We start from the raw sequence: 140,261 nt of genomic DNA, 5'->3' as shown, positions 1-140,261 counted from the left end.
GGAAAAATCCACTTGAACGGCCCTCCAACAGGTAATTAGTAGAGGCAAACTCGTCTATCATCCTGAGCTCCGACTTCACCCACATGCTAACCTCTGCCGTCACCTACTATGGAAACGATTTCGATAACAAAATGTTCTGCAATTAAACGCTACAACAAAACATTATTTATAAAAAGCTATTTATTAATATGGTTTTTGAACACTATAATATGTTTAAAAGCCTGATAGCTGGTTTACACAGCTTGTTGGCCATTAGCCAATCGGCGTTTCTCAACAAGTTCAAAGCACGTAAATGCATCCAACTGGTACGACTTCACAACTGGTACATTTCAACCTCACACTTGGTTATGAACGCAGCAGAACCCTGGACTGGAGATGTGGATTATTAGGGGTGGTAGATTTCAGATATATATTTTTAGGCCATCTGTGGGAGTAAATGTCAGTCCTGTTCATTTGTTCAGTTGTATTGTCATCACATGCTAAGATTGAACACAGACAGTTTTGCAGTTAAGAGGCCTGTAGAGGTATATGAGTTCGTCAAGAGTATATGCAAATCCCAAAGTTGAAATAGGTACCACTTCCTCACTATATGTAATCAGCAATGTTAATATAATTCATATTATTTTAGAACATATATTACACATAAATAGGATATTTTTGGGGGGCAGTGTACAAACTTAACATGATGAACACAAATTACATTTACTCCAACGGGTGGCCAAAAAGAACTATCTGAAGGCCACGCCTCCAATAAGCCTCCAATCTTCTGATAAGCTGCCACCTCTACAATATAAAGGGCGGATTCGATTATGCTGAGCTGCGGGAGAACAGTCTATGGCCCTTGACGTGAACGGGAGGAGCGCCCTTCTCAAATCAACAGTAATCTGCGCTGCTCGGTCGTGTTGTCAACAAGGCAGCATGGTGCATCGTTCAGAAACATCTCTTTTCCATAAAATATATGTTTGAATTTAAAACTAGTTTTCATTGGGAGGGCAGATAAAGCGTTTTTATCAAAACCAATCACTTTTGCATGTGAAAACAGAATTGTACTCCACGTGCTTAATTATGTCACTTTCATTTACACACCTACCCGGGGGCCCGAGTCAGATAAATCGAATCCACTCATTATTAAAAAGGTTCACAATGTAACCCCTCCCATCACATAAAGGTTCCGGTCTAAACCTTTGCGCTGGGGTTCCTTCCTCCAAGACCCTTTTCAGAGGGGTTCCTCAAGAAACCTTTTTGAACTGGAAAGGTTCCACCTGTGTGGCAATTTTAAACCCCGTTTATACCTGGTTCTAACTTGCGTCCTTTGTTCTGATTGTGGCCACATTTTTTGACAGGTGTAGACAATCAAAAGACACATTGTGATCTGATCATGATCAGCCCATCCTGCCCACCTCCAGAGGTAGTAAAACAACATTGTGTCTGGATATCTTACAATTGTAGACCGATCTGGAAAGATAAACCATTTAAATCATCATTATTCCGCCCTCTAAAATCATTGACAGGTGGCACCATTGACTGATTACATCAATATGTATCTTACAATAAATAAATATTATTTTGAAAGAATAGCTGTGAAACTATTTGCATAAGGGAAGGGACCAGGAAATCTGGTCACAATGCAGACACAGTGGATGGACAACAGACACATTTTAATAGCACGTGTAGACACATTTCTGGAACTGTGGGCACACTCAGAATGTAGACAAGATCAGGACAAATGACCCATGTTAGCACCAGGTATAAACGGGGCTAGAGAACCCCAAGGTTATTCCAGGCTCCTTTACTTGTAAGAGTGCAGTAGCCTACACCTGTGATGTGCCGGTCTGCTCGCTTCATAGCTACGCTGTCTATTATTAACACCCTGAAGGAAACCAGTAATTACAATGGGACTCCTCTGCACCTTGGAGACTACCGGGAAAGGAGGCCACATTCCACCGTCAGCGACACTGTGTGCGTGCTGTCACCGTGACTCAGAAAGTCGAGACACTAATTTGCACCGCTGCTATTTCAGGTTCGGATGTATTAACTGCGCAAAGCATGGATGCCTTCTCATGTTCAATGTGTGCGAGACATTTACATTAGGTCTCATTAGCGTTGTGTGGGTAAAATCACTGGGGAAGCCAAGCCAGGGGGAAAAAAGCAATATTACAACCTATGTGTTGTGATAATTGTGTTGTTTGCTCTATAACATGTTAGTTCATATGCCTTTGTGTGTGCATGCGTGCATGGATGCAAGTAGAAAAAACATGTTGACTCACCCTACTTATAGTGAAACGCCAATGCCATCCTCTCTTTCATGTTGCCGAAACGGCCTATGACTGTCATACAGTACAAGTACACACTTTTAGTTTTTGTTGTCCTAGGCTACCTGGCGAAAATGTTTGCTCGCTAGCCTAACTTACTTTCCTGGGCAACAATGTGCCAGCTAGTTAACATTAGCCTACATGTAGCTACATATTGAACTTCCATCGTCTCAGGCCAGGGGCACAACGTATGAATTTATGGTTGGATCAGAATCGTTGTTCATAGTCATTGGCCAGTAAGGAGAATTAAGTAAAATCACAAGTCCAAATCCCTATCTCCATCCATGTATGCACTCACTAACTGTAAGTCGCTCTGGATAAGAGCGTCTGCTAAATGACTATAATGTAAATGTAAATGTAAAAATCCCAGTGGCTAGATGTGACAAGCTTATAGAGACATACCCCAAGAGACTTGCAGCTGTAATTGCTGCAAAAGGTGGCTCTACAAAGTATTGACTTTGGGGGGGTGAATAGTTATGCACGCTCAAGTTTGCTGTTTTTGTCTTATTTCTTGTTTGTTTCACAAGAAAAAATATTTTGCATTTTCAAAGTGGTAGGCATGTTGTGTAAATCAAATGATACAACCCCCCCCAAAAAAAACCATTTTAATTCCAGGTTGTAAGGCAACAAAATAGGAAAAATGCCAAGAGGGGTGAATACTTTCGCAATCCACTGTATGTCGTTTTGCATAGCTTACTACACTTAGTTAACCAAGTAAATAAATAATATATTAAGGATATGTTGTATGTTGCTTTTGTATAACCCTCACGTTATAGCCTCCACCCAGACAGTTTGAAACGGGTGCTAGACATTAGACAACCAAGACAATCCGTTGGAAAAACCTAGGCCTATTTATAGCTATTTCGAGTTGATTGCCCAAAGTGTCGCTTCGATTGGTCTGAGGTGTTTTAGCCCCAAGGGCTTTGTCCCCACTAGTCTAGCCTAATGCCCAGAGAGTTCAGTACTAGTTCTGTTCCGTGTATGGATTGTTTCTGTGCATCCATTTCGATGACCCTCAGCTCGGAGTGGAAAAAGTAATGGAGGGTAACTGGCACTCCCTTCATATAGGGTCATGGCTAGAAGGGTTTCAGCTTTTGACTTTTCGTAGCAGGCTAGGATAACTTGTGCAGCATGTTAGGAGAATTAACATAGCAGGTTAGGAGAATTAGGTTAAGGTTAGAAAAAGGGTTAGAGTTAGCAAAAATGCAAAAAACAATCTACTTTGTATGTTAATTTGACAAAAGCTGGGTCCCTTCTAGCCATGACCCTAATATAGCCTATCTCTCCAGGGTTTTTATATCAGTATATCTGGTGTAGAGGTTATGGTGACCCCTTCACTTGTTAATACGTTTACAAAAAGGCACTCAGGTAGGGGTGGGCGATATGAGCTAAAATTCATATCACGATATTTTCCACTGTCCAGACGATATCGATATGATATCACGATATATGACGTAAAAAAATATGAATCACATTTTAATATCCCTTCTTGGTTAAATTATATTAGTTAAGGAAAAATATGTATTTGAACCTTATATAACCAGAAAGAGTGAGGCATTGGACCGTATGGACCTGAAAAGTTTTTATTTGTATTGTGCAAACATGCATTCCGTAAACATGAGGTAGGTAGGCCTATATATATATATATATATATAAATTAGATATTAAGTAAAATTAAATAAAAAATAACAGGAGATAAAGAAAATAAGGTAATTACAAATTCAAATACGTGTGTTTGTTTTGGCTACGGTCCGTAGATATGTAAAAAACTAACCGTTTGAAACTAAACCTTTCAAGCCTCAACCATCAATTATCAACAATATCAACAAATCTTCACTAGAACTTTCTTCACAAGTTCCGTGCCAGGAATACCAGCATGTTGACTGTTTCTGGCTTTAGTGCTGCCCCTGTGACATGTCACCACATTGCCCCCAGTGCTGAATGCCCTCTCAGAGGGGGCACTTGTGGCAGGGATGCATAAGTATTTCTTTGCCAGACAACTCACACGTGGAAAATTAGATCCGTGAAATCGCCACCACTCCAAAGGATCAGACTCGCTGTCTGCTGCCGTTGCCAGAATGTAGCTATTCAGCTCTTGCTCAATGATCTGCCTCTCTGAACATGAGGCAGGTGCACTGCTGGTCTGCTTAAAGAAGCTCCCAAGGCTCTTCTTGGGCTTCTTGCCTGATTGATGAGCAGTGGAAGCTTCTTTCTCCCTGTCAGTGTGATCCTCTGCAAGAGACGATTTTCCCAGGGCTGTGTTCTCCACCAGGAGGGCTTCGGTCTCTGAGGCAGCTCTCACCTTAAAAAATGAAAATAATTAAACTTTATTTGTATAGCACCTTTCATACATAAAATGCAGCCCAAAGTGCTTTACATTTGAAGCAATAAAACAAGAACAAATGAATAAATACCTTAATGTCCTCCAGTTTCTCAGCGGACATGTACCTGGTCTTGAACCTTGGATCTAGAAAGGTAGCCATGGAGAGCAGCTCATCTGTTGCAGGGTCAGTGTACTTGTTATTCAAGTAATCAAGAACCTTGATCTTGATCTCTTTGGTCAGTTCTGTATCGTCCCTTGCTCAGATTTAGAACCTCTGCATTTAACAGATTGATGACAGGCTTCAAATAGGACACGCTCACATACGCTTCTCCTGACAGGGCATCTGTAAAGTCCTGGAGTGGCTTCAGTGCTGCTGTGACTGATTCCAAGACCTGGATGTCTTGCCAGGTAGGTACAAGGTGCCGTGTCTTTTGTCCCCTGCCAGGACCTGTGTAATGGCCTTTTCCTGCTCCAGGACTCTTTCCATCATTTTCAGACGAGATCCCCACCTTGTCGGAGATTCTGTGATGAGCTTGTGCAGGGGCAGGCTTAGTTCATTCTGTGCTGTCATCAGGGCCTTCTGCTTTTTCCAGCTGTATGAGAACGTGCTAACCACCTTTTTGCAAACCCCTGTGGCCCGGGAAATCGCACACCCCTGTGGCCCGGGAGCGTTTTGGACACTCCTCTCTGGAAATTGGGAATAAGAAATCAAAATAATAGGGTGAAAAATAATCGAATCACAATACAATAATAATTAATAATAATGCATTTTTATATAGAAATCACAATACAATATAACTTTTAATCTTTGTTTGAGGATTTACGGCATTTACATTCAACTGTTACACATTTTACAAATCTGATGTGCTTAGATTTAGCCTACGGTACATGGCTGATGTGAGCTGTATTTTTTCTTAATAATAAGCATCATACAGGGTAGGCCTAGGCTACAGTCCTGAAACTTACCAATAGCATTGTGCAGCCTGTGTCCGAAACATCCAAGGTTTGCCCACTTGTTCAGCTGCAATGCCTTGATCATGTTCGATCCGCTGTCGGTCGTCATACAAACTTGACGCGACTCTTTTAATCCCCAGGACGACAGTATGTCCCTCAGCCCACCTGCAATTATTTCCCCGGTGTGGTCGTCTGGGAAATAAGACGTCTGTAGGCACTTACTTTTCAGTTTCCAGTCACCGTCTATGTAATGGATTGTGAGGCTTATATAAGGTTCTGTGGTACGACTTGACCATAGATCGGCAGTAGTGGAGAAGAATGGAATGTTATTTATCTCACTGTAAACTCTGTCCCAGCATTCTGTGTAAAGCTGTGGCAGGCATTTTTGCTAAAATATTTGCGGCTCGGGATCTCATATCTTGGGTCCAGAGTTTGAATCAACTTTCTGAACCCCTCTTTCTCCACAGTTTGAATCGGTACCATGTCCTTCGCTATGTGATTTGTAATCGCAGCTGTGATGTCTATCCATTTTTTGCTCGTCTTCTCATAGCAAGTACCGGCAGCAAATGATGATATAATTGATTGTTGAGTGCGAGTCTGGCTTGTCTTCGGGCGAGCTCCTGGGCTTACTGTCTCACGCATTCTGGTGCATTGTTCATACTCACGGACATGTATGTTTTTTAAGTGATTGAACAGGTTGGTCGTGTTTCCACCTTTTGCTAAGACAACACGACGACACAACTTGCATAGGGTAGTGTTTTGGTCGGGGTCGGAGATTTTAAAGCCAAACCAGTTCCAAACAACAGAGGTGCCCCCTTTCTTCTTAACCAATTTATCCTCCTGCTCTTGAGCAACATCAATTTCTGTGTTTTCGCTCATCCTGGATTGTAAAGTTTTCCCCCAATAGTTAACCTGCCTCCTAACTGCAGCTGCCTGCACACTTCTTTGTTGCTAGCACTACATGCGTGCAACAAGTGCATGCGACGTGCGCTCATAAAAATAGGTCAACATATTAACATACATTCTTTTATTCGTAAGAACCAAGAAAGGTTGGATAAAAAAAAAAAAAAAAAGATGTAGCTACTTAGTACTATCACTCAGTTGAAATTTGGAACAAAAAAATATTGATGCAAAATTCGAATTTATGAATTCTGAATAAATCGCGGTATCCATGATATTGCTAAATCCATATCATGGCGCGGCACAATACCGGTTTTTACTATCAAACCGGTATATCGCCCACTCCTACACTCAGGCTTTTTCAAGGACTCATTTTAGGCATAACATCCGCTCGTACAGTCAGTTGCTGATGTGTTAATAACCATGTAATTTCAGATTATAGTTTTATTTAGGTTTTATTTCTCTCCTAACTTGAGAGAAGAAACAAACCACATTTACCTTTCCTTTGAACTGGGCATGGTGATGGATTTTTTATAGACCTAAATGTTATTTTAGACCTGTTAGATTGGACCTCATTGGACCTCCATGTGCAGCCAAAATCACTATCTGTCATCATGGCAGACTAGGACAAATCAATTGTCTCCTTTGTTGAAAATAAATCAGTTTGTTTTTCAGTTGAAATTGATTTAATAATGGGTCTGTCATTTGCTTTATTGGTTTAAATGTCACCTATAAAGCAATACAGATTATGGTAAATATGATGCAGAGATAGATATATAGCCTAGGGCTATGACTTGTTTATAACAACAGTGTTTCTACATTGATATTCACAAGAGTTTGCCACATCAATTTCCAACAAACGTTTTTATCGCTGCAAAATGAAGAAGCAGGAATTTCCTGATTGTTGCATCACTATGTGTTAGCCAAGGGTAGTAACTTACAGTTATGTGGTCCATCCTCCAACAGACCTGACATTGATGTTATTGGCCAACTGTATTTTGCAAGTCTTGCCTAAAAAATTTGTTAAAACCTCTCCCGACCTCAAAAAATTACCTTCAGCATTACTAACCAACACTTTTTTGTCTAGGCTACATAATTTGGTTGAACATTTATCTTTGACTTGCTCAAACGGGTTGTAAAGACATCATTAAACTATAAAGCCTTATTTTTATAGTCTCAGCTGTAATAAATTGCTTTCTAGTTACAGGAAGTGTCTCATATCTATCTCGTTCACACACATCTGCTTCCTGTGTCTCTGGCTAATGGTCATCTTCCCCCTTCCTACACACGTCTCTTTGTTTGACTCCTCTCCCTCCCCAGTCCTTATAGGGCCAATGAGGTTATATACTTGACTATGTTCCATCCCTCCTTTCTCAGTAGCCTATCTCAGTGTTTTTAGAAACCTCCAAACATGCTCCTGCGCTGCCACTCACTCTGTCAGAAATACCAAACATGCAGCAGCTTGCCCATAAAGTAATATGTATATGATCACAATTCAGATTGGCACTGAAAACTAGACCCTACCCAAGGCTCATATTTATACGTTTCCATGCAAGTTGAGCTGAGATAACAGATAAGCATGTCCGTGTCCAATCCTCCAATATGGGACCATTGGAGAAGTCAAAGTAGACGAATAGCCTAGTCTCCTATTAAACCAAAAGGTTAAAGTGGAAGGCTGTGTTTTATCGTTCCTTACACACCACAGCCTCTGTAAAGTAATGAGACTGGCCTGGCACCACAGGCCTACAGGCTGGTAATACAGTGAGAGTTAACATTGCGGAGGAGAGGAGAGCTACTGATTTATGTCCCTTGTGGATTCAGACAGGCTTTAAGGGAGGAGCCTAGAACCCAGTGGTTGTTCCATACTGGGCTGGTTTCCCCTGGAGTCTACAGAAAGGAAGTCCTCTGAATAGGAAGTCTGGGCCTGTTGCTTCAGTTCCTCAACTCTCTGCTCTCTGTCTGGCATGTTAAACAGGCCTGGAGACAATGGAGCCTCCCATAGCCAAGTTAGAGACACAAATCTAGCCTACACCTCCCTCTCTCTCCCAGCACTAGGCCACCTAGTCCTGCACTACAGAGCAGAACAAGTGTTTGACTTAGCTAACTGCTGTTACGTATTAAACTGTGGCACTACTTTCTCTGCGGTTATAGAAAAAAAGATTGATTGCAGATTTTAGGCACTGTGCTCTGCGGGAATAGACGGCCTGGGAAACTTCAGTGTTAGTTAGTCCTACCCTCTTTGTGAAAGCTGTACATTTGCAAGACTTTGCTGTTTCTACAGGGAGAGATGCTTTTGTTGCAATAAGCTTCCTAATGTTTTCTCATTTCTTCTTGTTTCAGGTTCACCACTACAACCCAATCAACAGCAACTATGTCAGACCTCTGTGTTGGAATCAACGGGTTAGTGTTACATTCACCTCTAATACACAAATTGTTGCATATTTATCAAAAACCGTGTTAAACACTGCCATTCAAAAAATGGGAAATGACCCATCATGTGCACCAACAAAGACATCCAGCCCCTGTTAAGACTAGTTATGTAATAATAACAGGCTATGAAGCAATATAAAGGTGCAATGCAATTGCAAAATACACTGATAACTGAAGGCTCTATAGTGTAAATCGCATTTGGGAGCAGCAAACAATGAACACTGAACAGACATTGGTCGTCTTCCTCTGGGTATCAGTCGGCCCCCACAGAGCCTGTGGTTGTCATCAGGGGCCAGTTGCACCAGTTGGGCATAAAGTTGGTCTTAAATGCTAGTTCGGGCTTAGCTACGTCCAACTTTGGGATCAGAATTTACACCTGTTGCACCAACCAAAAATAAGACTAGTCGTAGTTAAGTCCGGTGTAAGCAGTGTGCGTTCATGAGATTTGATGCGTCATAATGATGGTTGCTAGGCAGCGCCCGTTACTAGGCTGTCACCATCCTTCACAAAGCCCACCACTATGCATGCACGTTTTCTTAACCACATCTGGATGGGTCAATCAATAATTACTGTGGGAATAAATATCACTGAATGATGAAAATATTGGAATGAAGTAGGCTAATGCCATTGAAGGTATTTATCATATTGTTGCTTACTGAAACTCCCAAAGTCATTCAACCATTTGAAATACTTTAAAGTAATAGCCATGTGTGGTCAACTATAACTTCAGCACCATTATGATTGGGACCGCGCCATCGCACTGCTTTGAGACAAGCATGGGGACTCGTCTTGATAAATCAATCAATGTCAGATTTTTATTTTCACTGAATCTCCATTGAGATATTTGGTTACAATTAGGCTGGGAAAATGTTAGCCAAGTTGAGGTGAGTGCTCATCTAACAGTGTTATCAGAACATTTTGCTAGCATGTTATGTAGCCTAGTATAACAGGTGGATTATTTAGCTCTTCACTGGCGTAGTAGCCTAGGCTATATTCCAATTAAAAGCCTTTGCCTTTTTTCTTTCTTTTGTTCTAGGGGGTAGATCAGCTTTAATATTGCAGATAGATTGTAACTTCCATCAATGTAATTGTCTGCATCACTTCCAATCCCCCATATGTGTTTTTTTCTCGCAAATATATATATATATATATATATATACATATCCTTTAAAAAAATATATATTTCCCTTTATTACTTTCCAACCCCTTCCCTAATTGGAGTAAACTAGTGAACAACAACGCTTAGGCCTCTACTTCCAGTTTATACATACTATATACAGTCGTGGTCAAAAGTTTTGAGAATGACACAAGTATTGGTCTTCACAAAGTTTGCTGCTTCAGTGTTATGAGATATTTTTGTCAGATGTTACTATGGTATACTGAAGTATAATTCCAAGCATTCCATAAGTGTCAAAGGCTTTTATTGACAATTACATTAAGTTTATGCAAAGAGTCAATATTTGCAGTGTTGACCCTTCTTTTTCAAGACCTCTGCAATCTGCCCTGGCATGCTGTCAATTAACTTCTGGGCCACATCCTGACTGATGGCAGCCCATTCTTGCATAATCAATGCTTGGAGTTTGTCAGAATTTGTGGGTTTTTGTTTGTCCACCTGCCTCTTGAGGATAGACCACAAATTCTCAATGGGATTAAGGTCTGGGGAGTTTCCTGGCCATGGACCCAACATGTCGATGTTTTGTTCCCCGAACCACTTCGTTATCACTTTTTCCTTATGGCAAGGTGCTCCATCATGCTGGAAAAGGCATTGGTTGTCACCAAACTGTTCTTGGATGGTTGGGAGAAGTTGCTCTCGGAGGATGTGTTGGTACCATTCTTTATTCATGGCTGTGTTCTTAGGCAAAATTGTGAGTGAGCCCACTTCCTTGGCTGAGAAGCAACCCCACACATTAATGGTCTCAGGATGCTTTACTGTTGGCATGACACAGGACTGATGGTAGCGCTCACCTTGTCTTCTCCGGACAAGGTGTTTTCTGGATGCCCCAAACAATCGGAAAGGGGATTCATCAGAGAAAATGACTTTACCCCAGTCCTCAGCAGTCCAATCCCTGTACCTTTTGCAGAATATCAGTCTGTCCCTGATGTTTTTCCTGGAGAGAAGTGGCTTCCTCGCTGCCCTTCTTGACACCAGGCCATCCTCCAAAAGTCTTCGCCTCACTGTGCGTGCAGATGCACTCACACCTGCCTGCTGCCATTCCTGAGCAAGCTCTGCATTGGTGGTGCCCCGATCCCGCAGCTGAATCAACTTTAGGAGATGGTCCTGGCACTTGCTGGACTTTCTTGGGCGCCCTGACGCCTTCTTTACAACAATTGAACCTCTCTCCTTGAAGTTCTTGATGATCCGATAAATGGTTGATTTAGGTGCAGTCTTACTAGCAGCAATATCCTTGCCTGTGAAGCCCTTTTTGTGCAAAGCAATGATGACGGCACGTGTTTCCTTGCAGGTAACCATGGTTAACAGAGGAAGAACAATGATTTCAAGCACCACCCTCCTTTTAAAGCTTCCAGTCTGTTATTCTAACTCAATCAGCATGACAGAGGGATCTCCAGCCTTGTCCTCGTCAACACTCTCACCTGTGTTAACGGGAGAATCACTGACATGATGGCAGCTGATCCTTTTGTTGCAGGGCTGAAATGCAGTGGAAATGTTTTTTGGGGATTAAGTTCATTTTGATGGCAAAGAGGGACTTTGCAATTAATTGCAATTCATCTGATCACTCTTCATGACATTCTGGAGTATATGCAAATTGCCATCATCAAAACTGAGGCAGCAGACATTGTGAAAAATTAGTATTTGTGTTATTCTCAAAACCTTTGACCACAACTGTACATTTTATGGACATAGTCAATTTTACAATAATTATATTTTGTTTGTTTTTACTCGTGAACTTCCTCTACCCTCAACCTCTCCGATCATTTTCATGATGTCCATCCGTTTTGCTTCTATATGCCATATCTTTCTAACTGTGCTCTTTCACAAAAGCTCTCAACCTATAACCTATATACTTATTATGGACACAGTATGCTTTACATTAGTTATCTTGTTGTTGTTAGTTGTTATTAGTCCCGTCCTTCAGCTCCATTCAACACCTCCCATCTATCTCTTAACACCATCCATATTGGATTTCTATTTGCCATATATTTTTCAACTGTACTGTGATGTTTCACAAAAGTTCTGAACCCTTCTATTCTCATTGTTTCTACAGGTTGTAAAAGTATTATTATATTATTGATCGATTGACTATGACTTTTCAGATCACCCAGAAGCCTTTGACTTGTCTGATAATCAATCAATGTGATTTTGTTTCACAGAATCTCCGTTGTATACAGTATTTGGTTATTTGATCTCTGGTTGGGCAAATAAGTGGAGGTGGCAGCTCATCTATTCGTTTGCTAATATCTGATCAGACACATTTAGCATGGTATGTAGCATAAATCAAGTGTATTATTGACGCATAGGCAACTCGGAAAGCCCACAGAGGCTGAGAAATCTGAACACGACACACAACATTATTTTCTGTGCATATCATGAAAGAAGATCGTCCCAATTTTACACCGTAGGCCTGCTCCCTACTAGGCTTTGAATCTACGCCCAGGCATAGCTCATAGAAGGGCTGACTTTTTACGTTGGATGTAGAGTTACGACCCACTTATGGCCAACTGGTGCAACCGGCCCCAGAAGGTGTGGTGTTGAGGGGAGTCAGTGTTAGATGGGAAGAGGAGGACAGCACTGTTAACAGATAATGAGGATTACACTGTAAATAAGCACCCCAAGGAAAGCACACAAACGCGCGTACAACACAGAGTCACACGGTCAAGTACACTCATTTCTTCAGTCACACATCCACATGACGTGTAAATCCTAACTCAAAGATGTTAATTTAGCATCATCTGGAATTTTTCACAACAGTCCCAATACACAGAGGCCGGACGAGGGAATTTTAGAATGTTTTTAGGGGAGCAATCCCATGTCTCCCTGTGTCTGTGTACTGAATCCACCCTTTCCCTCTCTCTGTCCAGATTTGGCCGTATCGGCCGCCTGGTCCTCAGGGCCTGCCTGCAGAAGGGAATCAAAGTTGTTGCCATCAACGATCCCTTCATTGACCTGCAGTACATGGTGAGCTGAGTCTCTTTCACAGTCCCTCAATCAACAGCCTTCATATAAAATGTCACCCTGCCATATTAAGCAGAGGAGGCCAGACCACACTACATGTGTGCTTTTGTGGTAGTATTTATTGTAATAACACCCCAACTACCCCGTTATGTGTAATGAACTGATAACTGATAACCTTGATGTTCTCTGACAATGTCACCTTTGTTTTTCTCTAACATTCTCTTTCTCCACAGGTTTACATGTTCAAGTATGACTCCACCCACGGCCGTTACAAGGGTGAGGTGAGCATGGAGGACGGGAAGTTGATTGTGGACGACCACTCCATCTCCGTATTCCAGTGGTGAGTGATGACATCATCACATGTGCTTGCGTGTGTGTGCGAGGGCCGCTGGAATGGAATTTCTTTATGTCTGAGTAAGTTCCATTCTATGGGGCTAGGTTGATTTGGGATTGAGCGTGTGTGCCCCTTTTCTCCCTGGCTCATAGAGTATTACCTCAGTGGTCTGTAATCCCTCTGGCCATTGTCTCCTCAGTGTTGCTATAGGCCTTTGAGGACTGGTGCCATGCCACCTGTCTGCAAGGCCCAGCTCACAGTGATAACAATGAGGCTTAAAGGAAATATTCACCCATTTTGAATGTTACAGCTGTAGGATCTTAATTTGAGCCAGTTTGCTAGAGCAGGAAAATTAATCCTGCAGCAACAGGAAATGTGAATTGTAATTAATAGACATCTTTTGTAGGGGTTGATACATTTTAAGTTAGGGCAAATCAAGTCTGAAATGTTGAAGTGGAAATTACAAACTTTAGAAGCCTTTTTAAACCTTGAATAGACTGCAAGTTTGCATTTCCTGCTGTGCAGGAGAATTCTCATCAACAAAAGAGTGATCAAATTAAGATCCTACATCTGTATATCGTATTTTTACTTCGCTGAGCGATGTTTTATTGATCCCAGGGTCATTTCATGTTTTCATGTATCTGAGCTATTGCCGTTCAAGCAGGCAGAAATAAATCCTGTATGGTGTTGCATCGTATGAAAACAAGGGAATCGATAGAACATCGCTCAGATGCACAAATATGATATAACAATCAAAATGGGTGAATCTTTCCTTTTAAGGAGGGAGGCGGAAGAGAGAGATAGACATGATGGGTATTTGGTCATGAGAGGAAAATAGTGATGTTTGATTATCTATCACTTTCGCATGCAGTTTTTGCCTTGTGAAATTAAAACTCTTCCCCTCTTACCTTTCTCTCTCTCTCTCTCTCTCTCTCTCTCTCTCTCTCTCTCTCTCTCTCTCTCTCCATTAGTATGAAGCCCCATGAGATCCCATGGGGTAAAGCTGGTGCCGATTACGTCGTTGAGTCCACCGGAGTCTTCCTCAGCATTGACAAGGCCTCTGTAAGTAGCAGTACCCAGACAGACAACACAGACACTCTTGTCCCCCCTCAAGCACTGATAACTATAGATCTCACCAAGGCCTTGCAGCAGCCAAATAAGTAACCCTAATGTATTTTGTCAAAATAAACCTATGAAACTCGAAATACTTTATCAACATAGTCAGTCAACAGTTCTCAAGTGTATTAGGACATGTCACTCAGATCTAGACACAAGCATTCAATATGATGTATTACATGTGCATGCAAGATTTGAGACGTTCTCAATGTGTTTTCTTTTCTGTTTCCACAGTCCCACATCCAGGGTGGTGCCAAGCGGGTGGTTGTGTCTGCCCCCTCCCCCGACGCCCCCATGTTCGTCATGGGAGTCAATGAGGACAAGTACGACCCCTCCAGCATGACCATCGTCAGGTGAGTCCCTTTATTCCTTACCAATACCTGCACGATCAAAGGGCGAACTCTTCACAAGAATATTCAAGTATAGTCCAACTTTATTAACGCTAGCATAATTGATTAAACTGAATTGGTGACCTATTGTAATTCTCTCTGGTCATCCACAGCAATGCATCTTGCACCACCAACTGCCTTGCCCCCCTGGCTAAGGTCATCCATGACAACTTCGGCATTGAGGAGGCCCTCATGGTAAGTGTCCTTCTTAGACTGTCTGTCCATGCATCTTCATGACCAGCATGCAGGGAGCATCTGCATGTCTTCTTGTCCTATGATCCATATTGACACATCCACTGACACTATGGAACCCATGCTAATCTTTCCCTTCTTTTCTCTTCTCTCTTTCGCTCTGGTCCTCCTCTCAAGACCACAGTCCACGCCTACACCGCCACCCAGAAGACAGTGGACGGCCCCTCTGCCAAGGCATGGCGTGATGGCCGTGGTGCCCACCAGAACATCATCCCTGCCTCCACCGGAGCTGCCAAGGCTGTGGGCAAGGTCATCCCTGAGCTCAACGGGTCAGTACATGGAGTGTGTGTGTCACAGGAGGCTGGTTGGAATGAATGGAATGACATCAAACACATGGTTACCATGTAGTTGATACCATTCCATTGACTCCATTCCAGCCATTATTATGAGCCGTCCTCCCCTCAGCAGCCTCCTATGGTGGGTGTGTTTTGCATACATTTATGTGATTGTGCCTACTACTTATCAAAGATGCTGAATGCAGATGTGTGCTTGATGAAACAGACTGCTTATATAAATGCTGATGTGAGCTCTCTCTCTCCCTCTCCCCCTCTCCTCTGTCAGCAAGCTGACTGGCATGGCCTTCCGTGTGCCCGTGGCTGACGTGTCAGTGGTGGACCTGACCTGCCGCCTGTCCCGGCCCGGCAGCTATGCTGAGATCAAGGAGGCTGTCAAGAAGGCCGCCGAAGGACCCATGAAGGGATACCTGGGATACACTGAGGACTCTGTAAGTTCATTACAAAATATGTATGTGTCAACTGAATGATGAGCAGAAGTGGCAATAGAGCTCAGATGAACTGCCAATTGTATTATGTGTTATTAGCAAGTTGTAGTTAAAAAGCAGGGCACCTAGATTACATAGATCTCTGTATACTACAGGTGTTATGTTGGTGGGTTTCTCAGTGCTCATGTTTCCTGTCCCACCAGGTTGTGTCTTCTGACTTCATTGGAGACACCCACTCCTCCATCTTTGATGCTGGCGCCGGCATTTCCCTCAATGACAACTTCGTCAAACTCATTTCCTGGTAAGTTCCTCCCTTAGAGTAAATATTCATTTTTTTTTTTCTTCTAATTCTATGGTTCCTCCTCTGCTAATGGTGGACCCCTTTTTGGTTATTCTCAGCCCTCAACTAAACTATGACCCCATCTCTGTCTGTTTCTCCAGGTATGACAATGAGTTTGGCTACAGCCACCGCGTCGCCGACCTGTTGCTGTACATGCATTCCAAGGAGTAACTTTCCGGCTCCAGAAAGCTGGAATGGGACCACCCCCCTCTTTTACATGCACTCACACCCTCCATAACCAAGCCACAGTGTCACACCCTAGCACCCCCAGCCCTCCATCACTCTCTACAAGACAAGTTAGTCTCTGTCGTAGGCTGTGTGTACGAGTATTTGTTTTTTCCTTTATGAAAAAGTCCCACTTTGAGACGGTTTTGACTTGACAGTATTCGTTTCTGTGTCTGCCCAGAGCATTGCCATAGTTGTTTCCATACTGGCTGTTACCATGGAATATTGGTGTTAAATAATTATAGTTTAAGAGTCAAGTGAGAAAGACAAGCTACTGTAACTAAAAAAGTAATAAATCTGGAAAATCTTTAAGAATGTCTCTGTCTTGCCTTGTTGTTGATCATGTTTCCTGTTTGCCCAGTGTTATAAAAACATGTTTTCACACAATGACAAATAAGTGGTCATCTGCATTCAGGATAATCAATAGGATGCAGAACATGAAGATGGTGCATTATAAAGTGACAATTGTATGATAATGTGTTTGTTACATTAATGACAGGATTATACTTATTTTGTATGCACATTTGCATTTTTTGAACATCACAGTTTGGTGAAAATGATATTGAAACAAATGTTATTACCTAAACCTCAGTTCTAATAGCTGATGCTTTAGCCAGGCCACAGTTGTAATACTATGCTGGAAGAAAAGTCTGCATACAATGTTGGTACCTAGGACCAGGATTCAAACATGATTGATATACAATTTGCCGATCTGGTTGGGCACATTGCACTGGATGACTTCTGAGCCAGGTTTGCTACCAGAATTGAACGGGTGTAAGGCCATGGGACTGACAGTTTCTCAATCAAGTCTCAATTCTCCATCAAGGACATGCAAATGCATTCTGAAAGCTATCTGGAAGTCCACTATTGCAATTGATTAAACCCTGGCCTAACGGGAATCCCAGGACACATCTAGTGGCAAATATTGTAACACAATAAGGTAAACCAAATGACAGATGGTATATTTTCTGCATTCAACGCTGTTCACATGAAACGCCACAACACCCATTATTTTGGAATGTGATTATGGTTGTACATTTTTATATTAATTAGACTGTAGCCTAGACTACTGCACATTGTGGATGCCTGAATGACCATGATGTGCTTTAAAGGTCCAATGTAGCCGTTTATATCTCAATATCAAATCATTTCTGGGTAACAATTAAGTACCTTACTGTGATTGTGTTCAAATAAAATGGCCGAAAAGAAACCAAAATTGCTTCTTAGCGAAGAGCAGGCCAAAACTCCATCCCACCAAAACAGGCTGAAATTTCAGGCTGTCTTTTCAAACAGCTCTTACACTAAAATGGCACTATAATAATTTTCACCGTACTATTCCAAGCTCATAGTTTGGAAATATGTTTAAAATACTGGAAAATCACGTTTTTGCCTGCACTGCACTGCCTTTAACTCAATGTGGTCCTCTGTAGCTCAGCTGGTAGAGCACGGCGCTTGTAACGCCAAGGTAGTGGGTTCGATCCCCGGGACCACACAAAAATGTATGCACGCATGACTGTAAGTCGCTTTGGATAAAAGCGTCTGCTAAATGGCATATTATTATTATATTATAATGTGATTTGACTACTAGCTATAGTGTAGCCCTGCTGCCGCTAGATGGCGCTATTATTCCTCACGTCGTTTGTCAGCGGAGAATAAAGCCCACTAGCGGCTGCTCAGGCTAGCTATAGTACTGCAAATATCCTTAGGCCTATAAATTGTCATTAGTTGTATTTTTCATGTGAACGACGATGCATGAAGAGAATAAACCACCGAAGTTTTTTAACCTTTTCATACTAAACAATCTTTTCAGAAACTTGACTTGAAATTATTCCGGTTACCCATGATGACTCCGTTCTGTTGTTCCGTCCATTTGCTTTACAAGACCCATTTTGAATACCTAATAAACTAAGGCGCTAAGCAAACGAGCGGAAAGATAGGACGGAGAAGTCAAGGGTAACCGGAATCATTTAAAGGTAGGACTGGTAGTTTCCGGGTCGTCACTAGTTACCACACGCACAAAGTCATAAACCCCGCCTATTTCTACAATTTATATTCTAAAAATCTGATTTTAAACCTAACCACACCGCTAACCTTATGCCTAACCCTAACCTTAAAATAAGGCAAAAAGGCAAGTTCATGTTTTTATGAATTTTCTACGATATAGCCATTTTGATTTTGTGGCTGTGGTAACTAGTGGAAAACTAGTTTCCGTCCTTCATCCAACGAGTTAGCAAACTAGCATTAGCATCTCAATAATCCCTCGTTCAATCTGAGTAAGTACATGTATTTGTGAATGGTTCTTGCCGGTCTTCATTTAGACCTGTGTTATTTCTACGCATTTAATTTATCCAACAGATTTCATTGTACAATACGAGTGGAAGAAATATGTTAGACCTTGCACATAATCAGCCCGTTGAGCGTGCAGGAGGAGAAGATGCTAGCAAGTAACGCTACTGTCAGATTGACTGCTACAATGCTTCCTCAATCTGAAATAACTAGCTAATGTTGTGTCAATAAATGTTGCTAGCTAATAGCTATCTTGTCTTCATTAATTCAAAGAGTCGTTGGAGGATTCGCCAGTGTTGGACTCCCTGGCAATATGACGCTCTTTCATTTCGGGAATTGCATTGCCTTGGCTTATTTTCCCTACTTTATCACCTACAAGTGCAGTGGATTGTAAGTATCAGCACCTCTGATACGTAAACCTCTGTCTTCATGGTTGTTCTTTCCAGCTATATAAACTGCATTAGATTAATTTGTTATTGACCCCATACATTTAGCTACTGAACATGTCGTTTTTATGATCTGTTCACTTGCTAGCCACCCTTATTTTAGAGGGTGAAATGTTAATCTACTTGGAAATGTCTGCAGATTGGGAGGAGGTCAGCCAATCCTCCGCCACTGTAGGCAACCATGTGTCTGTATACTAGAATGTTTTGAACAATGTCTCTCTCTATCCCTATTATAGATCAGAATACAATGCATTCTGGAGATGTGTTCAAGCAGGAGCTACCTACCTATTTGTGCAGCTATGCAAGGTGAGCATTGACGACCAAACTGTCTGTTTTCTGAAAAACAATAAAAGTATCATCATTCTGTTGAAAGAACTGATGATCACATTGGGATGCAGACTAAACACTGCTTTGATTACTAATATGTAGCTTACTAGTTAATGTGTCCTACTAGGGCGGCAGGTAGCCTAGCGGTTAGTAACCGAAAGGTCGCTGGTTTGAATACTCAGCCGACAAAGTGAAAAATCGGTTGATTTGCCCTTGAGCAAGACACTTACCCCTAATTTGCTCCAGGGGCGACGTACTACTATGGCTGACCCTGTAAAACAACACGTTTCACTGCACCTATCCGGTGTATGTGACAATACAAAAAAAAAATGTGTTACTGCATTAACAATATCTCTGTTCCAGATGCTGTTTCTAGCCACATTTTTCCCCACATGGGAGGGAGGAGCTGGCGTGTACGACTTTGTTGGTGAGTTTATGAAGGCCACAGTGGACCTAGCTGACCTTCTGGGCCTGCATCTGGTCATGTCCAGGAACGCTGGGAAGGGAGAGTACAAGATCATGGTGGCAGCGATGGGATGGGCCACAGCAGAGCTTGTTATGTCAAGGTACGTTCTCTTTCTCTATCTTTCTCTGTCCCCCTGCTGTTTCTCTTTCTCTCTCATTGGTTGCATTCCAGATTCACATTCATTTCTGCCAAGGTCTGCGAAGATTAGTCGTTCACTGCCCAAGCTCAGTAGTATAGTTGGCAGTTTGTTTAATTGCAATGGTGTCTCTTGTATTTAATCCTCTTGCCCTGTCATCCAGGTGTATACCTCTATGGGTGGGTGCCAGAGGCATTGAGTTTGACTGGAAGTACATACAGATGAGCTTCGACTCCAACATCAGCCTGGTAATACTTAGATAATGAATACTCATCAATATAACATTTCCTGTGGAGGGCTTGGAAGAGGTCTAGTTTTTAAGGAAATTCGGTGTCATGTCTGCTATTTCAGGTGCACTATATCGCCATGGCAGCAGTGGTGTGGATGTTCACGCGGTACGACCTCCCGAAGAGCTTCCGTCTGCCTGTGACTGTACTCCTAGGGCTGTGTGTATACAAGGCCTTCCTCATGGAGTGAGTATCACATACTTCAACGTACCCAGGGAAGGGAACTGTGGAACTGCATACTGAAGAAATTGTCACCCTCACAGAGCTGGTTTTGAGCTCATCGTGCTTATCTTTTCTGGGGAGGGGACTGAGGTTTTTCTGTACACCACTAGAGAGCATTATAAACACTGATAGCTACAGTTATGTAACGGTTGGGATGACCAACCCCTATTTTTCGAAAGAAACGACATTATTGAAATGGTACTGAAAACAATGACGCCTCCAAGTTCATGTCATAATCCATCGTAATAATATGACGTTAGCAACAATCAGTTACATAGTAGCCAACAACTGACATATTGGTATAAAACAAAGCTACACAACCGTCATAATAATTGTTCATAGACACCTACTTATTTCCTCTAACTTCTCTCAGGTTGTTTGTCCACGTGTTCCTGCTGGGGAGCTGGACAGCCCTCCTGGTGAAGGCGGTGCTCACTGGATCCATCTCCCTCTGTTCCCTCTTCCTCTTCGTCACACTGGTGCACAGCAACTGAGACCGGCTGGGACCTCAAACAAAGAGGTTCTTTAACACACACACACAGGGCCTTTCTACCAGACTGCGCCTGTACAGATGGATTTTGTATCTCTCAGAAAGACGGCAGTAATATGAGCATTCATGATTTTATATATTTTTTTATGTCATGATACTTTTTTTTATGTATGATTTATTATTGTGCTGGAATTAGTACGGTAGATTGAGTATTTATAACAAGTGGATGCCTCTTAAGCGCTGTAGTACAGTTACTAAACTACTTTGACATGGAAGCTGATGGTACAATACTTTTGTTACTCTGTGTGTGCTCAACTGCATTACTGCAGGTATGAAAGAGATTAACTTAATCTCATTCGACATGATGAAGTACAAATGTTGGCGCACTTCTTGTCACATGACTGAAGCAGCATAATGGCTTATTTATGTTGTCGTAAGATTACATAAAACATGGTAGCAGTGGGTTATCCTACTCTATGGACATTTTCTTAGTGAGGTGTGAGTGAATGGACAATAAATGACTTAATATGCTACTTTTGATTGTGCACAGTGTGCTTATTACACAAGATAGACAATGTTTTAATTATATTTTGTATAGTATTTCTACAAAAGGCAGGAGATAGAGGTCAAATTTGTACTCAACTTTGAGGTGTAGTTCAGGCTCCTCATATGAGAGCTCTATGTGTGGTGTTGTAGGGAGAAGATAATCAAATTAACTTCACAGCTGACTTACACGCATACTATTACTACAAACCCCATTATGTACTGTGGGGCCCAGTTTTGCTGGTTTCCATGGCGACTTGGTGTCTGCACAGTAGTGGACTTGTCCTTGAATGATGAGTAGTCGTTGTGTCCAGATTCCCACACATATTGTGTCCAGATTCCCACACATATTGCCTTTCCAATCGGAAGTATCGGCACTCCACACCTACCACCAGAATGCCACTTCTAAGATAATAGATTTGTTCCCCTTGTAGTTAGCCTTACAATGACCAGTCTAGTCTGTAAAGAAACCTGTTGACCAGTCTAGTCTGTATAGAAACCTGTTGACCAGTCTAGTCTGTATAGAAACCTGTTGACCAGTCTAGTTTGTATAGAAACCTGTTGACCAGTCTTGTCTGTATAGAAACCTGTTTTTCTCCCCCACTTCAAAAAGGTCTCATGCTTTGTGATGGTTGGAGCTCCACTATGGTGACCGGGGACTTGGGGTGAATTCAGTGAAGAAAAACATTCCTATATAAATGTAAGAAACTGAGCTAACACGATTGTATTCTACCTGACTCAATCATTTCTGTTTTACACAACACATTTCTGTCTGAACATTCTCTAACCCCTAACTAAAAGTCCTACAGGATTCCTGTAGGATTATTTTGTAAGGTACACTACACCCTTCTAAACAGGCCCCTGCTAAACCAGAACTTTGTTAATCCAGCATTACACTCATGTAATGTAGCATGCTTTTCAACCAAGAGGCACTTGGTCAATCCTGTAAATGTATGGAAATAGGAAGCCATTACACACCATTACATATCTTTATCAAGGAAATTCATGCAACTTATTTGAATGTATGGTATGTGGCATCTCAACTCTGCAATATTTAAGCTCTAGAGATCAGATTTTTTCAGATCTGATTGGTCAAAAGGCCAATTAGTGGAAATTATCAGAATTGGGCTGCCTGTCTAAATGCAGCCTAAATTACAGGATGGCAAACACAGGGCCATATCCCATCTCTCAGGCCCCCTCTCTGGGGTTCTGCTCCAGACTTACAGTTCTGCCCTGGACAAAGGCTCCATTGAGTAAGTCCTTGTCACAATGACTGACCTATCTGCCAGTCAGTTTGAGTTAGGCCTGGCTGTATCAAATGTGCATTACATCACAGTACAAGAGTTGTTCAATTCATGCATAATAACATTATCGTGTGAAACATTACCATATCTCAGTGAATGCAAGGAAGTGAAGGAACAGGGGTGAGGTGAACTCCGTCTTCTGGACAGCCAAATGGTAGCTCCTCCTGCAACATGGTAGAAGGCCATGCCCAAACACATCACACTTTTTTAAGCTGTTCAACTGATCATCCCATAGCAATAAAGGTATTTCAAATACTATGGAGAGTGCTGTGCTTCTCCTTGTTATTCAATGGCAAGGTAGACCTATTTGTAATGGTTGCAACATTAGGTGGGATGTCTCATTGTTTGCATACTCTATGGCTGTGGGGAATAGATTGAGACAGTGAAAAGGTTTACAAAAACTCCTCCTTCCTTTCTTGTATTGGGTTTACTGCTCCATCCATCCCATCTCAAGCCCTCCTCTGGCAGATTCTGGCCTTGACATAGGCCCCATAGGCCCTTTTCACGTGACGTCAGACAACTTCCGTTCTGCCGCGATGCAGGTTATGTTTACATCCGGTGTCGCTTAGGAACGCTTAGCTAGTAGCACATCATTATGGAGTTCACCCAGTCCCTTTCACATCTGCCACCAATACGACTTAACGACGTAGAACGACTTGCTGACAAGTGGTCCCTTACTTCAAGATCGAAGCTTGATAAAGGCTACAAGTTCTTCGTTGAAGGTTACCTGTTTGATTATGAAGGTACGTGTTTATCTTTATTTAGCTTAAATTAGCCCTATGCTAGCGAAGGTTATGAGCTGACGAGTTTCTGTTTTGCAGCCTCTTTTTAATATTACTGCTGTTTGTATCGACCGTAAGATAAGAGTCAGTAATGTATTAATGGCTAATGCTGCGCCCTTTCTCCCAATCACTGTATTGAAACAGTCTCAAGTGTAGTTAACGGTGAGGTGACAGTGAGAGGGCGATGTTACAGGTCCATGAAGAAAAATGAGGAGGCTCATCGGCTTCAGGTTTCTCAGATAAACAGTTCTCTAACATTATGATAAGATAGGTTAAGATAGATAAGTTTTCTTTTTGTTGTGTTTTGCTGCGGTTGCAGATTTAATAAGAATGATTCCACAAAGTTCCACTGTGGATCAGTTTGTTTCTCAGTCTGAGCTCTGATTTTGTATCATTAAACTTAATACACAACGAAATTCTTACAAACCGATGTGGGTTGTTGACGGCAATAAAGACTGGGAAAGATTCTGTGATAACTCAAAATGTTCAAATTTTCGATAAGTGTTGGCACTACTTGTCAAAGGTTTCAGAACAGCCAATTTTTCTTAATTAAAAAAAGAAATTGGGTTTTGAAAATTGTGTACAGTAGTTTATAATGAAACGCAGAAAAAATGTTTTGTAAGTACAGCACTAATTGTTATGTCTCTATGAACAGGTTACACTAGACTCTGCAGAGGTTCCTGTGGTACTCAATCACATGTCATGTTCCTGCTCTGCTGGGAAAGCACTATGTAATCACATAGTAGCACTTCTTTTCAAAGTGCTCACTATGTTACCATGGGCTTTAAGACAGTGCCATTGCCTCTGTCATGCACCAGCGCACTGCAGACCTGGCACCGGCCTAGGACACAGGTCAGACATTATTTGTTACACTGATGCAGAACTTTGCAGTTTGTATTGACTTTTGACAATGTATTGTTCATCATTATTATATCACAGGGAATTGTACCAGAGGCCACCAATGATATGGCGGTGTGTAAACCAGCGGCTAAGAAAAAAACAAGTGTCAGAGCTGGTGTGAAGTGCACACTGTACCGAGCCTATGATGGTGAGTCTGAATGAGCCCCCGCCTGTACTAGAGCACAAAGACTTTAGTGCATTTCTAAAATAATACAAACATAAAAGTGATTATTATTTGTTACTTTTTTATATAGACTTTCAGTGGATATTTTTTTATTTGTATTAGAAGCATGTACGAGACTGGATGAGTGTGGTTGTCTTTTTTAGTGAAAAAGATAAGGTGGCATTTAATGAAATCTAAACTTGACATATCTCACTTTCATGCCAGGGCCTATTCCGGATCCTCACGTCATGGCCAGTGCTGAGAAACTGAAAGACATCCGTCCACAACCAGGGATTTGCAAATTGCTGCACGGGCTTGAGGGCCTTAATTTGGTGGACTCTAAATTTGGCCCTGTGCCATTTGGGTCTGTGCTTTCTTACCAGTGCCCTCTAGAATTAAGTAGAGATATTATTAAACACCCTGGTGCCAGTGAGTTTCCTCAGTTGCCTATTGAAGGTTACAACTTTAAATTTCCCATTGATTTTGAGCCCAACTACATACAACAATGTCATTTGGACAGCCTGATTGTGTCAGAGGAGATGTCTGCTGCTATTGAAGCAGAAACAAGAATGCAGTCAGAATGCCAGCTGTGGAGCCAGGTACGCAAACCCCGACTGACAGCCAGCAGATTCCGTGAAATATGCCATGTTCGTGGGGAGTTGTCTGCCAAGGCTTTGGCAACCCGCATTCTGAGAGGAACTCCTCAGACAGCTGCTATGAGAAGAGGGTTGGATCTGGAACCTGAGATACTGAGGCAATATTCTGATTTTTGTGATGTCTCTCTGAAACAATGCGGGGTCATCATCCACCCTGATTCACCTCACCTTGCAGCCAGCCCGGATGCTAAAGTCTTCTGCCCAACAGAAGCACCACCATTTGGTCTTGCTGAGGTTAAGAGTTGCGATGTTGAAAATGTTACCCAAGTTAAACACCTGATCACAGTTAAAGGCCAGGCCTGCCTTAAGAAGAGCCACAAATACTACTATCAGGTTCAAGGCCAACTCGCCTTAAGCGGACTTCAGTGGTGTGACTTCATTACAGATACCCGCACTGACTTCACAGTTGAGAGAATCTTTAGGGATGAGGAGATTATCCACTCAATGCGACAGAAGCTTGATCATTTCTATTATAACATCTACATGGATGTCTTCTTAAGTTATAAAACATAAGGCAGAATTTTATGTGTAAATAGTGTTAAGGTAAATGTGGAAGGTGAACCTTTGACATTTTTTTTCTTTAACTGCAAATTAACTTGTCATATACTGTATATCTCCTATGTACTGAAACACACATTTTGAAAAGGATTGTGATGTAAATGTCGACATGTTTTTCTTTAACTGCAAATGAACTTAATTGTGTTATATACTGTATATCTATGTATTGAAATACAAATTTTGAAAAGGATTGCGATGTTGTAAATGCTCTTACCAAAATCAAAAAGGATTGGAAGCAGTTGCTTGCAAACATATATTTAATAGTTCCATCAGTGCCATGACACATAAGCACATAACATGGTTAATAGTTGGATATTTTTACAATATATCACATTAGGTTCATTAATAGCTATGAAAAAGTTATTACCCTTAACAAAAACATACAGTATAACATTAGATCAATTAAATTACCAACAAAGTTAATTCATATTTACATTTTTTTGTACATACAATACAGTAATATAAAAGTACTTCTATTTACAGCCCATCTAGCTTACTCAGGAAATATACAACTTCCAGTTGACAAAAACATCAGACTGGTTTGTCTCCTTTAATGTCAAGAGGTCCCTGATAGTTCGACATGAGGCAGCAGATGGCCCACAGCTGATTCACTGAACCCACTGTGGAAAGAGGAACAAGCCCATCCCAGATATGGCACTCCTTCACCCTCCGTATGGCCCTCTCGACTAAAATCCTCAGCCGGGCGATGGCCTGGGTCTTAAGAGTGTCCTCCCTGCTGAGCTGAGGAGATTTTTTTCAGTGGAGGGATGACGAGTGTTGCCCCACTTCTGACAACATCCTCTCGATCAGGAAACCCTTGTCCGCCATTAATTCATCTCCGGGCTGAAGTAAATGCAAGATCTGACATTTCCGTGTTATTTCCATGTCGGAGATGGAGCCTGTGTAGAGCTTTGATACAAATGTGATAACACCACATGGAGCTACACCAATCAGCCCTTTAAAGGTGGTGTGATTTTTGTAGCTCGAAAAGGTTTCTGACTGTAGTGAGAGGGAGGATGGTGTTTCACAGCGGATCTCGGTGCAGTCTACTATAACTCTCACCTGAGGGCAGTAGAGCTTGAACTTATCAGGCATTGTGGCCTGCACCTGCTCTCTTGTCATCCACACCGGCAGTGAGCCAAGAACCTGGTAAAGGTAGCTAGTCCATGTTAAAATGATGCGGCTAACTGTGGACAGGCTGACCTCAAAGATGGTAGACAAGGTTTTCTCCTGAAGCCCAGCTGCAACACGACACAGAAACATAAATAGTTCATCAATAAGTGGAAGTTTTCGGTGAGGGCTAGGTGTCACATGTGCCGTTTGCTGTGCCTTAGACCAGTATACAAGCCGTGAAGCAGAGGGATAAACAGAATCCCAAAACACAGTGAAGACCTCCTTTGAGCTGAATCGTGTGTAGTAGCGATAGTCCTCATCTGTGACACAAAAATTAAAAAGGAGTGGATGCTGCTTCTTAACTGTCAGGTGCTGGATCTCAATTTCTAGGGACAACACTTGCAGCTCCAACTCTCGAATTCTTTGAGTAGCACTGTCCAGTTTACCTTAAGGGGAAGAAAAAGCATACATGTTGGTAGGTTAGTTATTACTCATCTATCCCATCCCATTTTCAATAAATAAAACTGAAGAAGCTTCTAAGATGGATGAGGTTTAAAACGCCAAGTCTTTTCACAGAGAGACCAGTTACTCCAAATCGTAGTATAAAATAGTATTTTTACTTAACTGCCATATACTTTTACTTTTTTTGCCAAACAGATACATGGTTACTCTTATTTGTAATACTAACCAGGAGAAGGACGGCAGGCATAGTCGTGATCGTTTGTCACTGCAGGCAAAGCACCCTCTGTGCTGTCAGGCATCTCATGATCAGAATCATCCAGGACAGCAACACCAAGACGCTTTCTTGCTCGCTGGTAAACTGACTCCCGAGCTTGTGAGCCGCCTCCTATATGTGTGAAATTAACCATATGCTTGTCATGATACATTTTGGTAATCACTTTTCAGTCCCTAAAATGACAAAATGTAGCAGCTATATTGCATCAGGATTAAATTATTAAACATTTTGTACAAGTAATATATTATTGGATTACAGTAGTATTACGTTTAACGCTGTCTACCTATCCTTACCCCAATCATTCCAGTGGAATCTAGACGGCACTGATCCCTGTTTAATACGGATCCGTCCACTGGCCGATGTGTATCTATCCTCAGGGGGGAAAGTGCTGACTGCAAACAAAGGTGCTCCCACGAAGAATCTTAAAACTTGGTCCCTCATCTCTCCTGATCGCCCTCACCCAACGGGCACGTATTTCTCCATCAACAGGGAAATCGTGAAAACTCAGATACGGGAATTTCTGTTTGTTGTTTGAACAAAATGGTACACTGCAATAGCATCTTCTCGAAGATTGTGCCATGCTTCGGTGTTGGATGGGATACTGTTGCGATACAGACACCGAGAGAAAAGAAACAGCTAAATTAACATTCAGCTTTGACCAGGAATCAATATTTATCTAGCTATCATGCACAACAGTATTTGAATAGGTGAGTTACTATACATTCATGAATAAACTAACTGCCTAACAAAGGGTTAGATAGCTAGCTAAGTAAACTTGTTACATTACAGCCAGGCAGCAATGTAACGCTACCTTTTAACGTTATCGGTATCTGGTACTAAGTTGTTGTTAGCTAACGTTAGCCCACTTTTAAGTAACTAAGGCAGTGAACAATTATGAATTAACAATAACGTTAGCAAGTTACAAACCATTGCATATACGTAAACATTATTACTCTTAACTTTACTAATTTAACTTAAACGTACCTTTTGGAATTTCTTCAAGTAGCTAGCTTGCTAGTTAGTGGTCAACAGTTGTATTTTCGTTGAGAAGTCTCAGGTTACGGGCGAACGGAAGTGAAGTTAACCTGCTACGCGGAAAGGCGGAAGTTAGATGACGTCATCGTGAAAAGGGCCTATTGCAAGAAATGGCTACAAGAGAGGGAGGGATAGTTTCCGCTCTCACATTTGCATTGATGCATTAAACACATGCTTCTAGGTCAGGGCTGAACTGGCAGAACTTTACTGCAGGCTATACCTGAGTGTGTTCTAGTTGTGCCATGGCATCAGACAGGTACTTTCTTCACCATGGACTTTTGTTACCAACTGTGGTTCACAATGAGGAGAGTCTGAAATATGCCAACGATTTCAAAGTTCAGGACAGGGATGTGTTTGCCATTACTTACCCCAAATCAGGTAATTGATACAATATATTTCCATATCTCAGTGTAATCTGCAAGCTTTTAGGCACCTTTTTCAAATTCAGGGATGAACAGCTTGACATGATTTTAAAACCTGACATAACTTAACCAATTTTGGTGTTGTAACTGCGTCTTTGGATGGGTCCAAATCTATCTATTCAAATAGTGTATTATTGTATTATTAGTAGTAGTAATAGTATGAGGAATTCTTATTTTAATTATTATGTATTATTATTATTAGTGCATTATTGTCATTGAATTATGCTGCTATCTGCTGAGTGAATTATTATAATTTCTTGGCAACCGCGCACAAATTGCACAAAAAAGAATGCACTCCCCCCCACTTTACAGACGCACTGACGTTGTTTTTCGCCGAATGGTAGCATACTTTAACTCTGTAAACTGTGTTTGAGTATGGCGAATGATGGAAAATATATCGTTTATCACGGACTTTTGTGTCCGAAAGAAACTCACTCTTTTGAAAGTTTGAAATACGCGGAGGAAATGAGTGTTGAGGACGAAGATATTTTCACAGTGACCTACCCAAAGTCTGGTAAGAACATACTGTACTATAGTAGTTGACTGTATTTAAATAATGATAGGCTAAGAATTGGTTTGGCTTCATGTCATTTACAGTTTAGTAGTGGTGGAAAAAGTACCCAATTGTCATACTTGAGTAAAAGTATAGATACCTTAATAGAAAGTTACTCAAGTAAAAGTGAAAGTCACCTAGTACAAAACTACTTGAGTAAAAGTATTTGGTTTTAAATATACTTAAGTATCAAAAGTAAATCTATTTGCAAAAATATACTTAAGTATAGAAAGTAAAAGTAGAAATCGTTCAAAATTCCTTATAGTAAGCAAAGCAGACGGCGCCATTTTTATTGTTTTAAACATTTATGAATAGCCAGGGCCACACTCCAACACTCAGACATTATTTACAAAAGATGCATTTGTTTTTTAGTGAGTCAACCTGACCAGAGGCAGTAGGGATGCCACGTGTTCTCTTGATGAGTGAATGAATTTCACAATTGTCCTGTCCTGCTAAGCATTCAAAATGTTGGAAGTACTTTTGGTTGTCAGAGAAAATGTATGGAGTAAAAAGTACAATATTTTCTTTAGGAATGTAGTGAAGTAAAAGTTGTCAAAAATATAAATAGTAAAGTACAGATACCCCCCAAAAACTACTTAAGTAGTACTTTAAAGTATTTTTACTGAAGTTGTTTACACCAATGCAGTTTAGTCGCCCAGGCATTGCATCTCAAAAAGTTGTGAGCGGCTTAGTGTTGGACAAAAAATTAATTTTAATGTGTTTTTTATTACTATAGTAGAACTTACTTAAGACCAGATCTTGGTGGTGTTTAACCTAGTAGCAGTAGCCGACTTTCCACTTTTCCATGGAATTTCTAGGTCAGCAGCACTGATTGCGCAACACAAAGGTTTCTTGTTTCAGATCAGCTGTCCCAAAAGCCTGATTGCCAGTCTGCTTATGATATCATGCCAAACACGTTTAGCTTTACATTGAGCAATGAGTTGGCAAGAGCACAAACAGATCTTGGACCAGGCAAGTCCCAACTAGTGAAGAATCGAGAAACATGCAGTTGTGTGACATCACTGACATCTAGAGAATTTTACACAATAATGAATGACACAATAATGAGAAAACATCTTCTCTTTTTATTTTGTGAAATAGCATAAGCTAAAAAAATGAAATGAAAAATAATACAGATAACTGATTAAGGTAATGTTTCCCAGGCACCACATGGATGCAAGAGATTCTCCCTTTAATCCTAAATGGAGGAGACCTGACTCCAGTGCAAACTATTCCCAACTGGGACCGGGTTCCCTGGCTGGAGGAGACAAGAGCAGCCCTAGTTCTGGACCGTCTGCCCTCACCACGGGCAATGGTCTCTCATATGCCCTACCATCTCATGCCCCCCTCCTTTTTCCCCTCCAAAGCCAAGGTAGGGCCCTGATCCAGGAACTGAGAGCAACTAGACAGTAACAACTGAAGAGACTCTTGCAGCACGTTTAATGGACTGACTTCAGCATTGCAAATTAATGAAACAATTGGAAAAATGTGCCTACATGCAATGTAATTATCTTATAATTTATCTATCACACTTGTAAGTCTGTCTATGGAACTCATATTTAAGACTTGATTTGTTTTCATTTAGGTCATCTATGTTACCCGGAACCCAAAAGATGTTATGGTGTCATCGTTTCACTTCCACAAGATGGCCAGTTTCCTGGATGACCCTGGGACTTTTGCTGAGTTTCTAAACAAGTTTCTCTCTGGGCAAGGTGAAAAATGCTAGGAAATATAAATAAAGGGGAGGGGCCATTTGATGCCACAAGTCCATACTAAAAGAAGAGGGTAACTGGGTTTGATTGCAATTAACATTTGTTTATCTACACAGTGTTGTTTGGGAAGTGGACAGACCATGTAAAAAGCTGGCGAAATTCAGATCTGGGAGATCGAATCCTATACATTACCTATGAAGAAATGGTCAAGGTAAAACACCAATCAATGCAAACCGCCTCAGCCCAGAGCTGCTTGACCAGACTAATGGATAGTGAACTAGGCTAAATCTTTGGCTAACCCCAGGCCAAACTGATAACATATGTTTGTTTCTCTCCTGAAGGACCTGCGGGGAGTGCTGGAGCGCCTCTCACGGTTCCTTGGTCGGGACCTAAGTGAAGAAACTCTGGACCGTGTAGCCAACCACTGCTGTTTCAGCAACATGAAGACAAACGCAATGTCAAACTACTCCCTGGTGCCACAGGAGATCATGGATAGCAGCAAGTCCCCCTTCCTTAGAAAAGGTAGTGGAAACTGGCAAGACAGGGTATAATCACTCCCTGCAGTGGGATAGGAACCCAGAATGCTGCTAGTAGCGTAATGTTCTCTCATCATGCAGTGATACGCTACTGCAACCGCTCTTTGCTTCCATGTATTTCAAAGTTCAATTAAAGCACATTCTCCTTGTTCTTTCAGGGGTTGCTGGGGACTGGAAAAATCACTTCAGTCCTGAGCAGGATGCCAAATTCACAGCAGTCCTAAAAGAGGAAATGAACGGAACAAACATTAAATTCCCTTGGGATGAGGAGTGAACAGCTGAAAATTTTCCGACAGCCTTTTCTTGACATTGCAGGCAGTTAGACTGTGGAGAAATTAAAACAAATTGACTTTCTAAAGGCATCTGTGCATCTACATCATAGGCTTTAACGTCACTAGCCGTGCCCTGAAACCTCAGCAGTACACTGACAATAAAAAGCACCTGGGCTGGGTTTCCCAAAAGCATTGTAGCACTAAAATCATCTTAATTCCATTGAAATTAAATGAACGAAAACCCAGTCCAGGTCAAGTTTGATCTAAAAACACCACCAAATACAATACACCACCTATACTATACACAACCAAATACAAGTACATCGACTCAGTACTGGTACACCGTGTATATAGCCAAGTTATCGTTGCTCATTGTGCATTTATTCCTCTTATTCTTTTTCAATTATTTTTTTATGTTTTTTTCTCTCTGCATTGTTAAGTAAGCATTTCAGTGTTAGTCTACACTTTGTTAGTATTTTGATTTTGATTTTGATTGAACTCAGTGCTTTCAAATCAAATCAAAGTTTATTGGTTGCGTATACAGAACTAAAGATGTTATTGCAGGTGCAGCGAAATGCTTACGTTTCTTGCTCCAACAGTGCAGTAATATCTAGCAATACAATAACAATACACACATAATCCAAAAAGTAAAAAAAAAACAAGAACTTAAGAAACTTTCTGAACTATTCTTGTGTATAGTACTTATTTCACATTTATTTTCATTTTTATATAAACAACTAGTAGTTGAATACATTTAAATGAGCCATAATCTGGTAATAACAGACTGTTATCATAAATAGAAACATACTGTAAGTTATCTTACACATTGTATACGTCTGAGAGTCACATGATACTGTGTCTTGTTTTTTGTTACTGCTGAGGATTTGGATAAAGGGTTGTGCTCACATAGTGCTGTAGAGTCACAGGAACATAAAACATTTGTTGACTTGCAGGCATAGTCTTCAGATGACAGCAGTCCTAATGTAACCATAAGAAGTTTCTTGTACAAAAACTTGAGGGTCCTCACTGCAACAATTTAATGAACATTTTCATAACAAGGTGCGGGAGACAACACTTCGGGGGTCAGCATTCACTTTCCGGCTCTGTTAGTTAGGAATCTCCTTATTGACTTCACGAACCATTTGGCATTGAACACATGGTCCGCAGAAAGCAGTCATACACCAGTCATCGCAAATGGTTCCCTATAGAAATCGACATATTATTAGGGTGGCTAAGGTGATATCAACTTCTCACATTCCTATGTAGTAGGCCTATAACGACCAGTCCCTAAACCCTGGCCCTGACAGGGTGAGGATGAGGCAGATAACACAAAGGGCTGATTTACTGGACACAGATTACACCTAGTCCTGGATTAAAAAGCATGGCCAATGGAGAATTCCCATTGAAATAGCATTTCTTTGTCCAGGATTTAGCTTAATCTTAGTCCAGGACACTGTCCCAAAGTGCTTTGTTATATGACTGAGTTGATGCTGGACAAAGATAATGCTGAATAGTGTGCATGGGGTAGTGGAGAAACAGGTAATGCAAATGTTCAACAATACAGCTGTACAATCAGCAACATGCCATATGCATACCTCTATGTTATACCGCTCCCGAATGCTGGTTCGCAACATAAAATGTGTCCATGGAACATGAGAGAGTAGGAAACATTCTCCGTATTTCTCTGCCATCTTAACGGCCTGAATGCATGGACAGAAAAATCCACAGAGACCTGTTGGTATGAATGAAACCGATCCAATTACACTCCTCTGTAAATGTACCGTATTTGGACAGTGAAGCTAAAACTTTAACTTGGCTCTCTACTCCAACATTTTGGATTAGATAACAAATGTTTTATATGAGGCGAGAGTACATAATGTCACATTTTATTTTAAGGTGTTTCCATACATATACGATTTACCGTTTAGTAATGAATGCATTTTATGTATCTAGTCCCCCCATTTGACGGTCATAAGTATTTTAGCATATTCACTCAGGCCCAGATTCTGACCCAAGTTAAGCGTGCGTAAATTGAATGTAATTCTCTTTTTATGCGCTTTTCTCTCTATGCACTTTTCTCTCTATACATATTCTGACCTTGAATTTAAGTATGAGAATAGCATGCTATTAACCCACTATTCGTTTGAGGTGGAGCTCGAATAAATGAATGTGTGGCAGAGGTGTGTCTACAGATACGCCGTAATCTGACCTTGACTTAATTCCCTAATACAGTTGAAGTCGGAAGTTTACATACACCTTAGCCAAATACATTTAAACTCAAGTTTTTCACAATTCCTGACATTTAATCCTAGTAAAAATTCCCTGTCTTATGTCAGTATGGATCACCACTTTTTTTTTAAGAATGTGAAATGTCAGAATAATAGTAGAGAGAATGATTTATTACAGCTTTTATTTTTTTCATCACATTCCCAGTGGGTCAGAAGTTTACATACACTCAATTAGTATTTGGTAGCACTGCCTTTAAATTGTTTAACTTGGGTCAAATGTTTTGGGTAGCCTTCCACAAGCTTCCCACAATAAGTTGGGTGAATTTTGGCCCATTCCTCCTGACAGAGCTGGTGTAACTGAGTCAGGTTTGTAGGCCTCCTTGCTCGCACACGCTTTTTCAGTTCTGCCCACAAATGTTCTATAGGATTGAGGTCAGGGCTTTGTGATGGCCACTCCAATAACTTGATTTTGTTGTCCTTAAGCCATTTTGCCACAACTTTGGAAGTATGCTTGGGGGTCATTGTCCATTTGGAAGACCCATTTGCGACCAAGCTCTAACTTCCTGACTGATGTCTTGAGATGTTGCTTCAATATATCCACATAATTTTCCTTCCTCATGATGCCATCTATTTTGTGAAGTGCACCAGTCCCTCCTGCAGCAAAGCACCCCCACAGCATGATGCTGCCACCCCCGTCCTTCACGGTTGGGATGGTGTTCTTTGGCTTCCAAACATAACGATGGTCAGTATGGCCAAACAGTTCTATTCATGTGCAGTTGCAAACCTTTGTCTGGCTTTTTTATGGCGGTTTTGGAGCAGCGGCTTCTTCATTGCTGAGCGGCCTTTCAGGTTATGTCGATATAGGACTCGTTTTACTGTGGATATAGATACTTTTGTACCTGTTTCCTCCAGCATCTTCACAAGGTCCTTTGCTGTTGTTCTGGGATTGATTTTCACTTTTCGCACCGAAGTACGTTCATCTCTAGGAGACAGAACGCGTCTCCTTCCTGAGCGGTATGATGGCTGCGTGGTCCCATGGTGTTTATACTTGTGTACTATTGTTTGTACAGATGAACGTGGTACCTTCAGGCATTTGGAAATTGCTCCCAAGGATGAACCAGACTTGTGGAGGTCTACAATTTTTTTTCTGAGGTCTTGGCTGATTTCTTTTGATTTTCCCATGATGTCAAGCAAAGAGGCACTGAGTTTGAAGGTAGGCCTTGAAATACATCCACAGGTACACCTCCAATTGACTCAAATTATGTAAATTAGCCTATCAGAAGCTTCTAAAGCCATGACATCATTTTCTGGAATTTTCCAAGCTGTTTAAAGGCACAGTCAACTTAGTGTATGTATTTTTCTGACCCACTGGAATTGTGATACAGTGTATTATAAGTGAAATTATCTGTCTGTAAACAATTGTTGGAAAAATTACTTGTGTCATGCACAAAGTAGATGTCCTAACCGACTTGCCAAAACTATAGTTTGTTAACAAGAAATTTGTGGAGTGGTTGAAAAACGACTTCAACTGTAATTCCACCACCTTTACGCACAAAGAAACCAAGCATCGACTTCATTTTTTTGCACAAAAAATAACACTATTCTCCATGCACTGTAATTTACAACTTGATAAGATCTATTGATAAGAGCTAGGTAAATTAAAGGGGATTGTAAATACACATAGCAATTGTTTTAGATTATTTTCATTATGATCCTTGGAGACAAATGTGAAACCAGCCATATGGAAGCAAACTGAATTGAGTCTGTAGTCACAAGCTTGATGTAGTTGTTGCGTGCTAATAATATAGGACTAAATATTCAACTTTTGACTAAATTGAATACACTATAAGGCATTTGGATGCATTTGCAGTTTGTTTTGGTTGTGTTTCTGGTTACAGTGCATTCGGAAAGTATTCAAACCCCTTCACTTTTTCCACATTTTGTTACGTTACAGTCTTATTCTAAAATTGATTAAATCAAATACACTGCTCAAAAAAATTAAGGGAACACTTAAACAACACAATGAAACTCCAAGTCAATCACACTTCTGTGAAGTCAAACTGTCCACTTAGGAAGCAACACTGATTGACAATACATTTCACATGCTGTTGTGCAAATGGAATAGACAACAGGTGGAAATTATAGGCAATTAGCAAGACACCCCCAATAAAGGACTGGTTTTGCAGGTGGTGACCACAGACCACTTCTCAGTTCCTATGCTTCCTGGCTGATGTTTTGGTCACTTTTGAATGCTGGCGGTGCTTTCACTCTAGTGGTAGCATGAGACGGAGTCTACAACCCACACAAGTGGCTCAGGTAGTGCAGCTCATCCAGGATGGCACATCAATGCGAGCTGTGGCAAGAAGGTTTGCTGTGTCTGTCAGCGTAGTGTCCAGAGCATGGAGGCGCTACCAGGAGACAGGTCAGTACATCAGGAGACGTGGAGGAGGCCGTAGGAGGGCAACAAGCCAGCAGCAGGACTGCTACCTCCACCTTTGTGCAAGGAGGAGCAGGAGGAGCACTGCCAGAGCCCTGCAAAATGACCTCCAGCAGGCCACAAATGTGCATGTGTCTGCTCAAACGGTCAGAAACAGACTCCATGAGGGTGGTATGAGGGCCCGACGTCCACAGGTGGGGGTTGTGCTTACAGCCCAACACCGTGCAGGACGTTTGGCATTTGCCAGAGAACACCAAGATTGGCAAATTTGCCACTGGCGCCCTGTGCTCTTCACAGATGAAAGCAGGTTCACACTGAGCACATGTGACAGACGTGACAGAGTCTGGAGACGCCGTGGAGAACGTTCTGCTGCCTGCAATATCCTCCAGCATGACCGGTTTGGCGGTGGGTCAGTCATGGTGTGGGGAGGCATTTCTTTGGGGGGCCGCACAGCCCTCCATGTACTCGCCAGAGGTAGCCTGACTGCCAATAGGTACCGAGATGAGATCCTCAGACCCCTTGTGAGACCATATGCTGGTGCGGTTGGCCCTGGGTTCCTCCTAATGCAAGACAATGCTAGACCTCATGTGGCTGGAGTGTGTCAGCAGTTCCTGCAAGATGAAGGCATTGATGCTATGGACTTGCCCGCCCGTTCCCCAGACCTGAATCCAATTGAGCACATCTGGGACATCATGTCTCGCTCCATCCACCAATGCCACGTTGCACCACAGACTGTCCAGGAGTTGGCGGATGCTTTAGTCCAGGTCTGGGAGGAGATCCCTCATGAGACCATCCGCCACCTCATCAGGAGCATGCCCAGGCATTGTAGGGAGGTCATACAGGCACGTGGAGGCCACACACACTACTGAGCCTCATTTTGACTTGTTTTAAGGACATTACATCAAAGTTGGATCAGCCTGTAGTGTGGTTTTCCACATTAATTTTGAGGGTGACTCCAAATCCAGACCTTCATGGGTTGATAAATTTGATTTCCATTGATAATATTTGTGTGATTTTGTTGTCAGCACATTCAACTATGTAAAGAAAAAAGTATTTAGACACAGCCACGTTTCATCTTCAATGCCCTTGCTGAAGGAAGTTTTCACTCAAAATCTCACGATACATGGCCCCATTCATTCTTTCCTTTACACGGATCAGTCGTCCTGGTCCCTTTGCAGAAAAACAGCCCCTAAGCATGATGTTTCCACCCCCATGCTTCACAGTAGGTATGGTGTTCTTTGGATGCAACTCAGCATTCTTTGTCCTCCAAACAAGACGAGTTGAGTTTTTACCAAAAAGTTATATTTTGGTTTCATCTGACCATATGACATTCTCCCAATCCTCTTCTGGATCATCCAAATGCACTCTAGCAAACTTCAGACGGGCCTGGACGTGTACTGGCTTAAGCAGGGGGACACGTCTGGCACTGCAGGATTTGAGTCCCTGGCGACGTAGTGTGTTACTGATGGTAGGCTTTGTTACTTTGGTCCCAGCTCTCTGCAGGTCATTCACTAGGTCCCCCCGTGTGGTTCTGGGATTTTTGCTCACCGTTCTTGTGATCATTTTGACCCCACGGGGTGAGATCTTGCGTGGAGCCCCAGATCGAGGGAGATTATCAGTGGTCTTGTATGTCTTCCATTTCCTAATAATTGCTCCCACAGTTGATTTCTTCAAACCAAGCTGCTTACCTATTGCAGATTCAGTCTTCCCAGCCTGGTGCAGGTCTACAATTTTGTTTCTGGTGTCCTTTGACAGCTCTTTGGTCTTGGCCATAGTGGAGTTTGGAGTGTGACTGTTTGAGGTTGTGGACAGGTGTCTTTTATACTGATAACAAGTTCAAACAGGTGCCATTAATACAGGTAACGAGTGGAGGACAGAGGATCCTCTTAAAGAAGAAGTTACAGGTCTGTGAGAGCCAGAAATCTTGCTTGTTTGTAGGTGACCAAATACTTATTTTCCACCATAATTTGCAAATAAATTCATTAAAAATCCTACAATGTGAATTTCTGGAATTATTTTTCTCAATTTGTCTGTCATAGTTGACGTGTACCTATGATGAAAATTACAGGCCTCTCTTATCTTTTTAAGTGGGAGAACTTGCACAATTGGTGGCTGACTAAATACTTTTTTCCCCCACTGTAAATGTCCAGAAATGTCTAAAAACCTGTTTTTGCTTTGTCATTATGGGGTATTGTGTGTAGATTGATGACGGGGGGGGTTTATCCATTTTAGAATAAGGCTGTAACGTAACAAAATGTGTAAAAAGTCAAGGGGTCTGAATACTTTCCGAATGCACTGTGGATTGTGCCCAATAGAAAAGAATGGTGAATAATATATTATGTCATTTTGAAATCACTTTTATTGTAAATAAGAATATAAAATGTTTTGAACACTTCTACATTAATGTGGATGCTACCATGATTACAGATACAGTGGGGAGAACAAGTATTTGATACACTGCCGATTTTGCAGGTTTTCCTACTTACAAAGCATGTAGAGGTCTGTCATTTTTATCATAGGTACACTTCAACTGTGAGAGACGGAATCTAAAACAAAAATCTAGAAAATCACATTGTATGATTTTTAATTAATTAATTTGCATTATATTGCATGACATAAGTATTTGATACATCAGAAAAGCAGAACTTAATATTTGGTACAGATACCTTTGTTTGCAATTACAGAGATCATACGTTTCCTGTAGGTCTTGACCAGGTTTGCACACACTGCAGCAGGGATTTTGGCCCACTCCTCCATACAGACCTTCTCCAGATCCTTCAGGTTTCGGGGCTGTCGCTGGGCAATACAGACTTTCAGCTCCCTCCAAAGATTTTCTATTGGGTTCAGGTCTGGAGACTGGCTAGGCCACTCCAGGACCTTGAGATGCTTCTTACGGAGCCACTCCTTAGTTGCCCTGGCTGTGTGTTTCGGGTCGTTGTCATGCTGGACGACCCAGCCACGACCCATCTTCAATGATCTTACTGAGGGAAGGAGGTTGTTGGCCAAGATCTCACGATACATGGCCCCATCCATCCTCCCCTCAATACGGTGCAGTCGTCCTGTCCCCTTTGCAGAAAAGCATTCCCAAAAAATGATGTTTCCACCTCCATGCTTCACGGTTGGGATGGTGTTCTTGGGGTTGTAGTCATCCTTCTTCTTCCTCCAAACACGGCAAGTGGAGTTTAGACCAAAAAGCTCTATTTTTGTCTCATCAGACCACATGATCTTCTCCCATTCCTCCTCTGGATCATCCAGATGGTCATTGGCAAACTTCAGATGGGCCTGGACATGCGCTGGCTTGAGCAGGGGGACCTTGCGTGCACTGCAGGATTTTAATCCATGACGGCGTAGTGTGTTACTAATGGTTTTCTTTGAGACTGTGGTCCCAGCTCTCTTCAGGTCATTGATCAGGTCCTGCCGTGTAGTTCTGGGCTGATCCCTCACCTTCCTCATGATCATTGATGCCCCACGAGGTGAGCTCTTGCATGGAGCCCCAGACCGAGGGTGATTGACCGTCATCTTGAACTTCTTCCATTTTCTAATAATTGCGCCAACAGTTGTTGCCTTCTCACCAAGCTGCTTGCCTATTGTCCTGTAGCCCATCCCAGCCTTGTGCAGGTCTACAATTTTATCCCTGATGTCCTTACACAGCTCTCTGGTCTTGGCCATTGTGGAGAGGTTGGAGTCTGTTTGATTGAGTGTGTGGACAGGTGTCTTTTATACAGGTAACGAGTTCAAACAGGTGCAGTTAAAGTGAGGGAAAAAAGTATTTGATCCCCTGCTGATTTTGTACGTTTGCCCACTGTCAAAGAAATGATCAGTTTATAATTTTAATTGTAGGTTTATTTGAACATTGAGAGACAGAATAACAACAAAAAAATCCAGAAAAACGCATGTCGAAAATGTTATAAATTGATTTGCATTTTTAATGAGGGAAATACATATTTGACCCCTCTGCAAAACATGACTTAGTACTTGGTGGCAAAACCCTTGTTGGCAATCACAGAGGTCAGACGTTTCTTGTAGTTGGCCACCAGGTTTGCACACATCTCAGGAAGGATTTTGTCCCACTCCTCTTTGCAGATCTTCTCCAAGTCATTAAGGTTTCGAGGCTGACGTTTGGCAACTCGAACCTTCAGCTCCCTCCACACATTTTCTATGGGATTAAGGTCTGGAGACTGGCTAGAACACTCCAGGACCTTAATGTGCTTCTTCTTGAGCCACTCCTTTGTTGCCTTGGCCGTGTGTTTTGGGTCATTGTCATGCTGGAATACCCATCCACGACCCATTTTCAATGTCCTGGCTGAGGGAAGGAGGTTCTCACCCAAGATTTGACGGTACATGGCCCCGTCCATCGTCCCTTTGATGCAGTGAAGTTGTCCTGTCCCCTTAGCAGAAAAACACAGCCAAAGCATAATGTTTCCACCTCCATGTTTGACGGTGGGGATGGTGTTCTTGGGGTCATAGGCAGCATTCCTCCTCCTCCAAACATGAAGAGTTGAGTTGATGCCAAAGAGCTCAATTTTGGTCTCATCTGACCACAACACTTTCACCCAGTTCTCCTCTGAATCATTCAGGTGTTCATTGGCAAACTTCAGACGGCCCTGTACATGTGCTTTCTTGAGCAGGGGGACCTTGCGGGCGCTGCAGGATTTCAGTCCTTCACGGCGTAGTGTGTTACCAATTGTTTTCTTGGTGACTATGGTCCCAGCTGCCTTGAGATCATTGACAAGATCCTCCCGTGTAGTTCTGGGCTGATTCCTCATCGTTCTCATGATCATTGCAACTCCACGAGGTGAGATCTTGCATGGAGCCCCAGGCCGAGGGAGATTGACCGTTCTTTTGTGTTTCTTCCATTTGCGAATAATCGCACCAACTGTTGTCACCTTTTCACCAAGCTGCTTGGCGATGGTCTTGTAGCCCATTCCAGCCTTGTGTTGGTCTACAATCTTGTCCCTGACATACTTGTAGAGCTCTTTGGTCTTGGTGGAGAGTTTGTAATCTGATTGATTGATTGCTTCTGTGGACAGGTGTCTTTTATACAGGTAACAAGATGAGATTAGGAGCACTCCCTTCAAGAGTGTGCTCCTAATCTCAGCTCGTTACCTGTATAAAAGATACCTGGGAGCCAGAAATCTTTCTGATTGAGAGGGGGTCAAATACTTATTTCCCTCATTAAAATGCAAATCAATTTATACCATTTTTGACTTGCATTTTTCTGGATATTTTTATTTTTATTCTGTCTCTCACTGTTCAAATAAACCTACCATTAAAATTATAGACTGATCATTTCTTTGTCAGTGGGCAAACGTACAAAATCAGCAGGGGATCAAATACTTTTTTCCCTCACTGTAATACAGGTAATGAGTGGAGAACAGGAGGGCTTCTTAAAGAAAAACTAACAGGTCTGTGAGAGACGGAATTCTTACTGGTTGGTAGGTGATCAAATACTTATGTCATGCAATAAAATGCAAATGAATTACTTAAAAATCATACAATGTGATTTTCTGGATTTTTGTTTTAGATTCCGTCTCTCACAGTTGAAGTGTACCTATGATAAAAATGACAGACCTCTACATGCTTTGTAAGTAGGAAAACCTGCAAAATCGGCAGTGTATCAAATACTTGTTCTCCCCACTGTATCTGTAATCATGGTAGCATCCACATTAATGTAGAAGTGTTCAGAATTTGTCCAAATACATATGACAGCTTCAAATGGGGGTCTAGATAGGTACATAAAGTGCTTTCATTTCTAAATGGTAAAACAGATATGAATGAAAATACCCTCAAATAGAAGGTGACATTCTGTACTGTTGCTTCATATAACATGTTTTATCTCAAATTCAAAATGCTGGGATATAGAGCCAAATTCAAAGTTTTAGCTTCACTGTCTAAATAAATATGTAGAGTGTACATCTTGGCTTGTATTAGTCAAATAGTATGCAAACAATCAAAATGTGTAGGTACCATTCTAGCCGTTAAACCTAGCTAACTAGTCTTGACTTACAAACATCTCTGTCGACACAGCAATCCATCACGCCAGAGCTCCATGTCTTTTTCTGGATCCCGGCAAACTGGCCCCCAGCTAAAGTTCTTGGTTGGCTTGTAGTGGCGTCTTGAAATACGTTGCACATATTTCCTGCAACTACCCTGCTCAATTAATATAAATTAATACACAATTATTATAGGCCTACATTTTACTTCTAGCTAGCTAGCTCATACGGATAGCTAGCTACTGTAGCTAGCTAACGTTAGCTGTCAATTGCTAGCTAGCTACTAGCAACATAAGCTAGTCACTTGAGCAAATTTAAATATTAGAAAATAAAATTATCTGCAAAGTAATGCATTTACATTATTAATGTTTACTTTTTAGTAAACTTTTTTTTTGCGTTTCAAAAACGTACCTAGAGGTTACCAAACAAGCCTACCTTAGCTAGAAAGTTTGCTTACGGTTATGGCACGCTTCGGCGCTTTGGATGTTACTAGGCAACGGTGGTTCATAAATTGCATTCCACAGCCACGATCATGCCTCCATCCATTGCCATTACTATGGAAATGTATCGAAAATTCTGTGAGAGTATTTCCTCATGTATATTAATTGTACTTTACTTTGTCATTGTTTTAGCAACAAACAATAATCAATAGTCAAATTGACAGCTGCATGTGCAAGAATATAAACAAAAACACGTTTTATGGTTGTGCACAATAGTCTAATTGTCCTTCAAAAGTTGTATAATCGTACATGCAGGTTTATTAGGCCTTTTTGTAAATTCCATGCATGACTTATTCACTTGGAATTCATCAGATACTGTATGAAATATAAAGGCATCAGTGTGTTTCTTCTTATTTCATTAGGTATACACAGACCCCCAAAACTAAAATGGATTGATTGCCTTTCAATCTCAACCCAGCTGGTGTTTCATCTCTCTTGCCATCTGACATAGAGCACAGGGTCCACAGAACATGTGCACTGCCCAGTCATCAATTAAGCTGGCCTAGAAATACAGAGGGATGATAGAAAAATAATAGTTTGCTTATTTGGTGACTACTGTACTGTATAAGTACACATAAATCATACAGTCAAACCAAGCTATCAAAATTGACAATGAGGTTGTTCAGCAATAACACTGTGATGATAAAAAGCAGCTATTCAATAATACACAGATATATTTTATGTTTGTTGCACTGTCCTAGACTAGCTATCTCACCCGGATGTTGTATATCTCTCTCATTGCTGTGCGCATCATCATCATTGTTGTTGGCAGCAGGGGGAGACAGAAGCATTCACCATACCTCTCAGCCATCTGACAGGCACATTGAACAGAAGGTGCCACACAAACCTGGAAGATACAAGTTATTATGAATTTTTTGACATCAAAAGATTTTAAATAATGTTTATGTTTGTTATTACAGCCTACACTTACAGACTCTCCTGTCAATGCAACAGTCCAGAGTTCCACTTTGCCGGAGTGTTGGGTTGACTCATTACTGCTCTATCACACACTCCATATCCTGATTTGCAGGCTGAAATAATACGAAATGTATAGGTATGTTGATGACAATTTGGGACCTGCAGCAATCATTAGAACATTTAACAGGGCTCTACAGTGCGATCATTTTACTCACATCTACGCCTAAATATTTTGCTGTGCAACCTGGAATTTTAATTTAGGAGCACCAATGAGCCTTGAAAAATCAAGGATTCTAGCTTTATTACCTCAAATATTTTTAATTGTGCTCCTAAATTTATTTGTGTGCACCTACATTTTTTCAACTCAGGCACACACGTGCTCCTTGTAAAAAATGTTCAGCGTAGAGCCATGTTTAAATATTCTATTCATTTTACAAATGTTGTCTTTTTGGGGTCAATTTGAACAGGGTAGGTTAGATTACTGAAGTGATACTGTCATCTGAAATACAGGGCATGATTATTTTAGAGCTGCGGTTAATAGGAACTTTACCTATCATGGCAATTAGCAAAGAAAGTGGGTTGTAAGTGTGGAGCTCTCTTGTTATTTTTTTTATATTAGGCCTGGCTGACTTCGCATAAACAGCGCCGGAGAAGATGGCTGCCGTTTTACAGCCCTCTAACCAATTGTACTATTATGTGTGTTTTTCCGCGTTATTTGTAATTTATTTTGTACATAATGTTTATGCCATCGTCTCTTATAACCAAAAAGAGCTTCTGGATATCAGGACAGCGATTACTCACCTCGCATTGGACGAAGACTTTTTCTTCAACGAGTCGGACGCGAAGGATATTCTACAGACACCCGGCAAGGCCCAGATCCCCGTCATTCGCCTGAGGAAGAGACGGAGATATCGTGGACGTAGGTCGGGGTGCCTTGTAAGGATCCGACGGCGAGCGAGTAAACTGCCTCTCCCATCAATACTATTAGCCAACGTTCAATCTTTTGAGAATAAAATTGACGATTTAAGATTACGGTTATCCTACCAACGGGACATTAAAAACTGTAATATCTTATGTTTCACGGAGTCGTGGCTGAACGACAACAATGATACCATTCAGCTAGCAGGCTACACGCTACATCGGCAGGACAGAACGGCTGGCTCCGGTAAGACAAAGGGTGGCGGTCTCTGTATATTTGTAAACAACAGCTGGTGTACAAAATCAAATACTAAGGAAGTCTCGAGGTTTTGCTCGCCTGAGGTAGAGTATCTTATGATAAGCTGTAGACCACACTATTTACCAAGAGAGTTTTCAGCTATATTTTTCATAGCTGTCTATTTACCACCACAAACCAATGCTGGCATTAAGATTGCACTGAATGAGTTGTACAAGGCCATTAATCAACAGGAAAACGCTCATCCAGATGCAGCGCTCCTAGTGGCCGGGGACTTTAATGCAGGGAAACTTAAATCCGTTCTACCTAATTTCTACCAGCATGTCAAATGTGCAACCAGAGGGAAAAAAACTCTAGACCACCTTTACTCCACACACAGAGACGCATACAAAGCTCTCCCTCGCCCTCCATTTGGCAAATCTGACCATAACTCTATCCTCCTGATTCCTGCTTATAAGCAAAAACTGAAGCAGGAAGCACCAGTGATTCGGTTAATAAAAAAGTGGTCAGATGACGCAGATGCCAAGCTACAGGACTGTTTTGCTAGCACAGACTGGAACATGTTCCGGGATTCTTCAGACAGCATTGAGGAGTACACCACATCAGTCACTGGCTTCATCAATAAGTGCATCGATGATGTCGTCCCCACAGTGACCGTACGTACATACCCCAACCAGAAGCCATGGATTACAGGCAACATCCGCACTGAGCTAAAGGGTAGAGCTGCCGCTTTCAAGGAACGGGACTCTAACCCGGAAGCTTATAAGAAATCCCGCTATGACCTCCGACGAACCATCAAACAGGCAAAGAGTCAATACAGGTCTAAGATTGAATCATACTACACTGGCTCTGACGCTCGTCGGATGTGGCAGGGCTTGAAAACTATTACAGACTACAAAGGGAAGCACAGCCGCGAGCTGCCCAGTGACACAAGCCTACCAGACGAGGCTAAACCACTTCTATGCTCGCTCGAGGCAAGCAACACTGAAGCATGCATGAGAGCACCAGCTGTTCCGGACGACTATGTGATCACGCTCTCCGTAGCCGATGTGAGTAAGACTTTTAAGCAAGTCAACATTCACAAGGCCGCTGGGCCAGACGGATTACCAGGGCGTGTACTCCGAGCATGTGCTGACCAACTGGCAAGTGTCTTCACTGACATTTTCAACATGTCCCTGACCGAGTCTGTAATACCAACATGTTTCAAGCAGACCACCATAGTCCCCGTGCCCAAGAACTCTAAGATAACCTGCCTAAATGACTACCGACCCGTGGCACTGACGTCTGTAGCCATGAAGTGCTTTGAAAGACTGGTCATGGCTCACATCAACAGCATAATCCCAGAAACCCTAGACCCACTCCAATTTGCATACCGCCCCAACAGATCCACAGATGATGCAATCTCTATCGCACTCCACACTGCCCTTTCCCACCTGGACAAGAGGAACACCTACGTGAGAATGCTATTCATTGACTACAGCTCAGCATTCAACACCATAGTGCCCTCTAAGCTCATCACTAAGCTAAGGATCCTGGGACTAAACACCTCCCTCTGCAACTGGATCCTGGACTTCCTGACGGGCCGCCCCCAGGTGGTAAGGGTAGGTAAAAACACATCTGCCACACTGATCCTCAACACGGGGGCCCTCAGGGGTGCGTGCTCAGTCCCCTCCTGTACTCTCTGTTCACCCATGACTGCATGGCCAGGCACGACTCCAACACCATCATTAAGTTTGCCGACGACACAACAGTGGTAGGCCTGATCACCGACAATGATGAGACAGCCTATAGGGAGGAGGTCAGAGATCTGGCCGTGTGGTGCCAGGACAACAACCTCTCCCTCAACGTGACCAAGACAAAGGAGATGATTGTGGACTACAGGAAAAAAAAGAGGACTGAGCACGCCCCCATTCTCATCGACGGGGCTGTAGTGGAACAGGTTGAGAGCTTCAAGTTCCTTGGTGTCCACATCACCAACGAACTATCATGGTCCAAGCACACCAAGACAGTCGTGAAGAGGGCACGACAAAGCCTATTCCCCCTCAGGAGACTAAAAAGATTTGGCATGGGTCCTCAGATCCTCAAAAAATTCTACAGCTGCACCATCGAGAGCATCCTGACTGGTTGCATCACCGCCTGGTATGGCAACTGCTTGGCCTCTGACCGCAAGGCACTACAGAGGGTAGTGCGTACGGCCCAGTACATCACTGGGGCAAAGCTCCCTGCCATCCAAGACCTCTATACCAGGCGGTGTCAGAGGAAGGCCCTCAAAATTGTCAAAGACTCCAGCCACCCTAGTCATAGACTGTTCTCTCTGCTACCGCACGGCAAGCGGTACCGGAGTGCCAAGTCTAGGTCCAAAAGACTTCTCAACAGCTTCTACCCACAAGCCATAAGACTCCTGAACAGCTAATCATGGCTACCCGGACTATTTGCACTGCCCCCCCACCCCATCCTTTTTACGCTGCTGCTACTCTGTTAAGTATTTATGCATAGTCACTTTAACTCTACCCACATGTACATATTACCTCAACTACCTCAACTAGCCGGTGCCCCCGCACATTGACTCTGCACCGTTACCCCCCTGTATATATAGCCTCCCTACTGTCACTTTATTTTACTTCTGCTCTTTGTTTTTCTCAACACTTTTTTTTTTTTGTTGTTGTTTTATTCTTACTTTTTTTGTTTAAAATAAACGCACTGTTGGTTAAGGGCTGTAAGTAAGCATTTCACTGTAATGTCTGCACTTGTTGTATTCGGCGCATGTGACCAATAAAATTTGATTTGATTTGATTTGATTTGATTCTCCTCTACCGCCATCTATAGGGCATCAAGCTTACTGCGTTAGGCCCAAGCTTGTGCACAGGTCTGATGAAAACATCTGGAAGCCTCCTGATATTTCGAAATGTACTTCCTTCGATAAAGGGTTTGTTTGATTGATAATTGGCGGGGAAAAAAGTATCTAGCTAGTTACAAGCTCAATTCCAGTTGCTAACCACAGCATCATCACAAGCTTAACTCTAACTAGTAGGCCTACAGCATTACTTCCTAAGGGACCTTTATTTCAACAACCACACAACTTTATAAACAATTACTGTTAGCACTCAACAGGTTCGTACTCAACAATGTGTTTCCGTTTTACCTTCTTTTTTCTCCATTTGAAATCACTCCATTTGACAACCTCATCCAGCGAAGTTGATAGGCAAACCCAGTGAATTGTTATTAGAACAGTTGCCAAAATTCAATCTAAACACGAACGTGATTGATTGATTGGCGGGAGATTTGGTGGGAGCTTGAAAAATATTATCTGATAGTGTAGTATATGAAGAATTATGACTTTGATAAGGTTTTAAGTGGAACCTGAGAGGATGTTTAGTTAGTAGAGGGAGCCATTTTGTAGTGACACCCCTGTTCGTTGGAGACAGGTGATTGGACAGTAGAGGGAGCCACCCATATTTTTGTATATCTTATAAGTATAGGCTAGAGACAAAGAACGGCAGAGCAGACATTGTAATTTGGAGGACACTGCTCTCCGGATGCTATATACATCTGTACACTTATGCTGAAATCTTGTGATATGAATAAAACTTATGATCAAAGTTCAGTATAAGCGGACTCCTTTGTTTAACAGCAATAATTAGCAACATTGACTCGACACTACAATAGATTTTAGATTTGAGCACATTGCATTTGTACATACATGATTCATTCCAATCAATTAAACTGTTTTGATAGTCAAAGGCAATTATTCAAGTTTTAATGTCACATGCACAAGTACAGTGAAATGCCTTTCTTGCAAACTCATTACTAAATATGAAAAGTACATTTTGAATAATTTGCCAAATATATGTCAAAATATTTGCAATACAAAAATGTAATGTATAGATAATCAAAATAGGCCTACATAAATTATATGAAAGAACATGTTGTAATAAATTAATTAAATGCAAATATATTTACTCTAGTAAGCAGGCTGTCTTCAATTGAATTTATATTATATTATATTTTCTTCTAATTTTGAAAATGCACTACAGGTCATTAGTTGAATAGACAAACATAATGCACAATGACAAGAAATCATATTTGTGAAACAATTTGACTGTTTTCAGACATTTTATTTTATTTTGAATGTCACCATTTGATTCAATGACTGGGTGCACAAACATTGCAGACGGCCAACAGTGGTCTGCCAGTTGCTACCTTGGATTTTCTTGGATTTCCGTTTAGGATGTTTCTGCAAAACACATCCAGTCCCTCATTTTACACACATCATTAAGCTGGCTGCATGTCTGTGATAGTTTTAGTTATCAATTAAATGTCTGAGATTATGTGGGGAAATAGGAAAATACTAACAATAAACACTGTTTTATGAATGAAAACATTTGTCCATTTTAGAAACATTGTGTAACGCCCAGTGTAAATCCTATGTACTTTCAGTGATAATAGAGTAGGCTACCTCTGCAAGGTTTGTATCAAATATACTTTTCCCATTTCTGATATCAAGTACCCACTGGGCACAGATGTCAATTCAATGTCTATTCCACGTTGGTTCAACGTTATTTAATTGAAATGACGTGGAAACAACATTGATTCAACCAGTGTGTGCCCAGTGGGTAAGGTTTCTACTTCACTTTTCTGAACAGATTACAGAATAGGCACACGTGAAGAAGTAATAGGCCTTATCATATGTTTATCAGTTAACTTAACTATTTATTTGGTTGCGTCAAAGACCCATGGCTGTTGAACAATACCTTTTGTACCTTGAGTCTCAGCAGCAACTTACATAGGCCATCATCACAAATATGGTTTTCAATGGACAGCAGGCCCAAAATGAGGACAAAACAGGACTGTGCTGGATGCTTTTCTCTACCATTTATTATCAACCCTAGGATTAAATATTTTCTCCTAATTGCATAACTAAAATGTATGATAGATGGCCAAACTGTTTTATATTTATTTGAATGACATTTGGTTGAGTACATGCCCTACTGCACTCTTGCCTCTCTGGATAATACGTACGTGACTTCTATTTTGTGGTAGCCTCAACATGGTTCAGTTAGTTACGGGATGTCTTGTGTTTATTTTGGTTTTCTTTTGTTCCTACTTGATGCAATACACAGAGCCTTGATTATGTTTAGGTGGGTTTCCATGGCCAATTGTTTCTATGTCACTTTGTTTCTCTGCTTCTATGTTGGAATGAAGCTAGGAATTCTGCTTGAGGTACTGTGAGATTATGCTTTATGCTAAAATACTCTATCTGTGGTGTAGCTTTTAGGTTAAAATGGGCCACACGCTCCTGACTATTTAATATGAAGACCTCATGCATTTCCTCTTTCCCATTTAATCTATACGCTAGATCTATCAAGTCAGTGCCTACAGGAAGTGTGTATCCCTTACGTAATGGATGAACAAATTTGTGTGGCCTGGGCATAGGCCTACGTGCTTTCTCCCCTCCTAAATGGAGCATGCGTCATAACTACCACATGGGGCCAAGCTTCCTGCCGTCCACGACCTATATACTAGGCGGTGTCAAAGGAAGGCCCAACAAATGGTCAAAGACTTCAGTCACCCAAGCCATAGACTGTTCTCTCTGCGCCAAGTCTCCTGTAGCTCAGTTGGTAGAGCATGGCACTTGCAACGCCAGGGTTGTGGGTTTGATTCCCACGGGGGGCCAGTATGAAAAATGTATGCACTCACTAAAAACTGTAAGTCACTCTGGATAAGAGCGTCTGCTAAATGACTAAAATGTAAGTCTAGGTCCAAAAGGCTCCTTAACAGCTTCTATCCCCAAGCCATAAGACTGCTGAAGAATTAATAAAATGGCCACCCAGACTATTTACATTGACCCAACCCCCCCCACCCCCCCTATGTTTTTGCACTGCTGCTACTCGCTGTTTATTATCTATGCATAGTGACTTTACCCCTACGTACATGTACAAATTACCTTGACTAACCTGTACTTTATAATATAATCTTATTAATATCATGACAAAGGTACAGGTAACTGCTAAAACACCAACATAAAGTGTCTTAATAGTGCGTTGGGCTACCATGAGCCACAGTCTGGAACTCTGTTGGAGGGATGCGACACCATTCTTCCACGAGAAATTCCATCATTTGGTGTTGACAACGCTGTCTCAGGCGCCGCTCCAGAATCTCCCATAAGTTTACAATTGGGTTGAGATCTGGTGACTGAGATGGCCATGGCATATCGTGAAACATCAGCAAGTTGAGCAGTCTTCGTCACTGAAGCTCCTGCCAAACGTGCCCCAACAATCACCCCTCTTTCATAGTCACTGAGATCTCTTCTTCTAGACATGTTAGCCAAAATAATGGGCAACTGGGCCTGCCCAGCATTTTTATACGTGACCCTAAGCTGGTGGACTGTTCATTCCACATCTATGTGGAAGCACCTGCTTTCAATGTACTTTGTATCCCTAATTTACTCAAGTGTTTCCTTTATTTTGGCAGTTACCTGTACATTTTGACAGTATATTTGGGAAGATAAATCGTATAGCAAATTATTTTCAAAATGTTCCTCTCTCGGTATGGGTATGATCATGTCCCTATGTGTGTGTGTGTGTGTGTGTGTTCTCCTCCTTGGGCATATCACCCAAGGCTCTCGGCCGTACGTGACTTGAGCAGGGTCCAGCTCTGCCAGCTGCAGCCTCGCCATCCACTGATAACACTAATTAACTTCCTGTAATTTCCTCTAATTGCCGACGGGACTGAGACACCCAGGTTGTGGTGTGTGTGTATATGTGTGTATATGTGTGTGTGTGGGTGTGGGTGGGTGGGTGTGTGAATGAGAGAGAGAGAGAGAGAGAGAAAGAGAGAGAGAGAACGCGAGAGAGAACGATATGACATGTCTTGAGGGCAGTGAAAGTTTGTGGGTTACGTCGAAAAGCCTCTTCCTGGGAGTAGCAAAACATCTATGACTGTCTCCAAAGTCTTGACAGAAACACAAATGACACTCAATGACACGCAAGTTTGTATTAACCTCAGTTAACCGTAAAAGGAATGAGACATCCTGCCTTTTAGATCACTGCTATCTATGTGCGTGTGACCGGATGCTACCAGATACAACATAGCTGTTCGATGGGAGAGGGATGAGATGAGTGAGAGAGAGAGAAATCAAAGTTAGATTTGTATCCTGTGTAATGCCCTGTGAAGACCCAGCAGCCATCCTGTAGTCATGGCGAGGTGGGTGTCATAGGGTGGGTACGACATCGTCTCTCTCAGCTCCCAGAGGGTACAAGGGGTCAATGTTTAATTGAATCAGTGTCTCTGCTCTTGGGAGACAGAGAGGGAAGGCTAATACAGTAACACACACACATGCTGTACACAGTAACACAAACACACACATCCAGCCCCTTCAATCTTTAACCCCACGGACTGAGAGGCAGACATGGATTCTATGTAATTCAGGAGGCGAAGTTAAGAAAGCATATTTATAGCAACAGGTTTTGTGTAAACAATAGCCTGTTTACTGTTGTAACTCCAAACTCACTTCACCAGGAAGAAAGACAATTTGCATTCATTTTTGAATATCAGTAATTCGCAAAAGCAACAAAGGGCGGATGGCAGTGCATCTTTCCATAATTAATTAGATAAAGCTCTTTCAGGCGTATTTTATCCTAAAACCAGTCTGCATAAAACATCATTGTGTTAATGCACGTCTTTACAAAGGTCAGAGGAAAGTGAAAACCATTTTCAAATCTAATTATACCACTATCTCCAGGATATGGCTCCTCTTCAGTATTGTTGTTCTCCTGTCCTTCAGCTTAAACTGTTGCCCGTTGGAGGTCAGAGACAGTGCCTGGACGTCTCGAACCAGAATAAGAAATTAGATAAATAAATAGTGAAACACAGGTGGAGGTGGAGGTGGTGGTGAGGTCTTTTCTGTCCAGTTATCTGTGTTGGCATGTGATGTAACGCTGCTGCTTCCTGTCCTTGGCTTGATCTGTTTATTTATTTAGGCTATTCTGAGATAGCTCTGTAAAGGTTTACAGCTACAGGAGTAACCCAGGCACAGTAACCCAGGCACAGTAACCCGTGCACAGCACAGAAGACTGCTGTATTTTAGCCCTTAATGGGCTTTTAAAGTATAACATACAGTACCAGTCAAAAGGTTGGACACACCTACTCATTCAATGGTTTTTCTTAATTTTTACTATTTTCTACATTGTAGAATAATAGTGAAGACATCAAAACTATGAATAACACATATGGAATCATGTAGTAACCAAAACAGTGTTAAACTAATCTAAATATATTTTAGATTTTAGATTCTTCAAAGTAGCCACCCTTGATGACAGCTTTGCACACTCTTGGCATTCTCTCAACCAGCTTCATGAGGAATGCTTTTCCAACAGTCCTGAAGGAGTTCCCACATATGCTGAGCACTTGTTGGCTGCTTTTCCTTCACTCTGCGGTCCAACTCATCCCAAACCATCTCAAATGGGTTGAGGTCGGGTGATTGTGGAGGCCAGGTCATCTGATGCAGCTCTCCATCACTCTCCTTCTTGGTCAAATAGCCCTTACACAGCCTGGAGGTGTGTTTTGGGTCATTGTCCTGTTGAAAAACAAATGATAGTCCCACTAAGCCCAAACCAGATGGGATGGCGAATCGCTGCAGAATGCTGTGGTAGCTATGCTGGTTAAGTGTGCCTTGAATTCTAAATAAATCACTGACAGTGTCACCAGCAAAGAAACCCCACACCATCACACCTCCTCCTCCATGCTTCATGGTGTGAACCACACATGTGGAGATCATCCGTTCACCTACTCCACGTCTCACAAAACCTGCCGGTTGTAACCAAAAATCTCAAATTTGGACTCATCAGACCAAAGGACAGATTTCCACCAGTCTAATGTCCATTGCTTGTGTTTCTTGGCCCAAGCAAGTCTCTTCTTATTATTGGTGTCCTTTAGTAGTGGTTTATTTGCAGCAAATCGACCATGAAGGCCTGATTCACGCAGTCTCCTCTGAACAGTTGATGTTGAGATGTGTCTGTTACTTGAACTCTGTGAATAATTTATTTGGGCTGGAATTTCTGAGGTGCAGTTAACTCAAATGAACTTATCCTCTGCAGTAGAGGTAACTCTGGGTCTTCCATTCCTGTGGCGGTCCTCATGAGAGCCAGTTTCATCATAGCGCTTGATGGTTTTTGCGACTGACCTTTGTGTCTTAAAGTAATGATGGACTGTCGTTTCTCTTTGCTTATTTGAGCTGTTCTTGCCATAATATGGACTTGGTCTTTTACCAAATAGGGTTATCTTCTGTATACCACCCCTACCATGTCACAACACAACTGATTGGCTCAAACGCACTAAGAAGGAAAGAAATTCCACAAATTAACTTTTAACAAGGCACACCTGTTAATTGAAATGCATTCCAGTTGGCTACCTCATGAAGCTGGTTGAGAGAATGCCAAGAGTGTTCAAAGCTGTCATCAAGGCAAAGGGTGGTTACTTTTTTGGTTACAACATGATTCCATATGTGTTATTTCATAGTTTTGATGTCTTCACTATTATTCTACAATGTAGAACATAGTAAAAATAAAGAAAGACCCTTGAATGAGTAGGGTTGTACAAACTTTTGACTGGTACTGTTATGTTTGTGCCATTCTGACAAATTAACTGCATCTAATCTAGATTTAAATGGAAAATCATATTATCATTTTCCAATTTTCCAAGAGTGATCCAAATGTTTGCTTTAGGATGCTCAGTATTGGCTTCACTGTGTCAATACCGTTCGATTCTAGCTTGAAATATACTTAGAAATCTTACCATACTAGAACTTATTGATTACTTTATATGCATAAGGAATGTATATGTTAGGGGTCAAGGAAGGGTAAAGGGGAACTTGGTGTGTGGAAAGTTGCTGAGTGACATGGAAAGTTGCTGAGTGAGAAAAGGGGAAGTGCAGAAAGTTCTTATTCTATTCAAATATATTATTGTTGAATATGAATGTTCCTAAGGAGGGAGGAAAAGAGCAACAGTCGAGTTTCATTTCTTGAGTGGCGCAGTGGTCTAAGGCACTGCATCGCAGTGCTAACTGTGCCACTAGAGATCCTGGTTCGAATCCAGGCTCTGTCGCAGCCGGCCGCGACCGGGAGACTCATGGGCGGCGCACAATTGGTCCAGCGTCGTCCAGGGTAGGGGAGGGAATGGCCGGCAGGGATGTAGCTCAGTTGATAGAGCATGGCGTTTGCAACGCCAGGGTTGTGGGTTCGATTCCCACGGGGGGCCAGTATAAAAAAAATATGTATTCACTAACTGTAAGTCGCTCTGGATAAGAGCGTCTGCTAAATGACTAAAATGTAAATGTAAAATGTTGATAAGGCAGGCCAGTTGCTGCGGAACCAGGACCATGAAGGATGTGGAACTCAACTCGAGACAAGGTCAACAGTTGAAGAGATAAGATACTGCTGGAAGGGGGGCCATAGGGGCCCACATTGAAGAACATCTGATTACAGTCCTATCTCACACATACATATTCACGATCATGAGGGTCATAGAGTTAGGCAGGGCCATGTCAATACCAGTAAGAGGAACCTACTGTGTTTCTGCCTAACACCAAAGAAGGATTGGTTATCTTAGACATGCAAGAGGCTGACTCCGCCTAGTTGGAAGGTATAAAGATGTGCTTGTGTGACTTGTATGTTGTCTTTGCAGCTGTATGACCCAGTGGGTTGAAAAAACTTGGTTTGAGCTTTTTCCAGTCGTCTGTGAGTTTTTACTCTTTGTTCAGAACCTAACAATACAATTAAATAAGACACATACGATACCATTATTAAAAGTGTAAACATATTCTCTGCTGTTCACAATCCAAACTTAAACACTTTGACTCTGTATGGGGTGCCGTGTCCCTACATGAAAAAGCATCCATCGTTTTGGCAGTTATTCTAAAAAGTCATTAGGACACCCCCATATTGTCAGATAACACTATTTGTCTGTCCTTCTATTAATTGCCAACCTCCATTACCTGTTTGAAGTCCTTGGTTTTTATTTACAAATGCTTGCTAGTGATTACAGGACCCCTTTTCCTCCTATTGATATTGTTTATATTCTTAACATGAGAGATCAGACAATCCTTAGATCAAGGCCACATCCCTCTAGTTAATTAATTGCAACATCCACCTTTGTTTAGGCTAGGAATGGATCGTAATCTCTTCAAATCAATAATATAGATGTAATGTAAGTTCAAGGGGGCATGAACTTAATGCCAACACCGATTAGGTGGTTTTTTGGTCAAACCTGGACTTCTTCCAGGATCTCTATTGTGGTTTGTCTGATATATATATATACAGTGGGGGAATATATACAGTGGGGAAAAAAGTATTTAGTCAGCCACCAATTGTGCAAGTTCTCCCACTTAAAAAGATGAGAGAGGCCTGTAATTTTCATCATAGGTACACGTCAACTATGACAGACAAAATGAGATTTTTTTTTCCAGAAGATCACATTGTAGGATTTTTTATGAATTTATTTGCAAATTATGGTGGAAAATAAGTATTTGGTCAATAACAAAAGTTTCTCAATACTTTGTTATATACCCTTTGTTGGCAATGACACAGGTCAAACGTTTTCTGTAAGTCTTCACAAGGTTTTCACACACTGTTGCTGGTATTTTGGCCCATTCCTCCATGCAGATCTCCTCTAGAGCAGTGATGTTTTGGGGCTGTCGCTGGGCAACACGGACTTTCAACTCCCTCCAAAGATTTTCTATGGGGTTGAGATCTGGAGACTGGCTAGGCCACTCCAGGACCTTGAAATGCTTCTTACGAAGCCACTCCTTCGTTGCCCGGGTGGTGTGTTTGGGATCATTGTCATGCTGAAAGACCCAGCCACGTTTCATCTTCAATGCCCTTGCTGATGGAAGGAGGTTTTCACTCAAAATCTCACGATACATGGCCCCATTCATTCTTTCCTTTACACGGATCAGTCGTCCTGGTCCCTTTGCAGAAAAACAGCCCCAAAGCATGATGTTTCCACCCCCATGCTTCATAGTAGGTATGGTGTTCTTTGGATGCAACTCAGCATTCTTTGTCCTCCAAACACGACGAGTTGAGTTTTTACCAAAAAGTTCTATTTTGGTTTCATCTGACCATATGACATTCTCCCAATCCTCTTCTGGATCATCCAAATGCACTCTAGCAAACTTCAGACGGGCCTGGACATTTACTGGCTTAAGCAGGGGGACATGTCTGGCACTGCAGGATTTGAGTCCCTGGCGGCGTAGTGTGTTACTGATGGTAGGCTTTGTTACATTGGTCCCAGCTCTCTGCAGGTCATTCACTAGGTCCCCCTGTGTGGTTCTGGGATTTTTGCTCACCGTTCTTGTGATCATTTTGACCCCACGGGGTGAGATCTTGCGTGGAGCCCCAGATCGAGGGAGATTATCAGTGGTCTTGTATGTCTTCCATTTCCTAATAATTGCTCCCACAGTTGATTTCTTCAAACCAAGCTGCTTAGCTATTGCAGATTCAGTCTTCCCAGCCTGGTGCAGGTCTACAATTTTGTTTCTGGTGTCCTTTGACAGCTCTTTGGTCTTGGCCATAGTGGAGTTTGGAGTGTGACTGTTTGAGGTTGTGGACAGGTGTCTTTTATACTGATAACAAGTTCAAACAGGTGCCATTAATACAGGTAACGAGTGGAGGACAGAGGATCCTCTTAAAGAAGAAGTTACAGGTCTGTGAGAGCCAGAAATCTTGCTTGTTTGTAGGTGACCAAATACTTATTTTCCACCATAATTTGCAAATAAATTCATAAAAAATCCTACAATGTGATTTTCTGGATTTTTTTTTCTCAATTTGTCTGTCATAGTTGACGTGTACCTATGATGAAAATTACAGGCCTCTCTCATCTTTTTAAGTGGGAGAACTTGCACAATTGGTGGCTGACTAAATACTTTTTTCCCCCACTGTATATATATATATATATATACAGTGAGGGAAAACGTATTTGATCCCCTGCTGATTTTGTAAGTTTGCCCACTGACAAAGACATGATAAGCCAAAATTTTAATGGTAGGTTTATTTGAACAGTGAGAGACAGAATAACAACAACAAAAAATCCAGAAAAACGCATGTCAAAAATGTTATAAATTGATTTGCATTTTAATGAGGGAAATAAGTATTTGACCCCTCTGCAAAACATGACTTAGTACTTGGTGGCAAAACCCTTGTTGGCAATCACAGAGGTCAGACGTTTCTTGTAGTTGGCCATCAGGTTTGCACACATCTCAGGAGGGACTTTGTCCCACTCCTCTTTGCAGATCGTCTCCAAGTCATTAAGGTTTCGAGGCTGACGTTTGGCAACTCAAACCTTCAGCTCCCTCCACATATTTTCTATGGGATTAAGGTCTAGAGACTGGCTAGGCCACTCCAGGACCTTAATGTGCTTCTTCTTAAGCCACTCCTTTCTTGCCTTGGCCGTGTGTTTTGGGTCATTGTCATGCTGGAATACCCATCCAAAACCCATTTTCAATGCCCTGGCTGAGGGAAGGAGGTTCTCACCGAAGATTTGACTGTATATGGCCCGTCCATTGTCCCTTTGATGCGGTGAAGTTGTCCTGTCCCCTTAGCAGAAAAACACCCCCAAAGCATAATGTTTCCACCTCCATGTTTGACGGTGAGGATGGTGTTCTTGGGGTCATAGGCAGCATTCCTCCTCCTCCAAACACGGCGAGTTGAGTTGATGCCAAAGACCTCGATTTTGGTCTCATCTGACCACAACACTTTCACCCAGATCTCCTCTGAATCATTCAGATGTTCATTGGCAAACTTCAGACGGCCCTGTATATGTGCATTCTTGAGCAGGGGGGACCTTTGTGGCGCTGCAGGATTTCAGTCCTTCACGGCGTAGTGTGTTACCAATTGTTTTCTTGGTGACTATGGTCCCAGCTGCCTTGAGATCATTGACAAGATCCTCCCGTGTAGTTCTGGGCTGATTCCTCATCGTTCTCATGATCATTGCAACACCACGAGGTGAGATCTTGCATGGAGCCCCAGGCCGAATCTGATTGATTGATTGCTACTGTGGACAGGTGTCTTTTATACAGGTAACAAACTGAGATTAGGAGCACTCCCTTTAAGCGTGTGCTCCTAATCTCAGCTCGTTAGCTGTATAAAAGACACCTGGGAGCCAGGTGTCTTTTATACACGACCAGCTAACTGTACTGTAGTAGCTAAATACAATATACTTGTCCTAGCTAGCCAACGTTTAATCATTGCTGCGTCATGAAAGGAACTTGACACAGACACGAATGATCTGTTTAGTGTGTTATCACACTATTGGTGGTTTGTTGTGACCAAGTGCTGGTGCTAAACGGTGTGTTATTGTTATTGGATGCTAGCTTGCTAGTTAGCTATGGTGTCATAGTTAGCTAGCTGAATAAAGTGGGTTGAGTCTATTCCTTTAAACATTGAACCGCTGTGGTTCACAACAATTCTGATTTCTAAAGGTGGAAGTTGGGAGAGTTTTTGTTCGGGTGGTTCAGTGAAACAATTTTAGTTTCTGAGGTAGAAGTTTTTGGTGAGGGAGGCCCTGCTCTCTCCTCTCCCAGATGCTTAGCTCATTTCATTCCGATCTCCTCTGCATTTTTGTAGCCATTTGCTACAGCCTGTCAACTATGCCTCTGCCTATCCCTGTTCTCTCCTCTCTGCACAGGCTACACAAACGCACCACACCGCGTGGCTGCTGCCTCTCTAACCTGGTGGTCCCTGCACGCACCCCACACCTGGAGTTCCAGGTCGCAGGCAGCCTCTGGAACTGCCGTTCTGCTGCCAACAAAGCTGACTTCATCCCAGCCTATGCCAACCTCCAGTCCCTCGACTTCCTGGCGCTGACGGAAACATGGATCACCACTGAAAACACTGCTACTCCTACTGCTCTCTCCTCGTCTGACCATGTGTTCTCGCATACCCCGAGAGCATCTGGTCAGAGGGGTGGTGGTACAGGAATCCTCATCTCTCCCAAGTGGACATTCTCAATTTTTCCCCTAACCCATCTGTCTATCTCCTCATTTGAATTCCATGCTGTCACAGTCACTAGCCCATTTAAGCTTAATATCCTTGTCATCTATCGCCCTCCAGGTTCCCTTGGAGAGTTCATCAATGAGCTTGACGCCTTGATAAGTTCCTTCCCTGAGGATGGCTCACCCCTCACAGTTTTGGGGGATTTCAACCTCCCTATGTCCACATTTGACTCATTTCTCTCTGCCTCCTTCTTTCCACTCCTCTCCTCTTTTGACCTCACCCTCTCACCGTCCCCCCTACTCACAAGGCAGGCAATACGCTTGACCTCATCTTCACTAGATGCTGCTCCTCTACTAATCTCACTGCAACTCCCCTCCATGTCTCCGACCACTACTTTGTTTCCTTTTCTCTCTCGCTCTCCTCCCACACTACTCACTCTGCCCCTACACAGATGGTAATGCGCCGCCGCAACCTTCGCTCTCTCTCTCCCACTACTCTCTCCTCTTCCATCCTATCATCTCTTCCCTCTGCTCAATCCTTCTCCCTCCAATCTCCTGATTCTGCCTCCTCAACCCTCCTCTCCTCCCTTTCTGCATCCTTTGACTCTCTGTGTCCCCTATCCTCCCGGCCGGCTCGGTCCTCCCCTCCAGCTCCGTGGCTTGATGACTCATTGCGAGCTCACAGAACAGAGCTCCGGGCAGCGGAGCGGAAATGGAAGAAAACTAAACTCCCTGCCGACCTGGCATCTTTTCACTCCCTCCTCTCTACATTTTCTTCATCTGTTTCTGCTGCTAAGGCCACCTTCTACCACTCTAAATTCCAAGCATCTGCCTCTAACCCTAGGGAAGCTCTTTGCCACATTTTCCTCCCTCCTGAATCCTCCCCCCCTCCTCTCTCTCTGTGGATGACTTCGTCAACCACTTTGAAAAGAAGGTTGACGACATCCGATCCTCGTTTGTTAAGTCTAATGACACTGCTGGTCCTGCTCACACTGCCCTACCCTATGCTTTGACTTCTTTCTCCCCTCTCTCTCCAGATAAAATCCTGCGACTTGTGACTGCAGGCCGCCCAACAACCTGCCCGCTTGACCCCATCCCCTCCTCCTTCTCCAGACCATCTCCGGTGACCTTCTCCCCTACCTCACCTCGCTGATCAACTCATCCTTGACCGCTGGCCATGTCCCTTCCGTCTTCAAGAGAGCGAGAGTTGCTCCCCTTCTCAAAAAAACCAACACTCGACCCCACTGATGTCAACAACTACAGACCAGTATCCCTTCTTTCTTTTCTTTCCAAAACTATTGAGCGTGCCGTCTTTAGCCAACTCTCTTGCTATCTCTCTCAGAATGACCTTCTTGATCCAAACCAATCAGGTTTCAGGACTGGTCATTCAACTGAGACTGCTCTTCTCTGTGTCACGGAGACTCTCCGCACTGCTAAAGCTAACTCTCTCTCCTCTGCTCTTGTCCTTCTAGACCTGTCTGCTGCCTTTGATACTGTGAACCATCAGATCCTCCTCTCCACCCTCTCCGAGCTGGGCATCTCCGGCGCGGCTCACTCCTGGATTGCGTCCTACCTGACCGGTCGCTCCTACCAAGTGGCGTGGCGAGAAGCTGTCTCCGCACCACGTGCTCTCACCACTGGTGTCCCCCAGGGCTCAGTTCTAGGCCCTCCCTTTTCTCCCTATACACCAAGTCACTTGGCTCTGTCATATCCTCACATGGCCTTTCCTATCATTGCTACGCTGACGATACACAACTAATCTTCTCCTTTCCCCCTTCTGATAACCAGGTGGCGAATCGCATCTCTGCATGTCTGGCAGACATATCAGTATGGATGACGGATCACCACCTCAAGCTGAACCCTGGCAAGACGGAGCTGCTCTTCCTCCCGGGGAAGGACTGCCCGTTCCATGATCTCGCCATCACGGTTGACAACTCCGCTGTGTCCTCCTCCCAGAGTGCGAAGAGCCTAGGTGTGACCCTGGACAACACCCTGTCGTTCTCCGCCAACATCAAGGCGGTGACCCGCTCCTGCAGGTTCATGCTCTACAACATTCGGAGAGTACGACCCTGCCTTACACAGGAAGCGGCACAGGTCCTAATCCAGGCACTTGTCATCTCCCGGCTGGACTACTGCAACTCGCTGTTGGCTGGCCTCCCTGCCTGTGCCATTAAACCCCTACAACTCATCCAGAATGCCGCAGCCCGTCTGGTGTTCAACCTTCCCAAGTTCTCTCACGTCACCCCCTCCTCCGCACACTCCACTGGCTTCCAGTTGAAGCTCGCATCCGCTACAAGACCATGGTGCTTGCCTATGGAGCAGTGAGGGGAACGGCACCTCTGTACCTTCAGGCTCTGATCAGTCCCTACACCCAAACGAGGGCATTGCGTTCATCCACCTCTGGCCTGCTGGCTCCCCTTCCTCTGCGGAAGCATAGTTCCCGCTCAGCCCAGTCAAAACTGTTCGCTGCTCTGGCACCCCAATGGTGGAACAAGCTCCCTCACGACGCCAGGACAGCGGAGTCACTCACCACCTTCCGGAGACATTTGAAACCCCACCTCTTTAAGGAATACCTGGGATAGGATAAAGTAATCCTTCTACCCCCCCAAATTGTAAAGTGGTTATCCCACTGGCTATAGGGTGAACGCACCAATTTGTGAGTCGCTCTGGCTAAGAGCGTCTGCTAAATGACGTTAATGTGCCCTTGAGCAAGGCACTTAACCCTAATTGCTCCTGTAAGTCGCTCTGGATAAGAGCGTCTGCTAAATGACTAAAATGTAAATGTAAATGGATCAAATAATTATTTCCCTCATTAAAATGCAAATCAATTTATAACATTTTTGACTTGCGTTTTTCTGGATTTATTTGTTGTTATTCTGTCTCTCACTGTTCAAATAAACCTACCATTAAAATTATTGACTTATCATTTCTTTGTCAGTAAGCAAACGTACAAAATTAGTAGGAGATCAAATACTTTTTTCCCTCACTGTATATATATATATATATATTTTTTTTTCACCTTTATTTAACCAGGTAAGCCAGTTGAGAACAAGTTCTCAAATAAAATAAAATAAAATAAAATTTTATTGGCCACATGCACCGAATACAACAGTTGCAGACATTACAGTGAAATGCTTACTTACAGCCCTTAACCAACAGTGCATTTATTTTTTATTTAAAAAAGTAAAATAAAACAACAACAAAAAAGTGTTGAGAAAAAAAAGAGCAGAAGTAAAATAAAATAACAGTAGGGAGGCTATATATACAGGGGGGTACCGGTGCAGAGTCAATGTGCGGGGGCACCGGCTAGTTGAGGTAGTTGAAGTAATATGTACATGTGGGTAGAGTTAAAGTGACTATGCATAAATAATTAACAGAGTAGCAGCAGCGTAAAAAGATGGGGTGGGGGGTGGGGGTGGGGGGCAGTGCAAATAGTCCGGGTAGCCATGATTAGCTGTTCAGGAGTCTTATGGCTTGGGGGTAGAAGCTGTTGAGAAGTCTTTTGGACCTAGACTTGGCACTCCGGTACCGCTTGCCGTGCGGTAGCAGAGAGAACAGTCTATGACTAGGGTGGCTGGAGTCTTTGACAATTTTGAGGGCCTTCCTCTGACACCGCCTGGTATAGAGGTCCTGGATGGCAGGAAGCTTGGCCCCAGTGATGTACTGGGCCGTACGCATCACCCTCTGTAGTGCCTTGCGGTCGGAGGCCAAGCAGTTGCCATACCAGGCGGTGATGCAACCAGTCAGGATGCTCTCGATGGTGCAGCTGTAGAATTTTTTGAGGATCTGAGGACCCATGCCAAATCTTTTCAGTCTCCTGAGGGGGAATAGGCTTTGTCGTGCCCTCTTCTTGGCTGTCTTGGTGTGTTTGGACCATGATAATTCATTGGTGATGTGGACACCAAGGAACTTGAAGTTCTCAACCTGTTCCACTACAGCCCCGTCGATGAGAATGGGGGCGTGCTCAGTCCTCTTTTTGGTCACGTTGAGGGAGAGGTTGTTATCCTGGCACCACACGGCCAGGTCTCTGACCTCCTCCCTATAGGCTGTCTCATCATTGTCGGTGATCAGGCCTACCACTGTTGTGTCGTCGGCAAACTTAATGATGGTGTTGGAGTCGTGCCTGGCCATGCAATCATGGGTGAACAGGAGGGGACTGAGCACGCACCCCTGAGGGGCCCCTGTGTTGAGGATCAGTGTGGCAGATGTGTTGTTACCTACCCTTACCACCTGGGGGTGGCCCGTCAGGAAGTCCAGGATCCAGTTGCAGAGGGAGGTGTTTAGTCCCAGGATCCTTAGCTTAGTGATGAGCTTTGAGGGCACTATGGTGTTGAATGCTGAGCTGTAGTCAATGAATAGAATTCTCACGTAGGTGTTCCTCTTGTCCAGGTGGGAAAGGGCAGTGTGGAGTGCAATAGAGATTGCATCATCTTTGTATCTTTTGGGGCGGTATGCAAATTGGAGTGGGTCTAGGGTTTCTGGGATAATGGTGTTGATATGAGCCATGACCAGCCTTTCAAAGCACTTCATGGCTACAGACGTCAGTGCTACGGGTCGGTAGTCATTTAGGCAGGTTATCTTAGTGTCCTTGGGCACGGGGACTATGGTGGTCTGCTTCAAACATGTTGGTATTACAGACTCAGTCAGGGACATGTTGAAAATGTCAGTGAAGACACTTGCCAGTTGGTCAGCACATGCTCGGAGTACACGTCCTGGTAATCCGTCTGGCCCTGCGGCCTTGTGAATGTTGACCTGCTTAAAAGTCTTACTCACATCGGCTACGGAGAGTGTGATCACATAGTCATCCAGAACAGCTGGTGCTCTCATGCATGCTTCAGTGTTGCTTGCCTTGAAGCGAGCATAGAAGTAGTTTAGCTCGTCTGGAAGTCTTGTGTCACTGGGCAGCTCGCAGCTGTGCTTCCCTTTGTAGTCTGTAATAGTTTTCAAGCCCTGCCACATCCGATGAGCGTCAGAGCCAGTTTAGTACGATTCAATCTTAGTCCTGTATTGACTCTTTGCCTGTTTGATGGTTCGTCGGAGGGCATAGCGCGATTTCTTATAAGCGTCCGGGTTAGAGTCCCGCTCCTTGAAAGCGGCAGCTCTACCCTTTAGCTCAGTGCGGATGTTTCCTGTAATCCATGGCTTCTGGTTGGGGTATGTACGTACGGTCACTGTGGGGACGACATCATCGATGCACATATTGATGAAGCCAGTGACTGATGTGGTGTACTCCTCAATGCTATCTGAAGAATCCCGGAACATGTTCCAGTCTGTGCTAGCAAAACAGTCCTGTAGCTTAGCATCTGCATCATCTGACCACTTTTTATTAACCGAATCACTGGTGCTTCCTGCTTTAGTTTTTGCTTATAAGCAGGAATCAGGAGGATAGAGTTATGGTCAGATTTGCCAAATGGAGGGCGAGGGAGAGCTTTGTATGCATCTCTATGTGTGGAGTAAAGGTGGTCTAGAGTTTTTTTTCCTCTGGTTGCACATTTAACATGCTGGTAGAAATTAGGTAAAACGGATTTAAGTTTCCCTACATTAAAGTCCCCGGCCACTAGGAGCGCTGCCTCTGGATGAGCATTTTCCTGTTGACTTATGGCATTATACAGCTCATTCAGTGCAATCTTAATGCCAGCATTGGTTTGTGGTGGTAAATAGACAGCTATGAAAAATATAGATGAAAACTCTCTTGGTAAATAGTGTGGTCTACAGCTTATCATAAGATACTCTACCTCAGGCGAGCAAAACCTAGAGACTTTCTTAGTATTTGATTTTGTGCACCAGCTGTTGTTTACAAATATACACAGACCGCCACCCCTTGTCTTACCGGAGTCAGCCGTTCTATCCTGCCGATGTAGCGTATAGCCCGCTAGCTGTATGTTGTCCATGTCGTCGTTCAGCCACGACTCGGTGAAACATAAGATATTACAGTTTTTAATGTCCCGTTGGTAGGATAACCGTAATCTTATGTCATCCCATTTATTCTCAAATTATTGAAGATTGGCTAATAGGATTGACAGGAGAGGCAGTTTACTCGCTCGCCGTCGGATCCTTACAAGGCACCCCGACCTACGTCCACGATATCTCCGTCTCTTTCTCATGCGAATGACGGGGATTTGGGCCTTGTCGAGTGTCTGTAGGATATCCTTCGCGGCTGCCTCGTTGAAGAAAAAATCTTCGTCCAATACGAGGTGAGTAATTGCTGTCCTGATATCCAGAAGCTCTTTTTGGTTATAAGAGACGATGGTAGAAACATTATGTACAAAATAACACGGAAAAACACACATAATAGTACAATTGGTTAGAGGGCGGTAAATCGTCAGTGTGTTCAAATGTAGCAAGTTATGTAGGTAAGGCAATAAATAGGCCAAAGTGCAAAATAATTACAGTTAGTATTAACACTGGAATGATAGATGTGCAAGAGATGATGTGCAAATAGAGATACTGGGGTGCAAATGAGCAAAATAAATAACAATATGGGGATGAGGTAGTTGGGTGGGCTAATTTCAGATGGGCTGTGTACAGGTGCAGTGATCGGTAAGGTGCTCTGACAACTGATGCTTAATGTTAGTGAGGGAGATATGAGTCTCCAGCTTCAGAGATTTTTGCAATTTGTTCCAGTCATTGGCAGCAGAGAACTGGAAGGAATGGTGGCCAAAGGAGGTGTTGGCTTTGGGGATGACCAGTGAGATATACCTGCTGGAGCGCATACTACGGGTGGGTGTTGCTATGGTGACCAATGAGCTAAGATAAGGTGGTGATTTGCCTAGCAGTGATTTATAGATGGCCTGGAGCCAGTGGGTTTGGCGACGAATATGTAGTGAGGACCAGCCAACAAGAGCGTACAGGTCACAGTGGTGGGTAGTATATGGGGATTTGGTGACAAAACGGATGGCACTGTGATAGACTACATCCAATTAGCTGAGTAGAGTGTTGGAGGCTATTTTGTAAATGACATCGCCGAAGTCAAGGATCGGTAGGATAGTCAGTTTTACGAGGGCATGTTTGGCAGCATGAGTGAAGGAGGCTTTGTTGCGAAATAGGAAGCAGATTCTAGATGTAACTTTGGATTGGAGATGCTTAATGTGGGTCTGGAAGGAGAGTTTACAGTCTAACCAGACACCTAGGTATTTGTAGTTGTCCACATACTCTAGGTCAGACCCGTCGAGAGTAGTGATTCTAGTCGGGTGGGCGGGTGCCAGCAGCGTTCGAGCATGCATTTAGTTTTACTAGTGTTTAAGAGCAGTTGGAGAATACTGAAGGAGTGTTGTATGGCATTGAAGCTCGTTTGGAGGTTTGTTAACACAGTGTCCAATGAAGGGCCAGATGTATACAAAATGGTGTCGTCTGCGTAGAGGTGGATCTGAGAGTCACCAGCAGCAAGAGCGACATCATTGATATACACAGAGAAAAGAGTCGGCCCAAGAATTGAACCCTGTGGCAACCCCATAGAGACTGCCATAGGTCCAGACAGCAGACCCTCCGATTTGACACATTGAACTCTATCTGAGAAGTAGTTGGTGAACCAGGCGAGGCAGTCATTTGAGAAACCAAGGCTATTTAGTCTGCCAATAAGAATGCGGTGGTTGACAGAGTCGAAAGCCTTGGCCAAGTCGATGAAGACGGCTGCACAGTACTGTCTATTATCGATCGCGGTTATAATATCATTTAGCACCTTGAGCGTGGCTGAGGTGCACCCATGACCAGCTCGGAAACCGGATTGCATAGCGGAGAAGGTACGGTGGGATTCGAAATGGTCGGTGATCTGTTTGTTAACTTGCTTTCAAAAACTTTCGAAAGGTAGGGCAGGATGGATATAGGTCTGTAACAGTTTGGATCTAGAGTGTCACCCCCTTTGAAGAGGGGGATGACCGCGGCAGCTTTCCAATCTCTGGGATCTCAGACGTTACGAAAGAGAGGTTGAACAGGCTAGTAATAGGGGTTGCGACAATTTTGGCGGCTAGTTTTAGAAAGACAGGGTCCAGTTTGTCTAGCCCAGATGATTTGTAGGGGTCCAGATTTTGTAGCTCTTTCAGAACATCAGCTGTCTGAATTTGTGTGAAGGAGAAGCGGGGGGGGCATGGGCAAGTTGCAGCGGAGGGTGCAGAGCTGGTGGCCGGGGTAGTGGTAGCCAGGTGGAAAGCATGGCCAGCCGTAGCAAAATGCTTGTTGAAATTCTCGATTATTGTCGATTTATCGGTGGTGATAGTGTTTCCTAGCCTCAGTGCAGTGGGCAGTTGGGAGGAGGTGCTCTTATTCTCCATGGACTTTACAGTGTCCCAAAACCTTTTGGAGTTAGTGCTACAGGATGCACATTTCTGTTTGAAAAGCTAGCCTTTGCTTTCCTAACTGCTTGTGTATATTGGTTCCTAACTTCCCTGAAAAGTTGCATATCACGGGGGCTTTTCGATGATAATGCAGTACGCCACAGGATGTTTTTGTGCTGGTCAAGGGCAGTCAAGTCTGAGGAGAACCAGGGAATACATGTGTAGATATGAGTTAACAGGGCTTTGCAGCAGTGCTGCCAACCGTCCACTACCTAGGATTCTCTCCAAGCTACTATGTGAACCTAACAATTTAGAAAATGTATTGTTGCATGTAAACAACCTTAAAACAAATAGTGTATGTTGTGTCTGTATATTGTATGCATTTGTCTATGGAACAATATAAACAGCCCCCTTCTATTCTTGTCCTATCCTCTAGTCCATCACGTCAGGCCTACGTACCTTTATTTTTCTTTAAGAGATTTTTGGCTCACAGGGGGGAGTCTTTCCTTCCTCTCAAATGTATAATTATCTTACTATCTAAATATAACTATTTACAGTATACACATGAACCAAGCCAAGAATGAAGACAAAGGACTGTGAAATGCTCCTTTGTGAGTGTTACTCATAGATTGCTGATGTGACAGAGAATGAAAGCTGTTTGCTCCATCAAGATACATTTTCAGAAATTACCTAAATCATTCCAGTGTCGAGTTAAAGTAACTGTAATAGTCTAGTCCAGAAAGTCTGAGAATACATTTTTAAATGTCACTTACGCAAACAAATGACATCTAAGAATAAAGAGGAATTCAGTTTTTATTGAATTCAGCTGAACAGGATTTAATTATCTTGTCTATTGTCAACAGGAATGTGCTTGGAGTTCCCAAAACCTGTGGTCGATCTCAGGGTTCAATCCAGTTTAGTGTTATGATGCTTGGGCTATAAAATAATTTTCTGCTGGAAAACATTATATACAGGTTCATTCATTGACCTCAGTATTAGAGATGTCCCTACTCGTTATATATTTAATGACCACGCAGGACTGTGACATACACCCTGTGGGGATCTATTTTCTCATAATTGGATCTGGATGTGATGAATAGCTTAGAAGGAATGCATTGGTGATTAAACGTAGAAGGTTTGTACTGTACTGATATAAATTGTTTCACATAACAAGCTGTGATTAATGTGAGGAGCTGTTTTAGGGAGTAGGGGGAGATAAGAACTTGTGTCTCAAAATATTAGACTACACTGCCTCTTTGTGATCTGTGAACCGTCCAAGGACCGTACTGCAAAAGTGCTGACTTTCTGGATAAGTTGCAAAACAACTAGACACCTGGCAACAGTGGAGCGCCAAGGGGCTGGGACCAGCCTGTGCGCCAACGGATAGGCTGAGTAAGTCTAAACCACGCTCAGTCTCTATTCTGATTGGCCAGCAGGGAGCGGGGACTATCTCTGTCAGAGTATTTTAAGAAGAACTCATAACAATGGCTTAGTTCTCTGAGTGCCCTGCGTGGTATTTCAGTGGACCCGTATATACGAACATCATATTTACCATTGAAGTGTTTGCATTAATTAAAATACTAGTCTATTTTAGAAGACGTGTATTGACCTCTTTTGTTCCTAATACCAGATTTGAATTGACACATTTAACAACCCTTAGCTCACCCTTTCCCTTCCTGTGAATGCAAGGCATGTTGTGCTACACATTTATATCATTTTATCTGGGCGAAAGGGATCCAATGGGGCAAAACCAACACCCTATAGACTCCTTGGATCCTTTCAAAGACGTATTTTACATTGAGATTGTAATAGAAATCGTTTCAGAGTGCATTCACAGACTGACAGACAAGTGAGGGCAAGCAACAAGGGTTAAAAAGGAAAACAACAGCTTTTATATTTCTCCAGACTTCCAAGTTCCTTAACCCTAACTCAACTTTCTAGTTACAGAATTGTTCATAAGCATAATTATGGGAAACATCTTCCACCCCAGCCTCCAACCCCCAATCCAGTCCAGCCATCTACAAGGCAACTTGAGGGTGTGTGGCAGAGGAGGCTGGTTGGAGGAGCTATAGGAAGACAGGCTCATTGTAATGGCTGGAATGGAATCAATGGAACGGAGTCAATATGTTTGATGTGTTTGATTACGTTCCATTTATTCCATTCCAGGTGCCCCGTGTAGCTCAATTGGTAGAGCATGGCACTTGCAACGCCAGGGTTGTGGGTTCGATTCCTACGGGGGGCCAGTATGAAAAATGTATGCACTCACTTACTGTAAGTCGCTCTGGATAAGAGCGTCTACTAAATGACTAAAATGTAATTACAATGAGCCCGTCATCCTATAGCTCCTCCCACCAGCCTCCTCTGGTGTGTGGCACTTAAATGTCACGAGAGACCCATGGTGTCTGTCTGGGGTTTCTGTTAAGAATGTGTGTGTGTGTACAGTACGTGGTGGTATTTGTGTTTTTATTATCTAAACTAGTGTTGCAATTCTGGCACCAAAACAACACCCCATTGTTCATCTGGCCATTGTTTGTTTACCAGCATGAGAGGTGGACAAAGAAGGGAACCGTGCCTGGTCTACACTTTGGGGACTGGCGTCATGTGGCATCCCAAAAACATGAGGGTGTGGGGTCCTTGTTTTGGGGAGTGTGCCTTGACTAGCCATTGTCACCTGAGACTGATGGTATTTTACTTATTCATCAACTAAGATCTGGACCCAAGATATAACTCAGCAAAACAGTCAGGGCTAGTTCATATTCCTTTTCACCTAAAAGGATAGTGGTTTTGGTAGCTTGCTGCATTGCCAAACTTCCCTGTACTTCTCTGAATCAAGGGATGAACATGACAAGAAGGAGGAGTGAGAAAAGAAGAGAGGGGAGGAGGGAACAAACATAATCACAGCTGGGAACGGCACTTTTTCCCCGTTGTGTGCCAACTTTCATAAAGAGCACGCTCCCCTATAATGAGAGAAAATGAGAGGCTGTTGATAATCGCTGTGATAGGCAGCCTCAATGGAAGGGCTGGGTCTCCAATGGCTGAGGAGCCTGCGATTGACTCACTATCAGCGTTGAGGTGCTGGGAAGGGCTGGCTGGCACTGGGACCCCATGGCTGATATAATGATATGGCTTCAGAGGTGTGGCGGCCTGGTTGACAACACTGGAGTGATACTGAGCTCCTACTGGGTGGCGGGCCAGATAAAAGGAGGGTGATGATGCTGTTGGAGTGTGTGTGTGTGTGTGTGTGTGTGTGTGTGTGTGTGTGTGTGTGTGTGTGTGTGTGTGTGTGTGTGTGTGTGTGTGTGTGTGTGTGTGTGTGTGTGTGTGTGTGTGTGTGTGTGTGTGTGTGTGTGTGTGTGTGTGTGTGTGAAGATCAGATATTGGTTGCTAAGCTGTGATTACATCACCTACCACCATTTTTTTAGATAGCTGTCATGCCAGAGTGACAGGCCAATGCTTTGCCCTATATGAGTATGTGAGTGTGCACCTTAAATAGACAAGTCTTGTACCAAGATGAAGAGCACATAGGTTTCCTGCTTGGCTTGAAACTGAACTGTATTTTCATAGGATTCTGTGAAAAAATACTTAATTTGCGTCCCAAATGACCTTGATGCTCATTTTACGATAAACACCATGCCCTAGTTTCCAGGATGTTCACAATCAAAGGGGAAGATGCGGTGCCGGAGTTGGCAGATTGTTAATTTGATTGCAAGATTTATACTGGAAATGTGTGTACATAATCTCCTTTTATCTCTACATTTGAAGTGAAGGATCCCACTGGGCACAGACATCAGTTCATCTAGTTTTGATTTACATTTCGTTGAGTTGTCAACTAACGTGAATTCAATGTAAAATCAACAAAAAATATCACCGTCATTGGATTTAGGTTAAAAGTTGGGTGGAAGAAAAATGAAATGCCCTCATGTTGATGATTTTTTTTCAAATCCAATCAATTTTCCACATTGATTCAATGTCATCACATTGTGTTTTTTGGTTGAAATGACGTGGAAACAATGTTCATTCAACCAGCTTGGGCCCAGTGGGATCTAACATGACTTGATATAAGCAAGCACATTTATCAGTGGACTGTTATATTATGTGAATCTTGGGATTCATCACATTGGAATTGTGGTGTCTAAGCAATTTATGACTTTGCTAACGTTTGCAAATGGTATCTTAGAGGATGTTGATTCAGCTTAGGGAAGCATCTGGAGAACAGTTCTATAGGGGCACCCTAAAACAGAGGAAGTCTGTTGTGTGGAGACATGGGATTGGTCTGTAGGGGAAACCACCCATATCATGTTAAAGATTATAAATACTTGGTTGGGACAAAGGAGGACAGAATAACATATTACAGATTGGGTCCGTTGTTCTCAAGATGCCTGCAGATGTCTGTAAATTTACGCTGAAATCTTTTGAAATAATAAACCTTTATAATCAAAGTACAGTGTAAGCGGACTCCTTGTTCTCACAGCATAATTAGCAACATATTTTTAGATACCACAGAATCATTACATATGTGTTTTATTTCACCAAGAGTTTGATATGATCACTATTGTGGCATTAGCCTGGGCTTGGAATCCTGGGTAAAGAGACGACCAGAGATGGTCAGTGGCTGCGTAGTTAGTGAGAGGAAGGATGACAGGAGACAACAATCTTAGAGTTTATTTTCTAGTGTATAGCAACAGTTGTCTCCTGATCACATATAGTTCTAGTAGGGTATATCCTGATCTAGTCGGCCAGTCCCAAGACTGTGAATAGGATGCTTTCATATATGATACATTATAAATACATTTGATGTACAGTTGTAGGATCTTAATTTGATCACCCTGTTGAAGGAGAACTTTTCTGCAATGTAGAACATGTCAAACTTGTAGTTTATTTGAGGTTTAAAAAGGCTTCTGAAGTTTGTAATTTCCACTTTGAAATTCAGACTTGATTTTCCCTTATGAAAAATGTATCAACCCCTACAAAAATGTCCATTAATTTTAATCAACATAATCATTCACATTTCCTGTTACTGCAGGATTATTTTCCTGCTGTAGAAAACTGGCTCAAATTAAGATACTACATCTGTATCTGGAATTTACCAAGCTATACAATCTCATCAAAATAATGAAACAATCCATAAACAATAAAGGGCATGATTATTCGAAACATGAAATTAGCAATTACTTGGCCTTGTTATCTAAATTTAGTTTGTTTTTAAAGAAATTAAAAACATATTTTGCTTTTTTTACTTTATCATGAGTAAAGAAAAAATTAACATTATGGGAACAGAAAAATGTAGTCAAGAAATTAATAGGCTTTACTAAATCAAGAATACATGTTTTATTTGCATAGCTTAATTTCAGATGAACTTGCTCTTTAACTAAAACTGATGGAGTCGAGTGATACAAATATCTTCTTCCATCTCGTCCCTGGGGGAGTGGGGAGTACGGAGTTCCTTTTATCCGGTGTTTTGGAGGGGATGCAGGGGCCTGCGGTGGCGCCTGATAGGGTAGGGTAGGCTACTTTCAAGCATTCATCTTCCCCGGTGGATGAGCTGAACCGAAAATGTTAAGGGGTGTGGATTTGAGCAGGGGAGGGGGGCGTGCAGAGATTTGAGAGATTGTGGGATCCCTGTCTGTCTCCCTGGTTCTCCCCTCTTTGCTTATAAAAGCATGAAACACATGTCTCCACCGCAGTTGTATTTCGCGCGCAATTGCATGCAGCAGGTGTCAAGGACTACATCAATCCATTCATTGAGGATAGTGGCAACGTTGAGGTAGAAATGGCTGAATCGATGCTCATCTTGAGAATGTGTTCCATAATGATGGTCCTTGGTTTTTCAGGTAAGAATACAAAATCCTAAACTCTTCTTCAAGGTTTGAATATTTCTATAAATAAACATATTAATTAGGCCTACTTTGATATTTGTTGGGAGTGGGATTATTTTTTGTTTTTAATTGTATTTATTCGATTATTTATTTGTTTATTTGTTAATTATTTGTCAATATGCATTTGCCTATAGTTTAAATAATATATACATATATAGACACAAAATGTCACTGTTGGAGTTCATTTGTTTGAATATGGGGTATGTATGCCTCAGTGTAATGACTTTCTTCATTAAAATCCTTGGCAGAAATGGTTTTTATCCATATCCAATATACTATTTAAATATCAGTATATCAGAGCTGGTATAGCCTATATATGACGATCATATCACTGCTGCAGATGTAGGATCTTAATTTGATCACCCTGTTGCAGGAGAACTTTCCTGCGATGTGGGACATTTAAAAACTTGGTGTGTGTTTAAAAAGGCTTCTGAAGTTTGTAATTTCCACTTTGACATTTCAGACTTCATTTCCACTTAAGATACATTTATCAACCCCTACAAAAATGTACATTAATTATAATCCACATAATAAGTCACATTTCCTGTTGCTGCAGGATTATTTTCCTGCTGTAGAAAACTGGCTTCCCCTCACAGGGAACATGGTTCACAGTTTGTGTTCTGTCATGAGATTCACTGGACTTGTTTGTCTTACTTTTCATTTACATGTTTTTTAATCTTACCTAAGTGATTCAATCCAACTTTACAGAGCTAACTAATGTGAACATTTTCCTTGCCAATTTTCCCTACATGTACAGTATACAGCATTTTCAACACATTCCTCAAGTACATGAATGTGGTACTACATCCATACAGCATTCCTAATACTAGAACATAGGAGAGAATACTGAGTTTGGTCATTATGTTAAAACATTTGATAGAATAAATCCAATCTCTACTGAGTTTCATCAGCGTGAGGTGTACCCAGAGCAATGTCCAAGCTCATCTATTCCTGATGCTGAATTGTAATAGGAGATAAATGCTTTCTGAATCCATCCCAGCCCATAACTTGGCAGTGATCTTTAAAATGCCGAAGAAGAGATGCCAACTAACTACTCTTATTCTAATTCCACCACATCTAAACTCATCCTAATTAATCCAGACGTGATTGTCAAAGCTGTATCTTCCCTCTGCTGTAATTTGGTTTTGGCTCCAAGAGCCCCCTGACCTTGTTTTCCACCCAAATTGATGATAGGGGATAGGAAAGCAAAAGGTTGGAAATCTATCCAACCATTTCACCTTTCAGTGGCCAAAAGAGACAAAGGACATAAAGAAAGAAAGTAAGTTATGAGGCGAAGGAGATGTGGCCATCTAAGAGAACTGGGACGCAGACATAGAGCCTGTCTCATCTACAGCCATACAGCCTGTCTCAGCCTCAGCCATATAGCCTGTCTCAGCCACAGCCATGCAGCCTGTCTCAGCCTCAGCCATATAGCCTGTCTCAGCCACAGCCATGCAGCCTGTCTCAGCCACAGCCATACAGCCTGTCTCAGCCACAGCCATACAGCCTGTCTCATCCTCAATACAGGAAGGAATAGTGTGCTGCTCAGGAAGTCCACCACTTTCAAGGTCCCTGCCTTTCTTTTCCTGGCCGCCTGTCAGCGTGCTGCAATTAGTCCCTAGGAGCCTATTTATAGGCCTATCTTACTATCTCCAGTTAAACAATAGGACAATAGGGTACACACATGCTCTGTCTGATGGCAATCTGCAGGGCTTCAGCGTTGACAGGAGCAATTGAGACCTCTCTCTGGCAGGTTTCCCAGGTCAAATCAATCAACTGATCTCTCTTGTAAATGTACAGTGTTGATGAGTGCACCGTTACAGTTTGTAGTAGAGATACAGTGTAGAACATAGATGGTAGATAAATGACAGGTGAGGTTTGGTGGTATTTGATTAATCATACTAATGTATTCTTAATCAATTCGATAGGCAGGCCCAAATGTTTGGCTCTGGGTTCTCATTTTCAATAGTTATTCCAGAATATGGAAGTTTCAAGTGGTGTTACTGTTAGGTGTCTAAAAGGTTGTTATAATATTGCTCTTCTTCTTCACTGTCTCAGAGTCCAAAATGGAAATCATCACCCACACAGCAGATGTGTTGCTGGGTGAGAATTCCATGCTCCTCTGCAAAGGTTGGTACAATGTTCTGGCCATTTCCATAAGAGCAACATTTTACCCTGCTTGAACAAATACAATATAATGCGAAAAATGTAAAGGGTAGAGTGTCTTCTGCATATTGTAGTACACTGGCATATGCAGTTGTATGAATTTATATATCCTTAACAAATTATTAATATATGATACACACAACCACACATAACCCCTCTTAGCTGGTGGGGAAGGAGAGATCACCTGGCAGAAAGATGGAGAGGATGCTGAAGATGAACAGGTTGAGAAAGTGGATGAGACATCGTCAAAACTGTTCATCAGGAATGCCAAGATGGAGGATACAGGACGGTACACATGCCTCTGTGAATTTGAGACAGGTCACAGAGATGATGTATCCTTGACCATCTTTGTCTACGGTAAGATGTTTAAAGTAAAACTTTTCACCTGGCTAATATGACCAAGAGTCAGTGTTGAAGGGTATTTCTTGTATTGTTTGAGTATTGAGCTAATTAATGTTGGCTTGCAAGATCAAAGACGCTATATTGCTCATATCCCTATCACACACACACACACGTTTGACCCCTAACCCTAACCCTTAACCCTAACCTTAACCCCAAACCCCCAACTCAATTCCTAACCCTAAACCTAACCCCTAACTCTAACCCTAATTCTAACCCTAACCCTAAACCTAACCCCTAAGCCTAAAATAGCCTTTTTCCTCGTGGGGAACGGTGACATTTTCACAGTGACCATCTCGCTCTCTCCATCCCTCTCTCAACTCACCCAGAGCGGCCATCTTTCGGGCAAACACCGGTCTACCATGAGTTCCTGGAGGGTCAAGATGCGGTTATCACCTGCTTGGTCACTGGCAAGCCGGGGGTGGAAGTCAACTGGGAGAGGGACCATCAGAAACTGCACTCTGACGGTAGGAGGGGTGCCCTCGCAATAGCCGCTTCTGACAGTTCACGTGGTATGGGGGTCTCTTAGCTTCCTAGCTCCTCACACTAGCTGCTGCCTGCCTGTGACTGATGGAGAGGTGGCGATGGTGGACACGCTGTTGAGGGGCGGGAGGGGTCATGCAGCTCATAGGCTATTCCGATTTGCCACCAAATCGAGGGATGCTTTCCGGACTCTTCCCCGGAAACATCTGATTCAAATCTGACAACCTTAAAGAGAGAGCGTGATTGCTTTTTGAAGCTTGGTTATAATGATGATGAAGCAGACAGAACGTGTTCCTGACGCTGAGATGGGGCTGATCTTTCTTTTCCCTGTTGCCATGTCTTGCTCCCAGCAGGTCGGATCACAATACTGAAAGACAACTCTCTACAGATCAAGAACATCAACAGGAAGGATCATGGATCCTATACCTGTGAGGGCAAAATCAAGGACCGGCACATTTCCGAAAAGCTCGTCATCACCATTTTTGTCAACGGTGGGGTTTACTCAAAGTGAAGGAGGGAATAAGGGATATTTTAGGATCTTTATTTCATATAAACTCTGTATAGACCAGAGGATTAGGTGTGGTGTTGTATTTGACTATACTAAATCATGTTTCCTCTGACCCTCCTGCTGTAGTTCCTCCCACAGTGAAGATCCATGAGGAGGTGAAGAATGTCATGGCCGGACCAGAGACCAATGTCTCCCTCAGCTGCCTGGTCGAGGGAGTCCCCCAACCGAACATCACCTGGACAACGTGAGTGTGTGTGTGTGTGTGTGTGTTTGCTCACACCACTCATGTGCATGTGTGTAAAGCCAGAGTTTCCTGCTCGATACAGTTTGCAATAAAACAGAGAGAGCGAGAGAGCGAGAGAGAGAGAGAGAGAGAGAGAGAGAGAGAGAGAGAGAGAGAGAGAGAGATAAAAGAGTGTATTGGAAAGTGTGTGTTTGGGTGAAGGCGTCCAGTGTGTCTATATTTATGTGGTCATCTATGTCTCAGTGCACCACTAATGTGGCGTGCCATCCTGTCTGTGAGGTTGACTGTGTGTCTCACTTCCTGTCAGCTTCCTTATCAGCACCGTGCTAATGTTCTGTAGCACCAGGCCTCACGTGTCTGTCTGTCTGTCTGTCTGTTGGCGCTTCCCTCCTCAGCCCAGACTCTTCAGATGAGTCCCGCTACAAGTACAACTCAGACAAGAGTGAGCTGATTATCTCGTCCGTAGTCAGGAGTGACTATGGAGAGTACATCTGCACGGCCAAGAATAAGATCGCAGAGAGCAGTGCCATGATCATGCTGGATGTCTCAGGTGTGGTTTTTTAGAGAACATCAGGAAACACACTCCTCCTGGAAACAAACAGCTTTAGCTTCATAAAACCAAGCTTTCTCCAAAAGAACAGATTAAAAATAGCTTGTTATTTGAATACTTCCTTCCAGATGTTTACGTTCCTGATATACAGAGACATCATGGAGAATTTGATTCTGTGTATGCAACCATTTTCTGTCAGACAGTCTAGTGAGCCTGAGCCAATAGAAGGTGTTTCGGAAAACAAACCATTTGATCCCATTCAAACCCATTACCTGTGTACCATTTTCAATTTGAATGTTAAACCAGGGAAAAGCAGCAGTGTGTGTCTCTCATCAGATAATAAATCAAAGTTAATCTTCAGGTGTCTGCACAGAATGAGTACCTTGAAGGAAAATGGGGAAGGTTCATGGTTTTTCAATTTCAGTCAAGTGGAGGGTATGGTATTTTTTAAAATCTAGTTCTGGGGAGGGTCATGTAATTTGTAATTGATGAAATTTCAATATTTCTCAGTGTTTTAGAATGAGTTGCTTATTAGGCTATATATGGACGTGTGCCTGATGCCACCCCTCATATCTGATTCTCCACTGGTTGGACAATATCAGGTGTGCCTATAGGCTATTTAGAGTGGTCTCAATCAAATGTAGGCTATAGGCTATGAAGTGCATGCTCGTAGAAGCACAGAGCAAAGTTATATTTCTAAGATAGCTGCTGGGATGGTGTAAATAAAACTAGGCTGCATTACACACTGCAATGGAAAATCCAACCCTGAGCCCCGGCCTCCTCTGCTCTTGCTGATCAAAAACCTTTTTGTGTCCTGCCTAACCAATGGCTGTGCTGTGTAGGCCTAAGGTGGCAGTTCAGGAGGAGAGTCCAAGGCATTTTTTTATTAGGCCTAGTCTAAAAAATGCACTAACTTGAGCACAGACTAGCCTATAGCTTATGTTCTGTTCAGATTGAGGAGAGCACAAAGATGAGAAGGAGGACCAGAGGTCAACTTTGATAGCTTGCTACTACTATCATTTATTTTGATTAAAAATAATATGTTTCTTGCCCATGTATTTCTTCAGAGGGCTTTGTGTTGGAGCATTTTCTTCCTATTTAAGAAATAAGAGAGAGGCCTACCTGTTTGACAGACAAAATTAGGTTATAGGCTGCTATATCCATAGATTTGTCCGTCAATTCCTCCACCCACCATGCACTCTTTAAATAGCCCACCCCCGTGTCAGTGAAGGGTTGTTAAGTTAAAACCAAGACACAAATTGAGGGGGTATGAGAGGGTATACCATAGGCCTACCTTTTATTAAAGAAAAGGGCAAAAAGCACAGGCCTACCCCTTGTTAAATTAAGATTTTGAAGAAAATAAAACAGAATCCGATTACATAAAATGATCTACACTAAATGTACAAAACACCTGCTCTTTCCATGACATAGACTGACCAGGTGAATCCAGGTGAACACTATGGTCCCTTATTGATGTCACGTGTTATTCAATCAGTGTAGATGAAGGGGAGAAGACAGGTTAAAGACAGGTTAAGCCTTAAGACAATTGAGACATGGATTATGTGTGCCATTCAGAGGGTGAATGGGCAAGACAAAACATATGCTGAGGAATATTTCTGTCTTTAATAAAGCCATGTGATGTGAAATCCATAGATTAGGACCAAATGAATTCATTTCAATTGACTGATTTCCTTCTATGAACTGTAACTCAGTAAAATCTTTGAAATTGTTGCATGTTGCGTTGATTTTTTTGTTCAGTATAATTCTGTCACTATCAGTTGATTAAGCTATTCACTTTCTGTCCAATAGAAGATGTTTAAACCCGGACAGCTTTTAGGGAAACACTTGTGACCTTCTCTCGTTGGGTCAAACCATGGAAGAAGAGCAGCCAGCAGTTAAAGCTTACATTTTTCTGCGTCGGTAGGCGTACTCCTCATATGTCTCAGATTTAATTATTTACAAACAGGGACAGGTTCATTGCAAACAAGACAAACTGATTTGGCATTGGAGAAATATGATAAGATGAACACATAGGCCTATCTCTCTGTCCAGTCTTAGCCTGTAATTTCGGTAATTTGTGTGGTATTAAAAAAGATTCTGCTAATATGTAAAATTACGTAGAATTACATGAAATGTTTATACATGTTTTCTCAGACCTGCAAATACGATGATAGATTTATGCAGTGCTTTTACTATAAAGGAAATCTTTCCACCTTGTCCACGGTGGTCTGCAAACCCACAACCTTCTGGCCCTGGCCGCAGCCCTGTGCGCAATCAACATTCCTGCGTTGCCATGTAATGCTTACAGGACAAAGAACAGTTTCTAAAACGTCATATCTAAGGCTCTGGTCTGTCCAAGGAGAGAGGGTAAACAGTAGACATGTTCCCTGCTTTCCACTTTATGTTTTCATTATTATTTTGGGTATAGGGGAGGGTCACTTGTTTTTTGTTTTTTATGTTCAGGGAAGGTTAAATATATTTTGCTGAAGGAAGGCCCATCAATTTTTATTTCAGAGAGGTTAGATTTTCTCCATGTAACCCTTATCATAAATAACGTTCACTCCCTAACCATACACAAGACCAATATCTTGCTGGCTTAACCATACACAAGACCAATATCTTGCTGGCTTAACCATACACAAGACCAATATCTTGCTGGCTTAACCATACACAAGACCAATATCTTGCTGGCTTAACCATACACAAGACCAATATCTTGCTGGCTTAACCATACACAAGACCAATATCATGCTGGTCTTCGAAGCCATCTGAACACACAACTCACAATCATTTTTCCTATTTAACAGAAGATGAATATATATTGTTAATAATTTGCACATATTCTTATCTAATGTAAATTGTTTGTGATTGTCACACAAAGCACTCAGTTCTTCCTGTCTCTTGTTCTGTACGTGTCTCCAGAGCATCCAGTAGCAATGCTGAGCCAGGAGAAGATGGAGGTGGAGCCTGGCCAGACACTCTCAGTGTCCTGTAATGTCTCAGGACACCCTATGCCCGCGCTGCAGTGGGTCAGGAAGACCAACAATGACCACCTCGTAAAAGTAGTAAGACAGACGTTTTTTTTAATTAAAAAGACTGATGATATGATACGTTCACACAGTGGCATTAATTACTAAAAACATTGGGGGAGAACCAGGCAGAGAATTAGTTTTTTGTTATATTTCTCTCCTCTGAATTCCTGTCTGGTTGTGTTTGTGTGGACACAGGACGCTGGTGGAGGTCGAGTGAGAATGGAGGATGGCTATGTCCTGGTCATTGACAATGTGACACCCTCTGATGGAGGTCTATACAGCTGCATGGCTATCAGTCCTGTTGGCAACACCTCCACAGACTTCAGCCTGCAGAGTAAGGCCACTCTTGACCTTCCTACTCTTTTATGATAATACTTAGCGCTAACACAACATCCCACTGGACACAGACGTCCGTTCAATGTTTAATTTTGATTTACAGTTGGTTGACTAACTAACTAAAATGTCACCATGTCATTGGATTTAGGTTAAAAGTTGGGTAAAAAACTTTTTTCAAATCCAATCAGTTTTTTTACGTTGATTCAACATCATCGCATTTAATTTTGGGGTTTAAATGACATGGAAACAACGTTGAGTCAACCAGTTTTCACCTTTCTATAAAGGGACAAGCAGCCACAAACCACTATAATATAAAAAAATAACTGAAAACAATGGGAGTTTTTAACTTAAGTGTAGGTACTCTATTTACATTTGCAGTGATCACCGTTTTTTGTTTCTAATGGCAATGTTCTTCTTCTTTCATCCTGACATGCTCATTCTCTCTTCACCTCTCTCTGTCTTTGAACTGCTCTGCACCTCCCTCCTTCCACCCTCTCGTTCTCCATTTTTCTCTTATCTCTCCTCCCCCAGCCTGGCCAGGTAAAGCATCCCAGGTGAGTGGCACCCCAGGGCCCACGTCGGTCCACTTCACCCTGGGGGGCTTCCCCTGGTGGACGGGGCTCTCCCATCACCAACTTCATCCTCCAGTGGAAGACAGGAAGTGAGAACAATTGGCAGGAGAGAGTCATCCAGTCCACAGGTAAAAACCTGACTCTCAGTGACCAATCTATTTAATGAAATACTGTAGATGATGTTTGGGACAGTTACATAAGATGAATCCAATGAATACGTTGAGGACTAGAAGTCGTATCTGAATACTGATTTCCCATTTTAGTGATATGACTGAGTAGTTTGAGTGTATAAATATAAAAGTGATATGTGTGTGTTCATGCACTCTGTTGTTTGTGTGCAGACCCCCTGGTGATCACACATCTGTTTCCCTACACCTCCTACTCTGTCCGATTTGCCCCTCGGAACAACCTGGGACAGGGAGGTTTCTCAGACGAGCTCACCGTCCGCACACAGGGCATACGTGAGTGTCACCCTCCTCTTCCTCCTCTCTCTCTCTTCACTCCGAATCGCATCATATCTAGGCAAATGCAGTATAATTATTATTAAATGTCACCAACTATCGTTGTTCAAACTGCATTACTTGTGTTAACAAGCTATGTCCATATTGTGATACAAACTATATCCATATTGCCTACTGTTTTGAGTTTCTATATATATTGGCTGGAAGAAATGTTCATCTGCCATCATTCACTCATTCCACTGTCACATGATCATCCACATGACATCGTCACCTGCTCGCTGACGGCTACTCATGCTCCATTATTGCCCCACTCCTGATGTCATCATCCCATTCCATTGGCATTCGGCCCCGCAGGAGGTAAAGTACTGACACGTGTTGTGAAACTCTGCAAAGCCAGTTTTTTCATGGATAACCAACCTACCATAATGACAGTAGATTTTACTACAACACTGTGTAGTTATAAGCTGACTGATGCATGAACACGCCTGACCTCCTGTACCTACTGTACCAACACACTGCCCCTCCCTTCCCAGGGGAACCAGACAGCCCGGTCCTGGTGGCCAGCGAGGGGAAGGTTGAGGGCAATATGTTCTCAATCCCTTTAACGCAGTTGGACAACGGAGGCTCCCCCATTATCCACTACATTGTCCGCTACAGAGTGGTGAGTATGCATGCGTTTTTTGTTTTTCAGTGAAGACAAAAGATCAAGACATTACAGAGTGTGCATGTCCTTAACCCCCACTCTCTGTCTCTCTCTTAGAATAAGGTGGACGAGGACTGGAGGCAGAAGGACCTGCCATCCAACTCGACAGTGATCAACCTCCATGACCTGCAGTATAATTCAGACTACCACATGGAGGTGCTAGCCGTCAACCCCAACGGCTCCTCCAGCCCCGCCAAGCTCAACTTCAACATCCCACAGCCTGGTAAGCTGCTATGGCATACTGTAGTAGTGAAATAAATCTTGAGACCATCTGAGAGGTGTCAGAGGCAAGGACACACCAGAACTCAACAACAATATAGCAAACAATTATATACTTTATTAAACATTTAATTTCATAAGACTGCGTGGAGTATCTGAGATAGGCGCCCTACTATATTTATGCAGTCTATGCATCTCAACTGGAGCCTGAGTAGGAAGCGAAAACTGTGGTGTAAGAAACACATAGGCTATGAGCTTAATTACACACTAGGAGGTGACACTGCACACAAAGGTGGGAACATGTGGTTACAAGGCAAACTGGACATCAAATACTCTTAAAGCATGCGACCGACTTCACTGCAGACAGTTGCTTGGACCAACACAAACAGTCAAAAGATCCACACAATAGTGACAAAGGCATATATAGGACCCAGACCTCTTAAGTTACATAACTGTTCTGCCCGCCCTTCATAACCCCCGCTGTAATTTAAAAAGCTACTCCTAACAACTAAACACATTTAACAGGATTTAGCCAACAGAATACAGTTGGAGTCGGAAGTTTACATACACTTAGGTTGGAGTCATTAAAACTAGTTTTTCAACCACTCCACAAATTTCTTGTTAACAAACTATAGTTTTGGCAAGTCGGTTAGGACATCTACTTTGTGCATGACACAAGTAATTTTTCCAACAATTGTTTACAGACAGATTATTTCACTTATAATTCACTGTATGAAAATTCCAGTGGGTCAGAAGTTTACATACACTAAGTTGACTGTGCCTTTAAACAGCTTGGACAATTCCAGAAAAAGATGTCATGGCTTTAGAAGCTTCTGATAGGCTAATTGATCATCAACATAATTTGAGTCAATTGGAGGTGTACCTGTGGATGTATTTTAAGGCCTACCTTCAAACTCAGTGCCTCTTTGCTTGACATCATGGGAAAATCAAAAGAAATTAGCCAAGACCTCAGAAAAAAAATGGTAGACCTCCACAAGTCTGTTTCATCCTTGGGAGCAATTTCCAAACGCCTGAAGGTACCACGTTCATCTGTACAAACAATAGTATGCAAGTATAAACACCATGGGACCACACAGCCGTCATACTGCTCAGGAAGGAGACACGTTCTGTCTCCTAGAGATTAATGTACTTTGGTGCGAAAAGTGAAAATCAATCCCAGAACAACAGCAAAGGACCTTGTGAAGATGCTGGAGGAAACAGGTACAAAAGTATCTATATCCACAGTAAAACGAGTCCTATATCGACATAAACTGAAAGGCCGCTCAGCAAGGAAGAAACAACTGCTCCAAAACCGCCATAAAAAAGCCAGACTACGGTTTGCAACTGCACATGGGGACAAAGATCATACTTTTTAGAGAAATGTCCTCTGGTCTGATGAAACAAAAATAGAACTGTTTGGCCATAATGACCATCGTTATGTTTGGAGGAAAAAAGGGGTACTTGCAAGCCGAAGAACACCATCCCAACCGTGAAGCACGGGGGTGGCAGCATCATGCTGTGGTGGTGCTTTGCTGCAGGAAGGGACAGGTGCACTTCACAAAATAGATGGCATCATGAGGAAGGAAAATTATGTGGATATATTGAAGCAACATCTCAAGACATCAGTCAGGAAGTTAAAGCTTGGTCGCAAATGGGTCTTCCAAATGGACAATGACCCCAAGCATACTTCCAAAGTTGTGGCAAAATGGCTTAAGGACAACAAAGTCAAGGTTTTGGAGTGGCCATCACAAAGCCATGACCTCAATCATATAGAAAATGTGTGGGCAGACCTGAAAAAGCGTGTGCGAGCAAAGAGGCCTACAAACCTGACTCAGTTACACCAGCTCTGTCAGGAGGAATGGGCCAAAATTCACCCAACTTATTGTGGGAAGCTTGTGGAAGTCTACCCGAAACGTTTGACCCAAGTTAAACAATTTAAAGGCAATGCTACCAAATACTAATTGAGTGTATGTAAACTTCTGACCCACTGGGAATGTGATGAAAGAAATAAAAGCTGAAATAAATAATTCTCTCTACTATAATTCTGACATTTCACATTCTTAAAATAAAGTGGTGATCCTAACTGACCTAAAACAGGGAATTTTTACTAGGATTAAATGTCAGGAATTGTGAAAAACTGAGTTTAAATGTATTTGGCTAAGGTGTATGTAAACTTCCGACTTCAATTGTAGGTACAGACATGACACTAAACATTTAAATGTCACATTTAAAAACATTTAGCTTGTCTAGCTGACGAGACGCTCCCATGGGGTCTGAGTGTGTGCACCCTTGCTGAGACGGCAGGCATGGCATGTTGCAGGCCGACAGTAGGTACATACCTTAGATGCACTGAGTAGCCTTAGCTTTAAGCAACAGCCCAAAAAATAGCTTTCTTATCTGGTTGTCGTCGGCAGCCCTACACAGCAGCGAATGACACCCTCCCACCATTATAGGGTGAGTGCAATATAATTGCTAGGGCTACAGAGCCTCACGTTCATCAAAGGACCAGCTCCCCCGCTACCACCTTTCTGCTCTCTCACCTTATAATAGTTTTTCCAGAGTTCCGGGCAGAGCTGGCAAACAGGCACAGGTGCCAGCAATTAGTTCATTATTTGGTGACGTCATTCCTTGCGAGCTGTTTCACAGCTTTACCACAGTTACATACTGGAAAACGGACTATTGCCCAATAGAGAGGAAAATATCTCTGAACTAAAAACAGTTACAGAACAGAGCAGCCAGAGCAGGATAAATATGATTCTCTCTCCCTCGCTGTGTCTCTCTCTCCTTCTCTCCCTCCCTTTCATCCCCTCCCTTCCCTTCTTCCCTTTCAGTAGCCAAGATGAATCAGGGTGGGATGGGGAAAGGGGCTGTGGCAGGCATTGTCATGCTCATCTTCTTGGTGCTACTGATCGCCGTGGACACCACCTGTTGCTATACCAACCGCTGCGGCATGTTGATGTTCCTGGCTGTCAAGCTGTTTGGGCAGAAGGTCCCTGGGATGAAGACTGTGGAGGAGGGTGATGGCATCTCTAATGGGTAACACTGTTCTCTAGCCTACTGTCTGTCTGTTCCTCAACGTAACGTGTTCAGAGGGTTGTAGTGTGGTTATGTGTGTTTCTCTATATGAACCCTCCTGAGCCTCAGTTTATGTGTGTCCTTCAATGCAGAGACTTGAAGTTGAATGGGCTAGGCATACCGAGGGATAGCATCCCAAAACTGCAGACACAAAATGTGGCAAAGAATGGGTTGCAGGCGGAGGTCACATGCGACAAAGCGCCCCTCACCAAATTCGAGTAGGTGGCCCATGATGATGTCAGAGGGGTGGACACAGCCCACCCTCGCCCTAAACGGTCTGTGATCCATAAAAAATGGCAAAAAGAGGCACCTCTGCACTTCTAAGTCAGCAAGTGTGTTTGATCACTGACTAATTATATTATAAGTAATATAACCATGTGCAAAGTGATTCCCTTAGCCATTTTTTTATACCCATTTTAATTGTTAGGTAGCCACCACCCACTTGCCACTGCTAGAGTCTTTGATGATTTGAACTGACGAACACAGGAATACCCTCTCAGATTTAGAAGGCACACAGTCTTATTTTCCTGTATTTGCATGTGCGTATTTCGTTACTGAGGTAAAGACTCATTAAATATTTCCATGGCTAGCTGTATTGAGTTGTATTTTATATCTAACCTGACCCATCATTTCCTGTCAGGAAAACGTCCCCCAATGGAGATCCAGCCACAGAGGCCTGAGTTACTGAACAGGAAGTGACATCATAGTATCTGAAGAATGGAACCAGTAAATGCCAAAGTTGAAAGGAGGAAGTATTGTGAGTTGGGGGTCTTAGTTAAATGTTTTTTGAGAGTTCCCAGGACAGTCCAAGTTGAGAAAGAAAAAGGATTAGGAAAGTTATCTGTGAACTCTAATGTCTATGTGTAATTTCATCCAACCCTGTGCAATCTCATGTTAAGTGTTACGTTTCCTTGATTTTATATTTCAGTACATTCATGTTATATTTCAGCACTTTAAGGCTGCTGTAAATTGTCAGGGAGACCTTCGTAGTTTATGAATTGAATCATAACTCATTATTTATTGAAGTCTATATTCACTTTAATCTGCAAAAAATCTGTAAGTGACATATCATTATTTAATAAGGACAGTTTATTCTAACATATTAACATATTTCCACATTCAATATACAGTATCCAGCATGATCACATTAACAAATAACAACGTGTCAAAATTACATCTCTTCAAGGATTGTAATCATGACAAATATACAGAGCTCTTATATATTACAGAGAAATATGATATGCTTATTTTTTTTATAATATGTTGTTAAATTGCATTCCCTGTGTGCTCATGTAATCGTTTTATGTTAGTATTTGTATAATTATCCAATTTTGTACTGTTTATTTTGTATATTGTACACTGTACATAGTTTGTACATACACATACACCATAACAGCTATGTATTTAGCTATTTTAAAAAATTGACTTAAAAACATGCTTGTTTTCATTCACTTTTCTTCAGATGCCCATACTGTAGGCCAGGACTGCCCAACCCTGTTCCTGGAGAGCTACCGCCCTGTAGGTTTTTGCTCCAACCCTAATCTATCAAACCTGATTCTAATAATTAGCAGGTTAATAAGATGAATCAGGTTAGTAACACGTGGGGTTGCAGTGAAAACCTACAGGAGGGTAGCTCTCCAGGAACAGGGTTGGGCAACCCTACTGTAGGCCTTGTGGTCTCGATATCAAAGTTCTCTGACCACCTCAGTGTGTTTGTGGTTGGCTGTAGATAACCGCATCATCATCCTCTGCCTTGTTATTCCGCTGCCTCCTTTTAAGGGGAACAGGTTTTAGTGCAGATCTACATTTGTATTTACCCAGTAGTTATTAAGATATTACAGACACTACGAAATGTAAGCCTGTTATTGCATTATTGCGTACACGTTTTTTGCAAGTTATTATGCAAGTGTTTTGATACAAAAGAAAATCCTTGTGCAATTTACTTTGAGAGTCTCACTCACTCTGTGGTTATTTACCTGGGTGAAGGAGCAGGCCTGATTTTGAGCTCTGCATAGTTCAGATCATCAGGATCAGTGATCGGCTTGGCTGACTGTCTCATATTTTCATAGATGTCCTCTGGTGTAGACAAGGTTGCTTTCTGTATCTAACAGTCAGAATACAGTCAAAATACTGAGCACCGGCCCCTGACATAGAATTACTCTCTTTCTACTCTTTGGCATACTTTAATTAACTCAAAGTTAAATGGGATTGATTTCCACATTTACCATTCACTTTCATACGAGCTGTTTTTTTTATCTAAGAAAAACAGAACAATAAATTCCATGTGGAAGGTTTGTTTGGCAATGACAACATGACCCATTGCATCACTTTGAAGTGACACTCCACAGTTACCACATTTAGTAACTTCCCTTCAGACAACAGACTGACTGAGTTGGTGAAGGGTTGTAGAAGCAGACAACCACAGTAAGGCCACTGTTAGTACTTTCTTTTCCTCTGATCACCTACCTGGGGGACTGGTTTGGTCGGAAGCTTCTTCTCGGCCGTGATCCACTTCCGTCTGTGGTTGATAAAACAAAGAGAGAATTCAGCCATAAAGGCCAATTAAATAGCCTGTCATGCTTTTTAGTAACTTTCCACTGTGGGCCAACCAAACCAACAGTTGGTGGTTGTCGATGCCAGTATGGTATATCTTTTGAAAGAACATTTGGAAAGAAGGAAGTTGTGTAAGTCTCAGTTGTGACATAATTACGACATCAAGCCTGTGGACAGTGCATTTTCATTTGCATGCACAGCTAAAGAGGGAGGGGAATGGGGCAAATAGAATTCTGTATATTTCTAAAGAATATAGAGGAGAGAAGGCCCTTCAGTGCACTATAATATATGTTTAGTTCTTTATAAGACATTTTCAAACCACTCACCTTCTTATGTAAATGTAGAGCACCACAATCACTGCTGTGACAAGGAAGAGAGCCCCCAATGCTGCCAGGACCACCATTAAATGGGCTGATACTGGAACACAAGCGAAAATACACTATTAAAACTGATCAGACCCATGGTTTTTGTATAAAAATATTCACTCCAAGATATTCCACAGATGACATGCAACATCATATACTGTAACTTCATATCTGTGTCTGCATGCCATTGTTTTGTTGCGATACACAGGGCAGACATCACAACAGCGTGACATACAAGAAGTGCAGAAATGTTGTAGTACCTTTAACTTTCACCTCCAGGTCTGTAGAGTTCTGTGATCCAAAGGCATTCTGGGCCATACAGAAGTACAGTCCACTGTCATCAGAATCTATTTCGTTGAAGGTGTGTTCTTTCCCCGTCCCTAATTTTAGTGAAGTTAGCAGTGCTGTCCTCTGAAACCAGGTGTAGGTCTCTGCTGCAGGGTTGGCGTTATTGTTGCAGGTCAGAGTCAGATGACTGCCTTTCACTACCTCAGGGCTCGGGCTGGCCTTAACAGAAACGTCCCTTGGAGCATCTGGAAGCAGACGTACAGAAAACAACATTGTTCTGTGTGTATTCATTTGACTGGATGTTAGTAGTCCTGCATTTATACATTAATACAGACAATGAATCAACTAAGCCATCTGAAATGTACATTGGCCACTGTGAAGAGAAAACAACACCTTGAAGATAGCTGACTACAGAAAAAATAGCTTCAAACCAACATTTATTGCTGACTTACATCTCACATCCAGCAGTATTGATGTAGATGTGCCTTGCCCCAGACCACAGGTGTAGCACCCAGTGTCATTAGGGGAAAGTGGACCTAGGGGATACTGCCCACCAGGGACACCAGAGACACCAGGGAGTGGGCGGCCATCTTTAAACCAGAGCAACTCCATTTGAGGAGGGTTACAGCTGGAGGTGCAGGCCAGCGTGACGTTGTCTCTCTCCTTAACAGGGCCATTTTCATTTAACTTTAGGGATAAGACTGACATGAAGAAGAAACATGTACAGTGGGGAAAAAAAGTATTTAGTCAGCCACCAATTGTGCAAGTTCTCCCACTTAAAAAGATGAGAGAGGCCTGTAATTTTCATCATAGGTACACGTCAACTATGACAGACAAAATTAGATTTTTTTTTCTCCAGAAGATCACATTGTAGGATTTTTAATTAATTTATTTGCAAATTATGGTGGAAAATAAGTATTTGGTCAATAACAAAAGTTTCTCAATACTTTGTTATATACCCTTTGTTGGCAATGACACAGGTCAAACGTTTTCTTTAAGTCTTCACAAGGTTTTCACACACTGTTGCTGGTATTTTGGCCCATTCCTCCATGCAGATCTCCTCTAGAGCAGTGATGTTTTGGGGCTGTCGCTGGGCAACACAGACTTTCAACTCCCTCCAAAGATTTTCTATGGGGTTGAGATCTGGAGACTGGCTAGGCCACTCCAGGACCTTGAAATGCTTCTTACGAAGCCACTCCTTCGTTGCCCGGGCGGTGTGTTTGGGATCATTGTCATGCTGAAAGACCCAGCCACGTTTCATCTTCAATGCCCTTGCTGATGGAAGGAGGTTTTCACTCAAAATCTCACGATACATGGCCCCATTCATTCTTTCCTTTACACGGATCAGTCATCCTGGTCCCTTTGCAGAAAAAACAGCCCCAAAGCATGATGTTTCCACCCCCATGCTTCACAGTAGGTATGGTGTTCTTTGGATGCAACTCAGCATTCTTTGTCCTCCAAACACGACGAAGTTGAGTTTTTACCAAAAAGTTCTATTTTGGTTTCATCTGACCATATGACATTCTCCCAATCCTCTTCTGGATCATCCAAATGCACTCTAGCAAACTTCAGACGGGCCTGGACATGTACTGGCTTAAGCAGGGGGACACGTCTGGGACTGCAGGATTTGAGTCCCTGGCGGCGTAGTGTGTTACTGATGGTAGGCTTTGTTACTTTGGTCCCAGCTCTCTGCAGGTCATTCACTAGGTCCCCCCGTGTGGTTCTGGGATTTTTGCTCACCGTTCTTGTGATCATTTTGACCCCACGGGGTGAGATCTTGCGTGGAGCCCCAGATCGAGGGAGATTATCAGTGGTCTTGTATGTCTTCCATTTCCTAATAATTGCTCCCACAGTTGATTTCTTCAAACCAAGCTGCTTACCTATTGCAGATTCAGTCTTCCCAGCCTGGTGCAGGTCTACAATTTTGTTTCTGGTGTCCTTTGACAGCTCTTTGGTCTTGGCCATAGTGGAGTTTGGAGTGTGACTGTTTGAGGTTGTGGACAGGTGTCTTTTATACTGATAACAAGTTCAAACAGGTGCCATTAATACAGGTAACGAGTGGAGGACAGAGGAGCCTCTTAAAGAATAAGTTACAGGTCTGTGAGAGCCAGAAATCTTGCTTGTTTGAAGGTGACCAAATACTTATTTTCCACCATAATTTGCAAATAAATTCATAAAAAATCCTACAATGTGATTTTCTGGATTTTTTTTCCTCAATTTGTCTGTCATAGTTGACGTGTACCTATGATGAAAATTACAGGCCTCTCTCATCTTTTTAAGTGGGAGAACTTGCACAATTGGTGGCTGACTAAATACTTTTTTCCCCCACTGTATAACCAAATATAGGACATGTTGAAGGGTTAATAACTGACCACCATAGGTTAGGTAATACCTTAATTGTTTAGTATGATGACATGTACATAAATCTAGATTTACCTGATATGTTCAGGTCCACACTCCCTGATCCTGTAAATCCCTGAGGGTCCTGATTATATTTCTTTGCGTAAAATCTGAAGAAAAATCTGCCACTGTCATCTTCAGTCACATTGTTGAGTTTCAGTGTGCAGTTTTTGTCTTGGTCATAGAACTCTGTTCTTCCTCTGTATCTTGTCTTATTCAGTTCAGATGTGTCATACACTACATCTCCCTGCTGTGAGCCGTCTAGTTTTTTACCACCTCTCGGAGTGAACCATAGCTTTTCTGTAACTTTATGGGTAGCTGGGTACCTGTATGTACAGTCAAATACCACTGATGAGCCTTTTGATGCACAGATAACGGAATTCCTGTCGCTGCCACGGTACCAAACAGACCAGGTCTGGGCCAGTGTGCCTGAAAACAGCGACTGAAAACATCAGTGCCCTTGTGATAAAAACAACCCCACACAATACATTGATTTATTCATTTTCCACTGATGTATATAATTCACTTAAACAAAGATAAAATATACCTGTCAGGTAGAGTAGAGTTAACAGAGATAACGGTAGGATGTATTGACAGTGCATAGCGGCTTTAGCCCTGTAGGAAGGAGAGTTGTATTCCAGAAAATATATAATCAATACAATATTTGATCCAAGAACGTAGTACCAATAGCTCTGCTATGTGTTATCTGACCAGCAGTGTCCGGGCTAATTCTTCTTATTGAAGACTAGGGGGTTGTGGAGGAGTACTGATGTCAACATGAAACATCTATAACTGTCAAACTTCTGCTTTTTGGAGAGAAAAAAATTCCAACAGCCACAACAGTACCACAGCCAAACTGATTTGTGTTATTTTGCAATAACACCCACTGTGCAAAAACTGGTTGAATCAACGTTGTTTCCATGTCATTTCAACCCCCAAAAATCAATGTTATGGCATTGAGTCAATGTAGAAAACTGATTGGATTGATAAAAAGTCATCAATGTAAGGGCATTGTCTTTTTAACCTAAATCCAATGACATGGTGACATTTGTTGTTGATTTCACGTTGAATTCACGTTAGTTGACAATTCAATACCTCTCAAGTATTTCATTCAAAACTAGACGTTGAACTGACATCTGTGCCCAGTGGGCAGAGGCAGTATATAATATGGTATGGCATATACTTCAAGATTAATATACTCAACAGTTTTGTTTGAATTAATTACTTGAGAGGTTTTGAGTTATCTGATTAAACCAAAACTATAGTAATTCCACCATTACTACTGAATGCTGGATAAAGAGATGACAGACTTATTTTGCTGCTATATATTTATTATTAGGCTTTTCAAAGTTGTAAAGGATAGACAGAGATACACACATACAGAGATAATCTGAGTTGTAGTGATACACAATTCTGGGATTATATCTGGATTATAATGAATACAGAGTTCAATAACAATTCCATGCATAAATACTCATAATCTCTCACAACATTATATAGTTCAGAATATGTTATCACATACAGAAGGTAATTTTAAGGTACTTTTACGATTTTATGTTGAAATACCTACAGCCTGGACATGAAAGGGACGTTTTTAAAGGATATTTTAGAGCCATGAGAGTTTATTAGAAAATTAAAATGCTCTAGCCTCCAAACTTGATATGTACAGGTTTTCCATATTTGTTAAGGAGTTTTTGAATCCATGACTGGTTGTTTGAATCTTTGCTACTGATAATGTAACAACCCCTGACCCCCTTCACCACCGCACACGTGGTCTTTGGACCACAGGGCGCCACTTCACAGGCCATCTCGCCGGAGCTACAGCTGCAGCGGTGGTGGCAGTTCTCCTCCTCATAGAAGACCTCGCCGGACACAAAGTAGCGACCCTCGTGGTGACAGCCGCAGTCCTTCACGTGGACACACTTGTCTTCGCTCAGCAGGAAACCAGGTTTGCACTGACAGCCCTCCCCTGGAGGAGTGGTGCATCCTGGGGGCGGAGGTCATGGAGTAACATGTGGCCGGGCACCCCGGGGCCGAGAGGCTGTAGACACTGTTCTCTGGACAAGGGAGGTCTGAAAACACACAGGGAGAAAGAGAGGTCAATGGAATTAATCACAATTTTCGAGTTTCAGGATTTCATTTAAAATGTAGGGTTCGAATTTGCAGTCTTATTTTACTGTCAGATTCCTGAGAGATAAAAGAAGAAACCAACACACTGTCAGATTCCTCTTTTAAAGAACTGATGAATTACGACTCATCATAAACCTGAAGGCTAATGATAGAAAACCAGAGGACTTACGGCAGAAGTCTTTACTCCTCCAGGCCTCGATTTTCCCTCCCTTCTCCTGACACTCTTCCACATAGTTGGTGATGATGTCACAGGCTGCCGTCAGTAGGCCGCTGTTGAGGATCATGTCATAGATGCAGTCTTCTTTGTACTCAACAGAGTCCACTCTACCAATGCAGTCTCTGAGGGGACCACTCTTGTCCACAATGACATCACAGGCGCTGACATATTTGGGCTTTATAAGGGGGATGTCTACAACTGCACAATCTTTGCACTCATGGGAGCAGCCCGGTACGTCAGCTACCCAGTAACTGTTTCCAAACTCCTTGGGACTCATGGGCTTTTTCCCATCGGGCAGAAGCAGGTCGTCGTCAGGGTTGTCATTGAGGTTGCCACAGAGACCACAGATGGCGTTGTGGTAGGTGCTCGGGACCTTCACCCTCACCTCGCTGGACCAGTCGAAGGAGACCTTGAGACCGAAATGAGTCTCCAGCACAGCAAAACGGCTGTTTCTGTAGATCTGAACCTCAGTGTTGTTGGAGTAGTACGGTAGAGACGTCAGGACATCGTTCACCTAAAATACAGTCCAGTGAAAATAGAGAGTGGAATGGATACTATTCCACAAGAGTGATTTTTTTCAAAACAGTATATTATACAAAATAAATAATAACAACAGTTAGTACAGGACCTGTATTACTCACCAGGACTTTGCCGTGATAGTCGCCTGTGATAGTGTAACTACTTCCCAACACAACAACAGTCACCACCTTGGCGTAGGAGACTCTGGTGCTGCCCCTGTTGTTGTTCTCCAGAGTCACCTCAAAGCTCTCCAGATCGGGCTCTTTGGAGCAGACCCCCGCCAGCTTGTAGATACAGTTTCCCTGGAAGTCGAAGCGCTTCCCATCAAAGGTGCGGAAGTGGGGGTCCCCCTGTGCTGAGCAGGTCTTGAAGCTGAGGGGGTAGCAGTCCTGAACCACCACTTCCGCACCTTTGATGGCACAGTGCTCACTAGCCTTGCACCTTCTGGGTATACACACCACCTTCTGTGTGGCTCCGTCACACACACACTTACTCTGACACGTGTTGCCCTCCCAGAAGGTTTCTTCAGGCAGGTAGTAGTGGTCATTGTGTGTACAGCCACACCCTGTCTCCTTGACGACACAGTGTTCATCGCTGAGCACGTAACCCTTGTCACACTGGCAGCCCTTCACACAGACTTTGGAACAGATCTCGGAGACATTGGGATTGGCACAGGTAGCAGGGCAGGCAGTGCCACATAGCTCATAGTGGCTGTGGTACGGGCAAGCCAGGGCTGTTCGAGTTGAGAAAAAAACAACATCACAAATGTAGGCCTAATACATTTTGCAAATGCACAAATGGTTCTATCGTGTCATTATGCACATTTAAGGATGTCTGAGTTCCTAAATGTGATGTTTTGTTATAGCTGAGTACTTACGGCAGTTGGTGGCCTTTCTCCACAGTGGTGAGACAATGGCCCCAGCCTGCTGACATTTGGCCACGTAGTTAGCCAGGGCCTCACATAACACTTCCTGTCGCCCCTCATTCAGACACACATCATAGAGGCAGTCTGAGGCAAACTCCTTCACCGGCACTTTCTTATGACACTGGTCAAAAGGGCCCCTTCCGTGTGTCATCAAACCACAGTACTTTGGTCCAGTGTAAAGTGCCCGGTCTGTATCTGAGCACGTGGGGCAGTTGCCGTTACAGACGTGCCAGCAGAAAGGGTCACCGTCGGCAACGCTCCAGGACGCCACCCACGCCGTGGTATTGGTCGAAAGCACGCCTGTGGGAGTGGTGAAGTCATCTGCTTTGTTACCATTGTAGTTGCCACAGATGCCACCGAGGTTGTCGTAGTAACTGCTGCTGATGGTCACCATGAAGAGGATGTTCCAGTCAAAAGTGATCTTGAGGCCAACATCTGTCTGGATGGTCCCTTGGATACCAGACTCTGTGATTCTGATGCTGCCAGACTCCAAACTCACAGGGAGGTCAGACCTAATGCCATCAATCTGAGACAAGAGAGAGAAGAGGATTTAAAGAGGACTTAAAGCAGATGGAGAGCATGGAGGATTCTTACATTCAACTTCAACATGGAAAATCTGTATCAAGTATAACTGAAAGCCACCCACCTCCACTGTCCCTCTTTGGCCACTGAGAATGGTGATCCTGTGACCACTCAGGTCTATGTTGGCTGACTTGAAGAAGGAGCCTTTAGAGTTGAAGCGCAGCTCGTTCTTGGTCTGGATGCTGAACTGAGGCAGGGAGGGGTCTTTGCCCGTCGTGTTCACCAGAATGTAGGAGCAGGTACCCATGAAGGAGAAGGGCTGGCCATCGAACGTGGTGTAGTGAGGGTCACCGAACAACCAGCAGTAGGCCTTAGACTGGGCCACACATACCGCCTTATTGTTCTCCACCACACAGTTCTCCTTCTCACGGCACTCAGTGTCCTCACAGGGGTCTGACAAAATGTGTATTAGAGATGTTAACATATCTTGCTCATAGTAATATCAAAATAAGAACATCAACAAAGTCCATAATTCCACATCAAAATGTACTAACATAAAGCCATATCTGTTTGGTTTTATTATTATTCATGTTTTTTTTTACCTGTGCTGTAGCAGCCCAACACTCCATTCTTCAACCCACATTTCTGGCCCTCTTTGCACTGTGAGTTCTTGCAGGTGAACACTCCTGAAGCACAGCTGCAGGTCCCAGAACAGTTGGCCAGCATCACAGACTGGCCAGACTGAAAACCAGCAAAACATGGAAATTATATAATTGAGTGTTTATACTATGGTGGTAACCATAGGATGATTGTAAACAATAAATATTTACCAAGGATAGTGATTTATTATATTACTTGCACTTTATATTTGCATTTAGCGTAAAACAGATATAGACCTATAACTGTATTAATCGCTTTAGGATACCATTTCATTTTTGGGATATGAAATGGCAATTTATTTGTCAATACACACAAAAAAGTAATCACCATGTAATAGTGTCCATCAACCACACAGCCACAGTTCTCCAGTAGGACACACTTGCCACCATCAAACACAAAGCCGTCGTCACACTGGCAGCCCTCCTGGCATAGTGGGCATTTGGGAGACTCACTGAGAGAGTCACAGGTGGAAGAACAGGTGTCGGCACACAACTCATAGTGACTGTTAGCTGGACACGTCAAAGCTAGAGGACAGATGGAAATGGGAGGAGATGCATGTTATCAAAAAACATAATAAACTTCAATGATCAGCTTCAGCTTCAATTGTTTTTCAGCAGAGCATTAGGTCAGAAAAATATTGCACACTAAGATAAACTAGGATAAGGTAAATTAACTTTCAATATCAAAATTCACTCACGACAAAACTGGTCAGATCTCCAACTGCTGACAATGCCACCGGATGCCTGACAGAAAGTCACATACGTCTGTAAGTGGCGGCACAGGGCATCCCCACCCTCTCCCTCCTTCACGCACTCCTCAAAGTGCACTTGTGGTGGCACAACAGCATGGCATTGGGCAAATGGACCCTTGGTTGACTTTATGATGCTACAAGCCGCCGGGGGTCCAGTGGAGGGAGGACACTTCAAGCCCCCGTCACATCCTGTCTGACATTTGACCCCTTCCAGAACCACCAACCACCCCGCTGCAAACTTCTCCACAGACGGCTCCTGCAGCCCACTGGGCAGCAGGAAGTCATCTTCCTTCTTGTCATTATAGTTGCCACAGAGACCACCGGTTACACCTTTGTAAGTGGATGGAAGCTGTATGATGGCGCCAGCAACAGTGTCGTAGGTCACCATCAAGCCAAAGTCTGTTACCAAGACGATGTTAATGCCATTCTGGTAGGCCCTGACCTTTCCATCTCCGAGTGACAGTGGGAGATTTGCAGCAACGTCATCCACCTGTGAAAGAAGAAAAGATTGAAAACATCAGTTTTTCTAATCAAGTGTTGCTTTTTAATACTGAAATGAATAGATCAAGACAGAAAACTACCGTTATTTCCCATATCACTCTGGGGAGACATAGATATCTTGTATTTGTAGGCCTGTATTTCAACCCTCCTGGTGACCATTGCATCATCCATCTTGGTCAACTGCTGCACTGACACAACAAATGGAGCCATCGAACCGTATTTCTCCACAACCTCCAACATTTTGTACACACAGTCCCCGTGTAGGCTGAAGCAGCTGCCATCGAATGAGTGGAATCTCCTCGCCCCGCTCACATGGCAGGTGCCCGTGCTCATGGGTACACAGGCCTGCACCCCGTCTTGGACCTGGCACTTCTCATTGGGACCACAGGCAAACTTCACATTACACTCCACGTCTCCATCCTTGTTACACACACAGCGCTCTTTACACTGGCCGTTGGGGAAGAACACCTGGCCCATCTGGTAGTATTGGCCTTGGTGAACGCAACCACATTCAGCCAGCGGCACACACTCGCTATCACTCAGTATGAAGCCGTCGTCACACACACAGCCCTCGGTGCACAGGGAGTTCGCACAGCTTTCAGGCTCATCGAGGCCGCTGCAGGTCTGGGGGCAGCTTGAGGCACACACCTCATAGTGGCTGTTGGCCTTGCAGGAAGATGCTACAACACATTAGGCCAAACATGATAGAATTTAATGTTGGAACCAGGAGCTGCTAGCTAGACAAACCACTTCTGACTTATTGTAATGATCATAACTTTTACAGTAGTGGTTTTGAAATTCACATTTGATGAGGTGTGTCTGTGCACTACTTACGACAGAAGCTGTCCACTGTTCCACCTTGGCAGGGGCATCCTGGCAGGCAGTGGTGTAGGTGCTGAGGGCGTTACAGAGGGCAGAGGCATGGCCACGGTACAGACACATATCAAACACACAGTCCTCATAATACTCTGTGGGGTCCACCTTGGCGTGGCAGTGCTTGAACGGACCGTTCTTGTCTGTGATCCTGCCGCAGTACTTCCCTGTTTGGTAATCCAGCATCAGGCTGTGGTCACAGGTGGGGCACTTCTTGCCATCACAGTCGCTGGAGCAGCCAGGGTCGTTCCCCACTTTCCAGCTGTCCCCGAATAATGTTGGGGTGTTGGCAGGTCTCTTGTCTGGTTTGAGGAGGTCGTCGTTCCGTTGTCCATTCCAGTTTCCGCAGAGCCCTCCGATGAGGTCTGAGTAGGAGCTGGGGAGGGTTAGGGAGACGTGGCTGTTCCAGTTGAACTTCAGTGTCAGGCCAAAGTTGGTCTTCACCACCCCGAAATACCCACTGCGGAAGATGGACAGTAGGCCATCTTCTACATCAAATGGCAAGTTCACATACTGGTTGTTGACCTGGGAAGAGAGAAAGAAACGTTAATGATACATGAAGGACGATACTGTCCTGATATTTCTTCTTACAGTAAGTAGTATAATCATGAGCGCAAATTTACTAAATAAACTCAGAACGCAATTATGTCATTCATTTGGAATGGAAAACATTTTAAGGTAGCTTACCAATACTTTGCCAGGGTTGTCCCTACTCATGGTGATGACATTTTTGAAGACAGTGATGGTGACTGTCTTTGTGTAAGACACTGCCGTGTTCCTTCCCCTATTCTGATTCTTTACAAGCACCTCAAAAGGTGCCAGAGATATGTCGTCTTTGCTGACCAATTTGGAGAGAACGTAAGTACACGTTCCCTGGAAGTCGAACTTCTTGCCATCAAACGTGCGGTAGTGGGGGTCGCCTGAACCTTGGCAAGTGGCATAAGATGTTGGGTAGCAATCTCTCTTACCACCACGCAGGCCACACATCTCTGATTTCTTACATGCTGTTGCTTTGCATTCTACCTTGGCTGTTCCCGGATTGCATTCACACTGCTTTGTGCATTTGTCATCTTCCCAGAGAGAGGCCTACCTGTTTGACAGACAAAATTAGGTTATAGGCTGCTATATCCATAGATTTGTCCGTCAATTCCTCCACCCACCATGCACTCTTTAAATAGCCCACCCCCGTGTCAGTGAAGGGTTGTTAAGTTAAAACCAAGACTCAAATTGAGGGGGTATGAGAGGGTATGCCATAGGCCTACCTTTTATTAAAGAAAAGGGCAAAAAGCACAGGCCTACCCCTTGTTAACTTAAGATTTTGAAGAAAATAAAACAGAATCCGATTACATAAAATGATCTACACTAAATGTACAAAACACCTGCTCTTTCCATGACATAGACTGACCAGGTGAATCCAGGTGAACACTATGGTCCCTTATTGATGTCACGTGTTATTCAATCAGTGTAGATGAAGGGGAGAAGACAGGTTAAAGACAGGTTAAGCCTTAAGACAATTGAGACATGGATTATGTGTGCCATTCAGAGGGTGAATGGGCAAGACAAAACATATGCTGAGGAATATTTCTGTCTTTAATAAAGCCATGTGATGTGAAATCCATAGATTAGGACCAAATGAATTCATTTCAATTGACTGATTTCCTTCTATGAACTGTAACTCAGTAAAATCTTTGAAATTGTTGCATGTTGCGTTGATTTTTTTGTTCAGTATAATTCTGTCACTATCAGTTGATTAAGCTATTCACTTTCTGTCTAATAGAAGATGTTTAAACCCGACAGCTTTTAGGGAAACACTTGTGACCTTCTCTCGTTGGGTCAAACCATGGAAGAAGAGCAGCCAGCAGTTAAAGCTTACATTTTTCTGCGTCGGTAGGCGTACTCCTCATATGTCTCAGATTTAATTATTTACAAACAGGGACAGGTTCATTGCAAACAAGACAAACTGATTTGGCATTGGAGAAATATGATAAGATGAACACATAGGCCTATCTCTCTGTCCAGTCTTAGCCTGTAATTTCGGTAATTTGTGTGGTATTAAAAAGATTCTGCTAATATGTAAAATTACGTAGAATTACATGAAATGTTTATACATGTTTTCTCAGACCTGCAAATACGATGATAGATTTATGCAGTGCTTTTACTATAAAGGAAATCTTTCCACCTTGTCCACGGTGGTCTGCAAACCCACAACCTTCTGGCCCTTGCCGCAGCCCTGTGCGCAATCAACATTCCTGCGTTGCCATGTAATGCTTACAGGACAAAGAACAGTTTCTAAAACGTCATATCTAAGGCTCTGGTCTGTCCAAGGAGAGAGGGTAAACAGTAGACATGTTCCCTGCTTTCCACTTTATGTTTTCATTATTATTTTGGGTATAGGGGAGGGTCACTTGTTTTTTGTTTTTTATGTTCAGGGAAGGTTAAATATATTTTGCTGAAGGAAGGCCCATCCATTTTTATTTCAGAGAGGTTAGATTTTCTCCATGTAACCCTTATCATAAATAACGTTCACTCCCTAACCATACACAAGACCAATATCTTGCTGGCTTAACCATACACAAGACCAATATCTTGCTGGCTTAACCATACACAAGACCAATATCTTGCTGGCTTAACCATACACAAGACCAATATCTTGCTGGCTTAACCATACACAAGACCAATATCTTGCTGGCTTAACCATACACAAGACCAATATCATGCTGGTCTTCGAAGCCATCTGAACACACAACTCACAATCATTTTCCCTATTTAACAGAAGATGAATATATATTGTTAATAATTTGCACATATTCTTATCTAATGTAATTTGTTTGTGATTGTCACACAAAGCACTCAGTTCTTCCTGTCTCTTGTTCTGTACGTGTCTCCAGAGCATCCTGTAGCAATGCTGAGCCAGGAGAAGATGGAGGTGGAGCCTGGCCAGACACTCTCAGTGTCCTGTAACGTCTCAGGACACCCTATGCCCGCGCTGCAGTGGGTCAGGAAGACCAACAATGACCACCTCGTAAAAGTAGTAAGACAGACGTTTTTTTAAATTAAAAAGACTGATGATATGATACGTTCACACAGTGGCATTAATTACTAAAAACATTGGGGGAGAACCAGGCAGAGAATTAGTTTTTTGTTATATTTCTCTCCTCTGAATTCCTGTCTGGTTGTGTTTGTGTGGACACAGGACGCTGGTGGAGGTCGAGTGAGAATGGAGGATGGCTATGTCCTGGTCATTGACAATGTGACACCCTCTGATGGAGGTCTATACAGCTGCATGGCTATCAGTCCTGTTGGCAACACCTCCACAGACTTCAGCCTGCAGAGTAAGGCAACTCTTGACCTTCCTACTCTTTTATGATAATACTTAGCGCTAACACAACATCCCACTGGACACAGACGTCCGTTCAATGTTTAATTTTGATTTACAGTTGGTTGACTAACTAACTAAAATGTCACCATGTCATTGGATTTAGGTTAAAAGTTGGGTAAAAAACTTTTTTCAAATCCAATCAGTTTTTTACGTTGATTCAACATCATCGCATTTAATTTTGGGGTTTAAATGACATGGAAACAACGTTGAGTCAACCAGTTTTCACCTTTCTATAAAGGGACAAGCAGCCACAAACCACTATAATATTAAAAAATAACTGAAAACAATGGGAGTTTTTAACTTAAGTGTAGGTACTCTATTTACATTTGCAGTGATCACCGTTTTTTGTTTCTAATGGCAATGTTCTTCTTCTTTCATCCTGACATGCTCATTCTCTCTTCACCTCTCTCTGTCTTTGAACTGCTCTGCACCTCCCTCCTTCCACCCTCTCGTTCTCCATTTTTCTCTTATCTCTCCTCCCCCAGCCTGGCCAGGTAAAGCATCCCAGGTGAGTGGCACCCCAGGGCCCACGTCGGTCCACTTCACCCTGGGGGCTTCCCTGGTGGACGGGGGCTCTCCCATCACCAACTTCATCCTCCAGTGGAAGACAGGAAGTGAGAACAATTGGCAGGAGAGAGTCATCCAGTCCACAGGTAAAAACCTGACTCTCAGTGACCAATCTATTTAATGAAATACTGTAGATGATGTTTGGGACAGTTACATAAGATGAATCCAATGAATACGTTGAGGACTAGAAGTCGTATCTGAATACTGATTTCCCATTTTAGTAATATGACTGAGTAGTTTGAGTGTATAAATATAAAAGTGATATGTGTGTGTTCATGCACTCTGTTGTTTGTGTGCAGACCCCCTGGTGATCACACATCTGTTTCCCTACACCTCCTACTCTGTCCGATTTGCCCCTCGGAACAACCTGGGACAGGGAGGTTTCTCAGACGAGCTCACCGTCCGCACACAGGGCATACGTGAGTGTCACCCTCCTCTTCCTCCTCTCTCTCTCTTCACTCCGAATCGCATCATATCTAGGCAAATGCAGTATAATTATTATTAAATGTCACCAACTATCGTTGTTCAAACTGCATTACTTGTGTTAACAAGCTATGTCCATATTGTGATACAAACTATATCCATATTGCCTACTGTTTTGAGTTTCTATATATATTGGCTGGAAGAAATGTTCATCTGCCATCATTCACTCATTTCACTGTCACATGATCATCCACATGACATCGTCACCTGCTCGCTGACGGCTACTCATGCTCCATTATTGCCCCACTCCTGATGTCATCATCCCATTCCATTGGCATTCGGCCCCGCAGGAGGTAAAGTACTGACACGTGTTGTGAAACTCTGCAAAGCCAGTTTTTTCATGGATAACCAACCTACCATAATGACAGTAGATTTTACTACAACACTGTGTAGTTATAAGCTGACTGATGCATGAACACGCCTGACCTCCTGTACCTACTGTACCAACACACTTCCCCTCCCTTCCCAGGGGAACCAGACAGCCCGGTCCTGGTGGCCAGCGAGGGGAAGGTTGAGGGCAATATGTTCTCAATCCCTTTAACGCAGTTGGACAACGGAGGCTCCCCCATTATCCACTACATTGTCCGCTACAGAGTGGTGAGTATGCATGCGTTTTTGTTTTTCAGTGAAGACAAAAGATCAAGACATTACAGAGTGTGCATGTCCTTAACCCCCCACTCTCTGTCTCTCTCTTAGAATAAGGTGGACGAGGACTGGAGGCAGAAGGACCTGCCATCCAACTCGACAGTGATCAACCTCCATGACCTGCAGTATAATTCAGACTACCACATGGAGGTGCTAGCCGTCAACCCCAACGGCTCCTCCAGCCCCGCCAAGCTCAACTTCAACATCCCACAGCCTGGTAAGCTGCTATGGCATACTGTAGTAGTGAAATACATCTTGAGACCATCTGAGAGGTGTCAGAGGCAAGGACACACCAGAACTCAACAACAATATAGCAAACAATTATATACTTTATTAAACATTTAATTTCATAAGACTGCGTGGAGTATCTGAGATAGGCGCCCTACTATATTTATGCAGTCTATGCAACTCAACTGGAGCCTGAGTAGGAAGCGAAAACTGTGGTGTAAGAAACACATAGGCTATGAGCTTAATTACACACTAGGAGGTGACACTGCACACAAAGGTGGGAACATGTGGTTACAAGGCAAACTGGACATCAAATACTCTTAAAGCATGCGACCGACTTCACTGCAGACAGTTGCTTGGACCAACACAAACAGTCAAAAGATCCACACAATAGTGACAAAGGCATATATAGGACCCAGACCTCTTAAGTTACATAACTGTTCTGCCCGCCCTTCATAACCCCCCGCTGTAATTTAAAAAGCTACTCCTAACAACTAAACACATTTAACAGGATTTAGCCAACAGAATACAGTTGGAGTCGGAAGTTTACATACACTTAGGTTGGAGTCATTAAAACTAGTTTTTCAACCACTCCACAAATTTCTTGTTAACAAACTATACTTTTGGCAAGTCGGTTAGGACATCTACTTTGTGCATGACACAAGTAATTTTTCCAACAATTGTTTACAGACAGATTATTTCACTTATAATTCACTGTATGAAAATTCCAGTGGGTCAGAAGTTTACATACACTAAGTTGACTGTGCCTTTAAACAGCTTGGACAATTCCAGAAAAAGATGTCATGGCTTTAGAAGCTTCTGATAGGCTAATTGATCATCAACATAATTTGAGTCAATTGGAGGTGTACCTGTGGATGTATTTTAAGGCCTACCTTCAAACTCAGTGCCTCTTTGCTTGACATCATGGGAAAATCAAAAGAAATTAGCCAAGACCTCAGAAAAAAAATGGTAGACCTCCACAAGTCTGTTTCATCCTTGGGAGCAATTTCCAAACGCCTGAAGGTACCACGTTCATCTGTACAAACAATAGTACGCAAGTATAAACACCATGGGACCACACAGCCGTCATACTGCTCAGGAAGGAGACACGTTCTGTCTCCTAGTGATTAATGTACTTTGGTGCGAAAAGTGAAAATCAATCCCAGAACAACAGCAAAGGACCTTGTGAAGATGCTGGAGGAAACAGGTACAAAAGTATCTATATCCACAGTAAAACGAGTCCTATATCGACATAACCTGAAAGGCCGCTCAGCAAGGAAGAAACAACTGCTCCAAAACCGCCATAAAAAGCCAGACTACGGTTTGCAACTGCACATGGGGACAAAGATCATACTTTTTAGAGAAATGTCCTCTGGTCTGATGAAACAAAAATAGAACTGTTTGGCCATAATGACCATTGTTATGTTTGGAGGAAAAAGGGGGTACTTGCAAGCCGAAGAACACCATCCCAACCGTGAAGCACGGGGGTGGCAGCATCATGCTGTGGTGGTGCTTTGCTGCAGGAAGGGACAGGTGCACTTCACAAAATAGATGGCATCATGAGGAAGGAAAAGTATGTGGATATATTGAAGCAACATCTCAAGACATCAGTCAGGAAGTTAAAGCTTGGTCGCAAATGGGTCTTCCAAATGGACAATGACCCCAAGCATACTTCCAAAGTTGTGGCAAAATGGCTTAAGGACAACAAAGTCAAGGTTTTGGAGTGGCCATCACAAAGCCATGACCTCAATCATATAGAAAATGTGTGGGCAGACCTGAAAAAGCGTGTGCGAGCAAAGAGGCCTACAAACCTGACTCCAGTTACACCAGCTCTGTCAGGAGGAATGGGCCAAAATTCACCCAACTTATTGTGGGAAGCTTGTGGAAGTCTACCCGAAACGTTTGACCCAAGTTAAACAATTTAAAGGCAATGCTACCAAATACTAATTGAGTGTATGTAAACTTCTGACCCACTGGGAATGTGATGAAAGAAATAAAAGCTTAAATAAATAATTCTCTCTACTATAATTCTGACATTTCACATTCTTAAAATAAAGTGGTGATCCTAACTGACCTAAAACAGGGAATTTTTACTAGGATTAAATGTCAGGAATTGTGAAAAACTGAGTTTAAATGTATTTGGCTAAGGTGTATGTAAACTTCCGACTTCAATTGTAGGTACAGACATGACACTAAACATTTAAATGTCACATTTAAAAACATTTAGCTTGTCTAGCTGACGAGACGCTCCCGTGGGGTCTGAGCGTGTGCACCCTTGCTGAGACGGCAGGCATGGCATGTTGCAGGCCGACAGTAGGTACATACCTTAGATGCACTGAGTAGCCTTAGCTTTAAGCAACAACCCAAAAAATAGCTTTCTTATCTGGTTGTCGTCGGCAGCCCTACACAGCAGCGAATGACACCCTCCCACCATTATAGGGTGAGTGCAATATAATTGCTAGGGCTACAGAGCCTCACGTTCATCAAAGGACCAGCTCCCCCGCTACCACCTTTCTGCTCTCTCACCTTATAATAGTTTTTCCAGAGTTCCGGGCAGAGCTGGCAAACAGGCACAGGTGCCAGCAATTAGTTCATTATTTGGTGACGTCATTCCTTGCGAGCTGTTTCACAGCTTTACCACAGTTACATACTGGAAAACGGACTATTGCCCAATAGAGAGGAAAATATCTCTGAACTAAAAACAGTTACAGAACAGAGCAGCCAGAGCAGGATAAATATGATTCTCTCTCCCTCGCTGTGTCTCTCTCTCCTTCTCTCCCTCCCTTTCATCCCCTCCCTTCCCTTCTTCCCTTTCAGTAGCCAAGATGAATCAGGGTGGGATGGGGAAAGGGGCTGTGGCAGGCATTGTCATGCTCATCTTCTTGGTGCTACTGATCGCCGTGGACACCACCTGTTGCTATACCAACCGCTGCGGCATGTTGATGTTCCTGGCTGTCAAGCTGTTTGGGAAGAAGGTCCCTGGGATGAAGACTGTGGAGGAGGGTGATGGCATCTCTAATGGGTAACACTGTTCTCTAGCCTACTGTCTGTCTGTTCCTCAACGTAACGTGTTCAGAGGGTTGTAGTGTGGTTATGTGTGTTTCTCTATATGAACCCTCCTGAGCCTCAGTTTATGTGTGTCCTTCAATGCAGAGACTTGAAGTTGAATGGGCTAGGCATACCGAGGGATAGCATCCCAAAACTGCAGACACAAAATGTGGCAAAGAATGGGTTGCAGGCGGAGGTCACATGCGACAAAGCGCCCCTCACCAAATTCGAGTAGGTGGCCCATGATGATGTCAGAGGGGTGGACACAGCCCACCCTCGCCCTAAACGGTCTGTGATCCATAAAAAATGGCAAAAAGAGGCACCTCTGCACTTATAAGTCAGCAAGTGTGTTTGATCACTGACTAATTATATTATAAGTAATATAACCATGTGCAAAGTGATTCCCTTAGCCATTTTTTGATACCCATTTTAATTGTTAGGTAGCCACCACCCACTTGCCACTGCTAGAGTCTTTGATGATTTGAACTGACGAACACAGGAATACCCTCTCAGATTTAGAAGGCACACAGTCTTATTTTCCTGTATTTGCATGTGCGTATTTCGTTACTGAGGTAAAGACTCATTAAATATTTCCATGGCTAGCTGTATTGAGTTGTATTTTATATCTAACCTGACCCATCATTTCCTGTCAGGAAAACGTCCCCCAATGGAGATCCAGCCACAGAGGCCTGAGTTACTGAACAGGAAGTGACATCATAGTATCTGAAGAATGGAACCAGTAAATGCCAAAGTTGAAAGGAGGAAGTATTGTGAGTTGGGGGTCTTAGTTAAATGTTTTTTGAGAGTTCCCAGGACAGTCCAAGTTGAGAAAGAAAAAGGATTAGGAAAGTTATCTGTGAACTCCAATGTCTATGTGTAATTTCATCCAACCCTGTGCAATCTCATGTTAAGTGTTACGTTTCCTTGATTTTATATTTCAGTACATTCATGTTATATTTCAGCACTTTAAGGCTGCTGTAAATTGTCAGGGAGACCTTCGTAGTTTATGAATTGAATCATAACTCATTATTTATTGAAGTCTATATTCACTTTAATCTGCAAAAAATCTGTAAGTGACATATCATTATTTAATAAGGACAGTTTATTCTAACATATTAACATATTTCCACATTCAATATACAGTATCCAGCATGATCACATTAACAAATAACAACGTGTCAAAATTACATCTCTTCAAGGATTGTAATCATGACAAATATACAGAGCTCTTATATATTACAGAGAAATATGATATGCTTATTTTTTTTATAATCTGTTGTTAAATTGCATTCCCTGTGTGCTCATGTAATCGTTTTATGTTAGTATTTGTATAATTATCCAATTTTTTACTGTTTATTTTGTATATTGTACACTGTACATAGTTTGTACATACACATACACCATAACAGCTATGTATTTAGCTATTTTAAAAAATTGACTTAAAAACATGCTTGTTTTCATTCACTTTTCTTCAGATGCCCATACTGTAGGCCAGGACTGCCCAACCCTGTTCCTGGAGAGCTACCGCCCTGTAGGTTTTTGCTCCAACCCTAATCTATCACACCTGATTCTAATAATTAGCAGGTTAATAAGATGAATCAGGTTAGTAACACGTGGGGTTGCAGTGAAAACCTACAGGAGGGTAGCTCTCCAGGAACAGGGTTGGGCAACCCTACTGTAGGCCTTGTGGTCTAGATATCAAAGTTCTCTGACCACCTCAGTGTGTTTGTGGTTGGCTGTAGATAACCGCATCATCATCCTCTGCCTTGTTATTCCACTGCCTCCTTTTAAGGGGAACAGGTTTTAGTGCAGATCTACATTTGTATTTACCCAGTAGTTATTACGATATTACAGACACTACGAAATGTAAGCCTGTTATTGCATTATTGCGTACACGTTTTTTGCAAGTTATTATGCAAGTGTTTTGATACAAAAGAAAATCCTTGTGCAATTTACTTTGAGAGTCTCACTCACTCTGTGGTTATTTACCTGGGTGAAGGAGCAGGCCTGATTTTGGGCTCTGCATAGTTCAGATCATCAGGATCAGTGATCGGCTTGGCTGACTGTCTCATATTTTCATAGATGTCCTCTGGTGTAGACAAGGTTGCTTTCTGTATCTAACAGTCAGAATACAGTCAAAATACTGAGCACCGGCCCCTGACATAGAATTACTCTCTTTCTACTCTTTGGCATACTTTAATTAACTCAAAGTTAAATGGGATTGATTTCCACATTTACCATTCACTTTCATACGAGCTGTTTTTTTTATCTAAGAAAAAAAGGAACAATAAATTCCATGTGGAAGGTTTGTTTGGCAATGACAACATGCCCCATTGCATCACTTTGAAGTGACACTCCACAGTTACCACATTTAGTAACTTCCCTTCAGACAACAGACTGACTGAGTTGGTGAAGGGTTGTAGAAGCAGACAACCACAGTAAGGCCACTGTTAGTACTTTCTTTTCCTCTGATCACCTACCTGGGGGACTGGTTTGGTCGGAAGCTTCTTCTCGGCCGTGATCCACTTCCGTCTGTGGTTGATAAAACAAAGAGAGAATTCAGCCATAAAGGCCAATTAAATAGCCTGTCATGCTTTTTAGTAACTTTCCACTGTGGGCCAACCAAACCAACAGTTGGTGGTTGTCGATGCCAGTATGGTATATCTTTTGAAAGAACATTTGGAAAGAAGGAAGTTGTGTGGACAGTGCATTTTCATTTGCATGCACAGCTAAAGAGGGAGGGGAATGGGGCAAATAGAATTCTGTATATTTCTAAAGAATATAGAGGAGAGAGGGCCCTTCAGTGCACTATAATATATGTTTAGTTCTTTATAAGACATTTTCAAACCACTCACCTTCTTATGTAAATGTAGAGCACCACAATCACTGCTGTGACAAGGAAGAGAGCCCCCAATGCTGCCAGGACCACCATTAAATGGGCTGATACTGGAACACAAGCGAAAATACACTATTAAAACTGATCAGACCCATGGTTTTTGTATAAAAATATTCACTCCAAGATATTCCACAGATGACATGCAACATCATATACTGTAACTTCATATCTGTGTCTGCATGCCATTGTTTTGTTGCGATACACAGGGCAGACATCACAACAGCGTGACATACAAGAAGTGCAGAAGTGTTGTAGTACCTTTAACTTTCACCTCCAGGTCTGTAGAGTTCTGTGATCCAAAGGCATTCTGGGCCATACAGAAGTACAGTCCACTGTCATCAGAATCTATTTCGTTGAAGGTGTGTACTTTCCCCGTCCCTAATTTTAGTGAAGTTAGCAGTGCTGTCCTCTGAAACCAGGTGTAGGTCTCTGCTGCAGGGTTGGCGTTATTGTTGCAGGTCAGAGTCAGATGACTGCCTTTCACTACCTCAGGGCTCGGGCTGGCCTTAACAGAAACGTCCCTTGGAGCATCTGGAAGCAGACGTACAGAAAACAACATTGTTCTGTGTGTATTCATTTGACTGGATGTTAGTAGTCCTGCATTTATACATTAATACAGACAATGAATCAACTAAGCCATCTGAAATGTACATTGGCCACTGTGAAGAGAAAACAACACCTTGAAGATAGCTGACTACAGAAAAAATAGCTTCAAACCAACATTTATTGCTGACTTACATCTCACATCCAGCAGTATTGATGTAGATGTGCCTTGCCCCAGACCACAGGTGTAGCACCCAGTGTCATTAGGGGAAAGTGGACCTAGGGGATACTGCCCACCAGGGACACCAGAGACACCAGGGAGTGGGCGGCCATCTTTAAACCAGAGGAACTCCATTTGAGGAGGGTTACAGCTGGAGGTGCAGGCCAGCGTGACGTTGTCTCTCTCCTTAACAGGGCCATTTTCATTTAACTTTAGGGATAAGACTGACATGAAGAAGAAACATGTACAGTGGGGAAAAAAAGTATTTAGTCAGCCACCAATTGTGCAAGTTCTCCCACTTAAAAAGATGAGAGAGGCCTGTAATTTTCATCATAGGTACACGTCAACTATGACAGACAAAATGAGATTTTTTTTTCTCCAGAAAATCACATTGTAGGATTTTTAATTAATTTATTTGCAAATTATGGTGGAAAATAAGTATTTGGTCAATAACAAAAGTTTCTCAATACTTTGTTATATACCCTTTGTTGGCAATGACACAGGTCAAACGTTTTCTTTAAGTCTTCACAAGGTTTTCACACACTGTTGCTGGTATTTTGGCCCATTCCTCCATGCAGATCTCCTCTAGAGCAGTGATGTTTTGGGGCTGTCGCTGGGCAACACGGACTTTCAACTCCCTCCAAAGATTTTCTATGGGGTTGAGATCTGGAGACTGGCTAGGCCACTCCAGGACCTTGAAATGCTTCTTACGAAGCCACTCCTTCGTTGCCCGGGCGGTGTGTTTGGGATCATTGTCATGCTGAAAGACCCAGCCACGTTTCATCTTCAATGCCCTTGCTGATGGAAGGAGGTTTTCACTCAAAATCTCACGATACATGGCCCCATTCATTCTTTCCTTTACACGGATCAGTCATCCTGGTCCCTTTGCAGAAAAACAGCCCCAAAGCATGATGTTTCCACCCCCATGCTTCACAGTAGGTATGGTGTTCTTTGGATGCAACTCAGCATTCTTTGTCCTCCAAACACGACGAGTTGAGTTTTTACCAAAAAGTTCTATTTTTGTTTCATCTGACCATATGACATTCTCCCAATCCTCTTCTGGATCATCCAAATGCACTCTAGCAAACTTCAGACGGGCCTGGACATGTACTGGCTTAAGCAGGGGGACACGTCTGGCACTGCAGGATTTGAGTCCCTGGCGGCGTAGTGTGTTACTGATGGTAGGCTTTGTTACTTTGGTCCCAGCTCTCTGCAGGTCATTCACTAGGTCCCCCCGTGTGGTTCTGGGATTTTTGCTCACCGTTCTTGTGATCATTTTGACCCCACGGGGTGAGATCTTGCGTGGAGCCCCAGATCGAGGGAGATTATAAGTGGTCTTGTATGTCTTCCATTTCCTAATAATTGCTCCCACAGTTGATTTCTTCAAACCAAGCTGCTTACCTATTGCAGATTCAGTCTTCCCAGCCTGGTGCAGGTCTACAATTTTGTTTCTGGTGTCCTTTGACAGCTCTTTGGTCTTGGCCATAGTGGAGTTTGGAGTGTGACTGTTTGAGGTTGTGGACAGGTGTCTTTTATACTGATAACAAGTTCAAACAGGTGCCATTAATACAGGTAACGAGTGGAGGACAGAGGAGCCTCTTAAAGAATAAGTTACAGGTCTGTGAGAGCCAGAAATCTTGCTTGTTTGAAGGTGACCAAATACTTATTTTCCACCATAATTTGCAAATAAATTCATTAAAAATCCTACAATGTGATTTTCTGGATTTTTTTTCCTCAATTTGTCTGTCATAGTTGACGTGTACCTATGATGAAAATTACAGGCCTCTCTCATCTTTTTAAGTGGGAGAACTTGCACAATTGGTGGCTGACTAAATACTTTTTTCCCCCACTGTATAACCAAATATAGGACATGTTGAAGGGTTAATAACTGACCACCATAGGTTAGGTAATACCTTAATTGTTTAGTATGATGACATGTACATAAATCTAGATTTACCTGATATGTTCAGGTCCACACCCCCTGATCCTGTAAATCCCTGAGGGTCCTGATTATCTTTCTTTGCGTAAAATCTGAAGAAAAATCTGCCACTGTCATCTTCAGTCACATTGTTGAGTTTCAGTGTGCAGTTTTTGTATTGGTCATAGAACTCTGTTCTTCCTCTGTATCTTGTCTCATTCAGTCCAGATGTGTCATACACTACATCTCCCTGCTGTGAGCCGTCTAGTTTTTTACCACCTCTCGGAGTGAACCATAGCTTTTGTATAACTTTATGGGTAGCTGGGTAGCTGTATGTACAGTCAAATACCACTGATGAGCCTTTTGATGCACAGATAACGGAATTCCTGTCGCTGCCACGGTACCAAACAGACCAGGTCTGGGCCAGTGTGCCTGAAAACAGCGACTGAAAACATCAGTGCCCTTGTGATAAAAACAACCCCACACAATACATTGATTTATTCATTTTCCACTGATGTATATAATTCACTTAAACAAAGATAAAACATACCTGTCAGGGAGAGTAGAGTTAACAGAGATAACGGTAGGATGTATTGACAGTGCATAGCGGCTTTAGCCCTGTAGGAAGGAGAGTTGTATTCCAGAAAATATATAATCAATACAATATTTGATCCAAGAACGTAGTACCAATAGCTCTGCTATGTGTTATCTGACCAGCAGTGTCCGGGCTAATTCTTCTTATTGAAGACTAGGGGGTTGTGGAGGAGTACTGATGTCAACATGAAACATCTATAACTGTCAAACTTCTGCTTTTTGGAGAGAAAAAAATTCCAACAGCCACAACAGTACCACAGCCAAACTAATTTGTGTTATTTTGCAATAACACCCACTGTGCAAAAACTGGTTGAATCAACGTTGTTTCCATGTCATTTCAACCCCCAAAAATCAATGTTATGGCATTGAGTCAATGTGGAAAACTGATTGGATTGATAAAAAGTCATCAATGTAAGGGCATTGTCTTTTTAACCTAAATCCAATGACATGGTGACATTTGTTGTTGATTTCACGTTGAATTCACGTTAGTTGACAATTCAATACCTCTCAAGTATTTCATTCAAAACTAGACGTTGAACTGACATCTGTGCCCAGTGGGCAGAGGCAGTATATAATATGGTATGGCATATACTTCAAGATTAATATACTCAACAGTTTTGTTTGAATTAATTACTTGAGAGGTTTTGAGTTATCTGATTAAACCAAAACTATAGTAATTCCACCATTACTACTGAATGTTGGATAAAGAGATGACACAGACTTATTTTGCTGCTATATATTTATTATTAGGCTTTTCAAAGTTGTAAAGGATAGACAGAGATACACACATACAGAGATAATCTGAGTTGTAGTGATACACAATTCTGGGATTATATCTGGATTATAATGAATACAGAGTTCAATAACAATTCCATGCATAAATACTCATAATCCCTCACAACATTATATAGTTCAGAATATGTTATCACATACAGAAGGTAATTTTAAGGTACTTTTACGATTTTACGTTGAAATACCTACAGCCTGGACATGAAAGGGACGTTTTTAAAGGATATTTTAGAGCCATGAGAGTTTATTTGAAAATTAAAATGCTCTAGCCTCCAAACTTGATATGTACAGGTTTTCCATATTTGTTAAGGAGTTTTTGAATCCATGACTGGTTGTTTGAATCTTTGCTACTGATAATGTAACAACCCCTGACCCCCTTCACCACCGCACACGTGGTCTTTGGACCACAGGGCGCCACTTCACAGGCCATCTCGCCGGAGCTACAGCTGCAGCGGTGGTGGCAGTTCTCCTCCTCATAGAAGACCTCGCCGGACACAAAGTAGCGACCCTCGTGGTGACAGCCGCAGTCCTTCACGTGGACACACTTGTCTTCGCTCAGCAGGAAACCAGGTTTGCACTGACAGCCCTCCCCTGGAGGAGTGGTGCATCCTGGGGCGGAGGTCATGGAGTAACATGTGGCCGGGCACCCCGGGGCCGAGAGGCTGTAGACACTGTTCTCTGGACAAGGGAGGTCTGAAAACACACAGGGAGAAAGAGAGGTCAATGGAATTAATCACAATTTTCGAGTTTCAGGATTTCATTTAAAATGTAGGGTTCGAATTTGCAGTCTTATTTTACTGTCAGATTCCTGAGAGATAAAAGAAGAAACCAACACACTGTCAGATTCCTCTTTTAAAGAACTGATGAATTACGACTCATCATAAACCTGAAGGCTAATGATAGAAAACCAGAGGACTTACGGCAGAAGTCTTTACTCCTCCAGGCCTCGATTTTCCCTCCCTTCTCCTGACACTCTTCCACATAGTTGGTGATGATGTCACAGGCTGCCGTCAGTAGGCCGCTGTTGAGGATCATGTCATAGATGCAGTCTTCTTTGTACTCAACAGAGTCCACTCTACCAATGCAGTCTCTGAGGGGACCACTCTTGTCCACAATGACATCACAGGCGCTGACATATTTGGGCTTTATAAGGGGGATGTCTACAACTGCACAATCTTTGCACTCATGGGAGCAGCCCGGTACGTCAGCTACCCAGTAACTGTTTCCAAACTCCTTGGGACTCATGGGCTTTTTCCCATCGGGCAGAAGCAGGTCGTCGTCAGGGTTGTCATTGAGGTTGCCACAGAGACCACAGATGGCGTTGTGGTAGGTGCTCGGGACCTTCACCCTCACCTCGCTGGACCAGTCGAAGGAGACCTTGAGACCGAAATGAGTCTCCAGCACAGCAAAACGGCTGTTTCTGTAGATCTGAACCTCAGTGTTGTTGGAGTAGTACGGTAGAGACGTCAGGACATCGTTCACCTAAAATACAGTCCAGTGAAAATAGAGAGTGGAATGGATACTATTCCACAAGAGTGATTTTTTTTCAAAACAGTATATTATACAAAATAAATAATAACAACAGTTAGTACAGGACCTGTATTACTCACCAGGACTTTGCCGTGATAGTCGCCTGTGATAGTGTAACTACTTCCCAACACAACAACAGTCACCACCTTGGCGTAGGAGACTCTGGTGCTGCCCCTGTTGTTGTTTTCCAGAGTCACCTCAAAGCTCTCCAGATCGGGCTCTTTGGAGCAGACCCCCGCCAGCTTGTAGATACAGTTTCCCTGGAAGTCGAAGCGCTTCCCATCAAAGGTGCGGAAGTGGGGGTCCCCCTGTGCTGAGCAGGTCTTGAAGCTGAGGGGGTAGCAGTCCTGAACCCCGTTGACCACTGCACAGTGCTCACTAGCCTTGCACTTTCTGGGTATACACACCACCTTCTGTGTGGCTCCGTCGCACACACACTTACTCTGACACGTGTTGCCCTCCCAGAAGGTTTCTTCAGGCAGGTAGTAGTGGTCATTGTGTGTACAGCCACACCCTGTCTCCTTGACGACACAGTGTTCATCGCTGAGCACGTAACCCTTGTCACACTGGCAGCCCTTCACACAGACTTTGGAACAGATCTCGGAGACATTGGGATTGGCACAGGTAGCAGGGCAGGCAGTGCCACATAGCTCATAGTGGCTGTGGTACGGGCAAGCCAGGGCTGTTCGAGTTGAGAAAAAAACAACATCACAAATGTAGGCCTAATACATTTTGCAAATGCACAAATGGTTCTATCGTGTCATTATGCACATTTAAGGATGTCTGAGTTCCTAAATGTGATGTTTTGTTATAGCTGAGTACTTACGGCAGTTGGTGGCCTTTCTCCACAGTGGTGAGACAATGGCCCCAGCCTGCTGACATTTGGCCACGTAGTTAGCCAGGGCCTCACATAACACTTCCTGTCGCCCCTCATTCAGACACACATCATAGAGGCAGTCTGAGGCAAACTCCTTCACCGGCACTTTCTTATGACACTGGTCAAAAGGGCCCCTTCCGTGTGTCATCAAACCACAGTACTTTGGTCCAGTGTAAAGTGCCCGGTCTGTATCTGAGCACGTGGGGCAGTTGCCGTTACAGACGTGCCAGCAGAAAGGGTCACCGTCGGCAACACTCCAGGACGCCACCCACGCCGTGGTATTGGTCGAAAGCACGCCTGTGGGAGTGGTGAAGTCATCTGCTTTGTTACCATTGTAGTTGCCACAGATGCCACCGAGGTTGTCGTAGTAACTGCTGCTGATGGTCACCACGAAGAGGATGTTCCAGTCAAAAGTGATCTTGAGGCCAACATCTGTCTGGATGGTCCCTTGGATACCAGACTCTGTGATTCTGACGCTGCCAGACTCCAAACTCACAGGGAGGTCAGACCTAATGCCATCAATCTGAGACAAGAGAGAGAAGAGGATTTAAAGAGGACTTAAAGCAGATGGAGAGCATGGAGGATTCTTACATTCAACTTCAAAATGGAAAATCTGTATCAAGTATAACTGAAAGCCACCCACCTCCACTGTCCCTCTTTGGCCACTGAGAATGGTGATCCTGTGACCACTCAGGTCTATGTTGGCTGACTTGAAGAAGGAGCCTTTAGAGTTGAAGCGCAGCTCGTTCTTGGTCTGGATGCTGAACTGAGGCAGGGAGGGGTCTTTGCCCGTCGTGTTCACCAGAATGTAGGAGCAGGTACCCATGAAGGAGAAGGGCTGGCCATCGAACGTGGTGTAGTGAGGGTCACCGAACAACCAGCAGTAGGCCTTAGACTGGGCCACACATACCGCCTTATTGTTCTCCACCACACAGTTCTCCTTCTCACGGCACTCAGTGTCCTCACAGGGGTCTGACAAAATGTGTATTAGAGATGTTAAAATATCTTGCTCATATTAATATCAAAATAAGAACATCAACAAAGTCCATAATTCCACATCAAAAGGTACTAACATAAAGCCATAACTGTTTGGTTTTATTATTATTCATGTTTTTTTTTACCTGTGCTGTAGCAGCCCAACACTCCATTCTTCAACCCACATTTCTGGCCCTCTTTGCACTGTGAGTTCTTGCAGGTGAACACTCCTGAAGCACAGCTGCAGGTCCCAGAACAGTTGGCCAGCATCACAGACTGGCCAGACTGAAAACCAGCAAAACATGGAAATTATATAATTGAGTGTTTATACTATGGTGGTAACCATAGGATGATTGTAAACAATAAATATTTACCAAGGATAGTGATTTATTATATTACTTGCACTTTATATTTGCATTTAGCGTAAAACAGATATAGGCCTATAACTGTATTAATCGCTTTAGGATACCATTTCCTTTTTGGGATATGAAATGGCAATTTATTTGTCAATACACACAAAAAGTAATCACCATGTAATAGTGTCCATCAACCACACAGCCACAGTTCTCCAGTAGGACACACTTGCCACCATCAAACACAAAGCCGTCGTCACACTGGCAGCCCTCCTGGCATAGTGGGCATTTGGGAGACTCACTGAGAGAGTCACAGGTGGAAGAACAGGTGTCGGCACACAACTCATAGTGACTGTTAGCTGGACACGTCAGAGCTAGAGGACAGATGGAAATGGGAGGAGATGCATGTTATCAAAAAACATAATAAACTTCAATGATCAGCTTCAGCTTCAATTGTTTTTCAGCAGAGCATTAGGTCAGAAAAATATTGCACCCTAAGATAAACTAGGATAAGGTAAATTAACTTTCAATATCAAAATTCACTCACGACAAAACTGGTCAGATCTCCAGCTGCTGACAATGCCACCGGATGCCTGACAGAAAGTCACATACGTCTGTAAGTGGCGGCACAGGGCATCCCCACCCTCTCCCTCCTTCACGCACTCCTCAAAGTGCACTTGTGGTGGCACAACAGCATGGCATTGAGCAAATGGACCCTTGGTTGACTTTATGATGCTACAAGCCGCCGGGGGTCCAGTGGAGGGAGGACACTTCAAGCCACCGTCACATCCTGTCTGACATTTGACCCCTTCCAGAACTACCAACCACCCCGCTGCAAACTTCTCCACAGACGGCTCCTGCAGCCCACTGGGCAGCAGGAAGTCATCTTCCTTCTTGTCATTATAGTTGCCACAGAGACCACCGGTTACACCTTTGTAAGTGGATGGAAGCTGTATGATGGCGCCAGCAACAGTGTCGTAGGTCACCATCAAGCCAAAGTCTGTTACCAAGACGATGTTAATGCCATTCTGGTAGGCCCTGACCTTTCCATCTCCGAGTGACAGTGGGAGATTTGCAGCAACGTCATCCACCTGTGAAAGAAGAAAAGATTGAAAACATCAGTTTTTCTAATCAAGTGTTGCTTTTTAATACTGAAATGAATAGATCAAGACAGAAAACTACCGTTATTTCCCATATCACTCTGGGAGACATAGATATCTTGTATTTGTAGGCCTGTATTTCAACCCTCCTGGTGACCATTGCATCATCCATCTTGGTCAACTGCTGCACTGACACAACAAATGGAGCCATCGAACCGTATTTCTCCACAACCTCCAACATTTTGTACACACAGTCCCCGTGTAGGCTGAAGCAGCTGCCATCGAATGAGTGGAATCTCCTCGCCCCGCTCACATGGCAGGTGCCCGTGCTCATGGGTACACAGGCCTGCACCCCGTCTTGGACCTGGCACTTCTCATTGGGACCACAGGCAAACTTCACATTACACTCCACGTCTCCATCCTTGTTACACACACAGCGCTCTTTACACTGGCCGTTGGGGAAGAACACCTGGCCCATCTGGTAGTATTGGCCTTGGTGAACGCAACCACATTCAGCCAGCGGCACACACTCGCTATCACTCAGTATGAAGCCGTCGTCACACACACAGCCCTCGGTGCACAGGGAGTTCGCACAGCTTTCAGGCTCATCGAGGCCGCTGCAGGTCTGGGGGCAGCTTGAGGCACACACCTCATAGTGGCTGTTGGCCTTGCAGGAAGATGCTACAACACATTAGGCCAAACATGATAGAATTTAATATTGGAACCAGGAGCTGCTAGCTAGACAAACCCCTTCTGACTTATTGTAATGATCATAACTTTTACAGTAGTGGTTTTGAAATTCACATTTGATGAGGTGTGTCTGTGCACTACTTACGACAGAAGCTGTCCGACCTCCACTGTTCCACCTTGGCAGGGGCATCCTGGCAGGCAGTGGTGTAGGTGCTGAGGGCGTTACAGAGGGCAGAGGCATGGCCACGGTACAGACACATATCAAACACACAGTCCTCATAATACTCTGTGGGGTCCACCTTGGCGTGGCAGTGCTTGAACGGACCGTTCTTGTCTGTGATCCTGCCGCAGTACTTCCCTGTTTGGTAATCCAGCATCAGGCTGTGGTCACAGGTGGGGCACTTCTTGCCGTCACAGTCGCTGGAGCAGCCAGGGTCGTTCCCCCACTTTCCAGCTGTCCCCGAATAATGTTGGGGTGTTGGCAGGTCTCTTGTCTGGTTTGAGGAGGTCGTCGTTCCGTTGGCCATTCCAGTTTCCGCAGAGCCCTCCGGTGAGGTCTGAGTAGGAGCTGGGGAGGGTTAGGGAGACGTGGCTGTTCCAGTTGAACTTCAGTGTCAGGCCAAAGTTGGTCTTCACCACCCCGAAATACCCACTGCGGAAGATGGACAGTAGGCCATCTTCTACATCAAATGGCAAGTTCACATACTGGTTGTTGACCTGGGAAGAGAGAAAGAAACGTTAATGATACATGAAGGACGATACTGTCCTGATATTTCTTCTTACAGTAAGTAGTATAATCATGAGCGCAAATTTACTAAATAAACTCAGAACGCAATTATGTCATTCATTTGGAATGGAAAACATTTTAAGGTAGCTTACCAATACTTTGCCAGGGTTGTCCCTACTCATGGTGATGACATTTTTGAAGACAGTGATGGTGACTGTCTTTGTGTAAGACACTGCCGTGTTCCTTCCCCTATTCTGATTCTTTACAAGCACCTCAAAAGGTGCCAGAGATATGTCGTCTTTGCTGACCAATTTGGAGAGAACGTAAGTACACGTTCCCTGGAAGTCGAACTTCTTGCCATCAAACGTGCGGTAGTGGGGGGTCGCCTGAACCTTGGCAAGTGGCATAAGATGTTGGGTAGCAATCTCTCTTACCACCACGCAGGCCACACATCTCTGATTTCTTACATGCTGTTGCTTTGCATTCTACCTTGGCTGTTCCCGGATTGCATTCACACTGCTTTGTGCATTTGTCATCTTCCCAGAACTTCATTCCAGACGGGTAGTATCGTCCCTTCATAAGAGCAGCCACAGCTCTCCTTGGAGACGCATTTGTCTCCGCTAAGGACAAAGCCCTTCTTGCATTGACAGGTCTCCACACAGGGTTCCTTGCACTTTGCTTCGGCATCTAGATCTGAACAAGAGGCAGGGCAAGCTGTGCCACACGCCTCATAGTAGCTGTTTGACGGACATTCCAGTGCTGCAAATGTGAAATGAGAAAATATATTGAAATAATAGTGAAAAGTGCAATCTAAAAATCTTGATGAAATGTTTGGAGAGAGGAAAACTCACGGCATCCAGCGATTGTCCTCCACTCAGGGCTAATTTTGACCCCCTCTGCCAAACAGGCGTCATCGTAGCTTTTCATGTTCTCACAGAGGAACTGGTAGATGCCTTTATTGATGCAGATGTCATAGACACAGTTGTCCATGAACATGCCTGGGTCCAGGACCTTGTGGCAGCTGGCGAATGGGCCATCTTTTTTGGCCAAGAGACCACATAACTTCTCTCCTTTGTATTTCTGTTGGAGAGCTGGAGTGCAGCTAGGACATTCCCCTAGGCAGTCATCATGACAGAACAAGTCGCCGTCTTCAGTTCTCCAGCTCTGGGCAAACTTCACCACTGTGGGTTCCTTGTTACCTTTGGGGTTAGTGAACTCGTCGTTGCGATCCCCGTTGTAGTTCCCACAGAGCCCACCCAGGGTGCGGAAATAGCTGCTGGGGGCAGTGATGTAGAACTTCATGTTCCAGTCGTACATAACCTTCAGGCCAAAGTTTGTCTTCAGAACAGCATAGCTGCCACTCTGCACCACCGTTAGGTTTCCCCCGGCTAGGGTCACAGGCAGGTAGACGTTCTCACCATTCACCTAAGAAAAGATCAATGAGCATATGAAAAAACCACTCAGTTCTCCTGGTGAATTGACCAAATCTACCATGGAACCGACCCCAATCCTGATAATTTCCCTCTGTTTTTTTTTTTACTTACCTCAACCTTCCCTTTATGCGTGCTGATCACAACAGTCAGCCCATAGACCGTGACTGAGACTTTCCTTACGAAAGACACCCTCTTGTTCCCTCTGTGGTTGTTCTTGGTCAGGACAGTGAACGGGATGAGGCCAGGTTCAGATTTAACAACCGTGGCCATGACGTAAGAGCAGGTGCCCTGGAAGTCAAACCGCTCCCCATCAAAGGTGAGGTAGTGGGGGTCGCCCACAGCCCTGCAGGTGGCCTTAGACTGGGCCACACATACAGCCTTACTGTTCTTCACCACACAGTTTTCCTTCTCACGGCACTCAGTGTCCTCACAGGGGTCTGACAAAATGTGTATTAGAGATGTTAACATATCTTGCTCATAGTAATATCAAAATAAGAACATCAACAAAGTCCATAATTCCACATCAAAATGTACTAACACAAAGCCATATCTGTTTGGTTTTATTATTATTCATGTTTCTTTTTACCTGTGCTGTAGCAGCCCATTACACCATTCTTCAACCCACATTTCTGGCCCTCTTTGCACTGTGAGTTCTTGCAGGTGAACACTCCTGAAGCACAGCTGCAGGTCTCAGAACAGTTGCCCAGCATCACAGACTGGCCAGACTGAAAACCAGCAAAACATGGAAATTATATAATTGAGTGTTTATACTATGGTGGTAACCATAGGATGATTGTAAACAATAAATATTTACCAAGGATAGTGATTTATTATATTACTTGCACTTTATATTTGCATTTAGCGTAAAACAGATATAGACCTATAACTGTATTAATCGCTTTAGGATACCATTTCATTTTTGGGATATGAAATGGCAATTTATTTGTCAATACACACAAAAAAGTAATCACCATGTAATAGTGTCCATCAACCACACAGCCACAGTTCTCCAGTAGGACACACTTGCCACCATCAAACACAAAGCCGTCGTCACACTGGCAGCCCTCCTGGCATAGTGGGCATTTGGGAGACTCACTGAGAGAGTCACAGGTGGAAGAACAGGTGTCGGCACACAACTCATAGTGACTGTTAGCTGGACACGTCAGAGCTAGAGGACAGATGGAAATGGGAGGAGATGCATGTTATCAAAAAACATAATAAACTTCAATGATCAGCTTCAGCTTCAATTGTTTTTCAGCAGAGCATTAGGTGATACAAATATTGCACACTAAGATAAACTAGGATAAGGTAAATTAACTTTCAATATCAAAATTCACTCACGACAAAACTGGTCAGATCTCCAACTGCTGACAATGCCACCGGATGCCTGACAGAAAGTCACATACGTCTGTAAGTGGCGGCACAGGGCATCCCCACCCTCTCCCTCCTTCACGCACTCCTCAAAGTGCACTTGTGGTGGCACAACAGCATGGCATTGGGCAAATGGACCCTTGGTTGACTTTATGATGCTACAAGCCGCCGGGGGTCCAGTGGAGGGAGGACACTTCAAGCCCCCGTCACATCCTGTCTGACATTTGACCCCTTCCAGAACCACCAACCACCCCCGCTGCAAACTTCTCCACAGACGGCTCCTGCAGCCCACTGGGCAGCAGGAAGTCATCTTCCTTCTTGTCATTATAGTTGCCACAGAGACCACCGGTTACACCTTTGTAAGTGGATGGAAGCTGTATGATGGCGCCAGCAACAGTGTCGTAGGTCACCATCAAGCCAAAGTCTGTTACCAAGATGATGTTAATGCCATTCTGGTAGGCCCTGACCTTTCCATCTCCGAGTGACAGTGGGAGATTTGCAGCAACGTCATCCACCTGTGAAAGAAGAAAAGATTGAAAACATCAGTTTTTCTAATCAAGTGTTGCTTTTTAATACTGAAATGAATAGATCAAGACAGAAAACTACCGTTATTTCCCATATCACTCTGGGAGACATAGATATCTTGTATTTGTAGGCCTGTATTTCAACCCTCCTGGTGACCATTGCATCATCCATCTTGGTCAACTGCTGCACTGACACAACAAATGGAGCCATCGAACCGTATTTCTCCACAACCTCCAACATTTTGTACACACAGTCCCCGTGTAGGCTGAAGCAGCTGCCATCGAATGAGTGGAATCTCCTCGCCCCGCTCACATGGCAGGTGCCCGTGCTCATGGGTACACAGGCCTGCACCCCGTCTTGGACCTGGCACTTCTCATTGGGACCACAGGCAAACTTCACATTACACTCCACGTCTCCATCCTTGTTACACACACAGCGCTCTTTACACTGGCCGTTGGGGAAGAACACCTGGCCCATCTGGTAGTATTGGCCTTGGTGAACGCAACCACAATCAGCCAGCGGCACACACTCGCTATCACTCAGTATGAAGCCGTCGTCACACACACAGCCCTCGGTGCACAGGGAGTTCGCACAGCTTTCAGGCTCATCGAGGCCGCTGCAGGTCTGGGGGGCAGCTTGAGGCACACACCTCATAGTGGCTGTTGGCCTTGCAGGAAGATGCTACAACACATTAGGCCAAACATGATAGAATTTAATGTTGGAACCAGGAGCTGCTAGCTAGACAAACCACTTCTGACTTATTGTAATGATCATAACTTTTACAGTAGTGGTTTTGAAATTCACATTTGATGAGGTGTGTCTGTGCACTACTTACGACAGAAGCTGTCCGACCTCCACTGTTCCACCTTGGCAGGGGCATCCTGGCAGGCAGTGGTGTAGGTGCTGAGGGCGTTACAGAGGGCAGAGGCATGGCCACGGTACAGACACATATCAAACACACAGTCCTCATAATACTCTGTGGGGTCCACCTTGGCGTGGCAGTGCTTGAACGGACCGTTCTTGTCTGTGATCCTGCCGCAGTACTTCCCTGTTTGGTAATCCAGCATCAGGCTGTGGTCACAGGTGGGGCACTTCTTGCCGTCACAGTCGCTGGAGCAGCCAGGGTCGTTCCCCACTTTCCAGCTGTCCCCGAATAATGTTGGGGTGTTGGCAGGTCTCTTGTCTGGTTTGAGGAGGTCGTCGTTCCGTTGGCCATTCCAGTTTCCGCAGAGCCCTCCGATGAGGTCTGAGTAGGAGCTGGGGAGGGTTAGGGGAGACGTGGCTGTTCCAGTTGAACTTCAGTGTCAGGCCAAAGTTGGTCTTCACCACCCCGAAATACCCACTGCGGAAGATGGACAGTAGGCCATCTTCTACATCAAATGGCAAGTTCACATACTGGTTGTTGACCTGGGAAGAGAGAAAGAAACGTTAATGATACATGAAGGACGATACTGTCCTGATATTTCTTCTTACAGTAAGTAGTATAATCATGAGTGCAAATTTACTAAATAAACTCAGAACGCAATTATGTCATTCATTTGGAATGGAATTTTTTTTAAGGTAGCTTACCAATACTTTGCCAGGGTTGTCCCTACTCATGGTGATGACGTTTTTGAAGACAGTAATGGTGACTGTCTTTGTGTAAGACACTGCTGTGTTCCTTCCCCTATTCTGATTCTTTACAAGCACCTCAAAAGGTGCCAGAGATATGTCGTCTTTGCTGACCAATTTGGAGAGAACGTAAGTACACGTTCCCTGGAAGTCGAACTTCTTGCCATCAAACGTGCGGTAGTGGGGGTCGCCTGAACCTTGGCAAGTGGCATAAGATGTTGGGTAGCAATCTCTCTTACCACCACGCAGGCCACACATCTCTGATTTCTTACATGCTGTTGCTTTGCATTCTACCTTGGCTGTTCCCGGATTGCATTCACACTGCTTTGTGCATTTGTCATCTTCCCAGAACTTCATTCCAGACGGGTAGTATCGTCCTTCATAAGAGCAGCCACAGCTCTCCTTGGAGACGCATTTGTCTCCGCTAAGGACAAAGCCCTTCTTGCATTGACAGGTCTCCACACAGGGTTCCTTGCACTTTGCTTCGGCATCTAGATCTGAACAAGAGGCAGGGCAAGCTGTGCCACACGCCTCATAGTAGCTGTTTGACGGACATTCCAGTGCTGCAAATGTGAAATGAGAAAATATATTGAAATAATAGTGAAAAGTGCAATCTAAAAATCTTGATGAAATGTTTGGAGAGAGGAAAACTCACGGCATCCAGCGATTGTCCTCCACTCAGGGCTAATTTTGACCCCCTCTGCCAAACAGGCGTCATCGTAGCTTTTCATGTTCTCACAGAGGAACTGGTAGATGCCTTTATTGATGCAGATGTCATAGACACAGTTGTCCATGAACATGCCTGGGTCCAGGACCTTGTGGCAGCTGGCGAATGGGCCATCTTTTTTGGCCAAGAGACCACATAACTTCTCTCCTTTGTATTTCTGTTGGAGAGCTGGAGTGCAGCTAGGACATTCCCCTAGGCAGTCATCATGACAGAACAAGTCGCCGTCTTCAGTTCTCCAGCTCTGGGCAAACTTCACCACTGTGGGTTCCTTGTTACCTTTGGGGTTAGTGAACTCGTCGTTGCGATCCCCGTTGTAGTTCCCACAGAGCCCACCCAGGGTGCGGAAATAGCTGCTGGGGGGCAGTGATGTAGAACTTCATGTTCCAGTCGTACATAACCTTCAGGCCAAAGTTTGTCTTCAGAACAGCATAGCTGCCACTCTGCACCACCGTTAGGTTTCCCCCGGCTAGGGTCACAGGCAGGTAGACGTTCTCACCATTCACCTAAGAAAAGATCAATTAGCGTATGGAAAAACCACTCAGTTCACCTGGTGAATTGACCAAATTTACCATGGAACCGACCCCAATCCTGATAATTTCCCTCTGGTCTTTTGTTACTTACCTCAACCTTCCCTTTATGCGTGCTGATCACAACAGTCAGCCCATAGACCGTGACTGAGACTTTCCTTACGAAAGACACCCTCTTGTTCCCTCTGTGGTTGTTCTTGGTCAGGACAGTGAACGGGATGAGGCCAGGTTCAGATTTAACAACCGTGGCCATGACGTAAGAGCAGGTGCCCTGGAAGTCAAACCGCTCCCCATCAAAGGTGAGGTAGTGGGGGTCGCCCACAGCCCTGCAGGTGGCCTTAGACTGGGCCACACATACAGCCTTACTGTTCTTCACCACACAGTTTTCCTTCTCCACGGCACTCAGTGTCCTCACAGGGGTCTGACAAAATGTGTATTAGAGATGTTAACATATCTTGCTCATAGTAATATCAAAATAAGAACATCAACAAAGTCCATAATTCCACATCAAAATGTACTAACACAAAGCCATATCTGTTTGGTTTTATTATTATTCATGTTTTTTTTACCTGTGCTGTAGCAGCCCATGACTCCATTCTTCAACCCACATTTCTGGCCCTCTTTGCACTGTGAGTTCTTGCAGGTGAACACTCCTGAAGCACAGCTGCAGGTCTCAGAACAGTTGCCCAGCATCACAGACTGGCCAGACTGAAAACCAGCAAAACATGGAAATTATATAATTGAGTGTTTATACTATGGTGGTAACCATAGGATGATTGTAAACAATAAATATTTACCAAGGATGGTGATTTATTATATTACTTGCACTTTATATTTGCATTTAGCGTAAAACAGATATAGGCCTATAACTGTATTAATCGCTTTAGGATACCATTTCCTTTTTGGGATATGAAATGGCAATTTATTTGTCAATACACACAAAAAAGTAATCACCATGTAATAGTGTCCATCAACCACACAGCCACAGTTCTCCAGTAGGACACACTTGCCACCATCAAACACAAAGCCGTCGTCACACTGGCAGCCCTCCTGGCATAGTGGGCATTTGGGAGACTCACTGAGAGAGTCACAGGTGGAAGAACAGGTGTCGGCACACAACTCATAGTGACTGTTAGCTGGACACGTCAGAGCTAGAGGACAGATGGAAATGGGAGGAGATGCATGTTATCAAAAAACATAATAAACTTCAATGATCAGCTTCAGCTTCAATTGTTTTTCAGCAGAGCATTAGGTCAGAAAAATATTGCACCCTAAGATAAACTAGGATAAGGTAAATTAACTTTCAATATCAAAATTCACTCACGACAAAACTGGTCAGATCTCCAGCTGCTGACAATGCCACCGGATGCCTGACAGAAAGTCACATACGTCTGTAAGTGGCGGCACAGGGCATCCCCACCCTCTCCCTCCTTCACGCACTCCTCAAAGTGCACTTGTGGTGGCACAACAGCATGGCATTGAGCAAATGGACCCTTGGTTGACTTTATGATGCTACAAGCCGCCGGGGTCCAGTGGAGGGAGGACACTTCAAGCCCCCGTCACATCCTGTCTGACATTTGACCCATTCCAGAACCACCAACCACCCCGCTGCAAACTTCTCCACAGACGGCTCCTGCAGCCCACTGGGCAGCAGGAAGTCATCTTCCTTCTTGTCATTATAGTTGCCACAGAGACCACCGGTTACACCTTTGTAAGTGGATGGAAGCTGTATGATGGCGCCAGCAACAGTGTCGTAGGTCACCATCAAGCCAAAGTCTGTTACCAAGACGATGTTAATGCCATTCTGGTAGGCCCTGACCTTTCCATCTCCGAGTGACAGTGGGAGATTTGCAGCAACGTCATCCACCTGTGAAAGAAGAAAAGATTGAAAACATCAGTTTTTCTAATCAAGTGTTGCTTTTTAATACTGAAATGAATAGATCAAGACAGAAAACTACCGTTATTTCCCATATCACTCTGGGAGACATAGATATCTTGTATTTGTAGGCCTGTATTTCAACCCTCCTGGTGACCATTGCATCATCCATCTTGGTCAACTGCTGCACTGACACAACAAATGGAGCCATCGAACCGTATTTCTCCACAACCTCCAACATTTTGTACACACAGTCCCCGTGTAGGCTGAAGCAGCTGCCATCGAATGAGTGGAATCTCCTCGCCCCGCTCACATGGCAGGTGCCCGTGCTCATGGGTACACAGGCCTGCACCCCGTCTTGGACCTGGCACTTCTCATTGGGACCACAGGCAAACTTCACATTACACTCCACGTCTCCATCCTTGTTACACACACAGCGCTCTTTACACTGGCCGTTGGGGAAGAACACCTGGCCCATCTGGTAGTATTGGCCTTGGTGAACGCAACCACATTCAGCCAGCGGCACACACTCGCTATCACTCAGTATGAAGCCGTCGTCACACACACAGCCCTCGGTGCACAGGGAGTTTGCACAGCTTTCAGGCTCATCGAGGCCGCTGCAGGTCTGGGGGCAGCTTGAGGCACACACCTCATAGTGGCTGTTGGCCTTGCAGGAAGATGCTACAACACATTAGGCCAAACATGATAGAATTTAATGTTGGAACCAGGAGCTGCTAGCTAGACAAACCACTTCTGACTTATTGTAATGATCATAACTTTTACAGTAGTGGTTTTGAAATTCACATTTGATGAGGTGTGTCTGTGCACTACTTACGACAGAAGCTGTCCGACCTCCACTGTTCCACCTTGGCAGGGCATCCTGGCAGGCAGTGGTGTAGGTGCTGAGGGCGTTACAGAGGGCAGAGGCATGGCCACGGTACAGACACATGTCAAACACACAGTCCTCATAATACTCTGTGGGGTCCACCTTGGCGTGGCAGTGCTTGAACGGACCGTTCTTGTCTGTGATCCTGCCGCAGTACTTCCCTGTTTGGTAATCCAGCATCAGGCTGTGGTCACAGGTGGGGCACTTCTTGCCGTCACAGTCGCTGGAGCAGCCAGGGTCGTTCCCCACTTTCCAGCTGTCCCCGAATAATGTTGGGGTGTTGGCAGGTCTCTTGTCTGGTTTGAGGAGGTCGTCGTTCCGTTGGCCATTCCAGTTTCCGCAGAGCCCTCCGATGAGGTCTGAGTAGGAGCTGGGGAGGGTTAGGGAGACGTGGCTGTTCCAGTTGAACTTCAGTGTCAGGCCAAAGTTGGTCTTCACCACCCCGAAATACCCACTGCGGAAGATGGACAGTAGGCCATCTTCTACATCAAATGGCAAGTTCACATACTGGTTGTTGACCTGGGAAGAGAGAAAGAAACGTTAATGATACATGAAGGACGATACTGTCCTGATATTTCTTCTTACAGTAAGTAGTATAATCATGAGCGCAAATTTACTAAATAAACTCAGAACGCAATTATGTCATTCATTTGGAATGGAAAACATTTTAAGGTAGCTTACCAATACTTTGCCAGGGTTGTCCCTACTCATGGTGATGACATTTTTGAAGACAGTGATGGTGACTGTCTTTGTGTAAGACACTGCCGTGTTCCTTCCCCTATTCTGATTCTTTACAAGCACCTCAAAAGGTGCCAGAGATATGTCGTCTTTGCTGACCAATTTGGAGAGAACGTAAGTACACGTTCCCTGGAAGTCGAACTTCTTGCCATCAAACGTGCGGTAGTGGGGGTCGCCTGAACCTTGGCAAGTGGCATAAGATGTTGGGTAGCAATCTCTCTTACCACCACGCAGGCCACACATCTCTGATTTCTTACATGCTGTTGCTTTGCATTCTACCTTGGCTGTTCCCGGATTGCATTCACACTGCTTTGTGCATTTGTCATCTTCCCAGAACTTCATTCCAGACGGGTAGTATCGTCCTTCATAAGAGCAGCCACAGCTCTCCTTGGAGACGCATTTGTCTCCGCTGAGGACAAAGCCCTTCTTGCATTGACAGGTCTCCACACAGGGTTCCTTGCACTTTGCTTCGGCATCTAGATCTGAACAAGAGGCAGGGCAAGCTGTGCCACACGCCTCATAGTGGCTGTTCGACGGACATTCCAGTGCTGCAAATGTGAAATGAGAAAATATATTGAAATAATAGTGAAAAGTGCAATCTAAAAATCTTGATGAAATGTTTGGAGAGAGGAAAACTCACGGCATCCAGCGATTGTCCTCCACTCAGGGCTAATTTTGACCCCCTCTGCCAAACAGGCGTCATCGTAGCTTTTCATGTTCTCACAGAGGAACTGGTAGATGCCTTTATTGATGCAGATGTCATAGACACAGTTGTCCATGAACATGCCTGGGTCCAGGACCTTGTGGCAGCTGGCGAATGGGCCATCTTTTTGGCCAAGAGACCACATAACTTCTCTCCTTTGTATTTCTGTTGGAGAGCTGGAGTGCAGCTAGGACATTCCCCTAGGCAGTCATCATGACAGAACAAGTCGCCGTCTTCAGTTCTCCAGCTCTGGGCAAACTTCACCACTGTGGGTTCCTTGTTACCTTTGGGGTTAGTGAACTCGTCGTTGCGATCCCCGTTGTAGTTCCCACAGAGCCCACCCAGGGTGCGGAAATAGCTGCTGGGGGCAGTGATGTAGAACTTCATGTTCCAGTCGTACATAACCTTCAGGCCAAAGTTTGTCTTCAGAACAGCATAGCTGCCACTCTGCACCACCGTTAGGTTTCCCCCGGCTAGGGTCACAGGCAGGTAGACGTTCTCACCATTCACCTAAGAAAAGATCAATGAGCATATGGAAAAACCACTCAGTTCTCCTGGTGAATTGACCAAATCTACCATGGAACCGACCACAATCCTGATAATTTCCCTCTGTTTTTTTTTTTACTTACCTCAACCTTCCCTTTATGCGTGCTGATCACAACAGTCAGCCCATAGACCGTGACTGAGACTTTCCTTACGAAAGACACCCTCTTGTTCCCTCTGTGGTTGTTCTTGGTCAGGACAGTGAACGGGATGAGGCCAGGTTCAGATTTAACAACCGTGGCCATGACGTAAGAGCAGGTGCCCTGGAAGTCAAACCGCTCCCCATCAAAGGTGAGGTAGTGGGGGTCGCCCACAGCCCTGCAGGTGGCCTTAGACTGGGCCACACATACAGCCTTACTGTTCTTCACCACACAGTTTTCCTTCTCACGGCACTCAGTGTCCTCACAGGGGTCTGACAAAATGTGTATTAGAGATGTTAACATATCTTGCTCATAGTAATATCAAAATAAGAACATCAACAAAGTCCATAATTCCACATCAAAATGTACTAGCACAAAGCCATATCTGTTTGGTTTTATTATTATTCATGTTTTTTTTTACCTGTGCTGTAGCAGCCCATGACTCCATTCTTCAACCCACATTTCTGGCCCTCTTTGCACTGTGAGTTCTTGCAGGTGAACACTCCTGAAGCACAGCTGCAGGTCTCAGAACAGTTGCCCAGCATCACAGACTGGCCAGACTGAAAACCAGCAAAACATGGAAATTATATAATTGAGTGTTTATACTATGGTGGTAACCATAGGATGATTGTAAACAATAAATATTTACCAAGGATGGTGATTTATTATATTACTTGCACTTTATATTTGCATTTAGCGTAAAACAGATATAGGCCTATAACTGTATTAATCGCTTTAGGATACCATTTCCTTTTTGGGATATGAAATGGCAATTTATTTGTCAATACACACAAAAAAGTAATCACCATGTAATAGTGTCCATCAACCACACAGCCACAGTTCTCCAGTAGGACACACTTGCCACCATCAAACACAAAGCCGTCGTCACACTGGCAGCCCTCCTGGCATAGTGGGCATTTGGGAGACTCACTGAGAGAGTCACAGGTGGAAGAACAGGTGTCGGCACACAACTCATAGTGACTGTTAGCTGGACACGTCAGAGCTAGAGGACAGATGGAAATGGGAGGAGATGCATGTTATCAAAAAACATAATAAACTTCAATGATCAATTTCAGCTTCAATTGTTTTTCAGCAGAGCATTAGGTCAGAAAAATATTGCACACTAAGATAAACTAGGATAAGGTAAATTAACTTTCAATATCAAAATTCACTCACGACAAAACTGGTCAGATCTCCAACTGCTGACAATGCCACCGGATGCCTGACAGAAAGTCACATACGTCTGTAAGTGGCGGCACAGGGCATCCCCACCCTCTCCCTCCTTCACGCACTCCTCAAAGTGCACTTGTGGTGGCACAACAGCATGGCATTGGGCAAATGGACCCTTGGTTGACTTTATGATGCTACAAGCCGCCGGGGGGTCCAGTGGAGGGAGGACACTTCAAGCCCCCGTCACATCCTGTCTGACATTTGACCCCTTCCAGAACCACCAACCACCCCGCTGCAAACTTCTCCACAGACGGCTCCTGCAGCCCACTGGGCAGCAGGAAGTCATCTTCCTTCTTGTCATTATAGTTGCCACAGAGACCACCGGTTACACCTTTGTAAGTGGATGGAAGCTGTATGATGGCGCCAGCAACAGTGTCGTAGGTCACCATCAAGCCAAAGTCTGTTACCAAGACGATGTTAATGCCATTCTGGTAGGCCCTGACCTTTCCATCTCCGAGTGACAGTGGGAGATTTGCAGCAACGTCATCCACCTGTGAAAGAAGAAAAGATTGAAAACATCAGTTTTTCTAATCAAGTGTTGCTTTTTAATACTGAAATGAATAGATCAAGACAGAAAACTACCGTTATTTCCCATATCACTCTGGGAGACATAGATATCTTGTATTTGTAGGCCTGTATTTCAACCCTCCTGGTGACCATTGCATCATCCATCTTGGTCAACTGCTGCACTGACACAACAAATGGAGCCATCGAACCGTATTTCTCCACAACCTCCAACATTTTGTACACACAGTCCCCGTGTAGGCTGAAGCAGCTGCCATCGAATGAGTGGAATCTCCTCGCCCCGCTCACATGGCAGGTGCCCGTGCTCATGGGTACACAGGCCTGCACCCCGTCTTGGACCTGGCACTTCTCATTGGGACCACAGGCAAACTTCACATTACACTCCACGTCTCCATCCTTGTTACACACACAGCGCTCTTTACACTGGCCGTTGGGGAAGAACACCTGGCCCATCTGGTAGTATTGGCCTTGGTGAACGCAACCACAATCAGCCAGCGGCACACACTCGCTATCACTCAGTATGAAGCCGTCGTCACACACACAGCCCTCGGTGCACAGGGAGTTCGCACAGCTTTCAGGCTCATCGAGGCCGCTGCAGGTCTGGGGGCAGCTTGAGGCACACACCTCATAGTGGCTGTTGGCCTTGCAGGAAGATGCTACAACACATTAGGCCAAACATGATAGAATTTAATGTTGGAACCAGGAGCTGCTAGCTAGACAAACCACTTCTGACTTATTGTAATGATCATAACTTTTACAGTAGTGGTTTTGAAATTCACATTTGATGAGGTGTGTCTGTGCACTACTTACGACAGAAGCTGTCCGACCTCCACTGTTCCACCTTGGCAGGGGCATCCTGGCAGGCAGTGGTGTAGGTGCTGAGGGCGTTACAGAGGGCAGAGGCATGGCCACGGTACAGACACATATCAAACACACAGTCCTCATAATACTCTGTGGGGTCCACCTTGGCGTGGCAGTGCTTGAACGGACCGTTCTTGTCTGTGATCCTGCCGCAGTACTTCCCTGTTTGGTAATCCAGCATCAGGCTGTGGTCACAGGTGGGGCACTTCTTGCCGTCACAGTCGCTGGAGCAGCCAGGGTCGTTCCCCCACTTTCCAGCTGTCCCCGAATAATGTTGGGGTGTTGGCAGGTCTCTTGTCTGGTTTGAGGAGGTCGTCGTTCCGTTGGCCATTCCAGTTTCCGCAGAGCCCTCCGATGAGGTCTGAGTAGGAGCTGGGGAGGGTTAGGGAGACGTGGCTGTTCCAGTTGAACTTCAGTGTCAGGCCAAAGTTGGTCTTCACCACCCCGAAATACCCACTGCGGAAGATGGACAGTAGGCCATCTTCTACATCAAATGGCAAGTTCACATACTGGTTGTTGACCTGGGAAGAGAGAAAGAAACGTTAATGATACATGAAGGACGATACTGTCCTGATATTTCTTCTTACAGTAAGTAGTATAATCATGAGCGCAAATTTACTAAATAAACTCAGAACGCAATTATGTCATTCATTTGGAATGGATTTTTTTTAAGGTAGCTTACCAATACTTTGCCAGGGTTGTCCCTACTCATGGTGATGACGTTTTTGAAGACAGTAATGGTGACTGTCTTTGTGTAAGACACTGCTGTGTTCCTTCCCCTATTCTGATTCTTTACAAGCACCTCAAAAGGTGCCAGAGATATGTCGTCTTTGCTGACCAATTTGGAGAGAACGTAAGTACACGTTCCCTGGAAGTCGAACTTCTTGCCATCAAACGTGCGGTAGTGGGGGTCGCCTGAACCTTGGCAAGTGGCATAAGATGTTGGGTAGCAATCTCTCTTACCACCACGCAGGCCACACATCTCTGATTTCTTACATGCTGTTGCTTTGCATTCTACCTTGGCTGTTCCCGGATTGCATTCACACTGCTTTGTGCATTTGTCATCTTCCCAGAACTTCATTCCAGACGGGTAGTATCGTCCTTCATAAGAGCAGCCACAGCTCTCCTTGGAGACGCATTTGTCTCCGCTAAGGACAAAGCCCTTCTTGCATTGACAGGTCTCCACACAGGGTTCCTTGCACTTTGCTTCGGCATCTAGATCTGAACAAGAGGCAGGGCAAGCTGTGCCACACGCCTCATAGTAGCTGTTTGACGGACATTCCAGTGCTGCAAATGTGAAATGAGAAAATATATTGAAATAATAGTGAAAAGTGCAATCTAAAAATCTTGATGAAATGTTTGGAGAGAGGAAAACTCACGGCATCCAGCGATTGTCCTCCACTCAGGGCTAATTTTGACCCCCTCTGCCAAACAGGCGTCATCGTAGCTTTTCATGTTCTCACAGAGGAACTGGTAGATGCCTTTATTGATGCAGATGTCATAGACACAGTTGTCCATGAACATGCCTGGGTCCAGGACCTTGTGGCAGCTGGCGAATGGGCCATCTTTTTTTGGCCAAGAGACCACATAACTTCTCTCCTTTGTATTTCTGTTGGAGAGCTGGAGTGCAGCTAGGACATTCCCCTAGGCAGTCATCATGACAGAACAAGTCGCCGTCTTCAGTTCTCCAGCTCTGGGCAAACTTCACCACTGTGGGTTCCTTGTTACCTTTGGGGTTAGTGAACTCGTCGTTGCGATCCCCGTTGTAGTTCCCACAGAGCCCACCCAGGGTGCGGAAATAGCTGCTGGGGGCAGTGATGTAGAACTTCATGTTCCAGTCGTACATAACCTTCAGGCCAAAGTTTGTCTTCAGAACAGCATAGCTGCCACTCTGCACCACCGTTAGGTTTCCCCCGGCTAGGGTCACAGGCAGGTAGACGTTCTCACCATTCACCTAAGAAAAGATCAATTAGCATATGGAAAAACCACTCAGTTCACCTGGTGAATTGACCAAATTTACCATGGAACCGACCCCAATCCTGATAATTTCCCTCTGGTCTTTTGTTACTTACCTCAACCTTCCCTTTATGCGTGCTGATCACAACAGTCAGCCCATAGACCGTGACTGAGACTTTCCTTACGAAAGACACCCTCTTGTTCCCTCTGTGGTTGTTCTTGGTCAGGACAGTGAACGGGATGAGGCCAGGTTCAGATTTAACAACAGTAGCCATGACGTAAGAGCAGGTGCCCTGGAAGTCAAACCGCTCCCCATCAAAGGTGAGGTAGTGGGGGTCGCCCACAGCCCTGCACGTTGCTTTGGAGATGTGGACACAAACCCCCTTTGTACATTCTTCCTTTTCTCTGCATTTGACGTTCTCACAAGGATCTGGTGGTGGAGTGGGTGGTGCAGTGCCTGAGGGAGTACAGAAGCAACATTCAAGATGAACACTAGTTTTCATCCAGTGCATTTGTTGTGTTGTGTTGCGTTTTGTTTTGTTTTATTGTGTTGCATTGCATTGCGATGTGTTGCATTGCATTGTGTTGTCTAAGAGTTGTCCCCTTCAACAGGGTGAGTGTCGAGGGGCAGTTGATAGGCCAGTTAAGTGGATGTGTCAATTAAACAGCGTACCTTTGTAACATACTCCTGTTGTAGCGTAGCCGTCTCTTGACATGCCACCATAAACGTAAACAGCCATGAGGGAGTCACCTTTGATGGAGAAATGCTGTTGCTGCTCTCCCAATGGAGCATTAACCCACATGTACTTAGGGTCTGAGATGAATGATGTCCATTGGAGAGATTTCACACATTTATTTTTCTCACAGACTTTAACGGTGTTGATCCCTTCCCCCTCGGAGACGATGACCAATGTGCTCTCGAACTTGCTCTGTGTGTCCACTGACCACTCGTTGGCCAGATCAGACGTTGGGAGGATGTTGGTGAGGAACGGATCGTAGGGCTTGTTGTTGCTGAAGTACATCACCATTACCTTTTTATCACTTTTGATGATCAGTGGATATTTGGGTTGGACAGAAACCACATACGCCTGCCCCGCATTCAACTCCTTAGTAGTGGATACCTTTCCCTCAAAGATCTTTACTAGAGTGTTGTCCTCTGAGGCTACAATGTTGACAAAGTCTGTTGAATGTGTCATGTGCATGGAAGGAACCAGGTAATTGGTGGAAAGGCTCTGTACTGGTAGCAGTTGTTCATATACGTGATTGCAGCGGCCTCCATCTGCGACGCACTCGTGTCCCCCCAGGACCGCTACAGTGTGCTTGGCTTTGACCCTGGTCCCAGTGAAAGTGGTGTAGCTTTGGTAGAGGTAGACCTGGTATGGGTCCATGGTAAAAATCACAGCCTGTCTTTGCTTCCAGGAATCCATACCACTGAGATCCATGTTGGAGAAAGGGATGATCGTGATCTTGTTGGGCTCTTTGCCGTTGACAATAGACACAAGCTTGTGCATGTTGCTTGGACCCTCCTTGGGGGTGAAGACCACATAGTCAGTACCCAGCTGGTCAGTTGGGAAGACCACACTACTGTCTCCGGTCGAGAACTTGTAGTTGAAGGCCACCACTGAGATGTCAGAGTTGGAGGTGACCTGCACTGTTTTGGTGGAAGCTCCTGGACCCCCAATTTCAGCATTACCAGGTATGGCAATCCATTTGGTGTTCTGTTTCTCTATTTTCACCGAGGTGGAGAAGCCGATTGCATTGACCTGAATTTGAACAACAGCTGGATAATCCTGTGTGGTTATGGCCAGTTGAAGACTCTGATCATCATGGTAGCTCAGCAAATAGTTAGGCATAAAGGCAGTAATGAACTCCCGCCCCACTGGGCATGATCCTTTGACCACTAAACATAAAGGAAGAAAGAACATTTTACAGATGAGCACCTGCATTCTTTTCGCAACCATTTGAGTATCAGTTTTATAATGAAAGGTATACTATAGCTTAAATACAGTACAATTATCTTGCTCCAACTGCTCTTGTTGAATTCACTGACTGTCAAGTGTCAATTTAGTAAAGCACAAAATCATTTGTTTTTGCTTGAATGACATGATCGTATACAAATGTAAATGATGTGTACATAACAATACACATGTCGCTTCCCCTGCATCGCTTTATAACCAGTGTTACATGTCTATAATATAGTGTGCCCTACAGAACAAACAACATAAATATCCTATCTAATTAGAGGAGGCTAGAAAGATTTAATTTGCCAAGCTACTCTATTTATGTTTCCCCAGAATGTTTGATAATAATAAATGATCAACTTGTTCAATTCTGGTAGTAATTACATGACATGGAATATTGAAAGGTAAACTGTGATTCTTACTTGTGAATAGGGTGGCAGCCACACAAAGCAGGAAAGTCGTTGTCCCCATGGCTGGAAACAAAAATGCAAAGTCAACAAATGATATGAAAAATATATATAAATGGATGTAAAAACAAAATCAGTTAGACTATAGAGTAGCTACTGACAGGAGAGAAAACATATATAATTCATATTAAAGGCATTTACTTTCATTCATTCATATCCATCAATAAATTACATCAACAAAAATTGTTGAATTACTATGCATTAATACATTGTACATGTATCTATAAAGATAGGAAATAGTTTTTTTCAATTCACGTTCAGCTCCCTAATAATTTGGTCGTCGAATTACACTATTCACCATGTTTTCTAATCCAAAAGACTGATCTGATGTCCATACTTTACCTGTTGGTGGGACCATGAAGGATATAACAGACAGGGAGGGATGAGAGGGTGTCTTATATTGTGAAGACGATGA

General features: G+C 43.4%; 12 protein-coding genes and 2 long non-coding RNA genes across 23 annotated transcripts in view; 7 read left to right on the top strand and 7 right to left on the bottom strand.

Moving 5' to 3' along the window:
• Nucleotides 1-16,740, top strand: part of LOC121556088 (glyceraldehyde-3-phosphate dehydrogenase) — a 24,247-nt gene extending 7,507 nt beyond the window's left edge. For all 3 annotated transcript variants that reach the window (XM_041869966.2, XM_041869964.2, XM_041869963.2), the window contains exons 2-11: nt 8,830-8,889; nt 12,958-13,054; nt 13,285-13,391; nt 14,357-14,447; nt 14,736-14,854; nt 15,004-15,085; nt 15,260-15,411; nt 15,704-15,866; nt 16,067-16,164; nt 16,305-16,740. In XM_041869966.2, coding sequence (XP_041725900.1) covers nt 8,861-8,889; nt 12,958-13,054; nt 13,285-13,391; nt 14,357-14,447; nt 14,736-14,854; nt 15,004-15,085; nt 15,260-15,411; nt 15,704-15,866; nt 16,067-16,164; nt 16,305-16,374 — 1,008 coding nt within the window. In that variant the 5' untranslated portion in view covers nt 8,830-8,860 and the 3' untranslated portion in view covers nt 16,375-16,740. The remainder of the gene's footprint in view (nt 1-8,829; nt 8,890-12,957; nt 13,055-13,284; nt 13,392-14,356; nt 14,448-14,735; nt 14,855-15,003; nt 15,086-15,259; nt 15,412-15,703; nt 15,867-16,066; nt 16,165-16,304) is intronic.
• On the top strand, nt 3,000-7,144 carry LOC123492863. Its single transcript, XR_006661897.1, has 2 exons — nt 3,000-3,680; nt 6,845-7,144. It is a non-coding gene; the product is annotated as an uncharacterized LOC123492863 (long non-coding RNA).
• A 1,768-nt stretch (nt 16,741-18,508) lies between the features above and the next one.
• Nucleotides 18,509-21,621, top strand: tmem147 (transmembrane protein 147). Its single transcript, XM_041869952.2, has 7 exons — nt 18,509-18,701; nt 18,990-19,104; nt 19,397-19,466; nt 19,851-20,053; nt 20,253-20,337; nt 20,441-20,562; nt 20,972-21,621. The coding sequence occupies exons 2-7, from the start codon at nt 19,028-19,030 to the stop codon at nt 21,090-21,092; spliced, it is 678 nt and encodes a 225-aa protein (XP_041725886.1). The 5' UTR covers nt 18,509-18,701; nt 18,990-19,027; the 3' UTR covers nt 21,093-21,621.
• A 7,375-nt stretch (nt 21,622-28,996) lies between these two features.
• On the top strand, nt 28,997-32,386 carry sult2st3 (sulfotransferase family 2, cytosolic sulfotransferase 3). Of its 2 annotated transcripts, none has more exons than XM_041869955.2 (6): nt 28,997-29,256; nt 31,017-31,225; nt 31,439-31,565; nt 31,682-31,776; nt 31,907-32,087; nt 32,260-32,386. In XM_041869955.2, exons 1-6 carry the CDS (start codon nt 29,121-29,123, stop codon nt 32,373-32,375), a joined length of 864 nt encoding a protein of 287 aa, XP_041725889.1. In that variant the 5' UTR covers nt 28,997-29,120; the 3' UTR covers nt 32,376-32,386. The 2 variants fall into 2 exon arrangements, with proteins under 2 accessions (XP_041725889.1, XP_041725888.1); XM_041869954.2 differs by lacking the exon at nt 28,997-29,256 and adding an exon at nt 29,597-29,814.
• On the bottom strand, nt 32,126-44,327 carry LOC121556081. 2 transcript variants are annotated; one of them, XR_006661896.1, is made up of 4 exons: nt 43,443-44,327; nt 43,046-43,188; nt 33,969-34,105; nt 32,126-32,321 (listed from the first exon to the last, which is right to left on the bottom strand). It is a non-coding gene; the product is annotated as an uncharacterized LOC121556081 (long non-coding RNA). The 2 variants fall into 2 exon arrangements; XR_006661895.1 differs by having other exon boundaries at nt 43,467-44,323.
• Nucleotides 44,328-74,549: 30,222 nt separating this feature from the next.
• Nucleotides 74,550-83,078, top strand: LOC121556093 (neural cell adhesion molecule 1; the record flags this gene model as incomplete). Its single annotated transcript, XM_045225982.1, has 10 exons — nt 74,550-74,707; nt 76,811-76,882; nt 77,081-77,275; nt 77,647-77,784; nt 78,154-78,291; nt 78,435-78,552; nt 78,948-79,102; nt 82,025-82,167; nt 82,330-82,468; nt 83,002-83,078. Coding segments are annotated over exons 1-10 (1,236 nt in total), but the record flags the coding sequence as incomplete, so codon positions are not given.
• Nucleotides 83,079-83,092: 14 nt separating this feature from the next.
• On the top strand, nt 83,093-88,752 carry LOC123492861 (neural cell adhesion molecule 1-like). Its single transcript, XM_045226251.1, has 7 exons — nt 83,093-83,170; nt 83,384-83,503; nt 84,037-84,164; nt 84,264-84,429; nt 87,257-87,461; nt 87,593-87,718; nt 88,141-88,752. The coding sequence occupies exons 3-7, from the start codon at nt 84,090-84,092 to the stop codon at nt 88,178-88,180; spliced, it is 612 nt and encodes a 203-aa protein (XP_045082186.1). The 5' UTR covers nt 83,093-83,170; nt 83,384-83,503; nt 84,037-84,089; the 3' UTR covers nt 88,181-88,752.
• A 333-nt stretch (nt 88,753-89,085) lies between these two features.
• LOC121556096 (B-cell receptor CD22) lies at nt 89,086-93,564 on the bottom strand. Of its 4 annotated transcripts, XM_041869977.2 has the most exons (7): nt 93,143-93,564; nt 91,159-91,407; nt 90,679-90,951; nt 90,380-90,470; nt 89,967-90,018; nt 89,477-89,604; nt 89,086-89,271 (listed from the first exon to the last, which is right to left on the bottom strand). In XM_041869977.2, the coding sequence occupies exons 2-7, from the start codon at nt 91,316-91,318 to the stop codon at nt 89,205-89,207; spliced, it is 771 nt and encodes a 256-aa protein (XP_041725911.2). In that variant the 5' UTR covers nt 91,319-91,407; nt 93,143-93,564; the 3' UTR covers nt 89,086-89,204. The 4 variants fall into 4 exon arrangements, with proteins under 4 accessions (XP_041725911.2, XP_045082185.1, XP_045082184.1 ...); XM_045226250.1 differs by lacking the exon at nt 93,143-93,564 and having other exon boundaries at nt 89,462-89,604; nt 91,159-91,483; XM_045226249.1 differs by lacking the exon at nt 93,143-93,564 and having other exon boundaries at nt 89,477-89,598; nt 91,159-91,483.
• Nucleotides 93,565-94,749: 1,185 nt separating this feature from the next.
• LOC121556071 (IgGFc-binding protein-like) lies at nt 94,750-99,218 on the bottom strand. Its single transcript, XM_045225981.1, has 9 exons — nt 98,873-99,218; nt 98,407-98,603; nt 98,022-98,160; nt 97,544-97,872; nt 96,850-97,423; nt 96,095-96,705; nt 95,406-95,967; nt 95,063-95,178; nt 94,750-95,013 (listed from the first exon to the last, which is right to left on the bottom strand). Exons 1-9 carry the CDS (start codon nt 99,216-99,218, stop codon nt 94,750-94,752), a joined length of 3,138 nt encoding a protein of 1,045 aa, XP_045081916.1.
• Nucleotides 99,219-99,394: 176 nt separating this feature from the next.
• LOC123492836 (zonadhesin-like) lies at nt 99,395-99,808 on the bottom strand. The gene has a single exon (XM_045225980.1). The coding sequence runs from the start codon at nt 99,806-99,808 to the stop codon at nt 99,395-99,397; it is 414 nt and encodes a 137-aa protein (XP_045081915.1).
• Nucleotides 99,809-99,860: 52 nt separating this feature from the next.
• Nucleotides 99,861-101,277, bottom strand: LOC123492860 (IgGFc-binding protein-like). The gene is made up of 3 exons (XM_045226247.1): nt 100,892-101,277; nt 100,166-100,729; nt 99,861-100,011 (listed from the first exon to the last, which is right to left on the bottom strand). Exons 1-3 carry the CDS (start codon nt 101,189-101,191, stop codon nt 99,871-99,873), a joined length of 1,005 nt encoding a protein of 334 aa, XP_045082182.1. The 5' UTR covers nt 101,192-101,277; the 3' UTR covers nt 99,861-99,870.
• Nucleotides 101,278-103,110: 1,833 nt separating this feature from the next.
• LOC121556097 (neural cell adhesion molecule 1-like) lies at nt 103,111-109,410 on the top strand. Of its 2 annotated transcripts, XM_045226245.1 has the most exons (9): nt 103,111-103,235; nt 103,398-103,536; nt 104,069-104,236; nt 104,450-104,569; nt 105,103-105,230; nt 105,330-105,495; nt 108,324-108,528; nt 108,660-108,785; nt 109,208-109,410. In XM_045226245.1, exons 1-9 carry the CDS (start codon nt 103,125-103,127, stop codon nt 109,245-109,247), a joined length of 1,203 nt encoding a protein of 400 aa, XP_045082180.1. In that variant the 5' UTR covers nt 103,111-103,124; the 3' UTR covers nt 109,248-109,410. The 2 variants fall into 2 exon arrangements, with proteins under 2 accessions (XP_045082180.1, XP_045082181.1); XM_045226246.1 differs by lacking the exon at nt 108,660-108,785.
• Nucleotides 109,411-110,152: 742 nt separating this feature from the next.
• On the bottom strand, nt 110,153-114,897 carry LOC121556095 (B-cell receptor CD22-like). 2 transcript variants are annotated; one of them, XM_045226242.1, is made up of 8 exons: nt 114,682-114,897; nt 114,171-114,563; nt 112,189-112,437; nt 111,709-111,981; nt 111,410-111,500; nt 111,035-111,086; nt 110,544-110,671; nt 110,153-110,338 (listed from the first exon to the last, which is right to left on the bottom strand). In XM_045226242.1, exons 1-8 carry the CDS (start codon nt 114,734-114,736, stop codon nt 110,272-110,274), a joined length of 1,308 nt encoding a protein of 435 aa, XP_045082177.1. In that variant the 5' UTR covers nt 114,737-114,897; the 3' UTR covers nt 110,153-110,271. The 2 variants fall into 2 exon arrangements, with proteins under 2 accessions (XP_045082177.1, XP_045082178.1); XM_045226243.1 differs by having other exon boundaries at nt 110,544-110,665.
• Nucleotides 114,898-115,458: 561 nt separating this feature from the next.
• LOC121556069 (IgGFc-binding protein-like) lies at nt 115,459-139,271 on the bottom strand. Its single transcript, XM_045225979.1, is given in 47 exon segments — nt 115,459-116,207; nt 116,435-116,996; nt 117,125-117,726; nt 117,871-118,444; nt 118,565-118,893; nt 119,043-119,181; nt 119,427-119,623; nt 119,797-120,340; nt 120,432-121,030; nt 121,185-121,493; nt 121,579-121,756; nt 121,919-122,146; nt 122,148-122,339; nt 122,341-122,525; nt 122,618-123,191; nt 123,311-123,636; nt 123,786-123,924; nt 124,171-124,367; nt 124,541-124,884; nt 125,038-125,085; nt 125,289-125,730; nt 125,931-126,352; nt 126,435-126,502; nt 126,665-127,203; nt 127,362-127,783; nt 127,827-127,936; nt 128,055-128,381; nt 128,552-128,668; nt 128,915-129,111; nt 129,536-129,827; nt 129,937-130,517; nt 130,689-131,241; nt 131,404-131,942; nt 132,244-132,673; nt 132,793-133,118; nt 133,268-133,406; nt 133,653-133,849; nt 134,023-134,214; nt 134,246-134,567; nt 134,659-135,257; nt 135,412-135,700; nt 135,702-135,983; nt 136,145-136,749; nt 136,842-137,034; nt 137,036-137,416; nt 137,535-137,875; nt 138,092-139,271. Coding segments are annotated over 47 exon segments (16,779 nt in total). The 3' UTR covers nt 115,459-115,779.
• Between the last annotated feature and the right edge of the window lie 990 nt (nt 139,272-140,261).

Source organism: Coregonus clupeaformis, chromosome 17 (genome assembly GCF_020615455.1).
Source record: "Coregonus clupeaformis isolate EN_2021a chromosome 17, ASM2061545v1, whole genome shotgun sequence".
NCBI lineage: Eukaryota > Metazoa > Chordata > Actinopteri > Salmoniformes > Salmonidae > Coregonus > Coregonus clupeaformis.
Note: the sequence above shows the minus strand (reverse complement) of the source record. Positions and strands in the feature narration are given on the sequence as shown.

Bases quoted from the DNA above. Each gene is read 5' to 3' on its own strand.
- LOC123492836 (XM_045225980.1), bottom strand. From the start codon at position 99,808: ATGGGCCAGGTGTTCTTCCCCAACGGCCAGTGTAAAGAGCGCTGTGTG.
- sult2st3 (XM_041869954.2), top strand. From the start codon at position 29,676: ATGGCGAATGATGGAAAATATATCGTTTATCACGGACTTTTGTGTCCG. The intron at 29,815-31,016 runs GTAAGAACATAC...AATGTTTCCCAG, and splicing joins AGTGACCTACCCAAAGTCTG to GCACCACATGGATGCAAGAG. The intron at 31,566-31,681 runs GTGAAAAATGCT...TTATCTACACAG, and splicing joins CAAGTTTCTCTCTGGGCAAG to TGTTGTTTGGGAAGTGGACA.
- LOC123492860 (XM_045226247.1), bottom strand. From the start codon at position 101,191: ATGTGTGGCCTGCGTGGTGGTAAGAGAGATTGCTACCCAACATCTTAT. The intron at 100,730-100,891 runs GTAAGCTACCTT...CTCTCTTCCCAG, and splicing joins ACAACCCTGGCAAAGTATTG to GTCAACAACCAGTATGTGAA. The intron at 100,012-100,165 runs GTAAGTAGTGCA...AATGTGTTGTAG, and splicing joins AACAGTGGACAGCTTCTGTC to CATCTTCCTGCAAGGCCAAC.
- LOC121556095 (XM_045226242.1), bottom strand. From the start codon at position 114,736: ATGCACTGTCAATACATCCTACCGTTATCTCTGTTAACTCTACTCTCC. The intron at 111,982-112,188 runs GTAAGTCAGCAA...GTCTGCTTCCAG, and splicing joins AATACTGCTGGATGTGAGAT to ATGCTCCAAGGGACGTTTCT. The intron at 111,501-111,708 runs GTACTACAACAC...CTTGTGTTCCAG, and splicing joins CCTGGAGGTGAAAGTTAAAG to TATCAGCCCATTTAATGGTG.
- LOC123492861 (XM_045226251.1), top strand. From the start codon at position 84,090: ATGTTCTCAATCCCTTTAACGCAGTTGGACAACGGAGGCTCCCCCATT. The intron at 84,430-87,256 runs GTAAGCTGCTAT...CTTCCCTTTCAG, and splicing joins CTTCAACATCCCACAGCCTG to TAGCCAAGATGAATCAGGGT. The intron at 87,462-87,592 runs GTAACACTGTTC...CCTTCAATGCAG, and splicing joins GGTGATGGCATCTCTAATGG to AGACTTGAAGTTGAATGGGC.
- LOC121556097 (XM_045226245.1), top strand. From the start codon at position 103,125: ATGGAGGTGGAGCCTGGCCAGACACTCTCAGTGTCCTGTAACGTCTCA. The intron at 104,570-105,102 runs GTGAGTGTCACC...CTCCCTTCCCAG, and splicing joins CGTCCGCACACAGGGCATAC to GGGAACCAGACAGCCCGGTC. The intron at 105,231-105,329 runs GTGAGTATGCAT...TCTCTCTCTTAG, and splicing joins ACATTGTCCGCTACAGAGTG to AATAAGGTGGACGAGGACTG.
- tmem147 (XM_041869952.2), top strand. From the start codon at position 19,028: ATGACGCTCTTTCATTTCGGGAATTGCATTGCCTTGGCTTATTTTCCC. The intron at 19,105-19,396 runs GTAAGTATCAGC...TCCCTATTATAG, and splicing joins ACCTACAAGTGCAGTGGATT to ATCAGAATACAATGCATTCT. The intron at 19,467-19,850 runs GTGAGCATTGAC...TCTCTGTTCCAG, and splicing joins TATTTGTGCAGCTATGCAAG to ATGCTGTTTCTAGCCACATT.
- LOC121556071 (XM_045225981.1), bottom strand. From the start codon at position 99,218: ATGGTGACCTACGACACTGTTGCTGGCGCCATCATACAGCTTCCATCC. The intron at 97,873-98,021 runs GTAAAAAAAAAC...ACATTTTGTCAG, and splicing joins GTTGGGCTGCTACAGCACAG to ACCCCTGTGAGGACACTGAG. The intron at 97,424-97,543 runs GTGGGTGGCTTT...CTCTTGTCTCAG, and splicing joins GCCAAAGAGGGACAGTGGAG to ATTGATGGCATTAGGTCTGA.
- LOC121556096 (XM_045226248.1), bottom strand. From the start codon at position 91,414: ATGTCAGTCTTATCCCTAAAGTTAAATGAAAATGGCCCTGTTAAGGAG. The intron at 90,952-91,158 runs GTAAGTCAGCAA...GTCTGCTTCCAG, and splicing joins AATACTGCTGGATGTGAGAT to ATGCTCCAAGGGACGTTTCT. The intron at 89,605-89,966 runs GTAGGTGATCAG...TCTGACTGTTAG, and splicing joins CGACCAAACCAGTCCCCCAG to ATACAGAAAGCAACCTTGTC.